The sequence below is a fragment of the Dermacentor silvarum genome, chromosome 5, assembly GCF_013339745.2.
Source record: "Dermacentor silvarum isolate Dsil-2018 chromosome 5, BIME_Dsil_1.4, whole genome shotgun sequence".
NCBI lineage: Eukaryota > Metazoa > Arthropoda > Arachnida > Ixodida > Ixodidae > Dermacentor > Dermacentor silvarum.
In genome coordinates this window covers 142,649,837-142,774,125 of record NC_051158.1, presented here as the reverse complement: position 1 = coordinate 142,774,125, position 124,289 = coordinate 142,649,837, and the positions used below count along the sequence as shown (strand labels likewise).

General features: G+C 46.8%; 1 protein-coding gene across 1 annotated transcript; it reads left to right on the top strand.

Moving 5' to 3' along the window:
* The first annotated feature begins 28,183 nt into the window (after window positions 1-28,183).
* LOC125945783 (uncharacterized) lies at window positions 28,184-81,198 on the top strand. Its single transcript, XM_049668074.1, has 5 exons — window positions 28,184-28,309; window positions 34,648-34,689; window positions 59,123-59,152; window positions 79,442-79,840; window positions 81,047-81,198. The coding sequence occupies exons 1-5, from the start codon at window positions 28,252-28,254 to the stop codon at window positions 81,196-81,198; spliced, it is 681 nt and encodes a 226-aa protein (XP_049524031.1). The 5' UTR covers window positions 28,184-28,251.
* Window positions 81,199-124,289: the final 43,091 nt, after the last annotated feature.

Genomic DNA, 124,289 nt, shown 5'->3' with positions numbered 1-124,289 from the left:
GATTAGTACATGAAGTGCGCCAACGTACCTACGTAAAGCCGTGGTGGAAATTATGGAGTCCTTTATTGTAAATATATTGAGGTCATCTGAGAGTGTCTCTGGTAAAAAGTTATAAGTTTATTAATATGAAAACTGATTAGCCTTCTGTTAAGCTGATAGGAAAAATGCCATGTACGAAGTGCTATTGTGGTTAAAATTACAACGTTATCAGCGCTTCCAAAAGAAAGTGACTGTACAAGTCCATTTTTCTCGGGCGTTCATGTCACCTAGGTACCACGGCCTGACCCAAGACCTTTATGTTCTAAAATCTGCCCCGATGACGTAAGTTACGTTGCGGAAAAAAATAAACACCCTTTCTAAAGAATGGACCATAACAGCTTGCCGACAAAGCGCAGTACGTTGCCGCAAGTCGTCATTTGTGATAACGATAAGAGCGACAGCCCGTCGTTAAAAATGACTTGTCACTCCCCGGTTTTTCTTTTTTGCTCAAGGATGCAACTAACCCGTACAAGGGTAATCCCTCCCTTCGCATGATGCTTGCAACCTTTCTGGTTCTGGACAAGCGCGTTGTTTGTGTATATTTCAGGCGCTTGGCATCGAAAGGCTTAAACCTTTAAACAGCGAAAGGCTGTCACAATCGCTTCGGTAGCTGCACAGAAAGCGCGGACAATCAGTCTACTTTCAGCACACGCGCTCTCAACCAAGACATATTTCCGAGAAAGGGGCTCCTATATTACCCATAGCGAGAAATGTATCCACATATTACACCTCTTTATCCCGATGTGTTTATGAGCCGCACTCTGGGCCTGTATTCCGTGTTATGACAAAAAATATAGTTTGTGCAGTGTCAGTAGCCTAAACATAAAACAGGAAATTGAAGTCATCACATCAACTATCATATATCATAAATTGAAAGAAATAAAACTGAAACTGTACTTCACAATACTCGCACTGCAAACTTTTATGCATGTGATTCATTTCAATTTCCTATCTGTTCCAGGGTAGAAATATGCTGTTCAGTTGGTAAACACAGATTATTTTGCAAAATTTGCTAAGAATTTTTGCCTCCAACTGTTCCTATTGGTCATGCACATTTCTATCTATCAAATATATGGTCGAAACATCACAAAGTCGAACTGTGGATCAGTTAAACTGGCTTCTCCACATAGGGGAAATGCCGTAGGAATTTGAGAATGTCATAATACACAATCATTTGGTTGCATAAACTTCCTGGCTATAGGCATGTAATGAAAAGCTCAAATGTATTACACGGCTTTCTCTTTTCGCAGCAATTTCATTCACTGCATTTATAAAGCAATGTACGTTTTTTTTATTTTAGCGCGTGAGTCCAAAAACACATAGCAACTAATTTACCAAAGCGATATAAGTTTCAAAAGCTTGTTAATTAGGTTGTCATTTGAGCAAATAAAACGAGAGACTTTCATGCACAGACAAAATAAGCGGCTAAGAGGAACAACTGACTAGTTATTTCAGAAGAATAACTCAGTCTAGCTACGTAGTGTTAAACTATGTAGCTTTAAATAATGCGCATATTTTATACATCGCCGGATAGGGGTCATTGGAGATCGCGGGGCGAGGCCTTCGTCCTGCCATGGACATAAATATAGTCTGATGATGATGATGAAACATTGCCGGAGGTGACCACCTCTCATCCAAGAAATATTTTTTACAGTTTAATAATTTATTTATTTACGCCGTCAGCACTCGAAGGCATTACGGAAGGAAGTGAGTTGAGCAGGCTAAAGAAATAATGCAATGATTAAAAAGGAAGTCTCTAATCATATAATTTTAGCTGGTGGTAAGTGGAAAAAAGTTCAGTGCGCACGACGAAGGCAGCTTTACAATTATACCATATTACCTGACCTTACAAAGAATTTAAAAGGAACATAGTAAGTAATTGACAAATTCAGATTACACAACGTACGGTAGTTGATGTTGCTTGAAACTTGCGTTTATTTGTACTCTTTATGATTTTTTTGGGGAGGCGATACCATTCAAGGGATGTGTGAGGCCAGAAAGAGCTGAAGGAAGTTAATGTGACTAAATATGATACGTATTTTGTACAGCTGATCAATACGATGCCATATATATGGTGACGGAGATACAGTCGTACTCGGATATATCAAGCCAACTTATAACGAATTATTCTGTACATTGAACAGCTGTAAAATCCCCTTGAAAATTCCATGCAAATGTATCGGGCTGGTGCAAGCGTACAAAGAACGCTCGTTCACCAGCACATTCGATATATCGAACGCGGCGCCACGCAGAAGACCTCATAGTGCACTCCTTTGTACACTTTGAGGTATTCTGGCACCTGGAGGTGGAGAAGAGATAGTGCAGTCAGTTGAGCCCCGTCAGGCTGTTCAGCTAGCCCTCATGCTACCTCGGACGTCAACATTCCTTCTATCCGATTTTGGAGGCGTCGTAGTGTGGGTTGAGTGCCCATTCACGAGTTTATTTTCCGCAAGCGATGGCCGCTACAAGTGTAAAGAAAGAATCAGCTTGGACTTTTCAATGAAGTTGAAAGTGAACCAGCATTTTTTTTTTGCGGGTGAATAAAGTGTGCTTGCGTTTTTCCCCCATGTTGCGTGCAGTAAGTTAGCGGCTCTCAGATGCACTAACCGGTAAGCCACCGCTTAGCTTCGGGCCTATTATTTTATATACCGAATTACCTATATAACGAACTTCTTGTGATCCCCCTCAGACTCGATATATCCGGGTTCGACTGTATCAGTTTACGGGTTACAAATTCAACTTTAGCTTTATTTGGGGTTAGAGTAGCTATTCGATCATAAGTTGAACATATAAAACGAGTGGAGTAAACTTGAGTTCTAATGAGGTAATAAATACAATGGAATTTCACACATTGGATGTATACTCAAATTTTGTTTCTATTAGTGTTTTCTATAGTAACATGAGAGAGGATGGTGGCATTATAAGTGTACAGGAGCCAATAACCCAACGTTCGATCCGCAGTGTTACTAATGTCGATATGCCAGGTAAGATTAGCGGTAATAGGTTAACCAGGTAAGATTAGTGGTACTATGAACACGTGAATACTTTTATGAATATACAGGCTGTAACTCCGTGTTGTTAAGTAATAGCCGTGTCACACGGGCGTTTGGAAGGCCTTCCACGACAGTCAGTTGACTCAAAGGACAAGTTCGAGCTGCTACACGTGCGGTTTCGAAGGTCGCCGAGTCAACGGAGCACCCTACAGCTCTATTGAAATCTGGATGGCCTTTGAGCAACGGAAGCGGAAACAGCGCGAACATGCCGTCTCGTTCACAGTGTGCTCGTACTCACGGTTAGAAAGAACAAATCCAACCAAAATGCTCTAAAAATACTATACATGAGTGTCATTAATTATTCAATAAACTATTTTCGCCACTTCATATGTGGCGTACTCTCGACAACAGCGACGTGCTTGTGTTCATTCCTTCCTCCATGTTGTCTAGTAAACTCTCCCTCTACTCCATGTGTTGCCGGATTCCGTCATATCGCCGCCATTTCGCAACATAAAATAAATTATAGCATTTTTAAGTGGTTTTAATCTTTTATAACTTTTGGTTACATGAAAACGAAAATAAAGATCCGCAGCGCCACACAATTTTGCGAGAAACGCCTGAATCACTCAACGGCCTTTCAAAAGTGCCGTGTAGCAGCGCGACAACTCCTTCGAGTCGATAGAGTTGTGGCGTTTCGAAGGCCGTCGACTGGAAGGCCTTCCAAATGTACCCGTGTGACACAGGTATAAGTCGAAGAGTTGTTTTGAATGGGAGTTGCTCAGATGATGTTGCTGCTACGTCTGGTGTGCCGCAAGGCTCCTTGTTGGAGCCGATGCCTTTCCACTTTTTTAATGCGAAAGCATTATATGCCACATTACGCGAAAACCCGTAGTTGTAGTCGGCGGCGTGACCGAATGACGCTACCAAAAATGGCCGACGGCAAAGAGTAAAAACGCGTAAAAAATGCTCGAATTGATGACAAATTTAGCAGGCAGGTTCATGTAAACAAAGTAAACTAATCCCCTTGAAAAGAAAAATAGGTAAATTTTGATCTGGGCGGGAGTCGAAACCGGGCCTGCGGGGCGCGGAGGAGACCCGACTTTGTCTCCTACGACCGGATAAACTCATCCTAGCTCGACTCGCAACTCCCGCTCCACCGCTACTCCGAATTCCGTCGCTGCCGAAAATGTATGCAGCCATCTACGCCTCAAGCTCTGGCGAGGAGCCGGCCCCGGCCGCCCCAACTCTCTGCTCTACGCCACCCCAAGCTACCCATCAACGATCATATAATCATTCTCCGTCCCCGTGGCGGCCTCAACCTTCGGACCGTGAACGGCGTTGCGCTTCGCGATGGGATTCGGCAAGCAGCCCGCCTCGGACACCAAGAGGCCAAGCCAGACACCGTAATCATCAACACCCTCCAACACGTCGTCCTCATCAACACTCCCGACCCACAACGCCGACAACACTACCTCGAACAAGACTTTTTGAACAAGACTGGGTGCCCAAGCACATCTACTACTCCTCTGTACTATATAGGTGATACATCTGAAACAGCCCAAAACCGTAGCCATCTCCTGAAACAGCCCTCCAAACATACCAAGCCTATGGCCTGATCCCACTCCTGGACCGGACTCAGGCAACCCCCAGTTCCAGTCCCCCAAAAACCACCTGCACAGGAACCCGGCCGCCACACCAGTGAGGTGAGCTGGGCAGACGTAGTCTGCCAGGACTCCGCCAACCCCCTCTTCCGGATGCGGGAGGCCACCTTATAACGCCGGCTGGAATCTGCACAGCGCGAGTCACGGTAAACAACCGCACTTACCCGGCGAGCTTCGTAATCCTGCAGCACGGCTCCAGGCATGTTATCCTAGGCATGGACTTTCTAAACCAACACGGTGCAGTCATCGACTTAAGGTCCAAGTCGATAACGCTTTCAACGCACAACGCGACACCACCGGATACAAACACCAGTTACCATGCTTTGAATGTGCTAGAAGAACAAGTCACCGTTCCGCCTCGCTCCAGCGTAATGATTTCCGTCGGTACCGAAGTGCCTACAGACATGGAGGGTGTCATCGAGGCTGATCATCACTTACTGGACGACCGTGAAATTTGCGTCGCTAGAGGCATAGGTGAGCTACATGAAGGCAAAGCAAGAGTGATGCTTACGAGCTTCAGCCACGAATACAAGCACATTAACAAAGGCACCATGGTCGCCTACATCGATGAAATAGTACAATTCAGCGGTGCTTTCGCCTTCACGGATTCTAGTGCACCTGCAACGATGACTGTAGTACCTGAACCAACTTTCGACGTCAATCAGAACCTTCCCAATCATAAGAAAGAATAGCTAAAAGCTCTGCTCCTGCAATACAAGAACTGCTGCTCGTCGTCGTCAAAAGTTCGACAAACCTCTGTCGCCAAGCACCGCATCATAACCGACGAATATGTCCGCCCACTCGGTCAGAGCCCCTACCGAGTTTCGGAGCGCGAACGCGAGGCCATAAAGGCCCAACCGCATGCACGCGATTTTCGAGCGACAGCGACAAGCGACGGCGACGAGCGACAGGTTTTGCCGTCGCGGAGGGCTATCCGTCGCTGTCGCTGGTCGTGTCGCCGGTTTCTGGCCAGCCAGAAAATATCGCTCGTCGCCCGGAAGTCAGCGCGACGACATCCGCCGGGGACAGCGATTGCACAACAACATGGCAGCAATCAGTCTGCCCGCTTCGATCTGAATTCGCTCTTGCAACTTGCTCTCTGCTGTGACAGCAAAAAATAAATAGTACAATCAGTCATCGCTTCACCTCATCGCTAGCTGAAGACTAAGTATCGGCGCTCTCTTGTCGTTATTATCGAGATCGGTTGTTTTGTTTTGACGCTGTTAGGCCTGAGACGCCACCGAGAGCCGAGAAAGTGTTTTAAGTTTTACTCAACAGATGGCGCCACGGCACCTTACGCTGGCGGCATGGGACGGAGTTCCACTGGGGATGCATGGGACGGATTTTCACTGGGGATGATAGCATATTTTAGCTAGGTCTAGATAAAACATTGACCTTTGATAAAATTGAGATTTCTTTACGCGCGCAAGATAACATTTATTCGCACAACAATGTACATCCGTCGCTACTCTTTTTCGCGATGTCGCGTTCATGTGGTTGCTCCACGCCGCGACACGACAGCGCGACAAGGTGTGCCTGTCGCGTCGCTTGTCGCTGTCGCTTGAATATCGCGTGCATGCGGTTGGGCCTTAAGGCAACAAGTCGACGAAATGCTACGCGACGACATCATCCAGCCATCCAAGTGTCCGTGGGTGTCCCTCGTGGTGTTAGTAAAGAAGAAGGATGGAACGCTACGTTTCTGCGTCGATTATCGTCGCCTCAATAAAATCACGAAGAAGGACGTATACCATCTCCCACGTATTGACGACGCCTTGGATCGACTCTACAACGCAAAGTACTTTTTGTCAATGGACCTCAACACCGGCTACTGGCAAGTCGAAGTCGACGAGAGGGGCCGCGAGAAGACTGCCTTTATAACACCAGACGGACTGTTCGAGTTCAAGGTCATGTCGCTTGGTCTTTGCTGGGCACCTGCGACTTTCCAACGCGTCATGGATAATGTACTGGCAGGCTTGAAGTGGCAGACTTGCCTCGTCTATTTGGACGACGTCGTTTGCCTCAAGCTTCGAGGAACACCTCCGGCGCCTTCAAAAGTTCTTCAAGTTATCAAGACCTCCGGGCTCACGTTAAAGCCAGGAAAGTGCCGCTTCGCATACGAGGAGCTTTTGTTTTTGGGCCACGTCATCAACAAGTCTGGAGTTTGCCCTGACCTACAGAAAACTGCGGCCATCGCTGACTTTCCTCCGCCCGCCCACAAGAAGGCAGTCCGTAGATTTCTTGGACTGCGCGCCTATTACAGGCGCTTCGTGAAGGACTTTTCACGGATCACTGAGCCACTGACGTACCTCACAAAGGCCGATGTCGAGTTCAAGTGGGAGACGCCGCAAGTCGAAGCATTTGAAGAACTGAAGCGACGCCTGCAATCGCCGCCAATACTTGCACATTTCGACGAAAAAGACGATACCGAAGTGCACACCGACGCAATTAGTGTAGGACTCAGCGCTGTGCTTGTGCAGAGGACTGACGGACTAGAAAGGGTTGTAAGTTAGGCTAGCCAGTCGCTGTCGAAGGCGGAAACAAATTATTCCACAACCGAAAAGGAATGCCTCGCCATCATCTGGGCTACATCGAAGTTTCGTCCCTACCTCTATGACAGGCCCTTCAAAGTTGTCAGCGACCACCACGCCTTGTGTTGGCTAGCTAACTGGAAGGATCCTTCAGGTCGCCTCGCACAATGGAGTCTGACACTTCAAGCATTCGACATCACCGTCGTTTACAAGTCCGGGCGAAAGCACTCTGACGCCGACTGCTTGTCTCGCGCCCCCGTTGAACCGCCGCCACAGGACGACCAGGATGACGACACTTTGTCGGGACCCATCAGTCCTTGTCTGCTTGTCTGGCGCCCCCGTCGAACCGCCGCCACAGTACGACCAGGATGACGACACTTTCATGGGACCCAACAACAGCGAGCTGACCCGGAACTAATGAGCCTTGTGGAATGCCTGGAAGGCAAGACCGTTATTGTGCCCAAGGTGTTCAGGCGAGGATTGGCGTCGTTTTTCTTGCAAAACGACATTCTCTTAAAGACGAACTTCTCGACTGTTCGAGCCAACTACCTCCTCGTGGTACCCTCAGCATTGCGTCCAGAGGTTCTGCGAGCTCTCCATAGCGACCCAACGGCTAGACACCTCAGTTTTTCCCGCACGCTCGCGAGGATCCAAGAAAAATACTACTGGCCTCGCCTCTCTGCCGACGTCGCCCATTACGTAAGGACATGCCGAGACTCTCAGCGACGCAAAACACCGCCGACAAGGCCAGCCGGACTTCTACAGCCGATCGAGCCACCTCGCCGACTGTTCCAGATGATCGGGATGGTCATACTGGGGCCTTTCCCGACGTCGACGTCCGCGAATAAATGGATCGTCGTAGCTACGGACTACCTCACGCGCTACGCCGAAACAAAAGCCTTGTCCAAAGGCAGTGCCGCCGAGGTAGCCCGATTTTTCGTTGAGAACACCCTCCTGCGTCACGGCGCCGCAGAAGGCCTCGTCAACGACAGAGGTACAGCCTTTACGGCAGAACTAACTCAAGCCATCCTGCGATACAGCCACACAAGCCATCGCCGAACCACCGCCTACCACCCGCAGACGAATGGCCTCACCTAGCACCTAAATAAGACCATCGGCGACATGTTGGCAATGTACGTCGACGTCGAACACAAGACGTGGGATGCCATCCTTCCGTATGTGACCTTCGCATACAACACGGCCGTGCGAGAAACGACGCACGTGGCGCCGTTCAACCTGGTCTACGGAAGGAACCCGGCAACGACGCTTGATGCCATGCTACCGGACGTCACCGACGAAGAAAATCTCGACGTTACCAGCTATTTGCAGCGTGCCGAAGAAGGCCGACAGCTCGCCCGCCTGCGCATCAAGAACCAGCAGAGGACCGACAGCCGACACTACAATCTTCGACGACGCTACGTCGAGTACCAGCCCGGCGACCGTGTTTAGGTCTGGACTCCGATACGCCGACGACGACTTAGCGAGAAACTGTTACGTCGCTATTTCGGACCATATAAGATCATCCGACGTATTGGCACACTGGACTATGTGGTCGTGCCAGACGGCATTTCGTAATCACAGCGGCGCCGGGCACGACGTGAAGTCATGAAGTTTCTCACTATAACACCTAGAGGGTAAACTGGCGCCACCGTCTATGCGATTTTCTTAAAGGGCGCCGTGTCCTTATGGGAATGACGGGATATGTGTCTGCGAGGCTTGTGTTGGCTGGTGTTGTACGAGGCTCCGTGTAAAACGTGTCTATATGGCTACACAAATAACGCATTCTTAAAATAAAATCTACATAAAAGGCTTTCATTCACCCATATTACATCTCTCAATAAAGTTTACTCACCTGCAATGCAGCATCAAGCGAAGAAAAGCAAGAACAGACGACAAGTTGTTCCAAATCGAGCGAGAATCTTATCGTCTGCCCTCCAACTTTAGCGGCCAGCTGATACTTATTACGTTCCATAGAATTCTGCATTGAATAGTATGTCCTCAAAATTAAACAAAACATGTTTTTGTGTAATAATGAAGCTAAAGCAGTTTTTTACGTGCTGTTTTAGCAGGAAATGAATCATTGTGACAGACGGAACGGTACTAGCCAGGCGCGTCTTCAAGGCGTTCTGGCTCTCCAAGAACGATGCCAATCCGAAGTCACAATATACCGGCATTCCCATGGATACCACAGCACAGCAGCGCCAGTTTTCCCTCTAGGTAATATAGTGAGAAACTCTACGCGTGAAGTCATCCACGTGGTGCGTCTTAGCCCTTTCTACGCCCGCTGACGAACTTCGGTACTTTGTTACTTTGTTATTGTTTGTTGTTGTTTTTATTGCGATAGCAATTATATGGACACTTAAACCGGATTTCTGCCGTCGGCGTCGCCGTCGCCGTGAGGTTCCGTATAGATTCCAAGGGCGATAAAATCGTCGCCGCGCGCCGTATGCCCGAGCGAAAGCGCGAGGGGGGGGGGACGCGCGCGCTATCACGGAGAGCGAACGCACGGCCGAAAGCAAACGCGACCGTCGCGCGAAAGGCCGTGGGGGTATGGGAGGGAGGGAGGCGGGGCGACGCTGTGCTCCGGCACCAAAGGCGTATCTTGCAATCGGGCGTAAGGGGAACTTGCTACTCTATCTCCCACGCGAAAGCAACAAAGTGGTCAGGCAGCGCGGGGAGGGAGGGGAGGGGGGCCCAGCTTCTACTCCGCCAACAACTCCGTTCGTACTTTGCCCGGCTGTGGCCGTCGCCCGCACGGTCTCCTATCTCCACACGGCTCTGACCTTTGTATGCGCTGTGCATCCGCCACTCAGTTTCCTATCAAGCGATAGACCCCACGAACCTTGCCCGCTGCGGCGGCTGCGATTGCTGCCAACGTTTTGACAGTCGTTGTATGCGGTCATTCAGTGTGATCTATTCATGTTTGCTTGTGCGCGCTGACACCACGCTTGTTAATTCAGTTAGTAAGCGGATGTGTCCAAGTTTATGCAGCCGATAAAACTACTTTCCCTACTCCGAATAGCTCTCTACTAATTTGCTATCGCAATTGATGCTTCGCCTTTCGGGCGAAACTGAGACTTTTTTTCTCTCTCTGTGTACGCGTGGTTTTGTTTTCGCTTTCTTGTTTGTATCATCGGGACGATGCTTTTTAAGGGGAGGGTATTGACACGTATATATGTTTATCTTTCACCGGTGACCGCTTTTCACCGGCTAAAAATGTTAAACGTTATCGCTAGGCACAGGACGCGCCTGCATGTATGGGAAGTTTCTCGAACGTTATCGATGCTTCTATCCATTGTCTTTTGTCACCGACGCTCATGTAATCTGATTGTATGAGAGACGCGAATTATCTAGATCTTTCTGGAAGAGATGCGGGTACCAGGGGTTATTCTGGGGCCTTCGATGACTCATGTATAAAAGCCGACGCGTTTCGCCGCTGATCAGAGTTTCGACGATCGCCGACTGTGTTCACCGCTTTCGTTGTGCTTTGAGTGTAGCTTGCTTTTGTGGGCACATCTTCGCCCAATAAAGAATCAGTTTCGTCATACACAGTTTTACGACTGTTTACTTCAGCGTCACTACTACATGACAGTATGGGAATCTGCTGATCAGACTATCTGAAGTAGAGCACTGCACGGGCCGGTTTTTCAGGTCCGGGCCTGGCCCGAGCCCGAAAGTACCATTCTTTGGCCGGCTCGGTTCTGTTCCACCCATTAGCCCTTTTGCCTTTAGGAAGCTAGCTCGCGTTCTCGATTATTGTGAAGATACTGTCATGTGATCAATGGCCGCCGGGCGGTCTTCAAGCTGCATCATAGCAAGTTTTTGCCCTGCATCCCTTCTTTATGGTTACTTCATAATTTAACTGTGAGAGAAATAAACATTTCATTACTAGCCGAACACCCACAGATTATTATGTGAATATTTGGTATGAAAACAAACCATGCAATGGACAGTTAGGAAAATAGGGAGGGATCATGCTGGCAACAACCACCGGGAGTGGGATAACCCCGGCTTACATTTAGGGATGAAGTTGTAGAAAAGCACATCGGTTGATCACCATGCTCCTGCTTTAAAGTGTGCGGCAACATACTATAGCGAAGGCATAGGTGAACACTACCGTACACGCCGCCGCCCGCCATTTAATCTCACTTTTGAATCTCATATAGTCATTCGGATGTACCTACAGCGATAGAACTGGAGCCACTAATTTTGGCTCGAATGTAAATTTAGATACGCTGGTTACTGGTTTTCAGAAATACGATAATACACGGCCACTAGAAGCTTTTTTTTTTCATTAAACAGAAATTGTTGACCCACAAGGCTAACGCTCATCATAATTTCACGCGGAGCATGCCATCTTTATTGCTTTATTCGGCTTCATTATAATGATGTCAATTTTTCAATCGACAATTTAGGCACCCTTGTTTAGAAATATATGCAAATTTAGACTCTGTCTAATTGTGTTTCAGTACAGTGTATCTACAACGTAGGCTTTCCTTGTTTTTTTTCTCCGCCAGATTAAAGTATGGTCTGCTTGCTTATTCACGTAAATTCGCAGACAACGCACCTAGTGCTACAAAAACATATACAAGGCTTCGAACACGAGGGTCGCGCCACTTAACGAGTGGAAATAGCATTCAAAATAAAAATTTACGAGGCAATAAAGTGCTTTGCATTTCTATTTTGTTTTTCATATTCCCCTCCCCAATGTTGAGAAATTTTGCAGCATCCGCGTAGTCTTAAAGCATTTGTCCAAGAACAATATACACTTGAAAGTCTCAGTTTAATTAGTTGAGCTAATTGTGATATAACCTACGGCAGAATATTCAACTCGCTTGAAAATATAACGAAGAAAATTAATGAAAACCAGTAGTAAGTTGCCCTGTGCCTTAGGACACAAAAAAAGTTGCAAATTAACTTTTCAGAATTTGTTTGCTACAATTTTATCAATGTACTCTAAGTACTTCTTGAAAACTTATTGAATTTTTGTTTTTCCGCTAAAATGATCATGCCGAAAATCTAGATATTTTTGTGCAGCAACAAAATACTGCCGTCGACTCTGCCTCTAGGCACGTCTTCCGCTCTTGAAAAAAAAATCACAGCATATGCACGGGGTGAATGATGATGAGTGGGCGAAGCTCCGGAGGGAATCATCGGATCTCCCGCTTAAGGGGACGCTAGCACAAACGCGTTAGAAACGTGCAGTACTCTCTAGTAAGGGGGAGCGGCCACAGCGTCTTACGCAGCCATTTACACATGCCGGAACGCGCACCGCGTTTGCCGACGCCATCACATGACTGCTGAGAGAGTATACCCCCCGTATTCATAAACGCTCCTCGACTTGAACTTGACTTGCCACCGCTTTGGGCAGCGCGTTCGAAACGCGTTGAAGGTAAGGTGGAGAGGCCACAGCGTCTTACACCAGCTTCTTACACGGGCCGTAACGCGCTAGCACAAACGCGTTAGAAACGCGCTAGAAACGCGGCCTTTCGTTAATGTTGGGTATTTATAGCCATCGTGGTGCGGTTGTCCATGCCCGCTTCGTGGCCTAGGCCTGTCCCATCTTTTCGTTAAAGAGCTAGTGAACAGGTTTACATTCTTTCGAGACGTGCGCGACCCCTTTCTGCGCACCATGTGTCAGTTGCGACTGAGCAAGCATCTGCCGGCTTATGTGGTAAGCAATTCAAGTATGCCTGGTTCTCTTCGAGGGTACCTAAGGGAAGTAGTTGAAAGTGTCCGTTTTCTATCCGTACGTTTTTCTAATGATTACCTTTTTTCGGTGTCACGGAAGAAATTATACAGGGATACACTTGACATGATCATACCGGTTCCCATGTATAGAGCCATAAACAGTGGAGGACAGGGACATGACGTTTTAAAGCGTGTTAAAAAATGCAGGTGCAGCCAGGTACAAAATCCTTTTTCTTTAAATTACATAACGGCACTTTGCCAGTACGGGGTTTTTTACAAGAAAAGGGTTTTTATTTACCTTGGGGAGCAAACTGCCTTATATGTAAACAACTGGAAACAATCGATCACGTTTTTTTGCATTGTTGGGAAGGGGTTTATTTTTGGGACGTTCTTAAAGAACACTACAGAAAGAATTGCCCTTAAATTCATTAGGTATTAGATTTTTAACTGTAGAAAATGAGGACGGACTGCCTTTGGATCTCATTATGCTAATGGGCCTCCACTGTTTATGGCGGGCTCGAATGGCAGGTTTTTATTGTGAGCCTGACCGAAGGCCTGCGCGACAACTTTTCCGGGAGGATGTTTCCAAGTTCATCGATTTAATTAAAGATCAGGAATGCCCCCCGGATTGGCTGACGAGGATTGAGCCCCTCGCAACTTTAAAAGAATTTTAAACCTGACATGACATGGCAGCCAAAATATGGCTGACCGCACAACATGGATGCATGCAACTGTGAAAGTATGTGTATATGTATGATTATGTATTTTGTTTTTTGGCAAGAACTGATGAAATTGGTGTCCACAAAGTGAAAGTTCCGGCAATAAAAAAAAAAAAAAAAAAGCTTCGTGGCGTAGTGGGCTAACGCCGCGCGCTCGGAAGCGAGGGGTCCCTGGTTCGATTCCGCGCTACGGACACAACTTCGGAATTTTTTTCTTATTTTTCTCAGACTGGTTACACACTACTACTACTACTACTACGACGGGGACGGAACGGGCGCCGCTATAAGGAGCTTCGCCCCTAAAATGTAACGAGCTCTATCGAAACTCATCTCATTGATTCCCGTTAAGGATAGGTCGGATACCTGAGACAGTCTAATGAATGTTTTGCAGCGAGTCTCGCACCAATCCAATAGTTTTCAATTTCTTTAGCGCGACTGCAATGCATATATATTTCTAACTCTTTGTCAGGTTGATTCAAATCTGTGATGTCTAGCAACTCGTGAAGTGTGCCTTTCGCCGCTATTCCCACCCACCCAAATGTGTTTCTCCTGGTCGATAGGCGGCACCGCTGTCGAAATCATACCGCTACCTCCATCAACCTTCGGGTCGTCCGTCACATGCCTGAGCATGATCACCTCTAGGAATTCGAGGTGTTAATAGGCTGGGAACAATGTGGACAAGAGTTCATTAGTGTCGCGAAGACGAAAGAATTCCTGCAGAACCCATGTTAAGACGATTATCGAACTTAGTGCGATTAGCATTTACACAATCCAGCGAACAAGAAGCGACACACCGTGTTAGCTAAGACATCTTTGTTTAGAATCCATAGTGTTTCTCCTCATTTTCAAGTGATTCGGCTATATGCGGCCATACACTGTCTCCCTGATTGACCCGATTTGTTATGACCATCACTCGCCAATGTTACCTCACGATGGTAGAATAAGGACCGCAGGCCGACAACGCATTCAGTGACGACGATGGAATTACGAGGTAGGAATGATGTCGATAGAACGACGAAGGCATATAAGGACGACGGCATGACGACGATGAGAGGATTCTGAAGTGACGGCGATAAAGAATTGCGATGGAATACAATGCCATGACACCGGTGTTCTAATCTCGATTGATTGACAATAATAGCACAATACTAGCGGAATGAAATAGAAATTATGCTGATGGAACGGAAGGTGGTATGACGACCAACGCATTTAGCAATTTTTAGCCAACCAGACAGGCTTCTGAATAACATACCAGCCTACTCCCTTTCTTTTCTCCTATTCCTTCCCAAGACGCTTTGCAAACATATCCTCTGCCGTTGAGCTCAGTACGCCAGTGCTCTAGCTCATTAGGCCACGATCACACGTTTACAAACGTATCTTGCCAACAAGTATATTATTCAAGCTCGAACTTAGGGGGAACATTGAGCTTGGGGGCTCCTATCGAAATACATGGGAAATCGGAAATAGTTTCTCAGAGCAACCAATGCACCAAATTTGATGAGTTATGTTGAATTTAGAAAAAAAAAAGTTGAAGTGTAGTGATTGCCGAAAGGGATATTTTATTATAGGCGGGTCTACCTTTCTTACGTCAAATTTTAAAGAATTGCTAAATTTCTAAAAAGAAAACTTGGCGTATAGAGCTATGTAGCTCAGCAGCTAAAAATGATATCGGAATTCTGTAAACCGCACCTAATAATACATCGAAAGCGGATAGCAATCATATATCATACACCATCCTGAAATATACCACTATGTTGTGAATGTTGCATTTGCAAAACCCTTCCAAACATTATAACAAATTCACGTAAGTTTTAAGTTAAAGCAAAAAAATTGTTCGCTTTTGATGCTCCAACGGGTGCAGTTTATAGAAATGCCATATTTTTTTTAATGGCTGAGTTTCGGATTTGTAAACTTCATGCTTCTATTTTTTTGAAATTTACGAACATCCTGCAATTCTTTGAAAACATTACACTATTTAAACGAAAATTCTATTTGCTGCAGTCTCTGCAATTTAACTTTCCCTCTTAAATGCAACACATTTCATTCAAATCGGTTCAGCGGTTTTCTCATGAAAGCATTCCTGCATTTTACATGTATTTGATAATCCGGCATCGAAGATAGGCCCGAGCTAAAGCTTCCTCTTAAACAATGGATCACGCCAGTTTTATAGGACACCCATGAAACAGAACCCTCACGTATACGCAAGACCGTGGCCACAGTGGTGTACAAATAAAAAGTCTGCTCAAGGAAAAATATATATATTCATCGGAAGCTTCGCGGGAGCCATTATCTCGATCAGACATCTCTCCAGAATGCGGACGAGCTTTCTGGCGAAGTGTCTAGCAAAACCATCGATTCATTGTCAGTAGAGCAAGTAGCTGGCCGTCTTCGATATATGTAACGTTTCTGCATATGGTTCATTGCGCGACTCACTGCCACCATGTAACACGGGGGCTAAGGGCACCTCAAGCTGCCTCACTGCAGCTTTTATCTTAGCCCCTGCCATTGTATTTTGAGCAATGGAAACAAATAAAGAAAGAAAGAAAGAAATATAACGCTGATACACAAGCGCGCTCGTTTCCAAGCACCGAGGTGAAGCCACAGCTTCAGGGTGTGTTTCTTTTTATTGTGCTTTCTTTAGTTGTGCGTCATAGCATACGTCATAGCGGGAATTTCGAATTCTTTAAGGTCGATACGCCACGTGGTGGCGAAAAAAGGAAACTGTACGAAATGTCCCTAATTCCTGGTATTGTGATTCACTCCACGATAGCATATGGTACAGTTTTTCAAAATGCCTGCTTTATTTAGAATATACACTAAAGTTTTCGCGGTTATTTTAGGGAGCGAGAACTTTGCCACTTTTCAGTCTAAGTTGTGCGACAAGCGCCAAAAGAAATATGGTTACGCTGATCCTTACTTAACCGCAAACCATACTCGAACCAGTAGTTTGGACGGAAATTAATCAGAAACCGATGGGTCATTGTGGGAACGTGCCGCAAGCCAAACGAAATCTGAACTGAAAAAAAGGAATGACCATCGTCATCATCATTATCGATTTATTTTTACTGCAGGACAAATGCATCTCCCAGCGATCTCTAATTACCGATTTTCTTCCAGCGCAGAAATTCAGGGACGTAAAAGAAGAACGAAGACACATCCAGGCACAAGCTTCCAACAGCCAGTGGGCGTCTTTGTTCTTCTACGTCTGTGCATTTTTTGCGCTACAAGAAAATCTGCAAACACGTTACATATCAACAAGCCCAAATGTCTATACTCTTATTACCCGAGACTCGCTCCAGCTGATTCCATTAAATGCCCTAAAGCTTTCATATTTGATCATGCCACCAAATTATCTGCTGGCTTCAACTTCTCTTCCTTTGGCCCCTCTCTGTAGCTCTAAAATTCCAACAGTTATCTGCCCAATGCCTTCCATTTCATGGTCCAGTGCCATTTTTTCCTGTTAATAAAACCTAGATTATCAATTACTCCATGTTAGCTCCCTGAAACACTGTCCTGTCTTTCTGTCTTTTAAGGTTACACCTAGCGCTTTTCATTCCATCGGCCGTTTCGCGGCCACAAATATTTTCTCATGTTTCTTTGTTAGCCGCGGAGCTTCTATACGGGCACAATGCAATCATTGCACACTTTTTTCTTCAGAGATATCGGAACCTAGCGGATATGTTTTTGTAATGCCTGCCGCATGTGCTGCAACCAACTTTTATTCTTCTGCAATTGTTTTTCTCATGATCTGGTTTACCAGTCATTAATTGACCTATATAACCGCCCTCTCGCACAGATTTTAGAGACTGACTCTCAATCATGAATTTATTGTTCAGTTGCCAGACAATTGAACATTACATTTGCCTTGTGCATAATAATCTTCAACCCTACCCTTACAGATTGTCGGCTGAGGTTCTATATCATTTGTTCCAAGTCAAGCCAAGCATTCCTGAACAGGACAATGGCATGTGCAAACTGTAGGCTGCTCAGATAATAATCGTAGACACTCACTCAAGATCCTCTAGTATACAGTTAAACAGAATTCGAGGGATTGTGCCTTTGGCTGAAGCCTTTCTTGAGCGGTATGTTCCAGCTTTTCTTGTGGAGGAATAAAGTAGGTCCGTGGTCTTTGTAGATCTTAGCGAATGTATTTGCGCATGCTTACATTACTCCTTTAATGATCCCGTGGCTGCTGGTATCTCTAGTGAATGAAATGCCTTTTCATAATCTTCGAAAGCCATATAGGCAGGTCGGCTGTACTGCGTAGATATCACAATCCTCTGATTGATGACATGGACATGATCCATTGCAGAATATCTCTTCCTGAAGCCAGCCTGTTTTCTTGGTTGAATGAACTAAAGTGTAGCCCTGATTCCATTGCAAACTTTCTTGATGAATATTTTATACAATACTGAAAGCAAGCTAATGCGCCTACAAATCCTCAATTCTTTAACATCTCCCGTCTTATGAATTAGTATAATGCTGGCATTCTTCCAGCTCTCTGGTGCACTTGAAGTCGTGAGGCATTGCGTATATAATGTCACAAACTTTTCAAGTATATTATCATTTCTATTGTTTATTAAATCCACTTTTATTCCACCTTCTGCCGTTATTCCCCGGGAAATGTCTTCCAATATCCTTCTAACCTCATCGTTAGTTACACAGGGAACTTCTGTATCCTGTTCGTCACCACTTCGAAACAAGCTCGCGTGGCTGCACTGGGGGCTAAACAGTTCAATATAGAATTCTTCTGCTGGCTTTACTGTATCATGGAAATTGTCATTGACATTACCGTGCTTATCTTTCACTGTATACATCTTACTCTTTCCGATGTCAAGTTTTCTTCGCACAGATTTTATGCTGTCCCAATTTTTTCTGCCTTCTCAACCTTTCCGATCTTATGTACAAATATCCCCTACTCTTCTCTTCTTTATCAACTTTGAGAGCTCAGCAATTTATATCCAACTTCTTGAGTATAAAACTTTCATTCTTGGTCCTTTATAGTAATAACGGTCACCAATTCTGACCAGAACGATTCAAGCATATAGGGTGACAGGGGTTGCCCAGATATTTCCTATTCTTCAGAATAAAGTAACTTGTTCAGTCTTCATTGAATGTGACAATGTGGGCTGACTCAGGGTATATGCCAGTATATACATCGGTGGAATCTGCGGCTCTTGTGATCTCGGCTGCCAGCTAAGATCCGTGTCGAAATGTTGCTCGAGGTGCTACGCAGATTCACAGTTCGACTTGATTCACTCAATTCGGTCATTACGTAAGGCACAATAATGCTATCTTCATCTTCCTGTTGTAAAGCTGCATACTTGTGTCCGAGCACCAGCCTGAATTTGACTTCTTTTGCCCTTACTGCGTCTAGATTCGCCTATGTATTTTTGATTCATTTCACTCTTTCTCTCTTCAAATTGAGCGAAATCCTAAACCTCACTATTCTATGGGCACTGCACTTTACCCTACCTAACATTCCTACATCCTGCGCTCTGCTGGGACCGGCAGATAGTATGAAATCTATTTCATTCCATGTTACTCCATTAGGGCTTTTGTAGGTCCACTTCCTGCAGAAGGTATTCATTATTCGGAGCCTATTCGTTTCCGCAAATTCTACCAACATATCTCATCTAGTGTTCTCAGAATCGATGCTGTAGTTGCCAAGTACTTGCTCACCAGCCTGTGTTTTCTCCACTTTTGCATTGAAGTCGCCCATGACTACAGTATACTGAGTTTGCACCTTTTTCATTGCTAACTCAACATCTACATAAAGCTGTCGCATTTCTTCATCATCTTGACTGGAGCTAAGGGCGTAGGCTTGTACTACCTTGATTCTATAGCTTCTATTCAGTTTGTTAATGACGACTGCTACCTTTCATTAATGCTATAAAATCCATCAATGTTTGCCGCTTTCTCCTTATGAATTAGAAATCCTACCCCGCATTCTCTCTTATCTGGAAGACCTTTGTAGCAGAGGACGTTACCATTAGTCAACACTGTATAAGCCTCACCTGTTGTCCTTACCTCACTAAGCGGAATAATATCCCAGTCAACTCCTCATAATCCTTCAAACAACCCTGCTAAGATAGCCTCACTCGAGAGGCTGCCCGTGTTGAGCGTTGCCAAGTTCAATTTACAGTGGCGGTCTGTTCGGACCCAGAGACTCTTAGCACCCTTTGCCGCGTCGCAGGTCTGACCGCCGCCTTGGTCAGATGCTCAGGTGATGGTGTGGAGCAGAGGTAGAACACCGGACCTCTAATCTGTAGGTCGTAAGTTCGAATCCTCCTCCAGTCCTGTACATATTCAGGCATAGATAGGCACTTGACACTGGCAAGAAAAAATATCGCCGAGAGCTAGTGGGGCTATACTAGTTCAGGTGCAAACAAATTATGAAGGCTAACTAAGCTACAACAAAGTCACTCCCTCATCAGAACAGGAATTTCCTCCCTGTCGCAGTATTCGGCCACTACCTCCCTAATGACTCCTACAATTAACTCATCACCCTCAGTCCCGAGCGATGTGTCCTTACATTGCTTCAATACAACTTAAATTGTCGTGGTTTATCATGGGACGAGTACAGCTGTATCTTATTTTTTCTATGAAGAGTTGTCTTAAAACAGATTAACGACAATGCCGACGAATTGGTGAACTTACACTTCCCGGCTTTATTTAGCTACGAAGTGTCATGCACTACAGTTCCTGCCGTTCTGGCACGCTGACGTTCTAATACAGCCAATCAGAGGATAAGTAAAGAAGGAATGGAGAACCACAATTATGCTGCTGTCCGTGTATCCGATCCTCCGCTGTGATGTCACGCCAAACGCGCAACACGTTGATCGAGTGGCATTTAAAGGTCCACTTCAACGAAATTTAGGATCCCGCCAAAGATCTAGTTTCAGGAAGTATATACATATATAGCGGCCTCCTTGCGAAATTTTACTGCAGAAGTTTCCTTTTCACTTTTTAACCTTTTTTATTATTTACCTATTTTTTTACCTTTAACTTTTTTTTTGTTTATCGAACAGTTCGTGCAATAATAGACGTCTTGGTGCCGAAACTGAAAAATGCCGCTTTTACCGCTCCGTGAAACTGCCGCAGGACTGATGATGCGTCGCTTCTTCGCATGATCTGTGCAAATAGATGATACCCTTGGCTGCCTGTGACGCAGTGGCAAATCTGGGACGTGACGTGTGAGGAGTTTTGTCGTAGTTGTTTAACACCAGATGGACAAGTCATCTGCTTAGGTGCTTTATTAACTGCTAATAAACAAATACACATTTACCGCTCCTGCAGCTTTGACAAGACTGATTCAATAGTGTAGACTACTTTTATATAACCGACTTGCCGAAAGTGAAATTTCGTTGCAGTTTGAATGAAATTCAATATTTCAAAATTTCAAAATTCAAAATTGAATATTTCAAGTGTGAATGAAATTGAATATTTCAAAATTCCGGAGCACAGAAGTTAAGACAGGACAATATCGTAGTGCAGAATGTCAGTCTGCAGAACCTCCGAGGACCGATTACTAATTTCGAAAGCCGAAAAGTAAATGCCGTCAGGCAACTATTGCACACGCGATAAACGTCAGAGGTTGGTGAAATCTGCGGTGTACTTTCGGACAAGGCATAAATATATCCTGTCATGACCTTTCCGAGCATCATAAACGTTAACTATTGCGTGATGTTTCGCTGTAAAGGCATTGTTAGAAGAAAACCGACACGAATCTTTCGACCTATATTTTGTTTACATAAAATGAATGGTACATCTATGACCAAGTGGGATTGATATAAGAAATTTTGGGAGGATACTAGTTTCGACATTTTAATTCCCAAAATGTGTGACAGAATACATCGGCGTTCCAGTTACTTTGGTACTTCTGTGAACAAAGCCACGTTTTATTTTTTTTAAAAGTAAGTGGAAAAACGGTGCATTTTTTGCGGAAGATTGATGGCGCATATCTCGAAATATGTGCAACCTTCAGCATTTGCCCCAAGTAGATAGGCCTCGCACACTCACCAGCTGCAATTCGTAAAGTGCATTGTGTGCCGTGAAGTAAATAGTTTAAAACTTAGTTTTCTTATTTGATGATTATTCATCTAAATTATTCGAGCAAGTATTGTATGGAGCTCAAGGACTGCAATTACGCTATCTGCAAATGGCGATCTTTTAAGATTCTCTATATTGTGAAAACGAAGGCCCCTTATATTGACCATATGCGAGAAACAAATAAATAGATTCACATAGATGACATGTACTTCAACGATCGAGTAATAGAAAGAATGAGTTGCCAAATGTTAAGCAGGGCAGTTATGCTTGTCAGAGAGTGCCAATAGACGGTGGTGATATTGCTGATATTAAACAAATAAACAACTTAACAACAGTAAAGGCTTCAGTACATACAGTAATCGACCATTCCTGGAAACCGACGTAAAACAAATTTATAGCTACAAAGGTAAGAAATTGATGAAGCGCATAGCACAGCACTGTTATATGTTTCAAAATAATTATTTGCCCTCTACCTACAAAGATAGAAAATACGCCGTAGTCAAGTTAACAAACTGAAGGAGTCTTCATATGAGCAAACTCAGCGGGCTCAATTTTCCACTTAGAGCAACTTGCATTCTATTAGCAGGGCCCCCATGCAATAGGAATGTAAGCAGCGAATGAAGACCTGAGAGCGGGCCTATTGGTATTACATGACAAGTCAACTTGAAACGCGACGAAAATTATTGGTGGCGTATTCATCCATTGAATATGATAGGCGACGTTAATGCAGCTGGCATTATTCCTTGAGATGAGGGCGCAATTGGCGCTTATCTGTTTTATGTTATAAAGATTACTATAATGAGTATTGTATCCCCATGCCATCTCTGAAAGAAAACATTATGAACACATTAGCAGACACGAGAAGTGGCAAACTCGTTCCCAACCAGAAATCGGAATAATAGCGTGGCAAAGTATATCCTAAAATCACGATACCATAGTTGAAACTGCGTTGCAAACCCTACTATGCCTCGTTTCCTTTCTGCGACTTCGTTGAAATGGCTTTACGTGAAGTAGCGGCCGAGTCCAGGAATGCGAGGCAATGTCCCATTTGGCTATATGTAGCTATCTGTTTGTCTATCTATTTTCGAAAAAAAAATTTTATCACGAAAAGTTGCCCGAATTTCGACCAATCTCACTTGGCAACAACGATAGGGCATGTCCGCTATAACATGCGTTTTCAGGACACTTAAACCCAGATAACAGGTACGCATGCCTCCGCGCTCCCACGCATGCGCGAACGGTGTAGCACGGCTCGTACGCGTCGAAACACGGTGCGATCCCGGTGAGCAGCTTGTCTCTGTTATTTCTTCCTCGCGTCGGCGTGCCTGGCTGCGCAGCCACGGCGCAGCACAGTCAACTCTGCTTAGGCAGATTGATATATTGCAAGAAAGTGTCTTTTCTTATTATTTTGCGCTGATATAAGAGCTTTAAGAATATAACATGTAGATTTATAGATATGGAATCATTTCGAAACAGTGTCAATAATACAGACCTGAAGTGGCGTCTTCAAAGGCGCCTATGAGTGAGCCCACTGGACGCGCGCTCTCGCGCGTCTCTTGTGGCTGCAAACCCCCATTCCTCGAGAGGTGTGGCAGGCGCAAGGCGCATACTCACCAGTTTGCGCGCGTCGGCAAGCGTACGTGTGGTCTGGGCTTTCGACGTATTGTTTTTGCTGCATTGTAGCAGAATTTATTAAAGATTAGAACAATGCTATACCTCAGCAAGAAAGTTGCGTGGAACCCTAAATACGCACGTTACTACAAGGGCGTGCCCTATTGACGTTGCTAAATGAAAGTTGGTGAAATTCGAGCGGTAATTTGAATTGTTTTTTAATGTTGCTTATTCAGGTACGCTGGGGCATTGCGGTGTAGTTTGACAAACGGCCAACCAATGTTCTTGGTCATGGATAGACGCGGAGGTGGCTGTTGCAGATGGGGCGCTATAACTGTAATATATTTAAGGGAAGGAGAGGGTAAAAAACCTGGATTTCTTCCAAAACATTGATTTTAAATTACAGACAGGGTTTTTTTTCTAAACCCCGTACTCAACAGCAAGTGGCATCCAGGAGTATTCAGTTCAATGTGCAAATTCTGTGATGAGGCAGCAAATCTGGTTCACATGGTGGGGACATGTCCGTCTTAAGTATGATAGCTCGCACACTCTAGAATCCTGGGAGGCTTTGCTCCGCAGCTCTGACCCCAACGTCCAGCAGAGCATCATGGGTCAAGCCCTTGCTGCTGCTGTGTCTCAAGGTATTCCGGCCTACGACTAGGGCCGACGGGGGAGAAGGATTTCTTTCCTGAGGTTCATTGACTGGTGTTTTCAATAAAGATGATCCTCCTGTTCCTCAAACGAAGCTTGTATACGGTAGCCTGTGCCGGCAATGTAACGCTACAGTAGTACACTGTAGTAACGCTAAAAAAACCACCTGCTCTCATACTGGCACAGGTGGCTCGTGCTCAGTACGCGCTCGCGCCACTGCTCCCGTGTTCGTCGTCATCGTCTTCTTCCACGGCTGGCTGCGTCGCCGCTAATCATTCCAGTGTAAACTTTCAATTATCTTCTGTCGTCGGAATGGGGAGGTCGCGTTTACGGGGGTATGAGACATTGCATAAGGGGGTATGAGCCATTGATGATCTTACGTAACGAATAGATTTAATGTTGAAGGCATTTCATGGAAATACATCCAGAATGAACACGCTCGGGACAGGCCTCGTCGTTGACGTGCCGTTTTTAGCGTGAGGGCTTCCGAAGCCCAGGCGAAAAATCAGCCAAGAGCCGCGGACCCCGAGTTGAAAGAGCACGATGTTGAGGCCAAACGTCGCCGTCGTATAGGCCTCTAGCAAACCGACAACGGTGGTGCACGCCTCGACAACGCTGACGCCAACTTCGCCAGTGCGATGGCCAGGTTTCAGCGCGAGCTCGGAAGAACACCGGAAAAACACACGACAAGCTTCGCTTACCCTCCTCTCCTCGACAGGGAAGGGGCTACTCAATTTTTGTTTTGTTGTGTTTTCTATTCCCCTTGTGTTCTGTGTTCCTCTGTTACGTAGTAAAAAATTAAAGCTGAGAATCGTCTAGAAGCTAATCAAAATGCAAGAAGCATCCGTGGTGGCTCGTGAAAGTACTAATTTACTCGAATTTCGTACTAATGGCATTTCGCTCCACGGCGTGGCCTGCTCTTGGATTTCGGCGGTGAAATAGTTCTAAGCCTTTTTTCCCAGATCCGAATTCGGACTGCGCCGCATTCTTGCTGAAAATACGAAAAAAAAATTGTTTCCGCGCCGAAGTCTAGCGCCGCGACCTTTTTTTTTAACATTCAAGCGTGTTTTTCTCTGTTCTTCATTTTGTGCACCTAAAGTTGGGTGCTTTATGTAGTCTTATCATAATTAAATTCCGCATGTTTATGCTGTAACATTTCCTGAATTCATAGAAATAACTTTCACGTGTTTCCACACGCATATTCAGTGAGGTAATTTCAAAAATTTCTTCGTTTAAAATTGTCAAACTGAAACTCACCAATGAATTTTTTTGTTGACTGAAATACAAATGCTACACTACATTTTCTTGCTTTATTGAATCCTACTATTCATTGGGAGCGATATCAGCTATATTTTAGTGCTTTCCTGCACTCCCTGTTACCACCTAAGCTTGCTCAAGAATGCATGCTTTTTTACAAATGCATGGTGTGTAAAACGATAACAAAATAAGCTATCAAATTACTAAAAGCAGATTTGAAAAGAGAAGCTCAAGCTCTGTAAATGGTTAAAGTTTCATTCAGCTGCCACACATATTTAAAGAAACGTTTTTCCGAGTAGCATCTCCCCTTAAGACTACATACTCGTACATACTACTACCTACATACTACTACATACTACTAGATACATACTACATACTACTACCTTCGCACTTTCATTCTGGGGGGAGAAGGGGCTGGGCAAGAATTGGCTAGTACTAATATTACGTACGCTGTGCCGACGTCATCTGCATGGGCATATACTAAGTGGCACGCAGCCAGCAGCGCAAGTTCTCTATAATCAGAGACTGTAGCCAGTATCAGAATGTCTACTCGCGCACATAACCAGTGGCCCACGCGGTCTGCGCGGGATTGCACATATGTAATGTTCAAAGCTTGCAGACAACTTGGGTCCCTGGGTATGTGAAACAGGTATCATACACACCGAAAACTACATCAACTTGCCCGAAAATGCCAATCACGTTAAAAAATAACGACAGGATGGACACAGGCAAGAGCTTGCCCGTGTTTGTCCTGTGGTCGTTCTTTTACTTGATCACCATTTTCAGGATCCTTCAGGGACTTTCGGGTATCCATTGTTCGGGTATGTCCGGATCTAACCGTTATCCTTTCACACCAGCTTGGGTCACTGGGTATGTGCCAAGCTTCGATGAATCTCCACGACGCCAACTTGCGGCACATATGTACCTGCCGCTCTTCAATGAAAGTATTGGTCGGTAACTTGGGTCACTGGATGCGTGCCCCTATGTATGCGCCGAAGGGAATATTCTGCTTTTCAGTGCAGCTCTTTGATGCCGATTTGAGTCACTGTGTATGTGCCGATGGATGTATGATCGAGAATAAACAACCTCGGTCATTCGGTATGTGCAAATTGGCATGCGTGACCCTAGGTATGCGCAATAATGGACACTTTAGGCCACTTGTTACGCGCAAGTATTGCCAGAATGTGACCAGAGCGTGCTTTGAGCGAGGAACTTTCAGCTACAGAGAAGTAAAGGGAATGTCGGTAACAGATTTGACCAAATACGCGACACAGAAATGATTAATTTGGCAATATACGATGTGACGCTACTTTGACTCGATGCAGATCACAGCAATATCGATATTCATAGTGACATTGGTTCGGCCAGAAAATTATTCTGTCGCGATTTACATTGACTAGCGATAGAATTGCCAAGAGGTAGATGATGCATAGAATTTAGATGCTATTGGATAGCAGTATGAAAGGACCGCCGTTTTATTGCAATACTCGGAACTAAGCACAGCTATGGGGGATGTATATACTTGATTGCGTGTAAAATTAATTAATAGACTACATGCAAAAACAGGCGAATAAAGTTAAGGAAGGTAAAAGAAACTATTTTGACATAAACTGCATATCAAAAGGGCGTAATTTGCCTAAAGCACATAACGGTACGAGATCGCATGTGTCGGAATACAGTTCGGAACAATTTCGTGTGATAATGCAAAACGCAAGTTTTTAAATAAAAATGGCTAACGCAAGCAGAAAAGCTGGTGGGAGGCGACAATTTTCAAAGGTTACTTTCATCCTGTGTGGATCGATAATCGTCATCAATGAATAATCGTCTTATAAAGAAAATATGGATGAAAATGTTTTGTTTGACGTGCCCAAGTAACCTTTCCGAACGTAAACGATTCCAAGGAAACCTGTTTTAAAATTGAAGTACATAATAGTAAGATGTTACAGTTCTGCGGGATCGCTAAATGAGACATTGAAATAACCTTTATTGAGAAGTCACATAGGAGTGTTTCGCAATTTAGATGTAGGGCTTGGTGGTTGAGGACAATGGGTTCAAGTTAAAGCATGATAATGCACATTATCATGCTTTAACTCGTACTTGCAAGCTACGAAAAACTTTGTTGTATTAGAGTGCAATGCCACCTCATCACAATGTCGACAGTAAACTAGTGAGACACAGGCAGCGTTCCGCCTGTTTACATGCAAGCGATTGAGCGCATGGAGCGGCGCTGCGAAGCTTTTCGCGAGGTTTCGTTTCAAATGCATTGCCACCGCGCAATTTCCACCGCTGCGAATAGCTTATGCGCAGGCTTTCCCGCACTAGCCTTCCACTGATCACATGGCGAGGGTCTGTGGTTCGGAAGCGGTGCTGCCGCGCTGCCGCCCCTGCCACCACGATGAAATTCCAACTTGCTCGAACCTCGCCCCTCCAGCCGCCAGTGCCTCCGCCGCAACTCAAAACAGGTTTCTGCGCCGCGGCGGCAGGAATCGCGGTCGTTTTCGCTTGTATGTGAAACCGGCTTTATGATTTAAAAGTAGTTAGAGGGAGCTTAATATTTAAAACCAACAGATGGTAAACTTGAAGCATTTGTGGGTGAGTGAACTCACTGAATTTTAATGAAACAATCACATTTTGGCAGTCTCTCCATTATCTAGTAGATTTATGATCTTGTGGGCTAAACCAAGTGCCGCCTAAATGTCATGCCTCGGCCTCTGCCCGGTTCTGTTTGGAAGCAAATGAATATTCCGAGAAAGGCCTTGATCAGCGTCAGTGCTCGATCGTTAACAGGAATTGATCCAAGTCGCATTTTGAATGGGAGAAGGGATCCCTCCGCCTGCTATACATTTGCAAAGTAGAATACGTATGTGCGCGGAGGTCGTCAGAAAGGTCACACTGTATCAGCGGGTATATTTTTGCTTCAGTAGCCTGCTTCGGGAAAAGTCACGTTTTCCGCTGTTGCTTTAAAGTGTGAAAACGTTTATGCGAACCGTCGGACGTGCTTACGTAGCTCACTGGAAAGCTAAATCGACGGCTTGCGGCTAATTGCGACATGTCAGCCTGTGGGTCAAGAAGGGATTCGTTTCTCGCGCTAACTTCTGGCATCTGCGGTAAGTGTACTTTTCAATGACCAGTAATTCGGATTTTTCTTTCAAACGTACGAGTTGTGACAATCTACTCAATGATCCATTTGCAAGCAAAATAAAATAGAGTTAGATTAAAAAGCTACAAAAATCCAGATAATTCTCCACTAATATGTAAGTATTGCATGGCTCAGCTGTTACTTCGCTATTGCTTAATTTTGCTTACTTGCTTTTCCTAGCTTATGTGTCTCTACCCATGGCTTTCCGATGGCAAAGAATAATCATCAGCCTGTATTTATGTCCACTGCAGGACGAAGGCCTCTCCCTGCGATCTCCCATTACCCCTGACTAGCGCTAGCTGATTCCAAACTTCCGCCTGCAAATTCCCTAATTTAATCACCCCACATAGTTTTCTACCACCCCCGATTGTGCTTCCCTTCTCTTGGTATCCATTCTGTAACTCTAATATTCCACCCGTTATCCATCCTGTGCATCACATGGCCTACCAAGGTCTATTTTTTTCTTCAAGGTCAATTATAATATCGGCTATCCCCTTTGTTCTCTGATCCATACCGCTTTCTTCCTGTCTCTTAACGTTAGGCGAAATATTTTCGGTCCATTGCTCTTTGTGCGGTCCTGAAATTATACTCGACCTTCTTTGCTAACCACCAAGTTTCTCCCCTACGTGTTAGTGCCGGTAGAGTGCAATGATTGTACACTTTTCTTTTCAACGACAGTGGTAAGCTTCCAGTTAGGATTTGGTAATATCTGCCGCATGCACTCGAACTCAATTTTATTCTTGTGTAAATTTCTTTCTCATGATCAGGGTCACGAGTAATTGACCTAGATAAACGTGCGGCGAAGAGGTTTATTGGCGATGTCCTTCAAGGACACTACGAGTTCAAGGAACAGCGAGGCAGCGTGGGGCACCGTCTACAAAGACCTCAGCAACCAGCAGCGCGAGCAGAGTGGGCCGAGCGCTGGTGATGCCGCTGGAAGGAGGCGCGTCTTCTTTTTCGCAATCGTCCCCGCAGAAAAAGAGCTATCCTATGGCGACCTAAGAGGTTGGAGGCAGAGGGTCATGGTGGGGCTTGCTTGTGACGCGCCACGTGGAGGAGGTCACGTCCATGCCGGCGCATGTCGTCAGAAGGAGAAAGTGGCTCGAGGAGAAAATTCGCAGGGGATGTTAGTTCCAAGACGCGGTAAGGCCCTTCGTACTTTGGAACGAGTTTCGAGGAAAGCCCAGGAGTTTGGCAAGGAACAGCCAGCCATACAAGAGACCCTGGGCATACGTGGTATGTGGAAATGAGTCGGCGCGGCCTTCCTTTTGGCGCTGTTGTTCTTGTGATGTAAAGGTGCCCGCGAGCTGGCCGCACTTTTCGGCCTGTCGGGCAGCTTCTTATATAGGTGGGCACTCGGAAGCGTCCGGACGGTATGGAAAGAGAGTGTCAATGGTATGGAAAGGCTCCTGTCCATATAAGAGGATGAAAGGTGAAAATCCGTAGTCGCTTGTATCGTGGTGTTCTATGCGAACGTTACCAAAGCAAGTACGTGGTCCCAGTTCCCATGATCAGATGCCACGTACATCGCGAGCACATCACTGAGAGTGCGGTTAAACCGTTCTGCGAGCCAGTTAGTTAGCGGATGGTATTCCGTGCTCGTTCGATGAATAATGTGGCATTCCGATAGAAGAGCTTCGAGAACTTCGGAGAGGAAGGCGCTACCTCTATCACTGAGGAGCTCTCGAGGTGTGCCATGTCGAAGGATAAAGCGATGTAGGATGAAAGACCACGATGCAGCATTCGGTAAAACAGCACTTTCGGCGTAGCGCTTGAAATGCTCCACATCAACTATGATCCACTGATTGTCATCCGGTGTCATGGGAAGTGGGCCTTAGAGGTCAATGCCGAAGCGATCGATGGGTTTGGCAGGGCACCCAAGCGGCTGCAAGGCGCCAGAGGCGCGTAAAGGTGGTAATTTGTGACGCTGACAGTCAGAGTGTACATTCCCCTCCAGTAGTAGCGATGGCGAATACGTTCGTAAGTCTTAAATACTCCGGCGTGGCCACATTGCGGGGAATGACTAGTAGCTATCTACGGTTTTCAGGAGCATAGTTGCGTCGGAGGAGCAGCTGATAACAAATGGCGAAATGTCGAGATGTTGACTTCGTGGTTATGGAACCAGAGTTGGGCAACGCCAGTAAGATCAAATATGACATTGGTCAACTTCGCGGCGTCGTCGCACTTGTTATGCGCGCTCACCCGTTCATACGACGTAAACCACTCCTGCACGTCGGTGCCATCTGTACCGCTGAAGACCTTCGGATCACGTTGCCGAAGAACCTCGGTGTATTGACGGGCTGGCACGAAGGCGCCGGCGGGTCTGTGTTGTCGGTCATCATGGGCGGAAACATTCGGATTCGAAGCCAGGGTGCAAGCGACGGGGGAATTCCCGCAACCTCCACCAATTGCGAAGAGGTTTATTAGCGGTGTCCTTCAAAGATGCTACAAGTTCCAGGGACGGCGAGGCAGCGTGGGGCACCGTCTCCAAAGACACAAGCGATCAGCAGCGCGAGCCGCGCACCGAGCATTGGCGATGCCACTGGGTGGAGGCGCATCTTCTTCACAGTACTCCTTTACAGACTCTAGAGGCTCACTAGCGATCCTGAGTTCTTCCCCTGCCAGGCTATTGAAAATTATTTTCATATTCTGCATATTAGTTTTCAAGCGCCCTCTTACACTTTCTCAGTTAAGGTCGTCAATCATTTGCTGCAATTCGTCCCCATTGTAGTCAAATAGTGCAATGTCATCTGCAAACAGAAAGTTACAGAGATATTCGCTGTTGATCGTCACTTATACGCCTTCCCAGTCTACGACCTTGAATACTTCTTCTAAGCATGTGGTAAATCGCATTGGGTAGATTGTCTCTCCTTGCCATACCCCTTTCTTGATAGGTAACTTTCTGATTTTTTTATGCATGCGTTCCTTGTCCACGCAAGGTGTTGGCTGTGTGTTATAACTGCGCATCGGTAATGCCCAATAAACAATGGAGAGCGCCAAGCGTTTCAACTCACTCGCTTGCCCGCGAGGAGTTCATAACTGGAAGGACTCCCAGCAGCATTCAATTGGATATTGGGCCACACCAACATCTCAATTTGGCCCACACCCAAATTTCAAGCTGGACCACCTCCAAATTTCAGGAGGTCCACCCCAAAATTTTAAGTTAGCCCTACCCTAAATTTCAAGTTGGCCCAACCATACTGCCAGTTGCCAGTGGTGCCAACCCCAAATTTCAAGTTTGCCCACCAACAAATTTAGGTAGGTTCACTCCCAAATTTCCAGTTGGCCCAACCTCATATTATAGTTGTGCCAACCCCAAATATTACGTTGGCCCCCTCCCAAATGTAAGTTGGGCCACCCCCTACCCTGAAGCTTCAATTTGAACCCCCCCTCCTCTAAATTAAGGTTGGCCCACGTGCAAATTTCAAGTCGGCCCACCCCGAAATTTAAGTTTCCCTTTGCCCAAATTTAGCGCAAGCAATTGACAACTTCTCACTTTGCACTACCAGCTCATAGTAGCACCCACTCAACAGCTGCAACATTGAAATCGCCTGTTAAGACCAGCTTTGTTCGGTTATTGGTCCTGTGATGTAGGAAATACTGCAATTCACACAGATAATTTTCTGGCACACCATGCCTTCTGTAGATACTACTGATTAGTATATTCGTGTGATTTTTAAAATCTAAGTCTACATACTTTCTTAACCAGCGATACCCTGCTCTCTGTAAAACAACTTACTGTGCTTAACTGCCAGTGCTACTCCACCCCTACGGCCATCGCGATCTGTCCGGTGCAAAAAGTAGGATGCAGGGTGATCTAGAAATTATGCATGGAAACATTGAACCAGGTTTATTTTATCACAATGGTGTCAGGGCTGTATAATAGCCGTAAATTGTCCAGTTTATTTTGTTTACAGTGTTGACTGCACTAAAACACATTATTGTTAAAGGTGTGAAACTTCTAGGTTACATAATGGGAGAGCATATTGCTGCCACATTTATACCTGTTCTACGATCAGCCGATTTTAAGAGCACCTTATTATTTTCATTCTCGTCCGAAGCAACATACCGTCACTCACTTTCACTTCATCAAAACTAGTGCCACTGTTTCGCCGTTCGCAGGATTATCCACGCTTGATTGCCATATAATTTTGCGTACATCACAATTCACAGAAAAATCACCCGTTCGTTTTAACTTGGACCTATTATGCAGCAAGGCTGTCTTTTTATATGTGGATCATTAAATTTCACTATAATGGGGCGAATTCGGCTTGCTGTCTTTCTACCAACTTGACTGATACGTTTCACTGACTTAACCTCAATGCCAAGTACTGTATTAAGAACGTATCCAAAACCAGCAGTTTCAACACAGTCGCACTTTCATTGTTTGTCTCTTTCAACCCGTGAATAACTAAGACGTCGTTCCTGCTCCTGCTTTTAAAGTTTTCAATGTATTAGACGTTTGTCTGAACTACCTGCGCACAGTGCCAACGGCTTTTTCACACTTAGCAGCTTTTTCAGGACACTGTGTAGCAAGTGTTTTTTTTTTCGATGTCTCATAGCCTTGAGTGCACGATTTGAAGTTAGTTTTCTGAAAAGCATGGTGCAGACGTAATATCAGTAACGATGCTAATATTCTGGTCAAACTTATTATCATTAGTAGAGTCGAGGTTCTCTCTAGCGTCAGGGCCATGTTGAGGTTGAAAAAGATCAAGCGCAATAATTCAAAACAACTTAACACACAATCAGAACTTGGCAACATCACTAGACAGGCATAATTCTCCTAAAGCATTTTTTAACACACCATGGGCCGTACTCTGACACTCTCCAGTTCGGCGATACTTCACCCTTCGCCTTCAGGCACCCGCTGATTGGCTGGTTGAGCAATTCAATGACGTCGGGGTCAACGAGCCAGTCAGCTCATCCAATTTTGATGAAACAGCCAATCTATGCGCTCCTGGGGGCGAAAGGCGAACTATCGCCGAAGTGAAACGTTTCAGGATATAGCCCCATTGGTCACCAACCTGTACGAAGAATGGCACGAAGCTCAGCATCGTGCATTTGCGGTGCCGCCAAGCCCACCGAAGAGCGCGCGAGGGAGTGTGTGCCTTATCACAGAGGCCTGGATGACTCTACGGATAATTTTGGTGGCCCAAAATAACAGTCCAAACTGGCTGCCGCAGATATGGGATCCATAGAAGGGACATCTTTCGGCCATGGCTCAAGAAATGTGAGTGCACCGGCAGGCAGCGGTTGATAGGGTGATGTGGTCATTTACAATGCCCGTGATGCTCGCAAGGCAGCAGGAAAGATCCGCCAACCCATCCGCATGGCTCCTTGAATACTTGTACGAAGAATAGCACGAAGTTCAAGATCCTACATCGTGCGGAGCTGCCAAGCCCACTCAACGGTTGTAATAGCTGCTGCTTCTATAACAGATAATAATTATTGTTATCATTGAGGTGATTTGGTCAGTTCTATGCTTCACAATGGCACAATTACCTTGTAACGAGGAACAGAGCCCATATTATTGCATGTGAGAGCGTCAATACTATCTATTATTCTTTCGCCATCCGTTTCAGGCTATTGCAAGTGTGTGGGCTGTCTAGAAGGGCTCATAACAAAGGAAAAGTGTGTCAGTAAACGTTCCTCATCTCAGAGAAAAAAAGATTTGCACACTTGAAAAGCAGCTAAGCCGGTGGTATTGGATGGATATGTAGTGCTAGTTTCTGTAATAATCTTCACCCATTAGCGTGGTGATAATACAAACGTCTAATTGGGTGTATCACATGAAGGTACACAAAAGAAAAATCTCGAGATCGAAATCAGTTTTTGTGTCTTCCTGTGGTGGTCGTCATTTCAGTCGTTATCGCGCTGTGTTTTATTTTGATTGATCAAACGATACATGACCTTATCCAGTTGACACGAGGGCCTTGGTATAGTGGTAGTGGACTCTTCCAGATTCAATTTTTGTGGTCTAGGAATCTATGACTTATGATCCAAGCGTGGTACATGACCTTTCTTGAATTTTGTTTTGATTGTGACCAAACTGTTCCAGAAACCTGCGGCTTATGCAAGGTACCTAAATGCCAAACCAAGTGCACCACAGCAGCACCTACACGTCTGCACTTGTGGTACAGCGCGTTCACTGTTTATTATGTCTCTGGTTATCGACCTGGTTGATATTACTGGCAAGGCATTCTTAAAATGGAAATTATTTTCGTAAGCTTACTGATGCCTTTTAACGAATCTTGATCTTTCTGTTGAATGTAACATTCTTGCTTGAATTTTTTTGTCTCATTACAGACTTCTGCTTCCGAATGTGCATTTTCGTGACAATTCTCACAGGTAACTGAATGCAAGCTGATTTTTGTAACGACAAAAACACAAGGAAAATATGTTCCGCAGTACTAACAAACATTCAGTGACATATTTAACACTACAGCCTGTCCTACGTAGTGCCCTGTCGTAGACGATTCAACACCAAGTGCCTCATATCTTATGTTGAAATGACGTGCTTTATGAGAGGGACGGAAATTTACATGGACCAGTTGTCTAAAGTTATGTAGAGGTGTCTACCTGAGTCAGCATACTTCAGCTAGCTCTTATGCACCGGAGAAAATCTTAAACCATGAAAGAGAAGCAGGATGGGCGCTACTAAAAAGAGGCATGCCTAAAGGCCCGTCTACAGGGGCCTCCTGATACATGCCTTGCTACGCCTTCAGAGGCCTGCGAGGCAACGCGCGCATGTCCTACGTGTCTAGCAAGGAGAGGCGCATGGGCGGCGCGGATGTCTGCCATGCCAGATACGACCGTATGCACTGAAACTGACAAGCTGTGCGCCGTCATCCCGTGGCTACCACGTAATCGGCCGACAGGCGTTCTGACACAAACTGGTTTGGTTTCGACATGTGTGCAATAAAGATGAGTGTGTTACAGTTTGAAAATAATGTACTACATTTAATATTGATACATTAGATAGGAAAATGTAGCATAATGAAGTGTGCTTCGTGAACGCCGTTTGCGGTTCTCTCCTGTGCTTCTGCCTTTTCAGTTGCTGTTGTCCGACAAGTTCAAGCGAACTGGTTCTTGTGAATAACTGTCGACTGCGGCGTGTGCGCATAGTTTAGGTCAGTGTGCGATGTAACCCCAAACACCAACCGCTAACGTAGCAGAAAGCAGCTACCTACATGCGCAGACGTAATAGGGGGCTATAACGTCAAAGTATTCCAATCTCCTTCGTATACCACTGGCTTCGTTAGCCCTCCGCGATTCATCAAACATTTTTGGGTCCGCACCTATTTGGCTTATCTGTCCCGAGACGTCAAGAAAACCGTGAAAACTTGCAATTCCAAGATGACGTGTACGCAATGATTATGCATGGTTCCCTTGTGACTTCAAGGTGCTTCAGCAATTGGTTAAATTGTTGGTGGGACGCGCCGACTTCACCTATCACGACGCGAGGTCACAAAAGCACGAAAACTCACCACTTCAATACGACGCCCATACACTAAAGGTACATTACGATGTAGAACAAAACTGAACATTTTTGGGGGGTTAGCCGGAGGGTGTTGTGTTGCGAAAGGAATAAAAAATCGCTGTCCACGCATGACCCTGGCACAGGCAACTCGAAACTGTCGCAAGAATTGATTTCTTTTCCTATAGTAACAAAACTGCGTGGCAGTAAAGTATTGTCAAGTCCCTTCGCCACATATGCGACCCCAGTGTTCCAAATTTACTTTACTCAGTAGGCGTTTTCGCGGCATCTTTAACGGCTTGTGCGCCGCCGCAATCGTTGACGAGCCACCGCAAGCTGTAGGCAAAGGAAAGCAAACCAATCGGAGACGCAGGCACCACTCTCCTAGCCCGGTTATTTACATTCACTGCGTTAGCTTGGCCCCAACGAAACCCTTTTAACTGCGGAGCTGTTTAAACCGGCTGTTGTTACGTTATTTGTCCGAAAAATGTGGGCAAATCCTAGCGGTCGTGCTAAAAGGGTCCAAGCGCAATGGCACATACCCCTGTGAACTAACGAGGCTGAGCCTGATTAAGTGTAGCTAAGCTTGGTTGGGGCTACATAAGCTTTGTCAGTCATCGATAGCCATTCTATTGTCAATCAATAGGTAACCGATAATCAATCAATTATCAATACTTTCCGGGAAATGCTGGGGATGACTTGGTAGTGTTTAGCCTAGCCCAAATATGTGGCCAATACCTGGCGATAGCCAATCAATAGCTTATCGTTAAGCGCTCAATACTCAATAAATTCCGGAAAATGCTGGGGATGGCTTGGTAGTTCTTAGCCTACCCAAAAAGGCAGGACTAGGTAGGTGCCCATCAGCTCCGCTGTCTCTTTAGCATTGCGACTCCAGTGCAAGCAGCGCCAATTTTTTACAGCATAAGCTGTTATGGGCTCATTCCAATAGCCGATCCGGGTCGCGATGATGCCGCCGCCGGCGGCGTCCGCCGTGTAACCGCTATCGCGGGGAACGCGAAAAAAGTACCCAATTCCCGCCTCGATCAAACCCGCGCCCGCTGCGCAGGAGCCGGCTACTCTACCACTGAGCCATGCAAGCGCTTGCTACCGGGCCGCGGAAAATACCCTATAAGGCAAGCACGCAGAGGGAGACGACTCTAGCCTCCGCCAGTATGGTGGCGCCATCTAGGTAAGATGCTTGCAAACGCAGCGTCCGCAGGCGCTGACGAAGACATACGATTCAGAAGAAGCACGCAATCAACGCGCTCCCGAGCTGCCGAGCCTCCGCCAGTGTGGTGGCGCCATCTAGTTAGGGTGCCTGATAACGCGGCGCGCCCGACATGTAAGTTTCAGTTGTAAGGATTGATCGGCCTCAGCAGACTGCTGTGCAGGGAGCATTACAAGCTGCAGCTCGCCGTCGACGCCGGGCGGACAGTTCCGATCGATCTCGTCAAAACTGAGGCGAACAGATCGACAGCCGCGAAGACCCTGTTGGACGTGGCTCCCAAATTGGAGCTACTCTTGAGCCGCTCCACCAGCTTACGCTGTGACTGCGCTGCGTGTGTCGCGCAGGCCTGTTGCTTTTTTTTTACTTCGGCGCTCTCCTCGCCCCTCATCATCTAAATTGACAAGCAATACCTGTCATGATAGGAAATGTGATTCGCTTTGAGACCAAAGAAAAGCCAGCTGCAATAAAGGAGGATAGGGTTTGATTGAGCTGTTGAAACAACTTTGTGGGTCATCGCCTTTGCTTTTGGTCGAGGTTAAGTGAATTTGACGTCAGGAGAATGGCAGGAGATCAGAATGCTATACTTTTAGGTTATAGCGCCGCCGAGTCCACCATCTCTGCGAATGGGCTTCATCGTGAAACAGCCACTGAAGCTAACTATGTACGGTGAGTCTCGAACACATGTTCTATGACATCTTACAGTTGTTCTAGAAACAACAGGACGTGCAGGCGTGTCTGGCAAAGTATGTTCCATGAATATGAGACTGGAGAAAAGGCCTGACGCTGTCAGTTAGCCAACATCTCCTCACTAAGTGACGGCGAAGATATTAAATGTGAACAAGATGGCCAGGCGCAAAATGCGCATAACCTACAAGAAGAAAACAGCGGTACGAAAGAGCGGTCACCTTTCGGTAAATAGAAGATTATGTAGGCTTTTGGAATGTGAATAGTAATATGGGCACCTCTCAGATAATAGTTGCGTTAGTCAGAAAGGAAGTTGAATCTCTCAGGGTGAGAAAATATGTAAGATTTTCGGTAAATGTAAGTTCACTTGTCTCCGTGAAGAGGTTATTGACACTTAAGCAAGTTGATGACTTGCCTGTTCAACTATTTGTACCAGTCTCACACGGGAAATGTAGATAAAATGAAGCACATCCTCTCGAATATCCTTAATAACAACATGTGGAATACTTGAAAAACTTTGGGGTCAAGTACTGCACGGCTACAAATATGATTCTGCCACCTAGATGATGGTGCGCTGGAGAAGCGCGCAGTGTTTATCTAGGTCCATACGATCAACCGATGCCTGACAAAGCATTCCACGGTTATACGAGTCCCCCGGTAGAGGAATATCTGGGCTTAGCCATCCGTTGTTACAACTTCCAGATATTTTACCACTTCACTAGCAATTCAAAGCAAACATACGTGGCAAGGTACCTGTAGAAGACCACCCTTACAATGACAGCAAGAAAGCTGAGTGCGCGAACTGCAATGGTCCTCAGACCGCATCCTTTCCGGTTGTCCACAGGTAACTTTAACTTTGCAACTTAAAGAAACCCAGGTGGTCGAAAATATGCCGGACTCCCCCGCTACGGCGTGCCTCAGAATCAGATCATGGTTTTAGCACGAAAACCACATAATTTAATCTTTTTTCATCCTTTTCACTGCCTTCAGAGCTTCCCACTTTCGCAAGTGAATAGTATTTCTGAATTGAAAGAGATTTTAAAAATAGAGCATTTGACGCTGCAAAACACTGTATGGGATGCATGTTGCCCATAATGAATAATTTTTCACAAAACGCAAGAGTATTTCGCACAAATCCAAAAGGCCTTCGGTCCAAGATTGAAGATTTCCAGAAACTAGTGGCACTGCATGCATTCTCTCCGCTGTGCCTAGCGGAAGCTGGGTAATGGGGTGTAGTGATTAACTCGTAGCAGACTATATTGTTTACACATAATTCAGATCTGCTTGTCTAAGTACTTAGCGCGATGACCTATGTGCCTAACGACATACAGGTGTATGGTCATTCAAAATAGGAACGTCTACTTCTAGTATTCCCAAATATTTGGTAATCAAAATGACGTAATCAAATTCGGGATTGAAGTTATTCCAAAGACAAGAAGAACATTCGTGAATACAGGGGCCGTACGCGGTAAAAAATAGTACAATCCGTTTTTACCGCCACCTCCCGCCATCGAAACTACGTGACCGCCGAAGCAATTATCAGGTGGTGACCGACAGCGTTGTATGAACCCCCCGATGCCAGCGCTCTCCTCAATTAAAAAAGTCACTTTTGTTTAGTAGACGTACACGTGCCGAAAGAGCTCGACAAAGAAATTCGGCAGCTGGGTAGCTCAGCGTAGCGAGTGCCAGAGCGGTGGGCAGACGTCTTCTATTCCTTTCAAAAGGGGCAATCTCTGGCTATTTCGAAATAAAAAAGTACAGTTTTCTTTAGCGTGTTAATGCATGTTGACGCGTGACAGAAAAGCCACATGGGCGCAGCGCGAACACTGGGCTTCCTCGATTTTCGGAGCTGCCCGAACTAGCTGGCAGCCAGACAGCAGCCAGCTCGTTCCGGTTCTGGTAGGAAGTCACGTGGACTGGGATCCGAGGACAACCCGGAGCTGCCCGAAGTTTTCTAAATCGAACGCCGGGACAGCGCTGGCCGCAGGACAAATGTAAACATGCTACCAGCATGGCAGCGACCGGCGTGGGCGGCGCGCGCTCGGCGTAGTCGGCCCATTTCAGCGTTGCCACCTTGGAAATATAGTTGCATTCAGGAATACGATCATTTTTGCGGGATTTCGCGCGACTTGGCACAGGACGCGCACTGTGCACCTCACTTTGCACAGCGCAACAAACGGCGTGCGACGCGTCCGATTCCAAGACGCGAAATCACACCTAAGTGATCGCTAAAGCGACCGCTCGAGTGATAGTGATCACGTCAGCCGCCGCGGAGATATTTGACATCATTTGACAAGACGCGAAAAACCAAGATATCGGGTGCGTCTAGTTATATGCATAAAATTTAGTACATGCTTGAATTCGTTTTCAGAAAGTTTGCTTCGGCTGATGGTGCTCCTCTTAATTCTGCTCCTGTGCTGAAGGAGCTGGGGCTGCGGCTGGTACGTGAAAATGCACGCCGCCTGTAACCCGCGAAAATCTTCACACGAAAAATACTATTGGTCGATAATGAGAGCAATAATAAAGCTAATGTACTTGTGGTCATTACGCATCTCAACAAGTGCATTCCTTTAACAACGCATCGGTTTCGAGCTGCCACCCAAGATACAGAGAGACGGAGCGAACACGGGTTAGCTGCGATGCCTACGCTAACTGCAGAAGAAAGACCTATCACCGCATATACACGAGTAATGTTAAACGGATACCACCAGAAAAATACATGAACCGAAAAGGCACCGCAATGTGCGGGAATGAGCGTCTACAACTTCGACAACTTGCGCGGAACACGATGAAGATACCATGCAAGCATGACCGCGAACGAAGCGCGCTGTTCACGTCCGAGAAGAATCATTCACGGGACACAAAGAAAGCTTCAAATGGTTCGCCGCCGCTAGTATGGCACCGCCTCGCAAGGCGGCACGATGTGTCAGAATCCTAGTAAGATAACGTTATAAGTAATGCAATCAGCGATCCACGCACCGCGCCGACATCGGGAATCACTCCGGGAAGTACGCGAGTCCAAAAGCACGCCAGGCGGGGGCGGCGCGCGCTAGCGCCCGCGTTGCAATCCGTCAAGACCCCACAAAGATGGCGGCGAGCGCTCATCGCCTCTTTTTGTCGTCTGCTAGCCAGACAACTTCTAGAGAGCTGCCAGACCAAAATCGTCCAGGCTGGTTCTGGCAGCCCGCTGGTAGCCAGAAGTGGAAAATCGAAGAAGCCCACTTTTGGCCAATAGCAGAGGGCTAATGACGAAAAAGACGTGGAATCAGAAATACTTTTTAGGGGCGAAGCTCCTTAGGGTGTGGGTCTGTCCCTCCTCTGTAGTTAGTAGTAGTCGTCGTAGTCGTCGTAGTAGGTAGCCACGTCTACTTTTATGAGAAAAAAAAATTCCGAGAGTTGTGGCCGTAGCGGAATCGAACCAGGGACCCCTCGCTTCTGAACGCGTGGCGCTAACCACTACGCCACGAAGCGCACATGGACAGACGCACCTAGATGGCAATAAATACCCAACATTAACGAAAGACTGCGCGTTTCTAACGCGTTTGTGCTAGCGCGTTACGGCCCGTGCAAGAAGCTGGTGTAAGACGCTGTGGCCTCTTCGCCTTACCCCCCCCCCCCCCCCCCGTATTCATAAACGCTCCTCGACTTGAACTTCACTACCCACCGCCTTCGGCAGCGCGTTCGAAACGCGTTGAAGGCGGTGGCAAGTCAAGTTCAAGTCGAGGAGCGTTTATGAATACGGGGGTTATACTCTCTCAGCAGTCATGTGATGGCGTCGGCAATCGCGGTGCACGTTCCGGCATGTGTAAACGGCTGCGTAAGACGCTGTGGCCTCTCCCCCTTACTAGAGAGTACTGCACGTTTCTAACGCGTTTGTGCTAGCGTCCCCTTAAGCGGCAGATGGTGCAATTATAATGAAGGGCGCTGTTATAAAATAGGAATGACGTCACCTATGGCGCGTGTCATTGGTGGAAGTCAATCGTTCGATTTAGTGCGGCGAGACTGGGCAAATTACACGGAAGATTCACGGTTTACCGATGATTCCCTCCGGAGCTTCGCCCACTCATCATCATTCACCCCGTGGATATGCGGTTTTTTATTTTCTTTGGTCTACTCCTGCGTATCAGTGCGCGCACCTCATATCAGATTTCATGGTTTTCATGACGTCGCGTGACAGGTGAAGTGGGGGTGACTCAAAAAATATTTGACCAACCGTGGAGCGCTGATTGCTAAAATGGAATAGAAACAGTTTGGAATAGATTTACGTTTTAGCGGTCAATGTAACGAAAAGAACAAGGAGTGCCAAGTGACACATTGTGTTCCGCGAGTAAGTGTGTAAAACATTTTTCTCTTTGACGGTACTATGTTAGCGCTTTGTCAGTCTAAGTCTACACGTCCCGTTCTTTGCACCGTTGATTTTTTTTTTCTTTGCAAGACGTGTACCAACCGGTCCAAGCTAGCAATTTATTGTGCAGCATTTCAGTTTTCCAGTGTCTTGCCTGCCTTTGTATGTCACCAAATGTATGCCGACAATCTATGCATCAATCTATGCAAGGTCAAACATCTCTGTCAAACAGCAGAATCGATATTAAATCTTATATTCCACTAACAAAACTGTAAGCAGTCATGACGTCACGAAAAAAAATGCAGTTCGCCCATTTACAAGAACACCCCTGATACATTTTAGTTTAGTGACAGATGGGAAACCTTCTAATCATAAACGGCAGCACAAGTTGTAGGGCGGTGTGCTTCACAGAGGCCTCACGTGGGCAGGGCAAAAATATTACACGAACAGAACCATAACATGGTTTAAATGTTCTGCGATGCATTACGAAAAAAGAAATTGGTCCGCTCCACCTTATGACTGATTAACGCACACTGTGCAAATATAAAGCAAGGAAGAGCGTATTCTATCGCTGTCAATCACAGTCTATCCCGCTCCTCAGAGGGAGCTCTTGACCGCCTCCTAAGCTTAGCTCTGCGTGTATTTGTTCGACTATCGCGTGCGATGGCAAGTGTTTTACTGATTGCAGAGGCACGCCAGTCTTCCTTTACGGCCCTGAGGTTTGCGGAGAAGTACCGCCATTGCTTTCGCCTTCCACAAAGCATGCAGATCACCCGCTTCTTCAGGCATTAAATCATAGAAGCGGTGCCCAAGTACACACGAACGCTGCCGAGGCAATGTCCGAGAGAATACGTTTGGTCACCAGAAGCTTAGCGTCCACTATGGCGGCTATCGTTTCCAGCGGTATCAACGAAAGCAGCATGCACCCCTCGTAAATATGATCTACCTAAACAGTTGTGAAACAATTAAAATTGCGTCATATCTGCGATACGTACAGGGATCATGATATGTCATAATAGATGACTCGTGTGAAGAAGAAAGTTCATCGTCCGGCTTCGAAGAACATTTAAAATAGAAATGACAGTGCGTCATATCTACTAAACCCACATGGGTCACACTGACATTTACCCAGATGGCTCGTGTCAAAATGAAATTTCAACGTCCGCCTTTTAGACACCCCTACGAGTGAACAGAGGACGTTGAAATGATCAAAACATTGCGTCATATCTCTCATACCTTCAGGGATCACTTTCAGTTGTAGCCGCATGCGTCGTGGTAAATGAAAGTTACATACATACTACATACCCCGCATGACTGAACAGTGAATGTTCAAATTCTGAAACGCCACTATTTCTACCACGGTACTTTTCCCCATATTATCTGCATGAGCACAGATAGGCTCACAACAACCACCAATTTAAATGGGTCATACCGAGTTGCTCGCAACCGTATCTATTGAGCATTGACTCCACAGCCACAAACTAAAACAATCACACGATAGTATATGCGGTAAATAAGATACATTCGAAGATGATATACCTTCACCGCGAAGTGTTATTTGAGTAAATTCCTACTGACTGCAGCATTCCAGACAAAACAGCTACGGACCGTTTAGCATGCATGGTGCAAACTGAAAATAAGAGATATCTCATTCTAATATTGCTAAGCGGTTTGCGCAACAGTTTACGTCAAATAACAGTCGAGGCGACGAGGGGAAAATGAGTTAAAATGCCTGTTTAAATTTTGTTTTATATCGGATTGTTACGAAAATACATCTCAATATTGGAGTTATAGTTAACCAAGCTAACATAAAGATCATATCTTGCAACTGCATACACAAAGTGTGATTTTTATATTATAGGCCGAGCGAAAAGTGGCGGTTCGCACTTTTTGTAATAGGAAAAAGGTAATGAGCTCCCATTTGTTCAATGTGTAAAGGGGGTTTATTTGGGTCGTACAGCGGCCGGGAGAAACGCAGCACCAGCTGGTAGGGCGTAGCCAGAGAGCGATCAGGGTGCGAGCCACACGATGATAACGGGGCTGTTCAGCGTGCCGAAAGATCTTCCTCACAATCACCCCCCCCCCCCCCCCCCCGGTATGGAAGAGTAGCCATCCTGGCGACCTAGGGAGAGTGCAGTGGATCGTAGTACGGCTTGAGCCGGTCGATGTATACAGTCTCTCACTCGCGACGACGGAGATCGGAAGATGGCGACACGGGTTCAACCACGTAATTAACTGGTGATGTTTGCGCAACCACGCGGTAGGGCCCGTGGTACTTGGGAAGGAGCTTCGACGAAAGACCAGGAGCCGCAATAGGCGGGACCCAAAGCCACACGAGGGAGCCGATGGCGAAAGGGTGAGGAGGTGGTTTGAGGTCATGACGCTGTTTTGGCGACACTGTTGAGCAGACGTCAACGAACGGGCAAGTTGTCAGCCTTTCTCGGCATGCTGCGCGACCGTAGCAACAGGTGAGCAGTCGGCCGGGTCCGGCCGGTACGGGAGAACCGTATCAATGGTGATGGAGGGCTGGCGGCCGTAAAGCAGAAAGAATGGTGAGAACCCGGTAGTGGCTTGGGAGGCAGTGTTATATGCGTATGTGACAAAGGGACGTACAGCATCCCAGTTGGAATGATCTGACGCCACATACATTGATAGCATGTCACCAAGAGTTCTGTTGAATCGTTCAGTTAAGCCATTCGTCTGTGGGTGATAAGCGGTAGTTGTGCGGTGAATAATTTGGCATTCCAATAGGAGTGACTGCAGCACGTCCGAGAGGAATACGCGACCCCGATCGCTCAGCATTTCACGAGGTGCGCCATGGCGGAGAACAAAGTTGTGTAGAATGAACGAGGCGACGTCTTTTGCTGATGCGGCAGATAAGGCGGCGGTTTCACCATATCGTGTCAAATGATCTACGGCGACGACAATTCATCGGTTGCCAGCGCCAGTAGATGGAATAGGCCCGTATAAATCAATGCCGACACGGTCAAATAGGTGAGCTGGGCAGGGAAGTGGCTGGAGAGGTGCGAGACACATTTGCGTCGCTGGCAGGCAATGCAGGAGCGTACGTATTTGCGGATGAAGGTGTACATGCCGTGCCAATAATAGCGTAGGCGAAGCCGTGTGTAGGTCTTCGACACTCCACCGTGACCACACTGGGGGTCGGAGTGAAAAGCGGAACATAAATCGTTTCGAAGGTGGCGGGGCACGACTAAGAGCCATGTGCGGCCATTATTGTGGTAGTTGCGGCGGTGTAAAAGTCCGTCGCGGATGGCGAAATGTTGGGCCTGTCGGCGTAATGCTCGATTTGCCGAAGCCGCCGGAGGGTTTGACAAAATATCGAATATCGTGACGATAGATGGGCATTTTTGTTGTTCCGAGGCCATGTGCATGATGTCAAGTGGGGAGATATCGTGACTGTCGGCAGCAGTACTGGCATCTGAAGTGACTGGGAAGCGCGAGAGGGCATCGGCATCAGAGTGTCTGTGCCCAGAGCGATAGACGACACGGATATCGTATTCCTGGAGGCGGAGGGCCCACCGAGCGAGGCGACCCGACGGGTCTTTGAGGTTAGATAACCAGCAAAGAGCGTGATGATCCGTCACCACGTCAAAGGGTCGACCGTAGAGATATGGGCCAAATTTTTGAAGTGCCCATACGATGGCCAAGCACTCTTTTTCGGTTACTGTGTAATTGACCTCAGGCTTTGTAAGGGCACGACTGGAATAAGCGACCACGTATTCGGCATTAGTGTTCTTACGTTGTGCGAGCACGGCACCAAGGCCTACACCACTGGCGTCAGCGTTAAGTTCTGTAGGTGCGCTTGGGTCAAAATGGCGCAATATTGACGGAGACGTAAGTAGGCGGCGAAGAGTGGTAAACGCTTCTTCAGAGGCTTCCGACCAATTAGAAAGTGCATTGTCGCCTTTGAGAAGTTGGTTGAGGGGTGCGATCACAGCAGCAAAATTGTGATTGAATCGTGGAAAATAGGAGCATAGTCCAATGAAGCTGCGTAGTGCTTTCAAGTTAGTGGGCTTCGGGAATTCGGATACGGCACGAAGTTTAGCAGGGTCTTCCTCACAAATGCAACAATCCTGTTCCACCTCGAATAAGCTTAAAAGGTAAATTGCGCGTTTGGAGAAAAGGCCGCTCTCGGTGCAAAAACATTGAGGCTATGTCAAAGAATTTACCTATAAAAATGCGCAGTTAGCGCCATAATACAATTTTCTGAAGCGTCCCGAATTCTTGGCGATTGCTATTGCGGTGTAGTAACTAGGTGGTTAACAAAAAAGGTGGAGAGCAAGTTAAGGACAACACAAAGAGCGATGGAACGAAAAACGTTAGGCCCAACGTTAAGCGACCGGAAAAGAGCAGTGTGGATCGGAGAGAAAATGGGGTAGCTGATATTCTAAATGACATTAGGAGAAAAAATGCAGCTGGGCAGGCTATGTAATGCGTAGGATCGATAACCGGTGGACCATTAGAATTAATCAAGGGGCACCAAGCGAAGAGAAGCGCAGTCAATAACGGCTGAAAAGTAGGTGGGGTGATGAAGTTAGGAAATTTGCAGGTGCAAGTTGGAATCAACTAGCGCAAGACAGGGGTAATTGGAGATCACAGGGAGAGGACTTCGTCCTGCAGTGGACACAAATGCAGGCTGATGATGATGATAATAATAACAACCTGTTCTGTATAAATTATGTTTTGCCGAAATATCACAGTGCTGCGATTTCCGATTTCTGCGAAGTGTTCCTTGATATTTATGCTGTTGTAGCTTGTGATGTTACCTTGTATTTATTGTATTGTGGACTGGTCTTGCTTGAAGTATACAAGTGAACTGCAAATGACCACTCTTTAATCTCAGTTGACATTACTTGCTATGCAAATTCTGACTGTTGTGACGTACATTGGTATAAATAGAAATTTGCCAATTAAGCGTTAGCGCGTTCCGACATTTAGTTGCCATTTCTGTTATCATTTCATCTTTTATTTCTGTGTTTGCTTTTAACCCGCCTATCCTTGCTACGAACTATTTCTCTTGTTTGCTCGTTTGTTTGTTTGTTTGAGCCGTCCTACGTTTGTTGTGTACTGTTTGTCTAAAAGACGGGCAGCAGTGGGCTTTGCTCATTATGTCAGTCTCTCTATGCGCACATTTTTTTTAAATGCTGGGAAGTTTCACTGCGCGAACGCGGGTTACGCGCCAGCGCATGGGTGTCATTCCTAAATAATTCCGATAACTATGATAGGGGCACTGCAAGTGCATTTCTGTCGTTGTGGTTGCCGCATAAAGTCCGTATAAAGTCCAAGGGCGATAACATCGTCCCCGCTTGCCGTACGGTGAAGCGCCGTGTGCAGTATGCTCTATGTAATCGCGCACAAGGAAGGAAAGCGGGAAGGCCGCGCAGTAGGGAGGGGAGGCGGCTTGTGCTGTCGTAGCAACTGCGTAGTTTGCGCAGCGGCGCGCGTGGTATTTTGAATGCGATCTGCAGATGTGATGATTTCAGGGTTGGTTGACTCGCAGCCGGCCTGCCGGCGCTTGCGTTTCTGCTCCGTGCTTCTAGCGCGGCGCTCGGCAACTCGATCACGAGACGAACACGGTACATCCATAGCGCGCACACAACCCTTAGCGGCTCACAGAGGACGTCTACCCAGCGCGCTTTGCCCATCTATCAGCTCTGCGAAGCTTCGTCTCTTTTCTGCTTTCCCGCTTCGCTCAACGCTACCTAGACTTTCCTCTAGGTGACGTTGGTTTGCCGCACCGCTCAGCGATTTCCTTCGTACGTTCCCCGGCTTCACACTTTACTGCTTCATGCTACACCTTGACGGCCATCGGTGCACATAGCCACTTACGCTAGCGCGTAAGAAGTATAGCGAAGTTCAGAATAAACTTTCCTCACATTTTAACACTAACGTTTCCGTTGAGGTGACGTTGCAGATCTGCGCTACGAGCATGGAAGGGCGCCGTTTGTGCCCGTATCACGTGCTTGGTCTTCCTACGCTTCGTCACACCCGTACGGGAGATGTGTATCTTGTGATACTGTGATGTTATTGGGTGCAGGATCACTCCAGAAAGAGATAGAAGCAGCACGCGGAAGCACAAACACACATCAGACGTATATTGGACACACGTAATACATTGAAACAGCACATATACAACAGTTTCCCAAAATATGTTCTAGAAGATATGCAGCTAATATAGATTAGTCAAAAGGTAGTCGGCCTACAGTTCATGTAGAAGTAGTTGCCGCCATGTCGGCGACGTCGGGGAACCGGTGTCGGACAGCACTGTCGGACAGCTGGTTGGACCGCAGGGTCTAACTAAAGGGTCAGATCGCCTCGTGGAGCTCAGGTGGCCCTGCGCCACAGTCGATGTACCGGAGCCTCCGTGTGCCCGGTTACCCAATGGCGAGGTTTCTGTTCCGGAGAACACTGCGGCAGCCCACCAGGTCACGTCCACAGCTGGCGAGGTAGCCCCGTGGCCGCTCACCCGAACGCTCGATCAGCCAGGCTCAGGACCGCCAGCTCTCCTGGACCAGTTGCCCAGCGGAAGAACTGGACGAGGTAACCCTGTGACCGCTCACCCGAACGCTCGAACAGCCAGGCTCAGGACCGCCAGCCGTCCTGGACCAGTTGCCCAGCGGAAGACCTTGACGAGGTGACCTCTCAGCTGGTGCTAGCTTTGAATGGGGTGCAGACGTAGTGACGCGGGCGGCGATAGCTCCTATGGGCCAGACGCCCAGCAAGGAAGCCCTGTGCCGTCGAACGACGAACCTCGCGCGCTGCTCACGCCACGGGCCACGCTCTCTCGAGCCACGCTTTTCGAGGCGCCACTGTCGACGCTCACCAATGGGTGTCGATGATGATGATGACGACATTAAAGTACATACCCACTTATGGGTATTGGCCAAGAGTCGGTGTCCTCTTCGCCACCGCACGGCACACTGTTTTCATATGTTTGTTTGCCGCTCCCGCGTGCAATATATTATCACAATACCCCCCTTTCCGAGAAAGTTGTTCACAACTATTCTAACACAAGGACGCGGGATGAAAACAAAAAAATGGATAATGTCCTGTACGTTTGCCCGATTACTCACATGAGCACAAGGCACAAGTTGTTCACAGGTCACTGCGCACAGTTAAAGTACAAATTAAAACACAAAGTGCAGTTCTGTTACCAAAGCGTCTCACAGGGGAGTACGATTGGTTTGCACAGCTCACTATCAATGGGACGCCGGCTCCGTCGGTGCAGCAGCTCGACGAGAAATGGTCAGGCTCTGGAACAATGTTGCTGCGGTGTCAGTTAAAGAAGGTAGACGCGGGGCTTGGGGTCACGCGAAGCCTTACGCTCCGACACGTGGCTCTCACCAGGTATGTTAACACTCGGGCCTACACCCGACCATGTCGCTGGCTCCCACGATCCTTCCTGGTTTCCTTGGAGGACGACGCTGAGGTTAGAAACCACGGGAAGCCTTCCAATTTGACTTGTGGCTCTCCTCAGGCAGGCCAACACTCGGTTGTGTAGGTCCCCGCTCTTCGTACTTTTTTAGCATATTGATATGAATTATTTTGTTCTTTCCAGAGACTGCAATGACGTAGTCAAGGTCATTTTTTCGTTCTATGACTTGGAACGGCCCTTTCCATTGCATTAAAAGCTTGTTCGAGTCAGTTGGCAACAATATGAGCACTTTGTCGCCTGGACATAATTTCCTAGGGCGACTTTTCCTGACATAGTAGGTTTTTTGTTTGTCACGAGCTTTCTCCAGCTGTACATGTGCGATCTTGCATGTCTCCTCCAGGCGATTGCGCAAATAAAAGACATAAGTGTTTGTCGTTCGCGTTTCTTCATCTAGCTCCTCGTTCGTCCACAGTTCCCTTAATACCGTCAACGGTCCTCGGACGTGCCGGCCGTAAATGAGCTGAAAGGGAGAGAACCCGAGGCTTGCCTGTGGAACTTCTCTATATGCAAATAGCAAAGGGGCAAGGTATCTGTCCCAAGATCGTGGTCTCTCTTGGCACATTCTCTGTAACATCATCTTCAGGGTGCCGTTAAACTTCTCGACGAGACCATTCGCCATCGCATGGTAGGACGTCGTCTTGAGTAGCTTCACTGAGAGCAGTCGACTAACCTCTTTCATTAATTCCGACGTAAAGCTTGCTCCTTGGTCAGTGACTATTTCTTTTGGCAAACCGACGCGAGAAAAGATCTCGATCAGTGCTTCGGCAACATGAACTGCGTCGATTGCGGGGAGTGCTACAGCATCCGGATAACGAGTGGCAAAGTCGATTAACGTGAGAATATATTGGTTCCCATGGTCTGACTTTAGTGGAAAGGGCCCGATTAAATCAAATGCCACCCTTTCAAAAGGTGTACATATCAAAGGCATGTTACCCAGCGGGCCGACTCCTACTTTCCCTTTAGGGGTTGTCCTTTGGCACTTGTCGCACGACTTCACGAAGCGTTTTATGTCTCCGTGTACATCTGGCCAATAAAATTCTTGTAGGACACGATCGGTTGTTCTCCTGATACCTTGATGTCCTGCCATGATGCTTGCATGTGCCACTTCTAATATGGTATGTCTAGGTGATTTTGGGACGATCACTTGCTTAAATGCTCTGCCAGTAGCCAGGCGGTAAAGGCGATATAGCAATCCTTTCTCTTCTATAAATTCGTAGCTGTGACCCTTTCCAGAGTTGAACGACTTGCCCACTTTGGCAAAAATATGTTTCAGTGTCGGGTCTTTCCGCTGTTCTTCAATGAGTTGCCCTTTAGTTACGTCACTGAAGACAATCGTCGTAACGCACAAAGGACGAGTCTTGCCTTGTTCTGGCTCTTCAGTTTTGGCTTTAGCTACGCTAGACACATGCTGAGTCTTCATGGGCGCCTTAGTCAGCTTCATTTCTATCGACGCCGACACCTCGTTGGGAACAACGGGGTGCTTCCAGTCAGAATCCGGATTGTATGGTCCTCTGACGCCTGGAAGATTTCCCAGAACAAGTTCGTAGAGGGGCTCATCCATACATGCTACTGTTAACTTGCCTGTAAAGTACGGCGTGTTCACTTGTATGGCAGCTTCAGGCAGGTAGTTTGTTGAGCCGTCCAAAAGAACAACGTTGCTCATTTTTCCCGTCATATAGACCTCTGGAACGAGTTCTCGTCTGACAATTGCGGTATTACAACCGGTATATCGTAATACTCGAACATTTCTTCCTAGCAGTCGGCCTTCAACCAATGGCATCCCGTCGACGAGGAAAGGTACAGCATTCCCTGGGTTCTCGTCGTCGCTGTCACTTGATCGGCGAGTCTTCTTTCCTGGACGCTTTGATGCTTTCACTGGACGAGTCCGAACTGGTTGAGATTCGGTAAGTGCACAGGAAGAACTCGGTTTGTTTTCCCCGTACTGATTTCGGCAATTGTCAGCTGTATGTCCCGTTCCATCACACAACTTACACTTTTGCATATGCTTAGGTAGGTCACGGCAGTCAGGTGCCAAATGTCCAAACCTTTGGCAGAGCATGCACTTGAGTTGCGGTTTCCTGGGAGCTTCAATGTTTTTCCCACCGGAATCCTTTGTGTCATCGAAACCTTTTCCTAAGTTTGTCAAGTTCTGCGCTTCGAGAAAGCGATCTGTGAAGCTAGCAAGTTCGTCAAGGGATTTGCACTCTCGCTCTCTCAAGAAAATGACAAGCTTTGTTTGGCAGCAAAGCAGAAACTGTTCAGAGATCATGTGATCTCGTAGACCTTCATACGCTTTCGGCACGCTAGCCATCTCAATCCAATGATCAAAATAGGCTGAAATTCTTGCTGCTAACTGTCTTCCAGTTTCGCCATCTACTGCTTGTGCTTTTCTAAACTTCTCTTGGTAGCCTCGAGCCGTGAATTGGAACCTTTGTAGTAATGCTTTTTTTACCTTCTGGTAGTCTAACGAATCGGCGGCAGTCATCCGGCCGATCACAGTTAAAGCTTCGCCAGTTAGACACATGCTCACAGCAAGAGCCCATTTTTCTTGTGGCCAGTCCTGCCCTGTTGCTACGCGCTCAAATCGCTGTAAATACGCGTGCAAGTCATCGCGTTTCTCGTCAAACAAAGGAAGTAGCTTCTGTGGATTGAGGGATAACGAGGAAGTGCTGGGCGCAGGCAAAATTTCAGAAGCCACTGCAGGCACATTCCGAGCTCCTTCCTGAAGCTGTAGCTTTAGCTGGAGGATCTTAAGCTGCCTCTCGTCAGCTAAGCGCGCTAATTAAGCAGCTTCCTTGATTGCCTCTCGCTCCGCAGCTCTTTCGTCCCTTTGTTTTGCCTGTTCGGCCTCAATCCATATGTGAAGTTCTGCGCCTGACAATCCTAGTTGGAGTCCTATAGCGGCGAGTTCTCTAAATCCATGGTGCCGTCTACTAATGCGTGTCTGCGCTCAAGCGAAAATGCCCTCTTTAACTGATTTTACGAGTGAATCCTGGCAGGCTCGCCAGTTTGTGATGTTATTATTGGGTGCAGGATCACTGCAGAAAGAGATAGAAGCAGCACGCGGAAGCACAAACACACATCAGACGTATATTGGACATACGTAATACATTAAAACAGCACATATACAACAGTTTCCCAAAATATGTTCTAGAAGATATACAGCTAATATAGATTAGTCAAAAGGTAGTCGGCCTACAGTTCATGTAGAAGTAGTTGCCGCCATGTCGGAGACGTCGGGGAACCGGTGTCGGACAGCACTGTCGGACAGCTGGTTGGACAGCAGGGTCTAACTAAAGGGTCAGATCGCCTCGTGGAGCTCAGGTGGCCCTGCGCCACAGTTGATGTACCGGAGCCTCCGTGTGCCCGGTTGCCCGATAGGGAGGTTTGTGTTCCGGAGAACACTGCGGCAGCCCACCAGGTCACGTCCACAGCTGGCGAGGTAGCCCCGTGGCCGCTCACCCGAACGCTCGAACAGCCAGGCTCAGGACCGCCATCCCTCCTGGACCAGTTGCCCAGCGGAAGACCTTGACGAGGTGACCTCTCAGCTGGTGCTAGCTTTGATTGGGGTGCAGACGTAGTGACGCGGGCGGCGATAGCTCCTGTGGGCCAGACGCCCAGCGAGGAAGCCCTGTGCCGTCGAACGCCGAACCTCGCGCGCTGCTCACGCCACGGGCCACGCTCTCTCGAGCCACGCTTTTCGAGGCGCCACTGTCGACGCTCACCAATGGGTGTCGATGATGATGATGACGACCTTAAAGTACATACCCACTTATGGGTATTGGCCAAGAGTCGGTGTCCTCTTCGCCACCGCACGGCACACTGTTTTCATATGTTTGTTTGCCACTCCCGCGTGCAATATATTATCACAGATACGTGTGGCCTGTCCCTAATGACTCTACCCTGAAGGACCTGCAAATGCTTCAGCGCAATGTTTTGTGGAAGACCTCTCAAAACGTCCTTGACTGCAAAATAATTCGATAATTTAACTTTCGTAGGCTACTCACCGATGGGAGAGTGATAGAAAAGTGGATTCAGGACAGTACGTCATGATCCTGCACTGTATATCGGCTACCGTCTTTGAGTGCACAGCCTTACTCATTGCGGTCAATAGGTATGCTTTCCCAGGTGCCTAACACAACTTTCACGCTATTTTTTACAGCGTAAGCTGTAATGTACTTGTTCCAATAGCCGTTTCGGTTCGTGATGGTGTCCAACACCTCCGCCACGGTTGCCGGTGAAAGTAACCGCTATCGCCGGAAATGCGAAAAAAAGTACGCTGTTCCCCGCGCAGATCAAACCGAAGCCCGCTGCGCGGCAGCCGGATACTTTAGCACTGAGCCACGCAAGCGCTTGCTATCAGGCAGCGGAATAAACACTCCCTAGGCAGGCAGCCAGGCACACACGACGAGATGCAGTTCAGACGAGGCGCGCAATCAACGCGATCCCGAGCCTCCGCCAGTATGGTGGTGCCATCAAATTAGGGTGCCTGCAAGCGCTGCGTGCCCGACATGTAAGTAGCATATAGCAGTTACATGCTGCATGTAACTGGAACTGGTTAACTCAATCAGCCGAGGTGACTACTTGTCACCAGCGCGTTTTGAAGATTCCAATGAGCAATCATTATCATCATCATCAACTACAACAAGGTACCGTGCTACGGGTTAAGGGATGTGAGATGCGCGCCACGTATGCTGGATACCTCTTCAGTACACGTTATGGCGTCTCCTTCCAAAGTACGAATCGCTGTACACAGAGCATTACAAGCCGCAGCTCGCCGTCGGCGCCGGGTGGACTGTTCAGTTCGTTCTCGTTAAAACGAGGCAAAAAGACTTTGCCCGGAAGACCCTGTTGTGCGTGTGGCCGAAATTATAGGCTACTCTTGAGGCGCTACACCAGCTTACGCCGTGTCTGTACTGCATGAGCCATGCTGGCTTGTGAGTTACTTTTTCGCATAGTTTTATTGCGAGGCTACGCCGTGTGTCACGACACTAGATGGTGGAGTGCAAATATGGGTGCAATATGATTGATCTAGGCAGTGTATTGAATGGATGGAGATCGCTGGTGCAGGTACTCCCCCCCTCCCACCCCCCGTCCCCCCCCCCCCTGGCATGTAGCCGCCCTTGTTAAGCGGGGCCGGAGGCGGTGGGGGGGTTTCTCGTCGGGGTCTAGCTGGTCGATTGTCAAGACCAAACCGTGGGATTGAAGCTTGACATGTGGCGTGGTGCGGTGCTGTTGGCGCTGCTAGGCACCTGTGTCGACGAGGTATCGGATCTGAGTGAGGCGGTCGGTGATGTAGATCTGGTGGCTCGACATTGAACTGATGGCACTGGCTGTCTTGAGTTCATGGCGCGGGCGCTTACCCAAAGGTGCAAAGCTGGTGGCATGAGAGCACGGTCGCCATACCGGTCGTGGGCCCAGCGCACGTTGAGAGAGATACTTGGCGATCATTCGCGTTTGAGCTGCGGTGGCCGGGTCGTGGTTTTGCCGCGGTATAGGTCTATTTTGAGGGAGCTCAGCTCGGCGACAAGCCACTCAACTTTGCGGGTGAGCCACGTGTTAGCGTAAATGCGACGTTCCAAGGGATCGCCGCGTTCCGGTGAGCCGACAGAAGAAGACGCAAATGGTCTCCCGTCTGCAGAGAATGTGGGCGCAGCGACGTTTATCAGATGCATCATGCAACGCCAGGTATCCGTGGGTTGGTGGTCACCGAGTTCCGGCGCGGTGAGCAGCTACTGCAACAAACACTGTTCTAACCCGGTTGTGGAGTGTATGAGTTCCGCCTTGAGATGGTCGTGTGGGTTCTCAGCCGGCGGAGAGCGTAGGAGATCCCTGGCGATGCCAATAAGAGCAAGTGACAGGGCCACGATGACTTGGTCGTATTTTGCTGCTTGTGATATCACGGGTTGTTGGCGGAAAAGCGGCTCGATGCTGAGAAACCACTCTTTCGATTCCGGCTGCCAGAATTTGGCTAACTTAAGAGCAGCGACAACATGGGTGGGTTCCGTAGGGTTCGTCGTCGTGGCGTTTTTGGAGCCAGTCTCTATGTTCTGCAGGAGTACGCAGACCTCGAGGCTTGATGAAGTTACCAGTGACGAGGAAGCCTGTGAATTTAGGATGCAAGCGTCGGCAGAGTCGAGGACTCGTCAGGTGTCCGGGAGTCACCACTTCTGGATTCTGTGCTTCGGAACGTTTCACGTCGAAAAGTGCCTTACGCCAACACTTGTTGGAATCGTGAGTTGATCGGCTTCCCTCGACTTTATTTTACTTGTCCCTCGAACGTAGGCGACCACAAGACCCAGTGCGGTGATGTCAAGATGCCTCACACGTTCACTTCGCGCGACACCGCACCGGGATCATGCGGAAGCACAGCTCCTTTGTTATTAGCCTAGCGATGCGGCTCGCCATAAGTCTTCTCAGTCACACGAACAGGCATATGCTCAATGGCCCAAGTTGGTGTCGATGAGGATCAATGAACACCATCACAGACTGAATGGCCCGTGCCCAGTGCTGCAGAATGCGTCAAAAAATTTCATTGAAGAGGAGTACATCCCGCTTCCACAGTGACCCCTGTCGGCGTAACTGGCGTAACAAATTATTTCGGTAATATATTCCAGGGAGGTAACATATTCGTGACGAGGCATTTTTGAGTCTTCAAATAAATGTTATTCAGGGCCCTTGTAAATTAAGCTTGTGAGTCGCTTATGCGATTATTGACGGTTCGCGCTAAATATTCTGAACAACTCAATGCTGACGTCATCAAGTCCACTTAGATTAAGTTTACCGCTTGCCTGGGACCCTATGGAGTCTACCTAATTTAAGTAATATAGAGTAACATATTGAGCAAATGTGACAAACCAATGCCCGCAGAGGGGCGCTGCCGCCAAAGCTCACGAAGACCGGAGGAGTTGGCATGGTAATTAGGCAAGCTATGAAGTCGCATAGGATAAAGGAGACATGTAGGGAGCATTTATGAATTAATGGCTCATAGGAAGGCAAGAATACATGGCTTGGAGCTGCTTACCTATGGACAGGTAGTGATAACAGAGATAAAAATGAAGTCCAAACAAATTGGTCCTAGTGGTTTAGAAGGAGATATGAATGCAAACATTGAGGATTTAGACAGATATACGGATTACAACGCTTCTTTTAGTGCTGGATATGCAATGAACAGGACCATATAGTTTGTAACAGGGAGAATAAGGGTCATGGACCGGTAACGTGGAAATGCGGAAACGGGCAGACATGTATCGACAATACCTTAGTTTGAGAACGGGTCTATGAACGATCGTACCAAACAATGACAGAATAACAAGGAAAAGATTGCCTGGGTAGCGATCGCAAAGTTGAACCTGAAAATCTGTGACAGATACTAACACATAACATGAACCAATTGCATCAGAATTTCTAAAGATGAATGATAAGCAAGTACGAGTGATTGCAAAAAAATTCCGAAGAAAATGGAGGCGTTTCCTACAACCGTCTGGGAAGATAAGAAACTGGTAGACATCAAGCAGCAAGAGATAAGACCGGCATAGGCAAAAAATTTGTTGGATTGAAACAGGAAACTACGTAAGTGGCAAAAAAGAAAATAAAGCAAGCTATAGAACAGCGTAAGAAGGCGTCTAGGGATTATTGAGAAGCCAAAAAAACTGCTTTACACGAAAAAGAGGTACTCCTTAGGTGGAAACAATACCGAGAAAAGAAAAGGGTGGCGAGTGAGGTAGTGTAGTAACAAATTAAACGCACAATTAGACATTAGGTGCATAACATTCGCAATAGGAACAGAGGTGCATCGAAAACATTCTGGAACCGTGTAAGAGCACTCGGAGCTCGAAGTAAAAATGCAGAAATGGCTATACGAGATGAAGACGGTAACATCTTCGATGAAGGTGATGCGATGCAGTACATCGGATATGTTATTTGGTATTACTTCCGCACGAAAGAAAGCGTAGTTCAGACTCAAACCGATTCAGCAAAAATAGAGAGACCTGAGAAATCCCGACTTAGTATAGAAAACTATTGCTGGAAAAACGCACAAGGAAATAACCCTAATTACCACGGCCGCAGGACTCGATGAAATACCAGTATGTTAATCGAAACCTTTGTCAAAAGAGAATGACACTACTTCCCAGTGAAGCGATTTCAACGAAAACAATTCCGGTTGGGTGGCGTCAAAACCAGATGAACGTCATCAACAAAGGCAAGGATGATAAGACGAGCACGTGCAGGCCAGGTACTATAATTTCCGTGGCTTAAGTCATAAATTAGAACTGTCGAAGGTAAGAAAAACAATGATTTATTGGGTGAACTACAGAATTGCTTCAGGCCAGGCCGACTTTTATAGTATATGTTTGTACTAACTGGCAGGATCCAGCCTACAGAGTACGGTATCTGCGATTCTACTGCAGCGATCTATAGCATACGAAGGACAATTAGCAATGAACCTAATGAGCAGCTAGTTTCGGATATTCGTCGTATTTGCCCCCACACCTAAGATACGTTACGCACTACATTTCTTTAATGGTTTTCGGGAAAACGTGGTCAGTCGGTATGACTGCGCTTACAAAGATTCCAGATCTTCCCATGCGAGCGGTTATTGCGTTCCGAGTCCACTTTTATGAACTTATAGTGCAGTTGTACTACAATCGATGGCCGGTAATTACCTATTCCTCCAGTAGAGTTTCCACATTTTCACCATGTGCTTTCATAGTTTGTTGACTTTGATATCATCAATATCATCATCATCATCAACCTATGTTTATGTCCACTGCAGGAGGAAGGCACCTCCACCCCCCCCCCCCCCCTGATGTCCAATTAACCCTGTCTTGCGCTAGCTAGTTCCAACTTGCGCCTGCAAATTTCCAAACTTTGTCACCCCCACCTAGTTTTCTAAACTGTGATATTCTACTACATAAATCACCTCTGTTACTACCATATCGATGTCGCACCATATGTGGCTCGGCATCACATTTACGAGCTCATTCCTTCATAAAATTGTTGACAGCGTCACATGCACCTGTTACAAGTCATTTTCACATGTCTGTCTGTCCATGGTGCTCAAGCTTAAGTGCCGAGATGCTAATAATGCCAGCAGCGTTTGAGAGAATGGAAAGCTATCATCTGCGAATAGAGATAGTTACGGGCCACTAGTCCAGGAGGAGATCTGCATGGCAGCGGTGCTATAATTTTCTAGCTTTACGGACGCATACTAGATTTTGAGAACACTGCCGGTTAGCGCTGAGTTGACTACGCCCTTGATGTGCTCATTATATAGCATACAGAATTTCGTCTTGCAGGCTGGTCAACCAGAACTTGGTATGGTTAATCTCCTTTTCCTTTTAATCATCCTGATTTCCCCCTCTCTCTTGTCTCATGACTTTATGCACATCGTTTCCCTTTGCGCTGCATCAAAATCTGTCTTTAGAGACTCAGAATATAGCATCCTTGCAAACAAACAGATTAAACAGTCTGTTACCATGCTGAATTCACAACAAAAATGTCATTCATGGCAATCTAAAGTAAGGAATAAATGACCATTGATCACAGTTACAGCTGTAACTCATAATGATGTTTATCTTTATTTTTAAGGAGTCTCCCCTTCATCAAAGATGCCAGAAGGTAGGTTACTTTTTGTTCCCGTCTTGCCTGCGCCTCTTACTAAAGCTAATGATAGTTGTATTTTTAGTATTTTGAATAGAGTTAAAACGCGATCAAATAAAACCCGACTTTAGCATGTTCCCGATCTAACGAAAAAAAAATTCCATTGCCCAGCAGGTACCCATAGAGTTTATTATTGTCATCAACCCGCATTACCAATATTAACTCTGCACCGAACCCGATTTAACGAAGTTTTTCCTGGAATAAATGAGTGAACAACTTTAGACAGAAAACTTCAGCTTCGAAGACTTTCTAGCCGACGCAGACCATGACACAACGAATGCCTTAGATGACGATGGTCACCTCGGAAAGTATTGGAAAGTATTGGAAAATACATATTGTACAGTGTTGAACTGAAACAGCCATGATTTTCCTCAGCCGCGGATTTTGGAATGTATTACTCAAAACTGGTTACGCAGAGGATTTATCTCAAGTTTTCATTTAACTTTATTGCGTTAAAATCCACTCCACCCTACTCACCCCCCAATAAATAAGCATTATAGAATAAGCATTCTATCCTGATACGGATAGAATGATCAAAAACTCATAACAATTCTTCAAATTAAAAGGTGATATGTAATAGCACTTGAAAACGACGCTATAGGCAGCTGATGGTGGTAATGTGCGAGGGGAGATCGTTCCATTCAGTGGCTGCTTTAAAATAAATGGGCGCAGAAAATAATAGTGCGCAGGCGCGTGTAACTTGGGAATGATGAGTTGGTGCGCCCTGAAAAGGATACTAATAGAAGTTGTGGAGGACGAACACGCACGCATTGTGGTGGTGTGGGGAGAGAGTACTCAAATCAGATATCATATTCAGCCATAAAATGCTGATATCTGATGTTGTTTGAGCATGCGGCATGAATGAACTGATAGCACGACTTTGGCCTGATTGAATGGCTGTTTTTAGGCATGTTTGCGGCGAATCCTATAGAGCAGGGGCCAGATTCACAAAGGTTTGCTTTCGTAAGTTTGTTTTGCGATTGGCTGTCCGCTTTCGCTAATGATATGTCGGGCATCCGGATTGACTAAAATTCCTTCTTACGAAAAATTCTATCGTAAGAAGTTTTTTCTAAATTTGCGCCCAGATGCGCAGTTATGATTTGACAAGTTCTTTTTAAAACAGTAACTTGCCATGTGACTTCATCACTGCATGACAACAGTTATGTAACTGGAACATGCAGCTAATTATGAATATATATATAAAGTTGGGTTACGCAACACAGCTCAAACGTTCCAACGATTCATTGCCGAGGTAACGCGCTGCCTCCCGGCTGTATTTGCCTACATCGATGACATCCTCGTCGCGAGTCCCAACTTTATTTTTCTCGTCAGTCGCAGCCGGCCCCAAGGCGCCGGCCGAGAGCGCTGACTTTAGCGTTCCCGCTTAGCAGCGTCGGTGGGCGCTACAAAGTATTTAAAGAAACTGTCCAAATTACCAAACATTAGCCTACCTCTAGAGATAATCTAGTTGATGTCACAGAATTGCCCTATTGCATTACAATGATAACGGAATGCAAAAGCACTCGTGTACCGTGCACTGGGGGTCAGTTAAAGAACCGCACATAGTCCTAGTTTTACAGGAGGCGCCCACTACAGCGGGCCTACATATCATGGTTTTGACGCGTAACACCCCGGAATTCATAAACTAATTACGATTCTTAACAAGTCCGTGTCCGCTAATATATCACATGATGTTTTCTATGCCCGTATCCTGTCCAGGTTTCTAGCCGAAAAGATGCACCACGCGCTAGCCTAATGTTTAGGTATGGTGAAATAACATAAAAAAAATCCAGGATATTTTTTTGCCTTACTGTCACCTCTGACACCTTATTGATAATAAATGCATACGGGAACTTGCGTGACTAAATACATTACGGGTGGCGTTATTCTTAGACTACAGAGCACAAGAGTAAACGACAACGGTATTATTTCCTATTTAATAATACCGAAAAAAATACCGCTGGTTAGTCATAGGCACAGTGATTTGATGACACCGACCTTCAAATCATGTGGGTCCGAATGGAGCACAGCGTCTTTGGGAAGAGCACTTCATTCCTTTCCAGTGTTCATAAGAAAGAGAGCGTGGGTGTGCAGCAGTCTGTGCCGGCAGAGGATAGACTGGTTTCACACGGTTTGTGTGGCTGCATTGACGGTGAGCTGGCAAAATTACCGACATGATAAAATAGGATTGGTAAGAGACAGGCATTTAAATTAGTGTGCAATGAGCGTTTGTGAAAGCAACTCCGAAGCACAACTGGCGCGCAAGAGATGCTTCGCGTTCCCTCCCCCTCTCTCTCGTCTCCTACGCTCCCCCTTTCTCTCCTCTAGGAAACCGGAGCAGCGAACACGATAGGTTGTGCGACAGCTCCATACTCCGCTGGGGGCGCCACGGTAGTTCCGCGGTATGAAAATGACGGAGCGCGCGCGCCTCATTCTCTCTCCTGTGCAGCGCCGCGATGAGCGCTCGGGCCGCTGCCGCGAAACCATCTCCCGCTCAAGCTAACCATCTCCCCGCTGCTTCGCATCCACACATGGTTCCCTTTAGTGGGAGATGGAGTAATTTTATTCACGGTCTCGGGCCAGGCTCAGGCCGGGCTCGGGCACAGCATGTGCTTTTTGACCCGGGCCCCGGCCGGGCTCGTTTATTTTGACGCGGTCCCGGGCCGGGCTCGGATTTTCTGGTGGTGTGCATGTAACGTGCAGCGAGTTATCCTCGCGCATCTCGAATATGAAAAACCTGTTGCCCCGGCGCAGCTGGAAGCTAGCAGTGATACTCTTGTGTGCTTCCCTTTTCTTCTTCGTCGTATTTTGCGCTGTTTGAACAGAATGTAAAAGTCCAGAAAGCCCGAAGGCGGCTGAAACCAAAGGATTCCATTGTATTCCTTACCTAAATCAATGTAATAAATGCTTTCAGCGCGTTGTAAGCGCCTTCGCGACTTGCTGATTCTTCAAAGGCGAATTGGTAAAACGATGACTGGTAAGTTAAGATAATTCGTCACGCGGCTTAAACGTGGAACTGCGTCCATCCATGATAGCACACATGCTCTTAACCGGCCGCCTAGCAGCAGCGCATTACGGTGCACCATGAAGTAACGAGAAGCTTTCTTTCTCCATTTATTCCATCCATGCGCTGCGTTCACGACCGGCCGTGGCTGCGCTTCGGCTATAGTGTACTAGAATACGGATGAGTGGGACGAGCGGTCGGGGCGGCGCATGCTTTGAAGTGAGTCGCACGACGTGGAAAAATACTGTGGCGTCGCTGCGATAGAAGTGGATTGGGCCGCATCAAGGTCACGCCGTGGGAAACTGCTGGCGATACTGCTCGGCAGGGTGATTCGTAATACTTCGCGCGCTGGTATTTGCGTTCAGACCCCCCAAATGGTGTTCATAATTGCAGTTGACATGTATTTGTGCCTTATCAATAAATTCCTTTCATTCTCTTCTTTATTTTTTTTAATGCCGCTCGGTGATCTTCTTCGGTCTCGGGCCGGGTTCGGGCCGGTTTCGAGCCAGGCTCGGGCCGGGCTCGGCCGTGTAACGTAGATTACTTCTGGGCCCGGGCCAGGCCCGAGTATGGTATGGTATGGTAAAACTTTATTACGGTCCCTCGGAATGCGCGTCAGCATGTAGCGGGCCGCTCCCACGTCGGTACAGAAAGGCCGAGCCTCTCTGCTGCGTCGCGGGCCCGATGGACAGCCCATACCTGTGGTTCAAGATCGGGGCTGCTTAGGGCAGCCTTTCATTTGGTCGACATGACATCGTCGCCGTCATGTAACGCGGGGCACCGACCGAGCATACGGGCCCGGGTCTCGCCATAAAACTTTTGCTCTGGCTCGGGCGAGCAGCCCAACGTAGAAAGGGGCGCGGGCCGGGCCCGGGCTGAAAAAAAATGGGCCTGTACAGTGCTCTAGCCTAGACTCGATAAGCCCATGCCACTTACGAACAAGTCTTGCTTCGGGTCAGCGTGGTTTTTGCGTGTGCTGTGCGCCCCGCCGCTGCCATGGATGACTTTCTAGTGCTTTAGTGTGATTGCCGCTGTGGACAAGTTCTAGAAACACTTTCTAGGATAATATTTCTAATGTAGCACAGTTCGTCTTGTTTCGAAGCTTGAATTAGGGACCAGCGTACTTTAAAAGTACAGTACCATTTTCATTTGTTAATAATTAAAGAAGACATACTCTGTTTCTTAGTACGCCATTTTGCTAGGAACGCTCCTGCCAAGACGACCACGTTGTAATTTTTTGTCAGCTGCATGATGTATGTGATCTATTCATCGCCAAACTCGGGGAAGCGCTGAACATAACAGGTGCAGCTGTACATGCACCTTCTTTGTTTTTATCAAGCCTAGCATATGCTTCTCGCAGCTGAGGTTTTTGTGGAATTTTTCGAAAAGAATTGCGTAAACGATGAATGCATGGCATTCCCTATAAAAAAATATTCATAGCGTCCCAAGAAAATGAATGTAGGTGTACTTTGTAGGGGTGTGCCTCTTCTCAAAGCACGCACGATGGTTTTATTACCTGTATTTTCTGGTATTTATCGAATATTTCTTGCTCAGTACAAAAATGCAGAGACCATCGCAGGTAAAAAAATATATTTTTTTTTCATGCGACCCGACGTGTCAATTCGTTGCACCCAGGCGACAAAGTGCTCCTGTGGACGCCTGTTCGAGTGCCGGGGCTGCGTGACATATTTCTTCATAGGTATCGCGGCCGGTATACCTTGTTTTAAAGAACATCTGCCGTGAACTATCACGTGGCTCCTGTTACCTCGGCTACTGGCCACCGTTGCCGCAGCACTGAAATGGTTCACGTCTCTCGCCTGAAGCCGTATCTTCGACGTTCGTACCGTTTCTGACTCGCTGCCTTGCTGACGGCTTTCGTGAGGGCGGAAGTTAGTGTGAGCACTAACTGTACAGTTCATCATCGTCTTCATCTGTATATACCCATCCTCATAATCAACATCATCGTTTTTCGGGTTGGTGCTCGTTGCCTGTCTGCCGGTGTGTTGAAATACAAGGGATCTGCCTTCGTCATGGCCGTCATCTTACAATATTAGGGATTACATCAACATTGTTATTATTTCTCCTGATTCCTTTTTGCTGCTGAGAAAGATAACGGCACTGTTATCTTCGCAGTCAATAAAATAGCGAGCAGTGTTACATTATATTTAGATATATAAAGATCCATTTAAATATCATATCAACACCATTTAAAAAGGACAGAGAATTTATGCAGGACTTTATTGCAAATTAGAAAACAGCTAGAAAGTAACAAAAAAAAACAGAGACTATCTTTATTAATCTGCCAATTGAGATAAGTTAAGCAATGAAAGCAGGGCAACCCACGTTGGGGAACCAGACGTACACCCCATCCCTTGAAAGTTCAGAAAATTCTAATAAAAATGTTGCCGTACAAACCATACAAAATGACTGTAATGCACGAACCGACTGCTGTTGGATGAAATGTCACCAGACTAGTAAGTTCAATATTTAAACTACCACTGAACCAACTGTTTAATGCTATTGTTTTGAATATCTGTAATCATCATAAGATATAAGGTCTATATCTGCCTCAATAATATATTTTCATCGCGCGCGCTTCGGAAAGCAACACTAAAGTCCTTCCCCATTACTTGATGAAATCATGCTACCCACTTCAATAGTAAAAAAACACCTCCCAGCAAAGAAAATTTCCCACTAAAATGATCATTTTGCTACCAGAAGGTTATGCGGGCTTGCCCAATGTTTCGTTTGACTTTTCGGTGCAAACCTTTTTGTTTTTGGAAGCTCCAAAACGTAGCATATACATTTCGTGACCTACATCAAGATTCCTCCCACAAAGGCCCAGCGTACGCATAAAGAACACTATCGTAGCCCTTCAAAGAATCAAGCTGCTCTCGTGAAATTTTCGCACTCTATTTCTAGTCTGAAAATATGGTCTCACACAATAGAATCTGCAAAATGCAAATGGGAGGTTTTTGGCAGTGCCCTTGGCATGCCCAGCGTGGTGACTTCGGTGAAACTGGGCCGTGACGAAAAATGAACGCCGCCGCAAGAAATGTTCAGATTTACCTCACATTTCTCAGGGAGGTTCCTGTTAACAAAGTAAATCAGTGGTTTTGGAAAGAAAATTTCGTACGCTTCGGTCTAGTTGAAAAGCGAACCCGGGACTCTGGGGCGCGAGAAGAGCACGCTTCCCTGAGGCCACGGCTGCTCCACGACTCCGGCTTACTTATGTGCACAGCGCGTGTGATTGTACACATGACGTCGCAGTCATCTCGATGACTAAAAGTGTGGTCTAGTGAGTGCACTAACAGGCGGCACTTGTACCACGTCAAGTGTTCATACGTGGCGTTCAAGAGGTCGCTTCAGTGCCACACGTGTACTTCCCATTGTGGCTCGTTATGTCTTGCAAGATGTCTAGCCTCGATCGTATAACTTAATGCATTACCAATATGTCTTACAGAGAAATCTACCCCCGATTGTGTAACTTCGGGTATTGTCAAATGTGCAACAGGCTTTCGCCTTCTTGTGTTACAAGAGTGTATCGCCTGCCGAAGTTTTTCAACATTTCATTTCTGCTCCAGCGCCTCCCGCTTGCGCAAGTTCTTGGTGAAGTTTGCTCGCGAAAGCAACACAAAACCTGAGTTGCTTCCTTATAAGAGATTTTGGGGCTAGGTTAGCACGACGTGCTTCAGATTTTAGTGCTGTGATGCGACTATGATAGGTGTAATCACACCAAATGTAGTGAGCTGCGCGTATTTGAACCACTTGAAGTTCCTTAGAAAGGTTAAAATGTTGTGAATCCTAAGCGCAGCATGCGTATTCGAAATTAGGCCGCATACGAGTACATATTACATAGCAATAGAGGTGTAAGCACGGATCGGAATCTTACATTTTGTCTCTTGATCCACCAGCTTCAATGACACCAGCGTCACTCCGCTACTAGTCATTCCTCCCCTTACGTTCTGCAGAAGTCTAAAGCGTTAATGTTGATATTCACAACGTAATGCAGGATAGTGAAAATGTTGCTGTCCGTCTTTGTTAAGCGAGGATGGTGCGGCGGATTCCTCATCGCTTTTATTCGCCCAGGAGTGCTTTTCGCCTGTGTGCGTTTTATCGCTATATTCTATCTCGGCACTTGCTTGCGCTATCGCTGTTTCATGATCGTGGTTTTGATGTCCTAATGCTGGTCTCTTTGTGAACGGACAAAACATTCTAGCTGTTCCACATGCGTAACTGTTTTCAGGCAGTGGTTTCTCGCGCTCTCATAAAATGCGATTAGTGTTGAGATGTTAATTTGTTTACATTATTTTGAAATTCTTTGCGCTTCCCTTCGAGCGTCATGACATTTGTGCTGAGTGAACAAGATTTCCAGTTCATGAAAACACTTTTGAAGAAGTTATACATACTTGTCGCATATGCTACACTCAAGTAAGGCATTTTTATCATGGTTCAGCACTATTGACTGAAATTCCGACCACGCTGAACACATTGTGGCCTAATAATCACGTTTTATTATAAGATGTGTATGTACATTATGTGGGAAAACAAACAGTAATTTGAAAGTCAGTCACCTGACCAGTCATCTGACCATACCACATTTTCTTAAACTAAAATGCGCCCTAACTAATAGCATTATATACCGGGCGAGCGTATTTCTTGCGCGGTCAGGCAGTCCCTGTCCGCAACATGGGCTGAGCAAATCCTGTAGCCGCTTCGTAATTTCATCTTGGGCAGGTCCTCCAAATCTTGTAGGTTGGCGTACCGTATACACGCTTGAAAACTGAAGCACAATTAAAACGAAAACAAAAATATGTATTCTGCAAACGCTAGACAAAAGTTGAATGGGTGGATGGACATTATAATGCACCACCTTTCCGGTTCCAAAAAAGTATGCAGATTCACTATAAAAAAGCGTCTTGTATTTTGTGCCCGCAGATTGCAGCCACAAGCAAATCGATCGCCCCGCATATATTCTCTTCGCTATGTAAGACACATATATTTGAAATATTGTGGAAAAGTGCGGGAGTCGGTTCAAGTTTCAAACGACAGCGCGAAGATGACGGCGACACAGAGAACAGAAATGGAAAGCAGAATCACTTGCCCTTCATGCTTCCATTTCGATGTCAACGTCCATTTTTCATTGCCATCAGAGTTAACACAAATTTGCCACGCTCATGTAAAACTGCCTCAGTGTAAGCAAGTGGGCGCAGCCAAAGTTTGTAAGGATGTTTAATAGCAGCCAGGCTGAATTTTGTTTATTGCACTTAACACAAGAACGTTTTTCGTATCGTTGTTTCACACGTTCTCTCGTTTTGGCTCAATTAGCACGATGTTTCAGAGCATAACGTGAGTCTCACCTTCCGTCTGCCAGAGTTCCTGCTCCACAGCGCAAAGTAAACAGATTTCTACAAGGAATGTGTACACTGGTTGGCTGTTATCCACTCTGATAAAAGGCGGAAACAAATTGCCTGCTCGCTGAAGCCCCGAAGTTCCCACTAAAGCACCCTCAAAAATGTTCCCGAAGAAAGCAGTAGGGCTGCAGCAGTAGTTCCGCACGCGAAACTATGCAGCGCACAAAATCAGCCACTGATCTTAACGTGAAGCCAGCGAAGCCGGTAAAGCCAGTGGCAAGAGCGAAAAAATGATAACCCCGAGATGCCGCTCGCGCATGTTCAAAAGATATCACTTTGATTCACACTGGTAATTGAGGGTGTGAGGTCAAGGGAAACAAAAAAAAAATAAAAAAAAACTTTTTATTGCTTGTAATTCTCAGCTGAATGATACGCATGCGAAGAACAGCCGCATAACTATTATATCTATGTCATTCTCAGTAAAGTTTTTAACAGCGGAGTTGTTTAAGCCGGGCGTAATGTGTCAACCGCGAAGAGAAAATGTGGGCCGATTCTGGCGATTTTGCAGAAAGGGTCCAAGCGCAATGACAATTAGCCATGTCACGGCCGCTACATAAAAAAAGGTGCGGCCTGCTGCGTCGTGTTGCCGTCAATGGGCGTGCGCGTCTCGGCTGAGTTGACTGTTGCGGGTAGCCGAGTTGACAGTTGCAGTTGTCTTGGCACAGTAAAAGAAAGCAGTGAACAGATTGAAAAAGAAATTTGCTCGTCAAGGAGAACAGTTTAAAAAATTGCAGGCCGACCGAGATGAAACGAAGCAACGCCTTTTAACTTATGAAAGCAACAAAGACGTTCAGGCCTTTGTTCATGCATTACAAAATTGCAAGAGGGAGACAAATCTGCCGCTTTTTAAGCAACCGAGTGGCCAGTTTAGGCAAGAAAAAAGCCAGTCTACGATGATGAAATCGTGCGGAATGCGTTATATGGAAAGCCTGTTCAAACAAAGGGTACGAGCATGTTAGAAGCAGAGGCCTTTAGAAGCTCCCATGTGGTGCTACGTTTTAAAAGTATACAGGACACTCGTCCGGCGAAGTCGGTGTGACCTCACTGATAAGGGAGTGGCTGCGTGTGGAGTGCGAAGGGCTATCCGCCGAACAAGAAGTGTACTTCTTCTTCGGCGCATATTCGCCCCGATTATTCGTAATAGAGCACTTTTCATTTCACGTGAGTCGAGCGGGCTGCCTTCACGGACAGCGCTCAGGCCCACTCTACAAAATTTTGCCACTCCTAGGGCAGACTTTTCACACATGCGGGGTAATCGTCAATTCTAACACCGACTTCAATTTTCAACCTGTAATGTGGAACCCCGCGTTATTATGGCCTGATTAGAGTCGCTGTCGCGCGTACCAACGCGCCTGTGGAAGCGCTTCTCCGTGAACGGATCTCTAGGATTTAGCTCTACCAGAGCCGTGGCGCCAGAGCGGGTGCGAGAAGAACTAGGCGCGAGATGCTGTTTCGGCGCCACGCAACAGGCCCCACCTTTTTTTATGTAGTGGCCGTGCCCATGTGAACTAGCGAAGCTGAGCCTTTCTAAGTCTAGCTAAGCATGACTGGAACTTCTTAAGCTTAGTCATTCATCGATAGCCAATAGATAGCTAATCGATAATCGACAAATGTTCAAGAAAGCCCAGAAATGCTAGGGATGACTTGGTAGTGCTTAGCTTAGCCAAACACGTTGCCAATGCCTTGCGATAACCAATCGATAGCCAATCAATAGCTAATCAATAATCAATCAATAACCAATAAATTTCGGAAAAGCATAACCCGTAAGACCAGGACCAGCTAGTTACTGACCAGCTCCGCTGTTTTTTTAGCCTTGGGTCAATAGTAAAAGCTACGCTGTGTTTCTCTTCAGTGCGACTGGCGCCATAGCAATTGAAAACGAAGCTATTTATTCCGCCCTGTCAGCAAAGACTCAAGTGCGGTCGAAAGTATTCAAGTGGGCGGTTGGCTTTCTGAAGTGTATTTGTTATGTGAGAGCACCAAGAAAGACTACCTAAAAAGGTGACGCCAGAGTATTTCCATGTGTCGACTGAGGATATTTCAGCCTTTCAGATCACATACTTTAATGGACTGAATTCCTTTCTGCAGGTAAAAGAAACCAGTAATTTTAGTACTCTTCAGCGACATTACCACTTCGCTACAGAAATCCGACATTTATAAATGTCCTCTTGAAGTGGTCTGAAGAAATTTTCATTATGGATAAGGCGGTTAACCATACAATCGTCTGCGAACAGATATATGTTGGAAAAGAAGTCAATGGCAAGACAGTTAATATAGGTGAGAAAGAAAAGGATCCCAAGGCACTGTGTTTAGGTACCCCAGAGAGAACTGTACTTCTAGCAGAGGAATCATTGTTAAAATAAACTAACTGCTACCTACTAGTCTAGAAATTACGGATTCAGTCTACGACAAAAGGATTAAGGTGATGCAACAAGTTTAAAAGCAGGGCTGCACAACTCAGTACCAGCGGGAGGGCCGAAACCTACTTCACTGGGAGCTGCATTTTAGGAAGAAATGTTGCATATTTTGCTAGTGAAAAGGTAGTCTTTTTTTTTTTGGTATCCTAACACTCTTTGATATCCCCAGCATGTCTTGTAATTCAATGTAGCCGGCAGTGCGCCGTTTCGCTGGCGGCTCGTATGTTGTACAGCCTTCGTTTCAGAAGAAGCCGTTAATATGTGACTTTGTCCAAAGCTATGTTGAAGTCTGAGAACAGGGTGTCAACTGGAATGTTCGCGTCAAGGTTAGAGGTTATGTCGTTATTTAACATCGTTAATTGAGGGTCACAACATAAACCTTTGCAAGCACCACAGTGATTCGGAATGTAAAAGTCAACAGATAATAAAGATTCTACAGTTTGGAATAAATTACATGTTCAAAAGTTTAGAACACACATTGGTTAAAGAGATAGAATAGTAACTTAAGCTCGAAAACCGGCGGACCTTGCTTCGGGCCTGCAATTACCTTACCCAACTTCGGATCATCTGGCATCGCTTCTAAGTGACAATTACTGCTGAAAGAGATGAAATAAGATTTCATTGACAATGCGTCTTGTATATTTTTAGAAATTTCGAATTTATTGGCCATCAACGATGTTCACCAAATGAAACTGGTACTCTTCTTGACCACATTTTAAGCAATATCACACCAACGCCACGCGCAGGAGTGATGTTCTTATCACTGATCAACTTCCCGTATTTGTAGCTTTCGCCGCAAAACTACCTCGCTATAACGCGTGCCATTTTACTTCTAGCTTACATCAGATAACTTTATCAATCAATTCATGGCATTGACTGGACTTCCATTGGCAGCTTGCGTGATCCTGAAAAAGCACTAGAGAATTTCTGCTCTTTGTTTCTGAGAGCAGTGTATGCAAACACTAAAACTGTCTAATGCAAGAAAATGTTTAAATTTCCCCATAATTCCTGGTTAACAAAGGTTTGTTAACTAGCACGCGAAACAAGGATAATCTCTAAAGGAAAACCAAGAAACCGCTACTCAATGTAGGTCTAAATCTTAGGTATAAAACATAGTAATATTTTGAATAGCCTTCTAAAAAATCTGCACGACTTTATTGTGAAAAATAATTTTGTAAGACAAAAGTAACCCCAAGAAAAAAATGTAAATTTTTGCATGACTCTTTAGATAGACCACATGTTAGTAGAATAATTCATAAAGTAAATTTTGAACAAATCTATAATGAGGCATCCGGCATTGCTAACTCATTTAGTGGTTGATTCTATGAGATATACAATAATAGGCCCGTAGCTTTATCCAATTCTCTTACCCTTTGTAACCATTATTTTTTTTTCTCTTTTCTGTCACCCCTGATGAAGTGTGTTACACAATACTAAATCTAAAAGACTCTAGCGCCGGCCTAGATAATATTTCTGCTGATCACTTAGGCTCACTGCTACATACATTGCGGAAATATGAAGCAACATAATTATTCCCATATTTAATTGTGGCACCTTTCCAAACTCCCTAAAGAAGGCTAAGTTAATCACGGTGGACAAAAAAGGTGATATCAGAGAGGTCCTAAACTATTGCCTTATCTCTATTTTGTTGTCAATGAGCAGCATTATTGAAAAGTTATTTGTGAAACGTATTGACAAGTAGCTTAAAAAAATTAGGTTGCTAGAGCCTCGCTGATTCTGTTTCCGTGCAGGTAGTTCAACCACTTCAGCTTTACTATCATTAACGAATTTCTTAGTCTTCCAACGACAACGGCGATTTCGTTGCTTCGGTATTTCTTGATTTCACTAAAGCCTTTGACATCGTTAATCATAACATTTCATTTACTAAACTAGAATAACTGGGTATAACTGGTCCAGCTTTAACTTTTAACAAAATTACTTGATAGCCAAAAATCAGTCTGCATAGCTGGCGTTTATTGAAACGTTAAGGTCATTCATCGAGGGGTACCACAGGGCTCAATACTTGGGCTTTTATTGTTTTATGTCTACAATAATGATTTATCTGAGTACATTATTAGTTCTAAAGTTGATCTTTACGCTGATGATACCACCATTTCCATGTCACATAAATCGTTAACTATGTTATTACGAAGCTGAACAACAAACTGACAAAAGTTGTTCAATGATGTCGTTTAAACAACCTAATATTAAACCCACTTAAAACTCAGTTCATGATTTTTAAAACATCTCAAAAACTTCTCCCTTATCTACGGAATGTATCCATAGGCTATCATTTAATCCCAGCGGCTAAATATATAGCTTTCCTTGGCATAAAATTAGACCCTAATTAGAAGTTTAATGAGCATATTGCTCATGGTAAACAAAAAAAGACAGCTTTTGGTTGAAGAGCTCTTATTAAATATCGTCCATTTTTTTCTGTTCACGCATTATTGTCTTTATACTCTGCCTTCATACATAGTCACATTACATATGGGATTACTTCGTGGGGAAATACATATAACTGTCACCTTTCTTCCATACAGCGCATTCAGGACTAGGCCATTCGCATTATTACCAACAGTTCTTGTTACACTAATGCGTCTCCGCTCCCGTAGGTTAAGTTCATTCTTCTTGTATCTGGCTTGATCAAATTTCATTTACTTATCATTCTACTTAGGTTACTTAACGGCACGCGTTTCAATTTATAGACGCTAGGTCGTTGACAAATACCAATAGCACTAGGTTTGCCCATAGTTACAACATTCAATTACCTAAATGTAACACGAACTATGGCAAAATGACATCCTACTTCTCGGCGATTAAATTTTGGAATGACTTACCCTTTGCACGTAACAATCACCTTTGCATGCATTGAAATAAGAACTTACTATTTTATTTTGTATGACTAGTTGTCCTCTTCAATTTACTTTGTATGCAAAGTGTGTACTTCATTTTTTAAATAGGTTTGTACAATTTAGATTGATAATGTGGTGCTCGTGAAACTTTATTTCCGGAAAGGGTCCTGAAGGACAACCGGCTGTTCTTCTAGGTGTAGATGGTACCTGTCCACCACACTATGCACAATTGATTGTTCCGCCGTAGTCTGGGTCCATTCGGCCCATACGCCAAGGATTGGGGTACGAGTTCGTCTGAAGCAAGCGGAGAGTGACTGACTGCGCCCTGTTAAGTCCCTTGTTCGGAAAGGAGAATTCTCTACGTCCTAAATAAAAGAGCTTGATGAGCTCATCATATGTCTGAAGTTGATCTTTAAAGGCGTTAGGGGGAGAGGAGGGGGTCTGCGGGGGAGCGTGGCTGGCATGTCCCCGCACGGCCGGATGAGCGGATTCGTTAAGGCTCCGCTGTCCTCCCACGAAATCGCCCATATGGGCTGGGAACCAGACTATAGAGTGGAGACTAATGGATCTACCTTCGAGTAACTTAGAAACCTTCGCATCTACGACTCTCCTAGCAAAGGCGCGAGCGGCTAGCTGCCCTAGAATCACTATAGATTATCGAGCGCTGTGGATCTAGCAGAGCCAGTGCAATGACCATTTGTTTGGCCACCTCCGGATTCTTGGTGTACACAGAGAGTGCGTTGAATACTCTTTCGTGGGCGTCTATTACGGCTACCAAAAAAGGTTTTCGACTTTCCACCTGGGCGGCGTCTACGAAGGCAGCTTCTGTGGAATCCATAGCAGCCTCGGCAAGAAGAGCCTTCGCGGTGGAGAGCCTTCTCCCTTGGTTAAAGACAGGGTGGACGTTCCTGGGACTCCTTGTACAGAATCGAATGTATTCCTTTCCTCTACTACGTTCGCTGTTTATTTACTTGTAGATTGCATAATTTTTATTCTGATCTATAAATTAATCATTTTGTACCAATCGTCTTGTTAACCGAGGGTCCCGCTGCAGTTGTTTGACTTTGGGACCCCCGCCTGTATACTACTAACATTTAACTATGTATCTTGTATGAATAATAAACCAAGACTGAAACGCCTGATGAGAATGCTACCTTTATGGAATCACTCATACTTGCCATGCCTGTAGTACTAAAGGTGATGTAGGGCACAGTGTGATGATCATAAGATGGAAAGTTAGATAAATCGTCATCAGGTTTATTGGTAAAAACTGATGTCAACAAGCGATTAAGTGTTTCGGCAGTTTCACCGTGAAGAATACGCTAGTCGTGGTCATCATTAGGGCCAATTGTTGCTAGCGATTACGATACGAAACATTATACAACTGTTTTGGGTTAGTACGTAGCATGTTTGGAAGAGTGGTAGAGAAAGAGGAGCACTTAGTTCTGCTGGAAGGCTATTTCATTTTTTTTTGCGAATTCAGTAGAGACACCATACAGACGCTGTTTCACTAATTCTTCCGTGAGCACCGAAAACGCACTGCCGGAAAGCCAACTTACACAATGGAACTATCTGCGCATCTGCGCACCCAAGAGAACAACGGCGCACGACATACATATCGTAGAACACTAAAAATTAAATTCGCAGTTGCACCGATAAGAAGAATGGGAACTGCAACGCCACGCTACCCAAACGAACTGTATATGCATTTCATTACGCGCGTCACACAATGCATTCCCGGCCGGGACCATGAATAGGCGGCGGGTGCAGCGCACGGCAGCAGAGTGTGCCGTACGCGAACGTAAACGCTCGCGCTATCATGTTACCTTTATGGAATCACTCATACTTGCCATGCCTGTAGTAGTAAAGGTGATGTAGGGCACAGTGTGATGATCATAAGATGGAAAGTTAGATAAATCGTCATCAGGTTTATTGGTAAAAACTGATGTCAACAAGCGATTAAGTGTTTCGGCAGTTTCACCGTGAAGAATACGCTGGTCATGGTCATCATTAGGGCCAAGTGTTGCCAGCCATTAGGAGACGAAACATTTTACAACCATTTTGGGCTAGTCCGTAGCATGTTTGGAAGAGTGGTAGAGAAAGATGAGCATTTAGTTCTGCTGGAAAGCCATTAAATCTTATTTTCGAGCTCAATGGAGACACCATAAAGACACCGTGTCACTGATTCGTCCATGAGCGCCGAACACGCACAGCCGGAAAACCAACTTACACATTGGAACTATCTGCGCATCTGCGTACACAATAGAACAAAGGTGCACGACATACGTATCGTAGAACACTACAGTTTGCATTCGCAATTGTACCGATAAGAACAATGGGAACTGCAACGCCACGCTACCGAGACGAACTCTATATTTCTGCATTGCATTTCGCGCGTCACACAATGCATTCCCGGCCGTCACCGTTAATAGGCCACGAGTGCAGCGCACGGCGGAAGAGTCTGCCGTACGCGAACGTAAGCGCGAGAGCAATCGTTCCCGTAAGGCCGCTCCTGTGTGCCGGCAACCGCAGAGCTTCTGCCCGTCTACCACAGCGATCACAAGGCAATAATGTACAAGTGTAGAGTCGTCCGTGAAAGTGTGAGTGTGTGTGTGTAATCAACGGCTACATGATCTAAGCTAAAGGCTATGCAACTTAACAAAATCTGTCTTCATTAAACTTAAACGTTTAAAAAATACAGTCCGAAACAACCAATGAAATCACATATGCATCGCAGCGGGTCTCAGTATTTCTTGTGTTCGTTGCATGGTCATTGGCTTTGAACTTTTATTCAGTTTGCAAGGGCGAAAGCTTCGAGTTCAACCATCTTTTTTTAAGAAAGGTGCGCTGATATTGACTGTTATTGAATCGTTCGAATTGCCGTTTCGATTCGCGATGATGCCGCCATCGACGCTGTACGCCGCCGTAACCGATATCGCCGGAAATGCGAAAAAATACCCGATTCCCGCGGGGATCGAGCCCACGCCGGCTGGTGGGAGCCAGATACTCGACCACTGAGCCACGCAAGCGCTTGCTATCGGGCAACGGAAAAATGCTCCATAAGGCAAGCGCGCAGGGGCAGACGGTCCGAGCCACCGCCAGTGTGGTGGTGCCATCAAATTAAGGTGCCTGCAAACGCAGCGTGCCCGACATGTAAGTCGCAGTTGTGAGGCTTGATATGGCTCAGCAGGCTGCTGTGCACAGAGCATTACAAGCCGCCGCTCGTCGTCGACGCCGGGTGGACAGTTCAGATCGTTCTCGTCAAAACGAGGCGAACGTACTGCGGTGAAGGCCCTTGTGCGTGGTGCCCAAATTGAAGCTACTCTTGTGCCGCTCCACCAGCTTACGCTGTGACTATACTGCGTGTGCCACGGAGGCCTGTGACTTTTTTCTTCTCACGCTTTTGCCATACCCTCCTCCCCCACTTTGCACGTCACGGTTCGTTTGCAGCCTCCTCCGGTTTCCTCCTCACGCTTTCTTCGCTATCGCCGTCTTTCATCTCCCTATGTGCTCCGCGTTCGATTTCCTCCTTCGCTGCAGTCGTTCACACGATGACGCCGAGGACGCCGACGCTCGCCGCTGTAACGGGCACCTAAAAGCTTCGCTCTATAATATTCCAGCCTTAGTTCATCCGTTTCTTTTGCACTTCAGGTAATCTGCAGAACTGATTCTTGAAGGTTATTTGAGCTCTTGTAGCAAATTTATCGTATATAACTGTCACTCTAGCCACAAATAACCAAGGTAATGTTGTTTGCCGTTGTTTGGAGCAAGTAAGACTTTTCAGTGGAATTTGCCTAATTACATAGCTTGGTATGATTATTATTTACCTTCTCAAATCATATAATCAGAACAAAAATGTCAATAAAACAAGCGTAGGTCTTCGCGAAAATCTCTCGATATATCTTTCTGTTACTCTATACGTGCTACATTGAACCATGTTTCCAAGCCTGAAAGAAGCCCACAAAAGCGCATGGAAAGTGGTGTGCGAATAGTCGCGCGGCCCTTTCCATGTGCTTTTGCGGGCAGCGAAGCATCATTTCTGCAGCTTGTGTGTAAGTCGTACTTTATGAATTCCTTGACGAAATTTATTTGGAAAAATTGCATCGGTTCAATAGGGCAATTGCCCTTGGCGGAGTTACTAGAAGAACAGGGATGTATGCTGCACTTCCGCACACGCGCGTTCGCGCCTGACGTTCGTCGCTTCCGGTGGTGGTGCTCGTCTAACGTCGTCCAACGTCGGTTCTGTTTGTCTGACATCGAAAACAACTTCGCTGTACATCCACTTTCGCAGGGTAGAATGGAGGCGGACTTTTTCATGTTTGCGGGCTTGCAGACTACGGTCCACAGGAGTTAGTGAGCGCAGCCGTTCGCTTTCGCTTCCATCACAAATTATCGGCACTATTTCCTTATGAACATCAAGGTGGCAGATTAAACGCCAGCTATGCCACTAACTGCTATGGAGATGGTTTAAGTGCGCTTACATTGATGCGGGCGGACGGTCAGTAACGTGATGTCTTAAATTTTCTTCCGGCTTTCTTAATTACCCTGAAAAAATGAACTTACAAAACATACCAGGGTGAGAGTTAGAATGAATTCTGTGGTTTTACGTGTGCCAAAACCACGGTTTGATTATGAGGCACGCCGTTGTGGGGGACTCCGGGTTAATTTTGACCACCAGGGGATCTTTAATGTGCATCCAGTGCACAGCACACGGGGGTTTTATCTGGCTGAGAACATTCCACCACACCTTTCTTTCATTTATCCATATATGCTTCATTGACAGCACAACATTCAGGGCTGTAATTAAACATCATCATCAGAAGCAGCAGCAGCAGCAGCAGCAGCAGCCTATATTTATGTCCTGCAAGACGAAGGCCTCTCCCTGTGATCTCCAATTACCCCTGTGTTACGCTAGCTGATTCCAACTTGCGTCTGCAAATTTCCTAACTTCATCACCCCAACCAGTTTTCTGCCGTCGTCGACTGCGCTTCCCTTCGCTTGGTATCGATTCTGTAACTCTAATGGTCCACCGATTATCCACCCTATGCATTACATGGCCTTCCCAGCTCCAGTTTTTCCGCTTAATGTCAACTAGAATGTCAGCTATTCCTGTTTGCTGTCTGATCCACACCGCTCTCTTACTGTCTCTTCACATTAGGCTTAATATTTTTCGTTCCATCGCTCTTTGTGCGGTCCTTAACTTGTTCTCGAGCTTCTTTGTTAACCTCCGAGTTTCTGCCCCATATGTTAGCACCGGTAGAATACAATGATTGTACACTTTTCTTTTCAACGACAGTGGTAAGCTCCCAGTCAGGATTTGGCAATGCCTGCCGTATGCACTCTAACCCAATTTTATTCTTCTGTAAATTTCTTTCTCATGATCAGGGTCCCCTGTGAGTAATTGGCCTGGATAAACGTACTCCTTCACAGACTCTAGAGGCTGACTGGCGATCCTGAATTCTTGTTCCCTTGCCAGGCTATTGAACATTATGTTTGTCTTCTGCATAATAATCTTAAACCCCACTGTAATTCAACATAGTTAATTGCAATTATATATGCAATGGAATGTCATCAACAAAATCTTACTGACTGTGACTCTGGTTGACTGTGAACAATCTGCACTTGCTTATGTTCGTATAGAACGACCTGTGTTGTTTAAAAACGCTATGAATGGTTGCTGGAGTACCTTGTATGCATTGCAGGAAACAATACCAAGGCTGCACAAAGCTAAAAGAGATATAAAGAGAGTCTGTCTATCAATAAAGGAAGTTTGGCGAGGCCTCCAACATTCGAAGCGGCCGCAGGTCTGCACTCCACGTGATAGTAAAGGGGATCGACAGCAGAGAAAAAATGGAAATTTTGGGACAGTAAATGTAGAGCAGCATGTGCGGCGGTTTGTCTGAAACACGTCCTGGGCATAGAAGTGTTTTTTGAGAGTGCAGACACGATGAACTTGAACAAAAGTATCAGAGACGCTCTCTGTTTCACTGCCCGCGATGGCACTCTGTCTTCTGGCTCCCATGCAGAATCCGTTGCTCTGAAAGCGAGTGGCCCTCCAAGCAAAATACTTTTTTGGTAATTTCTTTACTCGTGTTGTCCTACAGAACATTGTTTTATATCAATGACTGCACTAGGCAACAATGCAATCACTGCTGCATAACACGAATGAGTGGTATGTTTCCTTCCGTATGCCTGTTCCCTTTTGGAATACTGCGAAACGATGCGGGTGCATAAACAAATATTTACAAAATGAAAGTGGGCCTGACCTAGGTGCTGGACTAGCAGAGCGTGTAAATAAAAAATATTGATGTTCATCAGAATTTTCAGCAATAGGCATCCATAATCTAGATAGAAGAAACATGATGCGATGATTCATATATGTGGATTTTTTTTAACTGTCCTGTGTTACATTTCGCTTGGCAAAATTTGCGATTAGAGATTGCTTTAACCATCCAAAGCCAATGACTGCTAATATTTTAGATCAGTAGCAGGTGCCCTAGATTTCAAGTGATTAGAATATTTCGAAGACAGACAGTCCTTCTTCTGTGCTCTTACAGATGAACGATACCGAAAGGAGCTGACTGATAAAGTTTTACAAAGCCTCTTTCCAGCCAGGCGCTCTATTTTATTGCCAGATCATTATTTTGCTTTTCGGAACCCATTCAACGCCAGTGCAACGCAATATAGATTCAACTTGACCGGCGGGAAACTATACATGCGTGGCACATGGGCGTACAGGCGGAACTACGATATATGCAAATTCAAACGCACGCCTTCACCAAGTATGGATTGCATTCTTCCTGTCACGGGCTCTTTCGCCACTTACAACTGCAAACTTTCTTATGGAAAACCTGTCATGGAAACATTTAACATCACTGCAGCTGTCACACCATATCCTCAAGAGTGGAATAATCCTGCAGACGTGTCGGGATACTTCACGCTCACGTCTCCATACGGTAAGTCCTTTTGCAAGTTTTTAGGGGCGAAGCTCCTTAGGCTGTGGGTAGTTCCCTCCTCTGTAGTAGTAGTTGTAGTAGTAGTAGTATGTAGTCACCTGTAGTTTTATGAAGTGTTCACTAGATGGCGTTCCGGTTAGTACGCCCGTGCTGACCGCTAGCTTCAATGATCATGACTAGCACCCGGAGAGATCGAACCCTTGGGATATCGCTGCCGGTTCGCACGCCAATATCAATCTCCTCTGGAGGCCTCCACCCTCTCTAGGCTTGGGTCCTCTTCTAGTGGGACGATATAGAAGTAACTCCGATTTGGAAGGTGAGAGCCGGAGACCCATCCGATTGACGTGTTTTTCTACGCAATACACCGCCTCTTGCAGTGCGTCTTCAACGTGGCCTTCTGACCCGCCAGAGCACCAGAGGGCGATGTCGTCCGCATAGATTGCGGAGCCAATACCCTCCATTTGGTCAAGCTCGCCGGCCAAGCCCTGCATCACTATGTTAAGCAAGAGCGGCGAGACAACCGACCCCTGTGGAGTACCCCTTTTTCCGAGATCATAAGCCTCCGATTTCAGGTCACCCAATTTGATTGTGGCCCTCCTATCTCCGAGAAAAGAGTGCACGAATCTGTAAAATCTCTCCCCCAAGTCAAGGCGGGAGATCGAGTCTGGAATGTGTTTTTGCGACACGTTGTCAAAGGCGTTTTGCAGATCGAGACCGAGAATGGCCCTCGTGTCCCTGGTGTCTTTATCTAATATATCGTGCTTGATGAGTAGCATGACATCCAGCGCGGAAAGGTGAGGCCTGAAGCATATCATTTTGCTGGGAAAGAGACCCTCCTCCTCAATGTGTTTAGAGATCCTGGCATTTATCACATGCTCCACCACTTTGCCCAAAAAAGACGTGAGGGAGATGGGCCTGAGGTTATCAGTCCCGGGGCTGCGCCCAGGCTTGGGAATGAGAACCACGGATGCAACCTTCCCCTCATCTGGAAATACACCCGATTCCCTAATGCGGTTGATCTCTTCCGTTATGACCTTAATGGACCCGTCATCTAAATTGCGCAGCATTCTGTTGGTTACGCCATTCGCTCCCGGGGCTGACCTGCCATTGAGTTTCTGCAGTGTTTCGCGAACGTCCGTCTCCTGAAACGGCCTGTCTAGGCTCTCTGTCGATTTGCCCTCATATCGTGGACATTACTGCCCCGAGGGCCCAGCCTTGTCCGCCAGGGGAAGATACCTCCGTCCCAAGCGCGTGGCAATTTCGTCATCCCCATGCTGCTGCCTTTCCGCATGAAGAATTTTATCCACCACCCGATCCTGATTGCTTTTGGTCTTATCCTCGTGGAGCAGGTACTTTAGTAGGTTCCATTTCCCACCTAATCACATCTGCCCATCCACCATGTTACAAACCTCAACCCATTGCTGTCTCTCAAGCTCTTGACAGTGTGCCATAATTTTTTGTTTAGCTCGGCTAGCCTCTTTCTAATCCTACGATTGAGCTTTCGTGTTTTCCACCTAGCCAGTATAGACTCCTTGGCCTCTATTAAGTGTGCTAATCTGCTCTCCATTTTCTCGACCTCCAGCGCCGTGTCTATCGACTTGGTCACTTCTCCTACGTCCCTTTTGACTCTATCCAACCATTCCTGGAAGTTCTCAGGAGAATCACCCCCTCTTTCCTCCCTGATCTTACGGAAATGATCCCAGTCTATGTAGTTGAATGGCCTGGGAGGCTTTCTGCCTACCTGCAGCACGGTGCTAGCAATATAATGATCGCTTCCCAATTCTATCCTCAAGTTAGCCCATGAAGATTTCCCTGTCGACCCCACGAATGTGAGGTCCGCAGTTGAATCCTGTGACACGGAGTTGTCAATCCTGGTGGGGAAGTTGGAATCGGTGATTAACGTGAGGCCAAGATCCGCCGGTGCCTGCCAGAGGTTCTCGCCCTTGCGTGTAGTGTGGGGGTAACCCCACGCCTGATGCTGGACATTAAAATCCCCAGCCACAACAATGGGGGCCCTGGCCTTGCCTGCCATAGAAACCGCCTTAACGAACAATGAAGTGAAGCGATGCTGCCCCCTCTAGGGGAACTGTACACGTTGAGTATGAATACGCTATTCCTGAGCACACACCTCGGGATAACCTCGCCAAAAAGTGTGTTAGAGACCAGGGTGGAGACCCCCCTACTCTCCGATCCTTTCTTTACGTACGATTTGTAGCCCGACAGAGAAACTCTATCCACCAATACCTCTTGTAAAAGAATAATCTGTGGTCTCGAATCTCTCGATCTGAGGAACTGCTGAAGGGCCGCCCTTTTTTGAGAGAAGCTCCAACAGTTCCATTGCCAGATCGTAAAGTTCAATACGCCGTTACTCGCAGCCATCATTGGAAATATCAACCAACTCAGCCCGTGTGCTACCATCGGGCTCCCCCGAGAAAGCAGCCTTCCTCTTAACCAGAGTCCTTATTCGCTTCTTGGCTCTCAATTTGCCTACCCCTTCCTCAAGCTTGGATGTTCTTGCGGCCATCGCCTCCGCCATTTTTCTAAGAGTCTCCTTAATATCTGCCAAGGAATCTGTGATTTGCACCCGAAAATCGAGCTCCTCGTTCCTGACGTGCTCAGTAGTTGCCTTTCTCTTTGACGGCCTAACCTCAGAATGAGTATCCATTGGAACCTCAGCTGTTGGCGACTCCCCTACATTCTCGACGGGCCTGTTCGGCTGTGATGGAGGAGTAGCCTTCGCCACCTTAGCTCCCTTCATTTCTGCTATCTCAGCTCTGAGTTGTTCAACAATGCCTCTAAGAGTAGCATTCTCCTTTTGGATTCGACTAACTAGCTCAAAGCTAACATGCTCTGAAGCAGCACCCCCCTTTACCTGTGGCTTTGTCATTTTCTTGACCTTGGTGGCCCACGTTCCTTGGTCGACCCCTTGTGTTGCGATGCGAACCGCAGGAGTCCTGGAGCGAGATCTTGCTATGGAGGCTGATCTCACCCTGGATCGGGATCGGCCGCCGCTGGATCGGGAGCGTCCGCGCTGGATCACTCTGGTACCTCGTGGCGTGACCGTGTCCAGCGGCGGGAAGTCTTTTCCCCCGTCGTGGCCTCGTTGAAAACCGGGATTAGAGTCTTGCTTCTGTCTTTCCTTTCTCCTGTGACGCACCACATACGGGATCTGGAAGCGCTGCTTGCACTTCCTGTCTGCTGTGACATGTTCGCCTCCGCACAACTTGCACGTCAGCTTGCAATCGTGATCCTCGGATGACAACTGCTTGCCGCATCCCCTGCATATGACGTCATCTGGCGTAGGGCATACGTCAGCGCGATGTCCTACCTTGCCGAAAGCGTAGCAAACATCTGTCTGCCTTTTGAATAGTGTGCAGCGGAACATGCTCGCGCCGCAAATAACGTGATTTGGAACTTTAAGTCCGTCGAAAAGAAGCACCACCGTTTTCCAGTTCTTGATTCGCTGTGCTTGAAGAGCCGTTGGGTTCCTGTCATGAACAATAAGTGCCTGAAGTCTCGCCGGGTCGATGTCGAGGTCTACCCCTCGTATGACCCCCTTGCACGTGTCGTCCGGGGCAGCCATATACGCGTTGACTTCGTACTCCAGTTTGCCTATGGCAATACTAGATATCCTGGCATACGCTCTGGCCTTCTTATCTGCCGGGGTGCTCACCACCGCAATGTTCTGCATGACGTTGGGACAAACTACGTCTTCGGCGATTTCTTCCTCGCCCAGACCCGCCGCCCTGGCCAGGGCGAAAGCAAACTTGATTTGACTAACATTCCTCATGTCGAGTCCATTGCGTGGGCGGACAATCACCCGCAAATGATCATTCGGAAGTTGTGGCAGTCTTGACGCCGCTATGACTTGCTTTTTCACCTTCGTAAGCGACTGACGAGGCTGCGGCAGCGTCGCCACACCAGGCTTCCCGCTGCGCGCCTCGCCCGTGGCGTCGGGCACGGTTCTGACTTTCCGTCGACTAACGGCCATGGTCCAACCAGGAGATTGAAATTCCTCAGGAGAGACATCTTCCCCGTCTACCGAAACTTGGCGCACACTCCCTCACGGGCCCGTTCCGGCAGCGAAAGATGCCGGGGGCCACTGTCGCCCTACTGCTGATTAGGCTTAGCTCGCGCAGAATAGTCCGCACGTAAGTAGACAGCCCAGAACAAGTCTGATAAATGTCCAAACGGTCCACCCACCGTGAAAAACTGGGTATCCACAGAGTCCTCAGAACTTCATGCTTCGAATGGCGTAGAGATTCGCGCACAAAAAGCCAAAAAAACGACCGACAACATTTCAAAAAGTGAGAGCCAGAGCTGCTCAGAGCTAGCTGCTCGAGCGTCGTCGTCGTGCTGTATAAAATATTCACCAAGATAATTTCCAATAGAATCAGGGCAACACTTGACTTCAGTCAAGCAAGAGAACAGGCCGTCTTCAGCAAGTGATAGTCTTCGATGGGTCATATCCATGTCATCAATCAGGCAATCGAGAAATCTGCGGAGTACAATCAACCTCTCTAAGTAGCTTTCATTTATTATGAAAAAAACATCTGATTCAGTAGAAATATCAACATTCATAGAGCCATTGCGTAATCAAAGAGTATAGGAGGCATACGTGAATATTTCGGCAAATATCTACAAAGATTTCACAGCTACCTTGGTTCTCCGCAAGAGAAGTAGAGAGGTACATATCAAGAAACGGGTCAGGCAAGGAAACAATCTCTCCGATGCTATTCACGGCATGCTTAGAAGTATTCAAGCTTTTAGACTGGTAAGGCTTAGCAGTGGGGATAAACGGCGAATATCTCAGCAACCTTCGCTTTGCATATGACATTGTGCTATTCAGCAAGAATGGTGACGTATTACAACAAATGATTGAGGACCTTAACCGAGAAAGTGTAAGAGTGGGGTTGAGGATTAATATGCAGAAGACAAAGATAAGGTTCAATAGCCTGGCAAAAGAACAAGAATTCAGAATCGCCATTCAGCCTTAGAGTCTGTAAAGGAGTCCGTTTATCTAGGCTATTTGTTTGCCTATTTGTTTGTATTATCTAGGGCAATGTTTGCCCGCCTTTGGCCCCCCAGCCAAAGGCGGGCAAACATTGGCTAAATCTTCAGGTTTGCCAATGTTTGCCAAAGACCGCCCTCTGTTAATCATGGGAGATTTCAACGCTGAGAACACGCTATGGGGATATCAGAAGTAGGACTAGAAGGGTATCCAGCTAGAAACACTAATGGAACAGAGTCACCTCAAACTCAACACAGACCCGAACACTCCAACGAGGGAAGCGAACCGCGTAACACGCGACACCACTCACAGCCTCACCTTCATCACACACACCACGTGAGCCGAATGGCTCAAGACACTCGAATACTTAGGCCGCGATCACTACATACTGAACATAGCGCTACAGACCGGACGCCTATGTAGGCAGATCGGCACAGCCAAACTGACTGACTGGCGAAAAATCAGGGAAGTTGAAGAACAGCACACAGACACAGTCACGAACCTGGAAGACTGGTGCGACAAACTCCGTCGACAGAAACAACAGCACACAGGAAATCGCCAAAACGGAAGAGACCGCAGAGGTCAATCCCCACTTACTACACCTGTGGGACGGCAAACGGGGCCTCACCCGCCACTGGAAAACACAGAAGCACAACAGGAAACTGAAGACACGCATAGCACAAATAACAGAGGAAGCAGAAGAATATGCCATGCCACTCGCCTCGGCGAATTGGTATCGATTGTGCGACTCCTTCGGTGGCACCCTGGGTACTGCCAAAACGTGGGACCTACTCAAAGCCATCCTGGCCCCCACCAACTCCAAAGGACAGGGGCACAAGGCCCTGGAACGGTTACTACAAACTAACCCAGGCAGCCAACAAGACGCCATCGACGCCATCAAGACCAAGTGCTATGGAGATCCAGCTCCCCCACAACCATGTACAACACTATACATGGGACAACGCAACCCATCATAGGACGCACCTATCACAGAAAACGAAGCGAGAGCGGCGATCGCAGCCACCACCCGTAACACAGCGGCGGGCATGGACCGCATCACGAACACCATGATCAGAAACCTCAGTGACAAGGCCATCTCCGTGCTCACGGCCTTTCTCAACCAACACTGGGAACAAGGTACGGTGGCCGCGATGTGGAAACACGCACGCATAATCATGATCCCCTAACAGGGCAAGAAATTGGCAATTGAAAATCTCAGACCCATCTCGCTCATATCCTGCCTCGACAAGGTGTACGAGCAAATCATACACAACAGACTACAGAGACACTTAGAAGACAACAAGCACCTGCCGAACACCATGTTCGGTTTCCGCGCTGGCTTGTCCACACAAGACATTTTACTCCAAATCAAGAAAGAAGTCCTCGGCAACGCCCCCCGCAGCGGCGAACGTGCCCTCCTAGCAATCGACATCAAAGGAGCTTTTGACAACGTGAGCCACCAAGGAATCCTAGAAGGGTTCGCCAACACCAACTGCGGCGAGCAAACGTACAAGTACGTTCAGAGCTTTCTAAGCCACAGCACAGCAGAGCTGAAGATTGGGGAGATCCAGACTGCAGTATACCACTCTCCAAAAGGGCACACCACAAAGAGCTGTCATCTCACCCACGTTCTTCAACGTCGCCATGATGGCCTCGCAAGATAACTGGAGGATGTAGAAGGCCTCCGCCACGCCTTCTACGCAGGCGACATAACACTCTGGACCACAACAGGGTCCCTCATTGAAAAAGAAGAACGGCTGCAAACTGCAGCTGACCTCATCCAAGAATACGTCAGCCAACGGGACTACAATGCTCGCCCTAGAAATCCAAACTCATACGTGTCTGGCGAGGCCGGGGTAACCACACGGTCCCCAAAGACCCAACACGAAAACTCGAGGAAAACCTCAACGGGGGCCTCATACCTGAGAAGCGATTGGTCAGGGTCTGGGCATGTGGCTGCAGTCTAGCCAGCGGAATACCCACACCCTTATGCACCTCAAAGCCAGTGTTAAGGCGATATCACGCATGATATTCCGCGTAACATCCAAGAATAGAGGCATGAAGGAAGTGGACACCCTCCGACTGGTCAGAAGCTCGGTGGTGAGCTGAATTACATACTGCCTGCCCTACTACCATCTCACACAATCCGAGACGAAACAGGCTAACACGGTTTTGAGGATAGCTTTCAAGACCACTTTCCGCCTGCCGATGAGTACATCGACTGAGAAATTATTGACGCTGGGGTTACACAACACCCTTAGCGAACTCACAGAGGCCCTTCACGTCTCACAACAACAGAGACTTGCGCGGACTCACACGGGCCGGCAGGTCCTACGAACCTTGGGCTTCAAAGCTGCAGCACAACGAACCCAAGAAATCTGCACGATACCTCGTCACGTCCAGGACAGGAATCACGTTGCCCCAATACCACGCAACATGGACCCTAACCTACACTCCGGCAGGAGGAGAGTGAGGGCGGAGTACATAGAGAAAACATTCCGGTTCAATACCACGGCCCGTTTTACGGACGCCATGTACGGGACGAAGTATAACGGCGTAGTGGCAGTGGTCTGCGACTGCCGAGGCCACGTCACCTCCGGTGCATCGACCCGCCTCTGCACGATCACGGAAGCCGAAGAGCTGGCCATCGCGTTAGCCATCCGCGAAGGCCAACACGCAAACAAACCACTGACGATCCTCACGGATTCCCAGCCGGCCTGCCGCAAGTTCCTACAGATAAGAATCGCATGACCTGTGGCACAAGTCCTAGCCCAAATACCCAAGGAGGCACTGACGACACCACCACCCAAACCATCATCTGGATACCAGGCCACGCTGCCATTACGGGTAACCTGTATGCCGACAGAGCAGCTCGAGAATTGGAACATAACCGAGCATTCATCACGCCTACTGCAGATGACCCTGGCCCAGTTGAGCCCGAGAATTCAGCAGTCCTAAACTACAACAGAGGGAGTCACTTGCGCTATCCCCCACCCCACCGAAAGCTAAAGACGGAGGATGCCGCTGCCTGGCGTAGGCTCCGGAGAGGCACTTACACGAACCTACACATATTGCCTCGCATACACCCCACAGCGTACAGCGACGAATGCCCGTGGTGCGGGGCCAAAGAAACCTTATACCACATTACGTAGGAGTGCACATTACACAACATAGAACACCACGACACGAACACCACGAGCAATGGGAGGTACTGCTGTGCAGCTCGACCCTCGAAGACCAGCTCAAACTGATCCAGCGACCAGAGAAGATGGCAAGAGCCAGCGTGGCCCTATTTACGGGCCCGACCATTAGCGATGCCCTTGGGGGCTAGTGAAAAGTCTGATTGTCTTTCTAATAAAGTTTATCTATCGACCTATCTAAAGTTGCAGAATGGATACCAAGAGAAGGGAAGCGCACTCGAGGACAGCAGAAAACCAGGTGGCGAGATGAGAGGAAATTTTGAGGCGCAAGTTGGAACGAGCTAGCGCAAGACAGGGGTAATTGGAGATCACTAAGAGAGGCTTTCGCCCTGCAGTGGACATAAATACAGGGTGATGATGATGATGATGATGATGAAGTGGAAAATGTTAAAATAGACGTGTTAGGTGCATTTATGGATTAGAGGTACATCGGAACGAGAAACGAAGTGGCTCGAAGTAGCTTACCAATGGCGCGTTCTAACAGCGGAGATAGCAATAAATAATATAGGGATTGCATTAAAATCTATATATTTTAGTTGAGGAAGTTGGGCCACGTGGTGAAGATATAAATGTGGACTTGGAGGACTTGAACGGATATACAGATTACAGCAGTTGTCTAGTGCAGGATTTGTGCGGTGAACAGAACCCTGTGGTATAGTTAACAGAGAAAATACGTGTCATGGACAGGTAGTATGACAAAGCGGAAACCGGCTGTTAGGTATCGGCTACGCCTGTCTCAGAAACGGTCTCAGAACGACTAGACCAAATGACGATAGATGAACATGGAAAAGGTAGCCTGTACGGCGATCATAAACACGTAGCCGTAAAATTCTGGATAGACTTGTTAATGCAAAACACGAACCAATACCATCAGAGTGCTTAAAAATCTAAAAAGAACATAGCAAAACAAAGTGGATGAGTAGCCTAGGAATATAAAGACAGAGAAGGGAAGAAATTGTTGGAATAGAAGGAGGAAACCACGCAAGTGGTGGAACAAGGAAATAAAGCAAGCTATAGAACAGCCTAAACAGGCGTCTAGGGATCATTGAGAAGCCAAAGTTTGGGATTACATGAGGGAGAGGTGCTCCTTAGATGTAACAAGTACCGAGAAAAGAAATCGATGGCGAATGAGCTTGTGCAAGTAAAAATAAATGCAGAAGTGATTGTAAGAGCACCCTTCAGCTCCAACTAAAAATTCGTAAACCGCTATAAGGGATGAATGAGGTAACACCTTCGAAAGAGACGATGCACTCCGGTACGTCACAGACGTTATAAGAGATAACTTTGGCACGAAATTATTACTTATAACAGATCCAACAACAACACAGAACCACGAGATAAAAATTTCGCATAGAGAAGTTTTACTTTTTTTGAACATCAGGAAATGTCCGTAGTAACACGGCAGGAGACCCCGATGAAATCGCAATATATTTATTCAAAAATATTGGTCCGAAAAGCGAGGCACTGATTACTAAGGACACAGAGCAAGTGATTAAAACAAAGAATCTTCCGGCTGGATGGCATGAAAGCCAGATGAACCTCATCTACAAAGGCAAACGTGATAAGGATAAGATGAGCTCGTACAGGCTAGTTACAGTAACGTCGAAGATATAAAGAATGGTAATGTAAGCCATAAAATTAGAACTGTGGAAGTGGGTGGAGGAAAATGATGTACCGGGAAAACTGGGAAATGGGTTCAGACTAGGCATACGCTTAGAGGTTAATATGTTGGTATGTTTGTGCTAACTCAGTGCATAGAGATTTCAATAGCTCGAAATAAACTTTTATAGATGACATTTCTACATATTTGGGAAGCCTTGGACAATGCAGACAGGGAATAGTTACAGCATATATAGGCACAGATGACGATTTTGTGGAGCTGCTGAGGGAGATATATAGAGACAAGCGAGTACAAATTGCATGAAAAGGCGGGGCATGCAAGCGAGTGGTGCAAATTTACCAAGGACGCAAGCGAATTGGCCCTCTCTTTTGCTTGTGGTTCACACTTTATGTTAAGGGCATAAAAAGTCGACAGGGAAAAAAAGTGAATTAGGGTTTGATTTAGCTTACAATCGTAATGGCCAGAGGGCGCGACAGAAGCACCCTGGACTGATGCATGCGGTGGACATAGTGCTGCAAGCGTACAATACAAGATATTTACAGATATTTGAGAATGTGTGTGGCTACTCAGAGACAATCTATACCTTAAGTTTAGCAGAAAGATATAGCGAATTAGGATCTTCAATGAAGAGACGGGCATCACGTGGCGTCAATTCAAATGCTAGTCATACCCATAGTCAATCAATATAAATGCCTCCGCGTATACATAAATGAATGAACGACTTTCTCGACCACCCACCAAGATAATCTGAAAACAAAGGGGAAGCGGTTTGCAGCAATATTGAAAGTAGAGCACTTTTGGGCTACAATAGATATGATGTGGCGCGTGGAATCGGGAAAGGGGTAATGGTGCCAGCGCTAAAGTTTGCAAATGCCACTCCGTGCTCCAAGCTCCCGTTCTGCGGACTTTTCGTGCAAACTGGTTGCAAAGTTTGGAACTGTGTTGGCGGCGCCCTTCGCGTGCGCAGCAGGGCGATATGTTTTCACCAGTGGACACGAAAGGTGTGTTGCGAGGCCATTGCAATGCCACGCAATGTGAGTGCGACGGATTTTGCCGTTCCGCGAACAACGTACCTGCTGCACCATTCCAGGCCGCTTGGTGCTCATACTGTGGGCACAGCCCAGTACAACATGCTCGAATCGGTGAGTGGCACTTCTGTTTTTTTTTTTTTTTCTATTTATGTGTCGTGAGGTTTACTGACGCGCGTATAGGTACTGACGCGCGCAGTGCTACACAGTATGGCTAATGCAAAAAAAAAGACGGCAGGTAAATGTAGCGCACTGTACACGACACAGGGCAAAGGGAATCCGTGTTTAGCAACTATATTAAATGCCATGTACGTAAATTTTACAGCGCTACTCATTCGAAGCGCGCACAGGTGCGCCTTGAAGAACTGTTTTGCAGGGTAAAGCCCAAACCGCATGAGAGCGATTTAATTCGTGCGCGACGGCGACGATCGACAGCTTCGAACGACGAAACGGGCCGTCGCGCGAACAGATCGCTTGGTTCTGGAAATATATAATTCATCGCTCGTCGCCCAAAAGTGCTATGAGCGACTAGCCAATAGCGCGTAGCCGAAACAGGATGTACAGAACATCAGTCGAGTGCTACGAATTGTGGCACGGAATGAGCAAACGACTTTTTGATACGTGCAAGGATAAGAACCAAGTGCAAGACCTTTAGAAATATTTATGCTCCTATTTACAGTAAAACACAAATTAATGAAGCACGCGTCACGCCAGTTTCGGCGCGTATTTGCGGCCCTCATACGGGTAGCACCGGGGAGACGTCGCTAAAAAGTCGTCGCTCGCATGCGGTACGTACTGTAGACGACGAGCGAACGCGACAGCCATCTCCATCGCGTCGCTTGTCGCAGTCGTCCGCAAGATCGCGTGCATGCGGTTTATACTTAAATAATATAGTGCGTAATTTACACTAATTAGGCCCCAACCACGGGACACATAATTATTTGACTATATTTGACACGAAGAAACCTAGAGGGAGTTAAATTGTGTGTCAACGTTGTGTGTAGTCTTTCCTTTGCATTAAGTTTTTCCCGGAATGCATTACCAGTTGACAGCCTATCATATGATGCGTACATTGTTGACATGGCATTTGTCTTTAGTTTACTCCTTTGTTTTACGACCTAATTATGAAATGCCGGTGTGTTACATTTTCAACATTTGACATAACCCTGTATGTTTTGTAGGGACAACCCAGGACGTGTATTTCTCAGCACCCAGTCAACTGCCAGAAGTGACTCATACACAGGCCACCAGTAAGTGGACATCTGTTGCAATTTCACATTATGCAGTCGGCTGCTGGCTTGTACTGAGTTATTATTTTTTAATGAGGTGGTGATGTCGTACTAACGTGCATTTTGACCACAAAGGTGCGATCTGGGGCCGTATTCTGAAACGTTACACTTCGGCGAAATTTCTTTTTCGCTTTCAGGCGATCGATGATTGGCTGTTTTAGCAAAATTGGATGAGCTGATTGGCTGGTTGAGCTCAACGTCATTCACTTTTGCTCAACCAGCCAATCAGCGCGCACGTGAAAGCGAAAAAGAAATATCGCAGAAGTGGAACGTTTCAGAATACGGCCCCATGTCTCATAGAGGTATATATGGTTGCCATTCTCTGCAAGGGACATGTACTCGTGTCCGTGAAGCATTTATATTAGGCAGTATTGTCGCCCAATGAGTCACGTATCAACGCTGTAACTCGTCAGTGCCGGCAAGTAGTTGTGAGAAACACACATTATGACGCTGTAAAGTTATTTCATTAATTTGAAGGAAAGTTTTGCAGCGGGAAAAAAAGGCTGCTATTCCAGGTAAACAAGTCTTTTTGTCACAAGTTATTTAACCAAACTGTGGATGTGTGACATTCGTGACGTATGAATGGATTTAATAATGAATTTGCGACTTAATTATGAAATGCCGGCGTGTATACATTTTCAACATTTCACATAACCCTGTATGTTTTGTAGGGTCAACCCAGGACATGGGTTTCTCAGCACCCAGTCAGAAGTAACTCAACCACAGGCCACCAGTAAGTGGACATCAGTTGCAATTTCACATTATGCTGTCGGCTGCTGGCTTGTACTGAGTTTTTTTTATGAGGTGGCGATGTCGTACTAACGTGTATTTTGACCACAAAGGTGCAATCATGTTTCACAGAGGTATATATGGTTGCCATTAACTGCGAGGGACGTGTGTTCGTGTTCGTGAAGAATTTGTATTAGGCAGTATTGTTGCCCAATGAGTCACGTATCAACACTCTTAACTCGCCACTTCCGGTAAGTAGTTGCGAGAAACACGATATATTATGACGCTGTAAAGTTATGTCATTAATATGAAGGAACGTTTTGCAGTAGGAAAAAGGGTGGCTATTCCAGGTAAACATGTCTTTTTCTCACAAGTTATTTAACCAAACTGTGGGTGTGTGAAATTCGTGACATATGAATAGTTTTAATTCTGCCTTTAGTAATGCTTCTAAAAGAGACTACAAATGGCATATGACTACCTCTCCAATAAGCAGATCATACATATACAGTCATAAGTGGTAGTTCCATGCAGTGTCGCACTCGATATAACCTTTCCGGTCAGCAGCATTCAAACTGGTGACTGTGTTTTCAGAAGGAGAAGTGCACATGACACTGTATATGTGCGAACTTGGTTTTCTTTGTGTTGGCTCAGTGACACAAACAGTGCAAACATCAGTTGTACCATGAGGCTGAAGACGACTTCTGCTGCTAGAAATGCTGCACTTCATATTTTCTAGTACTGCATGACATTTAAAGCAAAGCTTAACACATCAAATGATCAAGAAAACTAATAGCTGTTAAAGCTGTTTTCCTCAAAGAAAGCTTGTCCTTTATGGACTGTGGTAATCTGCGAGCTCTCCACTGATGTTTCAGTAGTATTATCCCTTAGTGTGTGAGAGGTCAGCGGCCGTTAATCATGTTAGTGTTTAAATGGTGTTTTAATTATGTGCATTTGTTCCAACAAAGTTGTCTAGATTACTTTATTGTGCAGTGTACAGCTTACGAAAGTGTCAGCAACTACTGAGTTGTTAACATGCATATGCATTCATCTCTATGCAGGTGGCACTCAGCTGTACCACTGCACTGCTGCTGAAATTGCCAGCACCAGCGGCTTTGTAACAGCTGTTTCACAGCATCTCGGTACGTGCTAATGTACAGTTATGTTATGATGGGCTAATATTATGGACCACTGCTATTCTGTATTGTGACAGATCCACATGATGAATGATGTAATGGTTACAGTGAAAACCTTTGAATGTTCCTCTACTATGGTACATAAAAAGGCTCTCCTTTTCATCACTGGAGCAGGAGAGAAGAGCATGCAGGCACTTTGAATGTACATATATTCCAAACATGAGAGAGACATTATATGTATATATATAAATACACATACAAATAAAGTAAAGGCAGGGACATTACATCTTGCATTTTGAATTAATTTGTGCAGCGCAAAAATACAACACAGACCACAGAGAAGCACACATCTTAACAGATTTGATACATCAGGTGTGCTCCTTTACACAAGAAGGGAGGGGAAAGGGGAGAAAGTCAGAAAAAAAGTGGAGACGAACAGAAAGCAATCGTGCCAAAAAGCATGAAAAGCATCGTGCAGCCAGGATCACCAGCAGGACATCTAAAAAGCGCAGTGATAAAATTACATACAGGGCAACCTTAAGTATTGTTTGTTTCAATCAACCCAGATCACTGCAGCCATTACTGCAATCAAGTTGTTTCCTTACGTCATATAAGGAAGTGATGTGGGCCCAAAAATGTTTAGAGCTAAAGGATCATCGTCTATGCTAGCCTCTTCGCCCGATTTTTTGTCATATTGTTATCAGCTGCTTATGTAAGGGACAAAAAGTAATAGTATGAGCTGTTTCCTGGTTCCCCGCTCCATGCAACATGTCTTTGTGACTATACATGTGCATGCAGATGATCGTAGATGAAAAATATTTAGTAGAATCTCGTTACAAGAGACACTTGGTTGTAAGAGACATTTGAAAATGGTTTGGATGGTTTCGCAATGTTTGTCACGGTTAACAGCATTGCATGCAAGAGACAACTTTGTTATTAAGGGTGACTTTTCAAGTATTCTTCACTATTTCGAAGCGGCACAACCAGCACACATTCACTTCGTGCACCTCGTGTGCTCCGAAGGACTTAAAGATCATGCAATCATCACACAAGTCAATTGCACATGTCGCCTTAAACATGAATTAGAAAAGGAGGACAACGAGAACACTGCAGCGCAGAAAGTGTCGGCAGTTGAAGCTGACGAGCATCAAATAGTACCTTAAAGGTATTGCGAGCAAGAAGGAGGCTTGCAAAGTGGAGTGTGTAAACTCCAGAAGTTGGGGAGGAAGCTAATACAATCTACAGTCACCAAAAAAAGAGTGCTGCGAACATCTTCTTTAAAGGGCCCCTAAACCACCCAGAGGTCGAAATTTAGTTGCGGTGTTGCAGTTGTACACGATACGGCAACGAACACGTAGCCACGAGAATTTTTTCACACCGGTGCAGTAATAGCAGAGTTTGATGATCGAAAAATAGTCCCCGCTCATTTCACTCTATCATCTGGTACGCGCCGTCTGCACGGTATCGTCTTTTCCACGCCCAGTACACCTCCAAATGTAATGTGACAGGACATCGCCAATGCGCTCTGTTGCTGCCGTGCCGGCCTGTCGTCCTGCTAGGGGTGCTGCTAATGACCTCGTCAATATAGTGGAATCGTATGGTGACTGTCTATGTTGAAGAGCCTCATTGGGAGACCCTTCTGTCGGTGTTTCTGTTCTTTGTCCCCACTGGCTGCCTCAATGGCACGGTGAGCTATGCGACGAGGAAGAGGGAGCGCGTGTTTTGCTTGCAGACCTTGCCGGCAGTCGTACACTGTCGTTCGACCAATCCACAGCACCAGAAACCGGTGACATCATCAGAGACAGCCTGGTGACGTCAGGACGAACTGGGGGGGGGGGGTGCAGGAAAAGTCCGGAGAGGCGCACGGGGTGGTTTTCTTCATTTTGTGGCGCTGCCGCGGTGCATAGCACTGCCCCCGCGTTTGGCATTGTTGATCGGGACGGCGTTCTGATTTCGATGCGTGTGTTTACTTTAAATGTTTAAGAAATATCGAGAGGTGGTTTAGGGGCCGTTTAAGCCACCCTGAGCAATTATTCCTTCAGATATATCTAAACATACTTTAGTGATGATGCATAATAAAGTGATCTAGTTTAGCTCCTCATTGGTTTTAAAATTTTTGGTTTCAAGATACATGTTTCCCGTGCCCTTTGAGTATCTCTTCTGATGAGGCTTTACTGTAATGAACACACACCATTGTGTAACTCCTGCTGCAAGTATTATTCATTAAGCCTGGTCACTCATGTGCAAAGGTTGTGATTAGGTTTTGATGTCCGTAGTTTTGAGAGCTATGTTTATTAATTCAGGCTGTTCTTATTGGTCCTTCGATGCACGAGACAATGCCTACGAAATTATTGGCCCTGATGACGAGAGCCCTCAAGGGGCAAACGACATCTCTGTTGCAGAAGTGAGCCTGATACCAACTTAAGTTACCATGACAGATGACACGGCTGCAATAGATACAGAGACTGCCATGTCTACTGCAGCTGCAACAGTGTACGAGGCAAGCAGCAACACGTCAGCATCAGCATGGTGTCAGAAGGAACCGAACCAGGCCTGGTAGGGCAACATGTGTGCTACAACTGTGACTTTTTTGTAGTGCATACACCTCATCTGCAGAACATACGAAAGCTTTTCACCACGACTGCGAGCCAGTGTTCTTGTGCAGCGAGAGCAAGACTATGTTTGGTGTTATCACACAGTATAAGCATGTATAACACAGTATTGAAACCTATTACAGTTGTTGCCTCCCCGACCAGCCCACATAGCGACAACATTGTGGAACGCATGGTGGGACACACCTCTCCCCAATTAGAAGATAGTAGAGAGACTGTCAGTGTGGTTGCTAGATTAACTGGTCATTGTAGCCGACTAGAAGGACAACACAGGTGTCATAAGATTGTTGTTGATGTTGTTGGTGAAGAGGTAAAAAAGATGTTTGATGCAGCTGAAGCATTGATATTGAGCAAATGAAAAGTGACCGCCTGAGAAAGCTACACTATCGAAATTTGGGTACCTATATGCCGCTAACTCTGGTAAAGCTCACAGGGAATGTAAATACTTATGTTGTAAAGTTAGCAAACCTCCTTCAAAATGTGCTAAGGCACCCAAACATTGTTGACTATGTAAGTAAGCCCTGCAGAATGCAGACTGACTCTGTACTTCGTGACTTCTGGGATAGAACAAGAGTTCATTCGCATCCCATTTTTAACATACACAAGAAAATGTTGTTCTTTTCAACCTGTATTATGATGACATAGAACTTGCTAACCCGATGGGTACCAATTAAAAGAGGCAAATTGGGCAAGTCAGTGTATTTTATTTAACAATATTAAACCTGCCACCTTCTCAGCGTTCTAAACTGTCTAGCATCTTTTTGATGCGGGTCGGTCACACAGCTGACCTGAAGAAGCATAATGTCCAGTTAAATTTTTTTTGAAGATTTCATTCAAGTCTTAAGAGCCAACGAAGGAATCATCTTTGATACAGACAGAGGCCGTGAAAGGTTTTTTGGTGCTGTGAGGACCGTTACAGGACATTCTTTAGCTGCCCACTCCTTAGCAGGTTTAAAGAATCTTTTGGCCCGACTGCATTTCAATCCTGTGGAACTTGCCTTGAACCGTCATATAGTTATGCGCAACATGTTCGACATGGAGTGTGTAACCTGAGATCGGAGAGTGAAATCAAGTTGCAAATGCAGGAACTGAAACAAATAGCATCAGTTTCAAATAGGAAGCAGCTTTCCAAAGAATGTGGGATCAACGGAGAATCAGGGCTGACCTCATTTCCTTTTTTTTTTGTTGACAAAAGATATTTTGTATCACCCCATGCATATCCTGCGACCACTCCGTGTGACCACTTTCCATGTTATTCTGCATGATACAGCTCAACCTCCAGAAACGAGACCACAACTTGTCTGTAAAAAGCTTTCACAAAAAATTATTCATAACACTATTAACACAGCAGTATTTTTTGTGGGGTTGGAGGTTTCCGGACGTTCATTAATGCAAAAAGTGAAAAAGAATAAGTTTCGTACTTACTTCTCTTTAACAAGTGCGAGGGAGACACCAGTTTTGTAGTCATACATCTTCATCACACTATCAAGTTTCTAAACGTCTTTTATAATTAGTATTACCAGTTACTTATATCTGAGTGCATTTTATGCATGTAGCAGGTGTAAAATCAGGTCAGTTTGATCAGATGCCTTATCTGGAAAAGAGCCCTATAATAAAGAAATTTGAATTAAAATAGGTACGTTAAACACAAAATCTCAGCACTTTATTGCGTGTGGTTTGAGCATTGCTTCATACTTTTCTGGATGGCAGTTTCAACTGGCACAGCACTGTGCTTTGCCACAGTCACATGTGCCTTCAAAGTGGTGTTTACCTGTTGTGTTGGTCTCTTTGTGTAGGCCCAGAGCAAGGTTTTTTTTTGCATTCACGTGTTTGTACTATGTTTATATAAGGCAGTTACAAAATGTGTGTCACTATAACGACCTGTTCTTTTGAGCTTACACCTGCAAATAATGGTGCCCAGATGGCCGCACTTCTATGTAGGCGCACCGCTAGCTTCGTGTATGTTTTCATGTTTGTATAAAGCTTATATAAGCCAGTTACAGAATGTATGTAACTAAGCACGGTGATATTCTTCAAAGAACTGCTTGGTTGGTTTTACACTTTTGAATTAGTACTGAGGCGGTGGTATTTACATGTAGGCCCACTGCAAGCGTTCTGTGTGTTCCCGTGTTTGTATTATGCTTTAAAAACGGAGTGGCAACATGTACGTCACTAAGCGCTGTGATATTTTTAAAGAACTGCTTTGTTGGTTTTACACCTGTGAATAATAGAACTCAGGTGGCACTGTGTAATCATGTGTAGGTACACAGGGACCATTTGTGTACATTGTGCTCATGTAAAGCAGTTACAAAGTGTATGTCACTAATCATTGTGATTTTTGTTGAACAATTACTGTGATCGTTTTACACCTGTGAATAATAGTGCATGGTCAGGAGACAGTACTTGTGATGTATAGTTGAATTTATACAGTGCCAAGACATGGGCAGTATACGTACCAAAAGAAATGCATGTCAATATATTGTTGTGATGATTATTACTGTTTGGATTTTATTAAACTGTGATAAAATTGTTTCTTGTGTAAATTGAGCTATGGCAATTTATCGCGCAACCAAACCGAAGACCGGAACGTGTGCATACAAATAAACAGCTAATTTAAGAGTATACTGCTCATATTCTGCTAAACCACTTTAACAAATCTTGTAATACAATGCTGGACGAATGACAGAGCTGACTGGGATGTACAGAAAGATTTCTGCACTGGCTGAAGGACTGCCCCACACTGGAGTTGGTAATTTGCATATATGGGAGTAAAACAGAAAGCGCACTTGTATTAAAAATGCAACAGTCACTGCAGAAACATAAGGCAGACGAGCAGATGTGGCACTTTTATTTCAGGGCTCTCCATGCCTACTACTGCATTTCTAGTCTTCCTGTGCTCTGCGTATAAGTCCCTGCTCAGCCACGCTTTCTACTCCATGACAGTTGTTCTACAGGGTTCGTAGAAATATTGAAGGAAAAAATTCAAGGGATTTCAAGTACTGTCGGGGCCCCAACATATTAGCTTCAAGGACCTCATGCATGTGTTTAGTAGCTTGGACAGGCAATAACTTAACTTGTTCAACAACGATATCGTTAATTATAATGTAAACAAAAAAAACCAAATAGCATTTCACTGATTTGAAACATTTGGAACTGTTAATTTGCCTTTCACCGCCCATCCCTAGCGCACACACAAGGAGGCATTTCAAGAAAGTGGTTGACGTTTTTCTGAAATAGCACAATTAATGCAACATTTGCAGTTTTTGAATACTGTTTGATGTGATAGTGTATGTGATGTCATTTCTTGGCTCAACTTTTCACCATCAAGTAAGTAATAGTAATTTCTAGTTTCTTTTTATTGTGTCTGTAGCTCTCGATTTACTCTTCAACACGGCTTCTCTTCGAATGCCTCTCCTGTTGAGCTTTTTTGCTTCTTCTGTTTCTCCATGTACACTAGGTACTGGTTCCATGCGCCTAAAACTTGTATACGCAGCTCCTTTGTATTTCATGTTTAAGGATTTCACGTTCCTTCTATTAGCTCCACAGAGAAATTCTCTGTGACGCACGAGAGTGGGTCACAGAAATTTAAAAAATGCTTGGCAATGTCTGCTAAGTCTAGTCAAGTGTACAAATTTAAGGACTTTCTTTTACTTAAAAAATTCAAGGGCCTTCAATGCCTTGAAAATGGCATTTTAGAAATAAAGGGTTTTCAAAGATTGCTACAAACCCAGGATTCTAGCACCTAAATAATTTCACAAGCTTATTTTGGCAAGGAATTCAGAAATTCATGCTTTTTAACTAACACTGCACTATCTGTACATGGAAGCTACGAGAGCGCAACCATGTTGGAGTAAAGAAAAATACTGAAAGCCTTCAATACCACTTTTTTTCTATGAAGCATCGTCTTGCCTAGTTAAGTTTACAAATGTGCCTGGTTTTGGTGGGTGTTTCTAGAACATTTTCTGTGAGAAGCAGATGACGAAACGTGCACAATTCGGGGCAATGTACTGTGCCATTGACACTGAGAGGAAATGGGGAAAAGGAAGTTAACCCCCTATGCCCCGAAACTTACGTGCACCTTGCTGTGGTGTGCATGTATCGTGGAAGAAAAAACAGCGCAAACACAAGGACGACGAAAAAGCATGAACCACACCAGCGCTTTGTGGTGTGGTTCATGTTTTTTCGTCGTCCTTGTTTTGCGCTACTTCTTCTTTCACAATGCTCATCCAACTAGCCGGAAAGTCCATCCTGTGCATGTATGTTGCACACACGCATGAGTGCAGATGGCCTTAGAAGCTTTCAGAGCGAGCGCTGCCACAGTACACAAGCAGTGCACGCACAACAAGTGGACACATTAGTCAGTTAAACATGCGTGCCAATGCATGTGATGCGGCTATCGGCATACGCAGTCTCCAATTGCTGGAATGCATGCGCTCCAAAACGCTAACGACCCGCTGCTAATTCAGGACAACAGCTTACAGCGGAATGAACCAAACTGTAAACCAATGCACTTGAAAAGAGCGCATACATGGTATAGTGTGAGGCACGTCGAAATGGCTTCGTGACACTGGTACGGGCGTCGCAGTTGACCATATACGAATGGAACTGGCGGAAAAAAAAATCCTCACAAGTACACACTCGAATTAAATTCACATACGTGGATGGTTGGCGCTATACTTTATATCCGCGTATTTCCGGAGAAGATAGAATACATGGATTGGAGAAGCACTCGATCGTGAGCAGAACGGCGCATCTGCTATTTTCCAGCGGTGACGACAAGCCGTGAAAAATAGTTCTCACGTTGTCGTCTAAGGGCCCATTCTCACTTGCGACTAGGCGAGGTCGCGCAACCAATTGCGACTGGCGACCAGAAAACTACTCAAGACGAACGATGTTCACACTTACAAATGCGACCGACGAGTCGCTAAACCGAAATGTATCACGATATGCCGTTCACGTCTGCTAGAAATGTCATCTCCGCGTAAAATAAGCGTCTGCGTATACGGACGTCCTGTTCCTTCGCATCTGATTGGTTCAGCTGTTCTGCGACTGTGGTCGCGCGACTGAAAAATCGAGCAGTGAGCGACTGGCCCGAAACGGTCGCATTTCGAGAAAAGCGACCATTTGCGACTACTTGCGACTGGTCGCTTTGCGACCAACTTGGTCGCGCGACCTCGCCTAGTCGCAAGTGTGAATGGGCCCTAAGTCGTCGACGTTGTCTTCCTTCGATCGTTAGTCGTAGTGTCACGTAGTTGTGGCGGTACCCGCCGGGGTGGCTCAGTCAGCTAAGGCGTTGCGCTGCTGAGCACGAGGTCGCGGGATCGAATCCCGGCCCCGGCGGCCGAATTTCGATGGAGGCGAAATACAAAAACGCCCGTGTGCTTGCGTTGTAGTGCACGTTAAAGAACCCCAGGTAGTCGAAATTAATCCGGAGCCCTCCACTACGGCGTGCCTCATAATCAGAACTGGTTTTGGCACGTAAAACCCCAGAAAGAAGTTGTGGCGGTGAAGAAAACAGTCGTAAAACTGTGTATGACGAAAGTGATTGTTTATTGGGCGAACCTGTGCCCAAAAAAAGCAAGCTACACTCGTAGCACAACGAAAGCGGCGAACACAGTCGGCGATCGTCGAAATCTGATCAGCGGCGAAACGCGTCGGCTTTTATAAATGAGTGATCGAAGGTTCCAGAGTAATCCCTGGTGCCCGCGTGTCTTCCACAAATTACTAAACAATTCGCGTCGCTCATACAATCAGATTACATGAGCGTCGGTGGTAACAGACAATGGATAGAAGCATCGATAACGTTCGAGAAACTTCCGATATACGTGCAGGCGCGTCCTGTGCCTAGCGATAACGTTTAACATTTGTTAGCCGGTGAAAAGCGGTAACCGGTGAAAGATAAACATGTACACGTGCCAGCAGCAAGGAACACAGATGATGCAAACGCAAACATATTCCGATACTCAACAGCACAGCACTGCAGAGAAACGCCACCCACCACCGCCGATTCCTGAAATACATTTGGTAGCTATATATCGCCGTAAAAGAACACCTCTGAGCGTGGTGGCGCTGTGGTGTAATCATTAGGATGTGTGCTATCGGATTGTACAAATGCGAGTGTACGCGGGTTCGATTCCACGTGATATGCAATGCAGTGTTGTTAAATCTTGATGAGTGTGTATTTGCCCTGGTGAATGTGTTTCTAATTAGGCTATATGACTCCTGATTGCGAAACTTGCAGCGATAATTGCGGATAAAGTGTAAATTTGCTTTTTTTCCCCGCAAGTGGCGTTCGGGACGCATACGCATAAGGCCGCCTTCAGAGCAGTCACGCCTGTGGTAGGCCGCAAATAGCCAGGAAAAATTTGACTTAAAATCCTGCATAGCTTTGCTCACGCCTATTCTGAATCCGCCTAAACTTGAGCCGCTTGAAAATGGGCCGCTGTCTCTGGGGGGCCGCCTATGGAGCTGCTTAGCGAACGGTATATCAGCGGCCGTAATTTGATCTGATTTCCTGCCTGCGCGCGTGGATTCTAGCCAGGACTTGGCTAAGAGGGTAGGCGACAATCACACAACTTTTCTTTACCCACATCCATGTTCGGCTGAGAGGCCATTGTTCTTCATTATAGACACTGTACATTTGTTGAAATGCATTGGGAACAACTGGCTCCGCCAACGCAATGACCAACATTGCTTCGCGTTCCCGGTATTCCACAAAGGTGCATGCTCTCGGCGTCTTTCGACACCCTGAGGGAATTGTACGACATTGAGCTCGGCCAGCTGCTTAGGCATACGTAACATTGTCCCGAAAATGTATTTTCCCATCAGACCTCGAGAAACAGAACGTAACGCTTGCGTTGCAAGTATTTAACGACACCGTGCCCCCCGCCCTTCGAGTCATTGCAGCCAAACAAACGTTGAATCATGTTGAAGGGTCCGCCAGTTTCATAGAAATAGTTCTTAAATGGTGGAAAATGGTCAATGGGAGAACTCTGTGCAAAGGCACAAGACTGAACGATCAGTTTCAAGCGCCAGTGTTTTATACGGACGATCCGAAGATAGTTTTTCTTTACAACTTTCTGAACTGGAAGGAAGAGACCAAAGATTATGACATTGGAAAACTTACCAAAGAAATTCATGGCGCTTCTAATCAGACGACCTATGGCCTCATTGATCTTGCCAGGTACTGTCTTGATGAGCTCAAGCTGGCTTACGAGCTCCTTAGAAAAATTCAAACTGATGGCCTTGAGCATCGCTTTGGGAAGTACAGGCAGCTTGCTGGAGCTCAATATCACGTATCCATTCGGCAAGCTTATGAATGTGAGAATAAGTTGCGCCTTCAGAACCCTTTGCCGCTGGTGGACAGAAAACCTAGAGGCTGTGTTGACGAGGACCAGCAGTGGGTGGTCTTGAGGAAGGTGAAATGTCGCGGCCTAACTGCAATGTGGTAGTCTCTTAGCAGACGCTTACCAAAATCATGGACATTATTCCCGTTTTGGTGTATGTCGCGGAATATGCCGTTTACGCCACGCTTAAGAAGCTCAAGTGTGAGAGTTGCCGAGCAGCCTTGACTGATAGCAAGGAAATAACAGTCAACGTGGAGGAGAAGCACTACGACCTTATTAGAAAGATAGATCGAGGAGGTCTAGTGCAGCCAGCCATCTTTCTGGCAAATTCGGTTGCTCATAACTACGCAGTTGATGATGATTAATGGGGTTTTATGGCGCAAGGGCCAGGGAAGGCCAAAGAGCGCCAGAACTACACAGTTGTGGAGCAGCTTTCAGTGAAGAGCGAATTCCTCAGAATGCCCGGCCAGCGCAAGGTAGTGACAGGGCTCACGATAGAGCTCCTCATGAAGGAAAAGAGACAAGAATTCGATGCATGGGACAATGGCCACACGAGTGAACTAGTGCTGAAGCATGTGCTATGGTGCAGCACCAACATACTACTGAAAATGTTTTGCTGTAGGAGGAACGATGACATTGCTGGCGCCACCTCGAAATCAAAACAGAGAAAATTGAAAACACTAAGCAGCAAGTACTGGTCGGACCTTACTAACGAATAAAGTTTCATGTTCGGATTGTTCTACGTGTGTATTTTGCAAACCTTCTTTAACTGCTGTGCGCAGCATGTAAGCATCGGCGATCCAATAAAAAAGTAGACAAGCTTCCCTTGAGGCAGATCAAACTTAATAAGCACTGTTAATTTAGAGATGCGCTGGGTGACAAGACAAGAAAACACAAAACGTAGGTGCACTCCCGTCTGGTCACCTAGCGCCTCTCGGAATGAACGGTACAACGTGCCAACAGGCTCAGTCTTCAACCTTTCAGCTTAATAAGCAGTACATGTCTTAGAAGTCTACAATATGCTTCTATTTCTTGCGTAACTATACTCGTGGACAACTTTCTGTGGCAATGAAGGGAAAGCTACTGAGGCAAAGCACGCACAAGTGAGAGCGCTTCTGAAAGGTCTCGCGTTTTAATCCACGTTGGCTTAGGCTGGACAAGAGAAAACATAAATTGCTTATTAGCAACAGTTAAATAAGGCAGAGCACACCACTTAGTGTAAAAGTTCACTTATTTTGCGGCTTTTCCCTTCTGCGTCTGGGCAAACGCGGAACCGTCGCACGTGGAAGCTGCGTCGATTCAGCGTCTGTTCCGAGCAACCAAAAGCACTGTCAAACGCTACCTGACCTATTGGCGCGGTAACACTTGTGCATTCCCGTAGTTTTCCCTTCATTGCTACAGAAAATTGTCAGCGAGTAAGAGTACAAATTTGCGCGCGCTGTCGTCTACTGGGCACATTCCGCCGACACACACCCGCCTCCACATTGTGATGTCACGGAGCGAGCGCTGCGGCCTTCTCTAGTCTAGGTACAGTGTACTAGTTCACTGTAGTCTAGGGGGTGTTTCCTATACTGTGCCTGTGTGTACCCCCTCTCCCACTGCGGCCCTCACTCCGGCAGAGGCCCTGCCGGCCTCTGCCGCCTGTGCCGCGGACTCTCTCTGGGCTCTCGCCCGCCTCTCCTCTAACAGTGTCGACAACGGCATTTAGCCGTTCCGTCACGTAGCCAGCGTTTTGACAGCGGTTGCGTGCAGTCACACAAACAACACGCACAACTGTTGTCGACGGCGGCGGCGCTTTGCCCGCGTTAGCAACGAACGCGCTCGGCATTGGTGACGTGCATATAAAGAACGTACCAACCTTTGCCGTACACCCTATGGCGGTGTACCGTAGCGACTATAAGGCCATGGTCCCTGTGGTCATTAAATAAATGAAAACCACCAGATCATATATATTTCGCATTCTTTAACAATTCAAATAACCATTTGAATTGTTAAAGAATGCGAATTGTTTGTTCACGGACCGGCCCCGCGCTGGGCCAGTGTATGGTCGGCGCTGCGGCGACAGGTAACGTCCTGGTGACGGCGAGCGTGAGGGTCGTCGTGGTTCGAACTGGGCTCCGGCGAGGTAGTCAGCGATGTCGCGTGGTCGCTCGCCAAGCTGTGGACGTGGCGCGTTGACGGCGAACCCTCGTAGGCCCATCTCGCGGTATGGGCATCGGCGGTAGACATGGCCGACTTCCCCGCAGTGATAGCAGAGCGGGCGGTGGTCGGGGGCGCGCCAAATGTCCGTCTTCCGCTGGTAGCTGCGCTGGGCGACGGGCGGGCGTGCTGGCGGCGGCGGTGGACGACGGAACTGCGGCGTTACGGGGTCCTGGCGCGAGCGCGGAGGGGGGCCGTGACGACGGGCGACGGCGGCGTAGGTCATCGCTTGCGGCTGTAGTTGAGGCGATGCCGGAGCTTCTGGCACTTCCAGAGATCGCTGAACCTCTTCTTTAACTATGTCGGCGATTGAAGTCACCTGAGGCTGCGACCTTGGGAATAATTTCTGTAGTTCTTCCCGTACAACAGCTCTGATCGTCTCGTGCAGGTCGTCGGCGCCTAGAGCTTGAGCTTCGGCGTAATTTGTCAGCGCACGGCGGTTGTATTGTCTGGCTCGCATTTCAAGCGTCTTCTCGATGGTTGTCGCCTCTGAAACAAATTCTGCCACAGTCTTGGGTGGGTTGCGCATCAATCCAGTGAATAGATGCTCTTTGACGCCCCGCATCAAGAACCTAACTTTCTTTTCTTCAGACATGTCGGGGTCGGCGTGGCGGAAGAGGCGAGTCATCTCCTCCGTGAAGATCGCGATGCTCTCGTTCGGCAATTGAACTCTGGTTTCCAGGAGAACTTCAGCCCTTTCTTTTCGTACGACACTCGTGAAGGTCCTCACGAAGTTCTCGCGAAATAGGTCCCAAGTCACCAGGGTGGTCTCCCTGTTCTCAAACCATGTCCGAGCAGCGTCATCCAACGAAAAATAGACATGGCGCAGCTTGTCATCGTCGCTCCATTTGTTGAATGTCGCGGTCCTCTCGTACGTCTCCAGCCATGTTTCAGGGTCTTCAGCTGATGATACACGGAAGGTCGGTGGCTCCCGAGGTTGCTGCAGCAGGATGGGGGACGCTGGGGCTGCCATTGAGGTCGTTGACTTGGCCTTGATCGCTGTGGTCTTCTCGGGAAGAAGTCCGTATTCTGGCAAAAGACCTTGCTGCCTACGGCTAGCTCGCTGGTCCTTGGCGATGTTGGTCTCGTCCTCCGGTTTCGGGCTTGGGTCGCGGCTTTGCGGGGGTGTCCGCTGCATGGACACAAAAGCACCTCCACCAGATGTCACGTAGTAGTGACGCTGAAGAAAACAGTCCTAAAACTGTATACAACGAAACTGGTTGTTTATTGGGCGAACCTGTGCCCACAAAAGCAAGGTACACTCAAAGCACAACGATAACGGCGAACGCAGTCGGCGATCGTCGAAAATCTGATCAGCGGCGAAACGCGTCGGCTTTTATACCTGAGTCATCGAAGGTTCTAGATTAATCCCTGATGCCCGCGTGTCTTCCAGAAAGTTCTAGAGAATTCGTGTCAGTCATGCAATCAGATAACATAAGCGTCGGTGAAAACAGGCAATGGAAAGAAGCATCGATAACGTTCTAGAAACTTCCGATACAGGCGCGTCCTGCGCCGAGCGATAACGTTTAACATTTGTTAGCCGGTGGAAAGCGGCCACCGGTGAAAGATAAACATCTATACGTGTCAATATATAGGGGTTGGGGTAACTGTGCGTTTGCAGCAATCTAAGCGCTAATTGTTGTGCTTTATTTAGTGTTGAGTTAGGTGAGGGGAATTCCTTTCTCGATAACTTATAGGCCAAGCAAATCTCGTGATAGGAGAGGAGTGGCTCCGGGTGCTTGTTGGGGCTCCCGGTCGGTGAGCCAGCCCGCGTCCCCGCGCGGCCCGTACGATCTCGCGCGAGGTTATGGGCTAGCTCAATACCGTTGGGGACCCCTGGTTGAACGTTGAGGCCTTCATGCCCCGGGAACCAGTGGATCTGCTTGTCTTCGTTTATTTGAGCGGATGTTAGAATGCGTAAGGCCGCCTGGCATAGTGTACCGCGGCGGTATGCCAGTGCAGCGGGTTTGGAGTCGGTAAATATTGTGTCGCGCTGAGGGAGGGCTAGAACAAGGGCAATGGCCACTTGTTCGGCCTCGCAGGCTTTCCTTGTTTGTGTAGTAAGATCATTGAGGGCTGTCCCGTCTGGGGCGACCACCGCAGCCGCAAAGTAGGGTTTGTCTGCGTATTTAGCGGCAACTACAAACGCCACGTCTGTCGCGTGTAGGGCGGCCGCTTTTAGTAATGCTTGAGCGCGTGCCCTTCTTCGAGTATGATTATGCACCGGGTGCATATTCCTGGGGAAGGGTAGTACTGTGATTTTAGCACGAAGGTGTTGCGGTAATGGTGTTGGATCATTGACTTGAGTTGGGATAGGAAGACTTATGTGTGAGAGGAGTTCCCGGCCCGCAGCTGTCGAGGACAGGCGTATGAGCTGGGACATTCTTTGTGCTTCTGTGATTTCTTTGAACGTATTGTGTGCCCCAAGGCCTAGCAGGCGCTGCGTGCTTGCCTGAAGGGTAGACCAAGTATTCGTTTCGTGCATTTTCGGATGAGGTTATCCACTTTAGTTTCATCGCCTTTGCTCCACGGGTGAGCGCAAGCAACGTAGTGAACGTGGCACATTAAGAACGCGTGAAAGATGCGTAGTAAGCTCTCTTCTGTGAGTCCCGCGTGTCTATTAGCGACGCGTCGGGCGAGGTGAATGGCTGCCTCAGCTTTTTTGGTGAGATGTGTGACTGTTAAGTCGTTTTTGCCATTCTCCTGCAGGGTAACGCCCAGAATTCGAACCGACGACACTATCGGGATATCCGAGCCGTCAGTTGTGGAGAGGTGTATAGTTGGTTCGCCGTTGTTGCGGCCGTGTTGCGGTGGCAGAAGCAGCAACTCGGACTTAGCTGCCGATAGTCTGAGGCCCGTGGGCTTTAAACATTTTTGTACTGTATTGATTGCTTCCTGAAGGCTTGCTTCGATTTGTCCGTCGCTGCCTGCATTGCGCCAAATAGTAATATTGTCGGCGTAGAACGCGTGCTCGACGCCTTCGATATGTTTCAGCTTTTGCGAAACTTGTCGGAGGGTTAAATTGAAAAGAAACGGCGAGAGCACCGACCCTTGCGGGGTGACGCGCGGGCCTAGGTTGTAGGTGTGTGAGTTGAGATCTCCAACTTTAAGTGTAGCCGTTATGGCTCTTAGGAAAGAGCGGACGTATTCGTAGAAGCGGCGACCTAGGCCTGCCTCCTGAATCTCGTGTAGTATATGAGCGTGGCGTACGGTATCGAAAGCTTTCTCTAAGTCGAGAGCTAGAATTGCTTTGAGGTCTTTGCTCCTTACTCTAAGTAACGTCTCCTGCAGCATGAGGAGTAAGTCCTGCGTGGCCATAGCCGGCCTGAACCAGTCTTGATTGAATGGGAAGAGGTGCTCTTGCTCTGCATGTTTTGTGACTCGGCGGAGAATGACGTGCTCCATGACCTTACCCACACAAGATGTGAGGGAAATGGGTCGTAGAGAGTCAAGCTCCAGGGGTTTGTTCGGTTTGGGAATGAGAATGACGGTCGCGGCCCTCCATTCTGGCGGGACGCTCCCTTGCTTCCAAACCTCATTCATGTGGGTGGCTAGCGATTCAATGTCATTGTCAGCCAGGTTGCGGAGTAGCTTGTTGGTGACTCCGTCAGGACCTGGGGCTGACTTAGTGTTGAGCTCTGCTATTACCGCGCGTATTTCAGCGCTGGTTATAGCCTCCTCAAATGGGTCGTGAGTGGCCCCCGCGTAAGGTGGGTAGTCTTCATGCGAGCTAGGTTCTGTGCATAGATACCGGGCTGCTGTAGCTTCTAAAATATGCGCATCTGTAAGTTGCTGCCCTCGCGCTTTGTGTAACAGTCTATCTAGGGTTAGTCGTTGCTCTGACTTGGTGGGCTTGTCGCCGAGCAGGTGCTCGAGAAGGTCCCATTTTAGACCTTTTCTCATGCGTGCGTCGAGCGAATTGCACACCTCATTCCACTGTTGGCGTGCTAGTGTCTGGCTGTACTCTTCGATTTGTCGGTTGAGCATTGCGATTCTTTTTCGTAGCCTACGATTGTGCTTTTGCGTTCTCCATCTTTCTTGAAGACTTTTGTGAGCCTCCAGGAGATGTGCGAGGTGGCTGTCCATGTGGTCGATGTTGCGTGTTGTAGAGATGTTTTTGGTAGCTTGTTTTACGTCCCGCTGTAGTCTCGTAAAGTGTTCAGCGAGGGAAGATTAATGGTTGGTGTCTTGTTTTCGAATTTGCCTAAAGGAGTCCCAGTCTACTATTTTAAAGTGTCTGGGCTCGGGGCTGCTTATATTGAATGTAGTGCTACAGATAAAGTGATCGCTACCTAGGTTAGCTTGCAGGTTAACCCATGTGGGATTCGATACGTTGCGTACTAGGGTCAGGTCAGGGGATGAGTCCCGTACACTGAGTTACCTATGTGTGTGGGGGTAGAGACGTCGTTAAGTAACACTAGATTGTGTTGAGTGATGTGCATTTGTAAGTGGCGTCCTTTCTGTGTTGTGCGATTGTATCCCCAGTCTACGTGGGGGGCGTTGAAGTCCCCCGCGATGATGAGGGGATGGTTGCCTGCTACCTGCGTCGCTTTAGTTACAGTGTGGTGAATGTTTCTTTACTGTGCGAAGGTGAACTGTACACGTTAAGGATAAATATAGATTGATAATGTGAGCGTTGGGGATGATTTCTATCATCTGATGCTCTATTTTGAGGTCTGGGCGTATCGCATATGTCGTGTAAGCGTAAGGCTTAGCCACACAGGTGGCTATGCCTCGAGCTTTGTTCCCACAGACGGTCTCGACTCTATATCCACGAAGAGCGAATCGGTCGATACGTGTTTCCTGCAGGAGAATGACGCTCGGTCGTTGGGTTACAGAGCCAATGAATTGTTGTAACGTTTCTCTCCGCGTGCGGAGGGTACTAATGTTCCATTGCCAAATTTTGAATGATTGTGACGACGCCATTTTAAGGCCTAGGTATTAGCCCAGCGCGCTTTCCGCGTGCCAGGTCCTCCTCCAACACCTTAGTCCTCGCATCCATTGTGCTGGCCATGTAGCCAGCTCGTTAAGTTGTTTCTGCATGCTCTCGAGTTTAGCGTTGAAAGCGCCATACTCGGTCATGGTCTCCGCGCGGTACTTTTCTAGTATCGCCTATAATTTAGCTGTAAACCGTTCAAACTCGGATTGCTCTTCGGCCTGAGGCGTCAGGCCTGCTCGTTTTTTAGCGCCGCGTATCGAGACGGGCCCGCTGCTAATGCTACCCTCGCGCAATGAGGGGGCCTGTTGCTTTGCTAGCTCTTCTTTAAGCGATTGGATTTCTTTAGCCTGGTCCGCTTACATGCGTTTTTGCTGCGCTAGTTCTGGGTCAGCTTGCTGTGGCAAGTGTCCCTGACGCTGCGCTGCTCGGGTCTCACCTTTGCCTGCCACCTTGTCGGCCCAGGTAGGCTTGTCAGTGGGGGTAGGAGTTCGTTGATCTGGGAGAGGTCCTTGGGTTTCGGTAGTCTTCGCAGGAACCGGGCTGGGTCCTGGGGTGGGTGTTTGCTGCTGGTCTTGCTTTCGTCGGCGACGGCGCTGACGACGGCGGCGCACCAGGTAAGGCAGCTGGTAGCGATGTCGGCATTCCCGGTCGCCCGTGCGGTGTGCTTCGCCGCATAAGGCACACACTGTTTGGTTGCACACGTGTGGGTTGTCCGTTGGTAAGTGTGCGCATTGTTCGCATACCTTGGTTGAAGGAGTGGGGCACACGTCCTGGCGGTGGCCCACTTGGCCGCAGTTGCGGCAGGTGTCGATTTGACGCTTGTACAACGTGCAGCGGAAGATGACCTGGCCGCAGTAGACGTAGTTGGGCACTTTGAGCCCGTTGAAGATCAGAATCACCGTTGCAGTGTTTTTGATGCGGCGCGCTCCCAGCAGGCTTGGGTTGCGCGGCTGGATTAGCATGTGGTTGAGTGCGGCGTCGTCGAAGTCAGTGTCGACGCCGCGAATCACGCCTCGGCTCGTGATACCGGCCGGTGAGAGGTAGGCCGTGACCGGGTGTTTCTAGTCGGTGAGGGTGATCTCGGTTACTCGACTGTACGCTGCTGCATTAGTAGCGCTGGGCGTACTGACGACAAAAATGTTCTGCATCGAGTTGGGACAAAAATGTCCTCCTCCGTTACCGACGGCGCTAGCTGAGCTGCCATGGTTAGTGCGGCGAGAATCCTGTGCGGGCTGCAGGCTTGCACGTTGAGGCCGCCGCTCGGACGTAGGATGACTCGTTTGTGACTGCGTGGCATCGCCCGCAGCCGGCTCGCAGCTGCGACGTGTCGTAGAGTAGCGTGAGGCTTCGCTTTCGCGCCTTGTTGCGTTCCCGGCTGGCGGGCTGCCTGTGATTTCTCTTGCGATTCTTACCGTCATTTGAGAACGGAGAACTATCCGTTGCCTTGTAATTCGTCAGGGGTGACGTCGTCCCCTTCCATGGCAATCTGCTGCGGCATCTCGCAGCTGTCGTGCGAGCGCCGTAGGCGGGAAGGCTAGGCCTAACCTCGCCTAGGCTTAGCTCGCCGGTGGAGCGAAACGGCCTCTAAAATGATGAAAAATGAGCCCACCTTGGTGAACCAGGTGTCGAAATGTTCAGATGAACCTCGCGGATGAGAATCCGTGCAGCTCAGGAAGATTCGAGGTCGTTGACTGGTCAAAATTGGCATTCGCAGCCGGAGCCGAGGTGAGATGCGTCCGCTCGCTCCACCGGTAACTTCTTTTCCAGTATTATAGAGTTGTCTCTTCTTTTCTCGCCATGCGTATATAAAATTATTCAGGGCTTCCATCTTCGTTGAAGGAATCTTTGTCTCGCTTTAATTAAAATACTTTTTTATTTCCTACTGTTTGTTCTCTCCAAACATAGTCGCGCTACAATCGCTGCTCTTATAACCACCCTTGCTGATGTCGGTGATAATTCGTTCTGAACCACTTTTCGCCCGAATCTTCGCGACCTATTTGGATCGAACTTGGCGGAGGCTCAGCCGGCCGGGACGGCGGAGGGTCGTGCGCTAAGACGACGACGACGCTCGAGCCAATGCTGATGACGATAGTTTTTTATACATGCGGAGACGATCCTGGGGGAACCTAGCCCTTAACAGCTTCTCTGTAGAAAAAAAGTCGCACTATCTCCCGAATGCTGAAGCATCGATTGCCATATCAAAATTAGTATACAGCTATTCGAACTAAGGATAGTAGTTTTATCGGCCGTATTAACTTGTAAACATTTGCTAAATGACTGAATTATCAACGCTGGTGTCAGCGCGCGCAAGCAAACATGCAAACATCACACTCGATAACCGCGGACCGTCAATTTCAAAACGTTGGCGTGAGCAAGCGCGGTAGCAGCAGCGAGCGAAGTGACCTACGTGCTGTCTTTCGCTTCAACGAAAAATGAGCGGCGAAAACACAGCGCGCACAATGGTATGAGCTGTCTGCAAACTGGTTTCAAGATACGGCGCGCGTGGCGGCGCGCCGTTGCGCCAAGTACGCAGTTGCTGGCGGAGTAGAACCCGCACCCCCTCCCTCCCGAGCAGCCTTCCCACTTTCCTCCTCTTGCGCGCAAGATTGAGCCGTAATCGCCAGTATCCCTTGCGCCCGGTCGCGAAATACGCAGTTGGTGCCGGAGCGCAACGCCACCACCCCTCCTTCCCTCATATCCCCCCACGGCCTTTGTAGGGACGGAAGACCGCGTTTTCTCTCAGCCTTCATCCCTCGCGCACGCCAGATTAAGCCGCGATCGTTGGCTTCCCTCGTGCTCTTTCATTAGCACCTGCAGCATACGGCGTGCGGCGACGACTTTATCGCCGTTGGACTTATACGTAACCACTCCGCGACGATGACGGGGATGGCATAAATGCGCCTGGAGTGTCCATGTAATTTCTATCGCAATAAATATCCAAATTCATTGATATTACCCTTGAAAACGACATGGGTGGTCAATAGGTTTCATTTTCTCCACTCTGCGCCGCCCATGCTTTCGCGTTTGAGTAGTTTCGTTATCGTGTGGTGCTGCGCTGGTTCTTCTGGCTCGCGAAACTCACACAAATTGAAAGTATCAGAGAATGCCGCGTCCGTTGAATGCCCTTGGAGTCCACGCCACTTTACCAAGGGCAGCTGCAGCGGCGAATCCAATGCTCTGTCTTGGTTCGGCTCCTCAATAACCACGCGTTCCCGTTTTGCGTAAAAACCGTAGCGCCGTCTGTCGGTCACCGTTTTACTCACCGATGTAATGAAAGTGCGGGGATGGAATATGCAACGTCATCATTTCCAGCCCTCGGGGCGGGCGAATTGAAATGTGCTGATGGTATGCGGAGGCTTGTGGCGCAATTATCTCGTAAAATAAGTCGGCATGGCACTAAACAAGCGCTGCAAAGTTTATGGAAGGATATTCTAACAGTCCGCGCGGGCTTAGTATTTGCCTTTGTTGTTCATTTGGTGAACCTCTCGCTAACTATGGTCGCCCCATCAAAGTAGTGACGGATCACCATGCCCTCTGTTGTTGGCAAGCACGCGCGACTCTTCAGGACGACTGGTATGGTGGAGCTTGCGGCTACAGGAATTTGACGTCAGCATCGTTTATAAGTCCGGCCGTAAGCACGAAGACGCTGACACCCTGTCCCGCGAACCCATTGGTCCGGCCAATCAGGAAACAGAGGACAATGAGGGCTTCCTGAGCGCCATTAGTTCATCGGACTTGATCAGACGGCAGCGTTACGACGCTCAGGTTCGACCGATAATCGATTGCTAGAGCGCCGCGACACAGCACTACCACGCCATCTGTCCCGCTCGTTGACGTCATTCTGTCTAAGAGACAACGTGCTGTATAAGAATGCCGTTTGGCCAGCCAAGCTTGACTCCTGGTGGTTCCAAGAGACATGCGAGATGACGTCCTCTTCGCCAGCCATGACGAACCCACAACTGGCCATTTAGGCATCTCACGAATACTCGCTTGAGTAAGCGAGATGTAGTATTGGCCTGGGCTTTCAGCAACCGTCAAACAATACATTAAGAGCTGTCGTGAATGCCAGCGCCGAAAGACACCATCCGTTAAGCCAGCTGGATTACTTCAGCCAATTGAAGCACCTCACATGACTTTCGACCAAGTCGGCATGAACATTCTCAGACCGTTTCCTCTCTCTGCCCACGGCTACAAATGGGTGATCGTCGAGACTGATTATTTAACAAACTATGCTAAGACGCAGGCGATCCGCCGAACCACGGCTTCAGAGGTAGCGCAATTCATGCGCCACATCGTATTGTGTCACGATGCTCCCTCCACTGTAAGAACAGACAGCGGGACAGCATTCACAGCACAGCTTATGCATAAGCTTTTGAATTAGGCAACACCAGGAATCGCAAGACGACAGCGTATCATCCGCAGACCAACGGGCTTACCGAGTGACTGAATAAGACGGTCACAGACATGCTCGCAATGTACATCGACGTCCAAAACAAAACTTGGGATCGGATCTTACCCTACGTGACCTTCGCGTATAACCCCGCGGTGCAAGATACAACGCGATTCACCCCATTTTGCCTTCTCTACCGTCGTGAAGTACAGACGATCCTGGATGCTATGCTGCTCTGTCAAGACGCTGACCAATTGACAACTGTCGCCGAGGAACTAGCAGAGCGTGCCGAGGAAGCTCGGCAGCTCGCGCGGCTGCACATCGGCCAACAGCAGCAGACAGACGCACGACGCTACAACATCCGCCACAGGGACGTGTCCTACAACCGCGGGGACCAAGTTTGGGTGTGAACCCCCGTTCGCCGTCGTGGTCTCTGTGAAAAACTGCTGAGCCGGTATTTTGGTTCATATAAAGTGCTCCGCCGCGTCTGTGACGTAAACTACGAAGTGGTCCCGTACTCAACATCGCAGACACGTAACAGGACAAGCGAGCTCGGACGTAGTTCATGTTGTACGCATAAAACTGCAGATAGCGTCGTTCGCAACTTTTTTTCACTCATTCTGCCCTATTTGTTTCTGTTCTATTGCGATAGCAATTATATGGACACTTCAACCGGATTTCTGCCGTCGGCATCGCCGTCGCCGTCGCCGTGAGGTTCTCTATAGATAAAATATTCGCCGCGCGCCGTATGCCCGAGCGGAAGCGTGCGGGACGCGCGCTATCACGGAGAGCGAACGCACTCAATCTCCTACGCGCAAGCAAGGAAGCGGGAAGCCAGCGCCGGAGGGAGCGGAGGGGGGGGGCGCACTTCTACTCTGCCAACAACCGCGCTCGTCGCTCGCTCGCACCGTCGTTTATCTCCACACGGCTCTGACCTTTATGCGCCGTGCATTCGCCGCTCAGATTCCGTTGAAGCGATAGACCACACGTACCTTCGCCGCTGCGGCGTATGCGCTTGCTGCCAGCGTTTTGACAGTCGTTGTCTGCAGTCATTCAGTGTGATCTATTCACGTTTGTTTGTGCGCGCTCACACCACGCTTGTTAATTCAGTTAGTAATAGTCGGGCCACATTTTCCAACGCACGCTACACATGCAATGCTGCCCGGATCGGCAGTGCAGAGCTACAGGTGTGTCCCTTATCGCACGCGCTGCGCACGGGAAGCGCTTCTCATCAACACCACCGTTTCACACGCGCCTTCTCGTGGTCATCGAGTCTCTCTTCATGTCGGTCTACTTACGCCGCAGCACACCTGCTTACTTAATCAGCTCCTGTTTACTACAATTCATATTGCTACCAAACCCGCTCACCTTACTTCGTATGACATTGCTGTGTTGCTATCGCATTCATTGCTTCGCCCTTAGGGCGAAACTGTGACATTTTTTTTTTCATTTATCTTCGAGCGTTCACTTCCTTCCTTGACTGTGGCGGCGTGACACTTAATCTTTTTATTTTGGGCTTTCGATTTGTCTGCGTTTTCTTTTTCTTCTTCTTACGCCTGTTTTGCAGCATCGAGGTGATGATTTTGTTAAGAAGGGGAGATAAAGACATCTATCGGTAGTGGGTCTAGGGCAAGAGTGGGTCGAACCCAAAAGAACGGAGAAGACCGCGTAGGTCTTGCCTGCTCGAGAGCCATATTCCAATAATTTTTGAAATCAGGCGCCCAATTAATTTGGTCGAAAAGCATGTCCGCACCTATGTTAAATATAATAAATTTCAAGATTCACTGCGATAAGCTTTAAATCAGCGATCAGCTCGGTGTTCACTGACGATGATGGTATCGTTCCAGATTTTTCGACGCTTGAAGAAGTACCACCCATTGATGACATCACTATAAGTGAGGAGGGAATACTATCAATTTTGCTTAAACTAGACGTCAAAAAGTCACCTGGGATAGACGGAATCCCTAACGCCTTCCTACACCGATATGCTGAGTGGTGCGCCAAATTCTTATGTTTAGTATTTAGGAAATCACTGTTACACGCCGAAATTTCCAGTGATTGGAAATGCCCCAGAATAACCCCAATACCCAAAAAAGGTGATCCATTCATTGTTACCTCTTATAGACCAATTTATCTTCTCTGCACTTGTGTCAAAGTATCAGAACATATTATTTTTAAACATATTTCCAACATTATTGAAGATAATAAAATAATCGATAGTCGCCAGCATGGTTTCCGACGAGGAGCGTCTATGAAAACGCAACTACTAGAGAGCCTTCCCCACTTCGCCGCAGCGTTGGAAAAATCTGGTCAAGTTGATTTCATATTCTTCGACTTCGAGAAAGCTTTTGACCGTGTATCGTATCCTAAACTGCTTTTGAAACTAAGACAACTATTTAAGAACGATTCCCTCATTGCATGGATCGTAGCATACTTGCCTTTTAGGCAGTAATCAGTGTCCATCGACGAAGTCAGTTCAGATTCTGCATCCGTTCATTCAAGTATCCCCCAAGGTTCTGTTCTTGGACCGTTATTCTTTTTGATCTTCATAAACGACATTGCTCAAGACATACCGGTAAATATCCGTTTATTTGCAGACGATTGCATCCTATGTAATGAAATCCACAGTACTGATGACCAGGTTTTTCTTAAGAAATCCTTATCCCAGATTACAAAGTGGTGTACTTCGTGGCAGGTGCAAATAAACAACAGCAAAACGGTAGGAATGACACTTACACGTAAGATTAATCCACTCACTTTCACTTATAGTATCAGCGATAATATTCTGTCTGTATTTTCCAGTTACAAATACCTAGGGGTGCTTATTACATCTGATCTTCGTTGGAATAATCACGTCACCTACATACACCAGAAAGCCATGAGACAACTAGGCTACTTACGGCGAACACTTCCCCAAGCTTCGATCGATGTAAAACTATTGGCCTATAAAATGTATATAAGGCCAACCCTCGAATACGCTGCGGCAGTATGGGATCCGCACATAAATACAAATATAAGGAAACTAGAAAATATTCAGCGAAAGGCAGCTAGGTTTATTTTTAATTCGTACAGCAGCAAAACATCCCAAACTGCTCTATTAATTTCTGCAAATGTGGAATCCCTACAAACAAGACGCTCTGGCAAAAGGCTAAAGACATTCTGCATGATATACCATGATAACCTTGGAATCGACAAACGCACGTACTTGAAACCTCTTACACAGCGTCCCACTCGTTCTTTCCATTCAAAAAAAGTTAGCGAAATTTCTTGCAGAACTAACACATGCTTTCTTCCCCCGTACCATCCGTGATTGGAATCGTTTGCCTAGAGAAGTAATCGAGAGCTCTTCTGTTGCCGCTTTCACATCCGCACTTCAAAATGTGAAATGATAGGGTCTTATAGTCAACGGTCTAGCAACGTTCCATGAAAGCGTCACGCTTATCCCTTGCTTTTCTTTATTTAATGTTTTTTCAGTTATGTTTTCTTGATACTATGCACTACGTTGACTGGTCTAACGCATCTAACCAAATGTTTGATTTTTTTTTATTTTTTCACATTGCCAAGTGTTGAGCAACGTTCTGTCTAATTCGTCCCCACACGTGTTCATATATGAACTATGCCATATGAAATTTTATTATTGCATGGAGTGCCGTACTTGACACACCAATCGCAGTTCTCCAATTCCTTTTGCTTGTATGTGTGCTCTTTTTGTTGTTCAGGTACATTTGTACCGAAAATTGTAACCCACTCCTGCTTAAGGCCTGGAATTCAGGCTAGCAGTACTCAATAAATAAATAAAATAAAAATAAAAAATAAACAAGTTGGCCTAAATTAAGACAGTTAATTTGTGTCAAGTGGCAGTTATAAAAAATCTAGGTTCAGTATGCAGTCAACGAAAGGTGGTTGATTACACCAATCACCATGGTGAAATCCGGACTGTGAACGCGAATATAGAAGAAGAAAGGCGGCCTGGAGAAAGTTACTGTATAATCGATGTCCACGTAATTGGAATGACTATAAATTTGCTGCAGCAACATTCAGGCAAACAGTTGACGAAGCGAAAGAAAATTATAACACCAAACACCACTTACATAGCGCAATCTAGGAATAAAAAAGCCCTATTTAGATTTCTATGGTTTAAAAAGTTTGTTTCAGCCCTAATAAATGTAGAATCTGTTAGCTTAACTTCCATTGAATTGCTATAGTAACTGGAGGAGATTGCAAAAGGCTTAGAGCGTCGATTCACATCAGTTCGCCCCTATCATATACCGGCGCCTGAACCAGCTAATGATTACATAGAAGTCACATTAGAAGAATTAATGAGAGTGCTAAAGATGCTGCAAGCTTCAGCCCCAGCTCCTGATGGCTCAACTACAGCAATTATAAAATTATTATTCAAACTGTCTCCCCAGGTTTTGCTTAATCTTATAAATTTCTCGATTAAAATGCACGGTTTCATCCAGATTTCATCCAGAAATAATTCCACTACTCAAAAATCCGAGCGATGGATATACAAGAGATAACATGATACATATTTCTTTTACCTCAAATCTCGTAAAATTAATCGAGAGAGTTCTGTATGGTCACAGCCATAGGCGGATAGGCGAGAACCAAATATTAAGTAATTGTCAAATAGGATTCAGGCCCGGCGGCTCAATTTGGTGTGCCCATGTTAACTCGGAGAGTCGAATTCAACTCGCTCGCCGCAACAACCAGTACGCCGCCTTAGTGACATTAGACAGTGCGAAGGCGTATGACAGTGTCGACCACAGTACCTTAATCAACAGACTCGAAAGTGTGAATCTCCCACAGTATATAATAGCATGGATTGAAAATGTTCTAAGCGGACGAACATGTTATTGCTACTAAAACGATGTTTAAATCTCACAGTAACAAACAGACAAAGTGCAGTACTTTCCCCCTTATTATTTAGTATTTTAGTAAATAACATCCCGATGCATCATGACGTTCAGGTTTACGTGTACGCTGATGATATCTCATTTTTCTCGGTATCAAATGATATACATAGCCTACATAAAACTTTGCAGTCGTATTTGAATGCAATTGAAATTTGGCTGAAAGGAATACAAATGTCGCTAAATGTCAACAAAAGTGCAATCATTGTTTTCCCCTTAACGTTTCCTATCCGAATAATACTTTCACATGGCCAGGAGATTATTCCGCAGGTACAATCTTTAAAATATCTGGGACTTATTTACACAGAAAAGCTTAATTTGCAGACACACATAGAATACATCGCATCTAAAGGAGCACGCGTTGTTGGTTTATTACGATTAGTCAGCAGCAATTGTTTTGGAATGCGCAGGGAGACCTTGCTGATGATTTATTGTATGTATGGCCGCCCGATTCTAGAGTTTGGATGTGTGTTGTTTTCAGGAGGTCCTACTTATAAGTTACGCCCTCTGGTTCTTTTAGAACGCGAATCAATGCGTCTATGTCTCGCCCTTCCAAAATTTGGAGCGAATAATGTTCTTTATCATGAAACTAACCTGCCTTCTCTTCAAACTCGATTTCGTGTACTGACATTCCATGCATTACTGAACATCTATGCTTCTCTCCAGGGACGCTCCTGCTATATGTTTATTCGAGAACCGGCTGCCTTCTTTGAGAATCATTGATCCAGACTGCGTTGTCCCCAGGTAGTTTTTGTGCAGAAGCTATTATAGCCATTACAAATATCAATCCGTGATGTGACTTTTCAAATTTTACCTACTGCGACAGTAAGCGTTGAATTCGATAATATATTTCCCAATAACGCTAAGCCCTTGCCTATTTGATACCTATATGGTTCGTTAGATGACAATCTCGAGAACCTCCGAATAAATACAGTATTAGCCACAAATGCTTCTGTCAGTGAAAAGAAGGCAGGGTGGGAATTTTTTCGGCCTGAATAAATTGGTGTTTCTCTCTTCGACTACCCGACTTTACGCCAATATTTCAGGCAGAGTTAATGGCGATCATCCTAGCTCTACTAAAACTTCCCACATCTATTTCTTCAGCCGTAATCTTAACCGAGTGCTTGTCTGTTTGCTCTGCTTTATCAGTGCCCAAATCATCTATCAATCTCCGAGAATGTGATTCAACCATCCCGCAACATTTACGCCTCATCCATCTGGTATGGGTGTCAGGGTGTCATCTCACTTTAAACGAGTCAGCTGACACACTAGCAGCGGCATCTCTTAACGGCCCCCCGGTACTGAGGATCATATAACCCTCGGCATACGTCACTTCTGCTAGATTAAAAAAAAATTCCATCCAAAAAAGACATGCCAAATCGTGTGTAATAAACACCGCCGATTTTCAGCACCTTACATATCCTTGGCACAGCAGGTGGTGTGCAACAAGAAAATTTGAAGTTTCATTTACGCGAAGACGGTGTCGAATACCAAGGCTTAATTTCTATTCCCATAGGTCTGGTTTCGAAACTTCCCCTCTATGTTTTTATTGCAATGAACCCAAAACTATGGACCATTTCTTTATAGAGTCTCGTATGTTCAGCGTGCATAGAAATTTACTTCTAGAAGGTCCCCTCCGCCAACTTGGACTAGCCATTAGGCTACCTATCATTCTGTCTCAGGAGGCGTCGGCACTAGGACACTGCAATAGGAACGTATGTGATGCCATATTTCATTTCGTAATGGAACCAAGGAGACTGCCAAGCTAACTTTATTGTTTTACTTTCCACAAGAAACAAACATATTATTTCTAATTTTAAGATACTATACCGAGCAAATAATACTAACGATTAGAATTCATTTAATTTTTCATTGTTAAGTAAGAAAATTCAATTTAAGTATTCATCCTTTTTCTACCCACTGCCCCCCGATTCATGGCCAATCCCCCGTAGTGGGTTGCGCTATATCTATAGGCGCCAAACCAAACCAAACCAAAGCCAGCCCCGACGGACGCTTTTTTCTGCTCTACGCTTTATTAAACCCACAAGCCTATTTCTGAAGGCTCGTGACAGTATGAAGCGCTTGGAATACATTTCTAGCTCCGCTTATAGTAGACGCACCGTACGGCTTGTATTCGCTACAGGCTCCGTTTGTACGAAAATGAGCTCCAAATGTGCTTCGATGCCCTCTGAAGATTTGGTCAAAGTGGCTCATCGACCAAGCAGCCATTGCCAACGATATCCGCCGAAAAGAAAAAGGTTTGGTGAGCCGTACCTGGGGTGTCACGCGTATTGATTGCAAACATGGATGCAGCGAGGCAGTTCAGGCAAGCAATAGGCACGTCACCAGGTGATCAAACACTGTGGCGCCCACGGGATCACAGTGAAAAGGGTCAATAGCGGTCTTAGGCACTGAATTGCAATAAAATACCCCTTAAAGTTTCCAGCAAATCTTTCTATGTAAAAAATTTCTGAAATGTGTGACTTGTAGAAAATGTTGATACGACTTTAAAGAGAGAGAAAAAACATTTATTTGGACCATCGAGGTCGTTGCTCTTGAGGTCGAGTGGGTGGTGTCCTCATTCATGGACTCCACTGGCCATGGCTACTCGACGTACTTGCTGGACGAGAGCTTCTTGTCCTGCCAGGGTATCACCGGTTAGCTGTACGTCCCACCGCTCAAATGACGTGCTAGGCATCTTTAAGTGTTGAGGTTTGCCCGCGCACCCCCACGAGATGTGAAAGATTGTAGGGCGTGTGTGGGAACCAGGGGCAGATGGCGCGATATGTTTGTGGGTACATTTTGCTGTATCTGTGTAGGTTTGGGAAGTTCAAATCTTGTGACATGCTCAAGTGTGTCATTCTCTGAATGTTCAGGACTTTTATACCTTTAGTAGCTGCGTGGGTATTGCAAAACGCCCTTCATGAAATACGAACGTATACTCGTATGACAAATACATTTTCGCGGACGGCGAACACGTGGTCGGTGCTTGGACGTGCGGAACGTCCTCCTAGGGAAAACCGCCCCAACCGCTCACCATCTCCCCAGCGCCGTCAGTCCCGTTCGCCCCAACCTCGCTGCTCTCTGTCCCCCTTTCATGGAGGTGATGCTGCATTTACTACCCGGCCTGCAAATCCTCTGATTATCCCTGATAAACCATGCAAACTTCCTGCAGTTCTGTTTGATGGTGGGGCAGTTACAGCTGTTGCTGATAAGGGTGCGCAAATCTCCGTAATAAGCTCGAGCCTCCACCGCCGCCTCCAGAAAGTCCTGATGCCCGCGGCTTCCCCTATCTTACGAGTAGCTGATGGAAGTACACCAGTCCTGCTTGGAATGGGCACTGCCCGCATCACCATTTCTGGTCACCACACGTCTATTCTTGTTGCTGTCCTAGAACGGGACCCCCATGATCTCATCCTTGGAATTGACTTCATGTCCAACCACGCTGGCCTTATCGACTGCTCCGTGGGACGTCTCCGGCTAGAACTTCCTTCGTGCTCCGACATTGGCGATGCAGGCCACCCCACCTACGCTCCGTTGAATTTCTTCGACTGCCACCGCAAGCCGCATTACATGCCCGGCTTTCACTCTTTCGGCTCCTACACGACGGCGACTACATTGCCTGCCTATTTCTGAGATCGCCATGAAACACAACGTCGCACTCTCCTATACGGTGGTGACAATTACAAACAACCGAATCTCTTTCCCCATCCTCAATTTTGGCTTCCCGACGCAAGTTCTTCCTCGCGGCATATCACTCGCTCATATGACCCTATTGGCCGAACACACTGTTCCTGCCTTGATCAGACACCTCCGCTGGATTTGTCACCACCATCATCGCAGTCAGGTTTGTCGTACGACCACTTCACACGCATGATATCAGGAGACTTCGCTTCAGCACAGGCCACAGCTCTTTGCCGCTTGCTGGTTTCCTACCAGGATATCTTTGACTTTGGTGACCGTCCTCTGGGCCAGACTTCCGTCGTCACCCGTCGCTTTCATACCGGCGATGCGAGTCCCATTCACTGACGGCCTT

Coding starts and splice junctions, on each gene's coding strand:
- LOC125945783 (XM_049668074.1), top strand. CDS start 28,252: ATGTCAGCCTGTGGGTCAAGAAGGGATTCGTTTCTCGCGCTAACTTCT. Junction 59,153..79,441: donor TTCATCAAAGATGCCAGAAG/GTAGGTTACTTT, acceptor GTGCTCTTACAG/ATGAACGATACCGAAAGGAG. Junction 79,841..81,046: donor CACGCTCACGTCTCCATACG/GTAAGTCCTTTT, acceptor TACTGCCCCGAG/GGCCCAGCCTTGTCCGCCAG.